This window comes from Electrona antarctica, assembly GCF_951216825.1.
Source record: "Electrona antarctica genome assembly, chromosome: 9".
NCBI lineage: Eukaryota > Metazoa > Chordata > Actinopteri > Myctophiformes > Myctophidae > Electrona > Electrona antarctica.
Window position 1 is genome coordinate 53973109 of NC_136790.1, and position 111471 is coordinate 54084579.

At 44.5% G+C, this 111471-nt stretch overlaps 2 protein-coding genes across 2 annotated transcripts; both read left to right on the forward strand.

Moving 5' to 3' along the window:
- Nucleotides 1-19021: 19021 nt before the first annotated feature.
- LOC306930058 (uncharacterized protein) lies at nt 19022-93203 on the forward strand (the record flags this gene model as incomplete). Its single annotated transcript, XM_079510801.1, has 7 exons — nt 19022-19458; nt 39194-39333; nt 39368-39451; nt 41952-42107; nt 90730-90987; nt 91604-91732; nt 93180-93203. The coding sequence occupies exons 1-7, from the start codon at nt 19176-19178 to the stop codon at nt 93201-93203; spliced, it is 1074 nt and encodes a 357-aa protein (XP_079366927.1). The 5' UTR covers nt 19022-19175.
- LOC306929258 (uncharacterized protein) lies at nt 74163-79902 on the forward strand (the record flags this gene model as incomplete). The annotated part of the gene is made up of 8 exons (XM_079509701.1): nt 74163-74273; nt 75287-75894; nt 76081-76158; nt 76369-76516; nt 76861-76952; nt 77335-77383; nt 77683-77836; nt 79779-79902. Exons 2-8 carry the CDS (start codon nt 75436-75438, stop codon nt 79900-79902), a joined length of 1104 nt encoding a protein of 367 aa, XP_079365827.1. The 5' UTR covers nt 74163-74273; nt 75287-75435.
- Nucleotides 93204-111471: the final 18268 nt, after the last annotated feature.

Here is a 111471-nt window from a genome sequence, read left to right on the forward strand (position 1 = left end):
CATTTGCGGGTGCTCTGCATCCGCAAGTTAATCATTGCCAATAATTGCCAACAGCTGCTACAGTGGCCGCTTCGCGGTCGCTTTAGTTTAGTAACCTAAACGTAACCAAGGTAGTATTGTCAGTGGCTTGGAAATGTAACCCCCTGTGTATTGAACATTATTAATAACTGCTGTATGTTTAGTATGTTATGAAGGTAACCACGGTGCCGAATATGTATATTTTGGTTGATTGTGTTTTACCTGATGTTCATCTGATTATTTCTGTGTTGAATGCTTAATATTATCTTTAGTACAGTATACAGAGCTGACATATTTTTTATAAACATGGCACAAAAAGTTGTCTTTGGTATATTATTTCTCTATTGTAACTCTGTTTAATTATACCGTCGGATGTTTCAGACATTAACCCATTTTGGGGCAGGAACCCCGTTTGGTGTTTTAAGCATTGTTATACTTTAGCCATTGAAAAATAGCAGATCTACAAGCTTGTACATCTGCTTGTAGGTCTGCTATTCTTTTTTTAATCGTGAAAATGTGGCGCAAATCTAATGAATATATATTCTTCCGGGGGGGTCCCTGGAACTACATATTTTCAGATGGGGGTCGGCGGGCCAATTACATATAATCTTGGGGGTCCTTGACGTGAAAATGTTTGAGAACGACTGACATTGAAACATAGGGTTTTTCAGATTACTGTCAGAATTTAGAAAACATTTTGTAGAATCGTTCCCAGGTCAACATGGGTTAACCTTTTATATGTTTCGGGAAGGTCAAAACAGGGTAGGGAATGGGGGTGTCAAAAAAAATCGATTCGAATTAGAATCGCGATTCCCGTTATGGACGATTCAAAATCGATTCAAAATTATTATTATTTTAGATTTTTTTTCTGGTTACAGTTACTGGAGAATCGGAGCGGCAGGGGCGGTATTGCAGTCGAAAAAGAGAGTTAAGCCAGCAGGCAAAGCTCAGTTGTCTACAGAGCAATCTTCGTTCCTACTCTCACCACTATGGTCATGAAGTGTGGGTCATGACCGGAAGAATAAGGTCGCAAATACATTTGTTTGTCTTAGTTTTAGTCGACAAAAACAACACTGCCGGTACCACTACTTTATCATAGGGGTGGCACGATTATGAAATTATGACCGTTAGCCCACCTCTGATTATTTGCAGGGTCATATCTGCCGATACCGATTCTGACTGATTCCGATATTTTACAGAGGAACCACAATGGAAACAAGCCTTGGCCCAAAGTCTGTTAATAAAGTATTCAATCAATCAATAAATAGCCTATACTCTTTTCCAAGTGTCTGTTTTCACAACTGAATGACTACTGAATGAGATGAGTGCACAAATTCAATGTAGAAAAAAAGTTGACTTTTACTTAAGATTTTACATATTAGCTTTTGTTCTAGACTAGAGGTACTAGAAACGTTTGATAAATATTAAACTCTATGATGCATTTTTACACCCTTTAATTTATTTAATTTCTTTGCTGGTGAAAACCGATTAAATAATTAAGCAATAGGCCTATTACACGAGAGGGGGTGGTTTAACGTCATCAATGCACGCCTGCGATGCTGCAGGAACGAACCACGGCTAGATGGCTGTTTCAACCAATCAGATTGCTTCCTCGAAACGACCCGTTGTATAATCTAGATTATTTTGAGATTGTCCCGATACCGATATGGCACTTGGTATGGCCGATCCGGCCCATTCCAATTATGCTACAGATTGTATCGTGCGTCACTACTTTATAGCAGACCTGGGCATTGACCAGTGGTGGAAAAAATACTCAATTGTTTTACTTAACCCATTTTGGACGGGAACCCCTTTTGCTTTTTAAGCATTATTTTATACTTTAGCTATTGGAAAAATAGCAGATCTACAAGCTCATAGCGCGACACAGAGTGCCTCGCTACGAGCTTGCGTTGTTCCAGGGGGGTCCCTGGAACAACACATTTTCAGATGGGGGCCAAATAGCCTACAGATAATTCTGGGGGTTCTTGACATGAAAAAGATTTGAGAACCACTGACATAGAAAGATAGGTTTCTGAAAACTGTAAGAATTTAGAAGACATTTGTAGAATCTAGTGTCAGTCAGGTCTAAATGGGTTAAGTAAAAGTATAAATACTGCAATGTAGACGTACTCCGTTACAGGTAGAAGTCCCGTATTCAAAGTGTGCTCGAGTAAAAGTACAACCGTATTGGCATCAAAAAAGTACTAAAAGTAAAAGTACAACCGTATTGGCATCAAAATGTACTTAAAGTACTAAAAGTAAAAGTACAACCGTATTGCATTCAAAATGTACTTGAAGTACTAAAAGTAAAAGTACTTGTTAGAAAGGCCACACTGCCCTGACCTAATTGTGTGTTTTGCCAGGTCACACTGACTTTAACTAATAATGGTTTATTGCCTCCCGATTCTGATTGAGTAAGTCTATAAATACCAGCTGTACTCATTGCTCTAGTCATTGCTGCCAGTTTTATCCTGACTGCCTGAAGTGTCCTGCTCTCATACCAATTCTGCCATGTGGCTTGTGCTATAGTCTTCTATTATTTGCTGCGTGTAGATGCACAAAGGTATGTTTTCTAGACTAGACATTGCATTTTGTTCGATGTTGTTTCTTTGTTTAAACCGCATGTGTAGTTCATTCGATTTGTTTGTTTGTATTACCAGCAGTGTTGTAACTAACGCCCTTACATCACGTTACGTTACCTAACGGCGCTACTTTTTGCACTAACTTGTAACCTAACGCTTTACATTGCCCCATTCCATAACGGCCTTATAGTTATTGTGCGAGCGTTACCCGCGTTATAGCGTTATGATAACTTATTTGATCCGAGTGAAAAGTCTCCCCATGCAGCGCCGTGCCCGTGAGTCTATCTGTCATACAGGCGCGTATCGTCTCTGTGCTGAGAGAGCACTCTCTGTGTTGTACTCTGTTGACAGTGTGCTCTCATACTAGCCTCTGAGACCACTCTAACATGATGAACAACGCACGTCGCAGAAGACGTCATTGATTGGCTAACGTAGGGACAGATTTCAGGGTAAGCCAATCAGAGACAGTCTGACAGAGTAGGGCGGGTCTTTCGTATGGCTGTGGTTAACAGTTCTAAACACAGACACACAAACCCTCGTAACGCATACACAGAAAACGCCGGTTGAACGAACATTATTACCACACGCTACAATGGCAAATGCGGATGACGGCGAGATCGGATGCTTTGTGGGTTGGAAATACAAGCATTATTTGAGTACTTGCGGGTCAAGGAAATGTTTTAACATGACATGGAGTGTCCCCGCTGTGTGTGATTCGATTCCCCGTACTTCCTTTATTATTACTGCTGCGTCCCTCCTGCGCAGCACCGTGCCTGACGTTAGCCGTGCGTTAGCCTTGCGTTAGCCTTGCACACCGTTGCATGCTAACGGGACCCGTGGCCACCTCCCCGGGCACAGTGATAGGGCTGCCCTCTCCCCCCCAGAAAAACATTGAGGTGAAAATGCTAATTATGTGGCGGACAGAAAGCATTGTCCACAATGCAAATCTAAGAAAGCATCTTAAATCAGTCCATGAGCTAGGCTGCCTCACAACACCAAAACAAATCGCCACAGAGGCATGTCACCAAGAGTCAACTTGACAAAATGATTGAAACTTGCCAGGTATGTTGTTGAGGAAATGCTTCCCTCAACGGTGGAGTCTGTTCCTTTCAGAGCACTGGTCACTGTGCTGCGCAGGAGGGACGCAGCAGTAATAATAAAGGAAGTACGGGGAATCGAATCACACACAGCAGGGACACTCCATGTCATGTTAAAACATTTCCTTGACCCGCAAGTACTCAAATAATGCTTGTATTTCCAACCCACAAAGCATCCGATCTCGCCGTCATCCGCATTTGCCATTGTAGCGTGTGGTAATAAACATTTCCTTGACCCGCAAGTACTCAAATAATGCTTGTATTTCCAACCCACAAAGCATCCGATCTCGCCGTCATCCGCATTTGCCATTGTAGCGTGCCTTATATAGTCCTTATTTCCTTTTGTGTACTATGTAACATTTACAGTATCTTGCACACCGTTGCATGCTAACGGGATCCGTGGCCACCTCCCCGGGCACAGTGATAGGGCTGCCCTCCCCCCCCCAGAAAAACATTGAGGTGACCACACGCTACAATGGCAAATGCGGATGACGGCGAGATCGGATGCTTTGTGGGTTGGAAATACAAGCATTATTTGAGTACTTGCGGGTCAAGGAAATGTTTTAACATGACATGGAGTGTCCCCGCTGTGTGTGATTCGATTCCCCGTACTTCCTTTATTATTACTGCTGCGTCCCTCCTGCGCAGCACAGTGCCTGACGTTAGCCGTGCGTTAGCCTTGCGTTAGCCTTGCACACCGTTGCATGCTAACGGGACCCGTGGCCACCTCCCCGGGCACAGTGATAGGGCTGCCCTCTCCCCCCCAGAAAAACATTGAGGTGAAAATGCTAATTATGTGGCGGACAGAAAGCATTGTCCACAATGCAAATCTAAGAAAGCATCTTAAATCAGTCCATGAGCTAGGCTGCCTCACATCACCAAAACAAATCGCCACAGAGGCATGTCACCAAGAGTCAACTTGACAAAATGATTGCCACTTGCCAGGTATGTTGTTGAGGAAATGCTTCCCTCAACGGTGGAGTCTGTTCCTTTCAGAGCACTGGTCAGCAAAATACTAGTGAAAGCAGGGCCAATGTGCAGAAATACATTTTCCAAATACCTGAACAGTGAATATTCTAAAATGGAAGATGAGCTCAAAAATACATTTGATGAATTAGAATATCTCTCTACCACTGCAGATAGGCCTATATGGACTCATTTTTATTTGATTATTATTATTTGTTTTCATATTGCAAATTTGCACAGCACCATTTGTTTTGAAGGCAAGTTGAGGCTACAATAAAGATGCCTGTCAAAATTTCTGAACGTGTTTTATTGTTCCACTACATTTCATAATGTTAGGAGGGAGTTGTCTTTTCTCTTACTGTGCGACAGAACAAAAAACCTTCTTTTAAATCGTTTTTTATATTATTTTTTAAAGTAAAGTAAAGTAACTTGAAAAGTTACTTTCATAAAGTAAAGTAAAGTAACTTATCTAAAAAAGTTACTTTTTTAGATAAGTAACTATAACTATAACTCTTTACTTTTTAAAAGTAACTTGAACAACACTGATTACCAGTAAACTAGTTGTTCTACAGTACCACATGTGTATTCTGTTTGCCATATCAATGTGAATCCATGTGATGTTATTGTTGCTTTATTTGTATCAGTGTGAGATTATTGTTACTAATTATATAGTCCTTATTTCCTTTTGTGTACTATGTTACATTTACAGTATCTTTGTATGAATGTACAGACTCTGATTTACAATGCATGTTAAGAGAGCCTATTCTTTATAACCTCTACGCCAAACACAGCTTTCTCGGGTTTGAATTGTTTAATCGCTGTTTGATCGGCTTCGATGGCTAGCTGATCTTGCTACCGCTAACGATATTCTGGGACAACAACACAACACACAACCGGCCATTTTGAAGATGCGCGAGCATCCACTTCCATTCTAAGCCCTGCAGTAAAACCGCTGTATCTCAAAAACGACATTGCGGGGACAGAATCTGGGCCAGACAAGCGTTTTCAACGGCCTGTAGCAGGCGCTGTGATACTCGCGGTCAGCTTTATCCACCATCGACCGAGAGAACAACAACCGGTGAAGACACCACACAGTTTGTCACAGGAACACAGAATTACGGATATTTGGATCTTCAAAGTAAGTGTCAAGCGCGATAAAACCCTGGCAGTACGCGATCAAGAGATGGATTAATGGTAGCGGTAAATGGGTTAACATTTTGTATGTTACAGTCATTATTATGTTTGTTGTGATTTATAGTTTTACATATTTAGTGAAATGCATTTATGTTGTCTGTTTCAGACCACAGCTGTAATAAATACCGTCATCTGGGAAAGTCTGGATTATTTCCGTGTCCTCTAACCGGGACACACCCCTATACCTTGCGCCACTCTAAACCACATTCCCTGGAGACCCGTCTCCTTTATGTTATTATTCTCAGAAGAGCTCTATACATATTTAGGGCCCGAGGCGAGCACTGCACAGTAGTACAGTCTATCTATCTATCTATCTATCTATCTATCTATCTATCTATCTATCTATCTATCTATCTAAATAAAGTATTCAATCAATCAATAAATAGCCTATACTCTTTTCCAAGTGTCTGTTTTCACAACCTAATGACTACTGAATGAGATGAGTGCACAAATTAAATGTAGAAAAAAAGTTGACTTTTACTTAAGATTTGACATCATATTTTCTTTTGTTCTAGACTAGAGGTACTAGAAACCTTTGATAAATATTGAACTCTATGATGAATTTTTACACCCTAATTTCTTTGCTGGTGAAAACCGATTAAATAATTAAGCAATATTACACGAGAGGGGGTGGTTTAACGTCATTAATGCACGCCTGCGATGCTGCAGGAACGAGCCCGCAGGGCGAGTTCCGAAAGCAACGCAGAAGTTACCGCAGAAGTTACCCTTAAAAATAAGAATCGCTGAATTTCTTTTTTTTTAATGACAGATGTAGTCTCTACGACCACAAATGTCCCAAAAAACTAGCTAGCCTAGCCACCGAGTTTCCCGCGCTCTGGGAGAACACAGCAGCTGAATTATTTGTTTTCATTAGGTGTGGAGTGGTGCTCGTTTCAACGGTGAGGCCCACAACCATTGGCCAAAGGGTGGCGCTATAGCACTCAAGTGAAAATTATAATATAAAAAAAGTATAGCTCATGAACCTGACAGTCAGCGGACTCCCTCTTTACCAACCGTTTACACCATGCAGGTTCCGCCTCGCGTAGAACATACACGCCCATTTAATCTAACGTGATGATGTTTATGGTCGCTGTCGGGACACGTTACTAACATGTTTCAAATGGACATATCTACAAGCTAACAGCGCATCGGTTGCGCACCACGTTACTACTTGTAGATCATCCTATTTTGGCAAGCAAGCCCCTAGGTTAATAAAGTAGCAATCTGTAGGATATCCTTCTCTCACGTATAATGAGAAAGAAGTTAATTGATTTAAGTTCGACCTCAAGACTAAAGGCTAATACAACTTGGCAAGAATATTATAAAAGCCATTTTTATTGAACAATTGCTCACTCACTCACCTTTGCAGATGTGTTTCGCAGGTAGCGGGGATTGAACCCCAGTCTCCCACTCGCCAGACCGACACACAACCTGTCGTGCCAACAGGGCTGAGCCTGATTGGCAGGGCTGTTGTGGGCCGGGTCTTGATATCTTTCATCAGAGCTTATGATTATTATTTGATTCATATCATATCACTGTCGTATGTCGGAAATGGATCAAATCTGGACACACGACACAGCTATAATTTCTTTGTCAGATGGTAAGCCCACTGATGCGTAACGGTTCTTGTGATGATATGTTGTCATGAAATATTAAATGATTCACGGGACATTTGGAGTTACCGAGGCATGCATGTCTGGCGTTCATGTTGTGATCAATATACAGTAGCCTACAGTATAGCCCTATTGTCCCCACAGCCGATCAGCCTAAGTTTTAAGCCATGCTCTGCAAGCCAGCTCTCCTCCAAAGGTGAGATATGAGCAGGCTGCCTCATTGGGAACAGATGCACGACCATTTTGTCGTGGTATTTATATAAGTCACACATTCAACAAGCTTTGAACTGAGCAGATTGGACAGATTGGCCAAAACATCTTTAAAACGGCCATATTTTGCATTTCTTTCACCATAGTAAATGCTACTTTCATGGACCGAAGAGGGCAGTTTTTTACAGACGGGTAAAAGGGCAGGGGCTGAAGCCTATGCACGCTAGGGTGCATCAAAATCCAATGCAAAAAATGTAACAACAAATTATCAATCTGTTCTTTTGGAATTTTGTTCCAATGGCTATAGAAATGATCTTTGCAAAGTTTGGGGAAAATTCATTCAGATTTACAGGTCCAACGCAGCATGTGAAATTTAGGGAAAATGCCAAAAAGTGCCATTTTCGGTGCTTTTATAACTCCCATTTTCTATTAACATGACATGTCAATTTATCAAAAATACAACAAATAGTTTTTGAGAAGATGTTATTGGAAAGAGCAAAATGTGTTTATTTAACAATAAACATTACATTGTCATTTAAATCATCACTGAAAAATGTTTGAAAATGGAGTCTTAGTCCTCCACTGTGTTCATGTTCAGCCGGCGCTTGCAGCAGCTAAGATTGGGCTGCTCACAGCGGTAATGCTCAACTGCTTGCAGCACATTCTGCAGATGTTGCTCACTCTTCACTGCTGCCACAAAGTCTGTTGTGAGTTTGACCACATGCTCGGCGCAGTCATTGACAACGTTGATAGCACGCACATTCATCAGTCACCACACCTGCCTGGAATGATGCACTGGTAGCCCAATCCTCTACATTGAGTGAGATAAATGCTGGATCGTTCTGCAGCTGGTGCATACCGAACCAGCAGTCTGGGTTGGCAAGGTCAGCCAACCTGGTGGTCGGCGAGAGGACTGGAAACTTTGGCTTGCCGAAACCAGTGCCAAAGCGCTGCTGTGGGGCTAGCATGGGAAGATCATCTGGCTTGTGATCCAAGATGGCATCCAAAAGTGCACGTCGCTCATCAGCAGGCACCTTGGTGCTGAAGAGTGCCAGGGGCAGCATGTCAGGAGTCAGGTACCAGAGGTGCCTCTGCAGTGCTTTCATGGCTGATGTTGCAATGCCCTCATCAACAGACTTGTAAGTGTGCAGGTTGTGGTAGAATGTGAGGTCATTCCATGCAGCATCTACGGCCGTGTCACAGGTCAGCCACCATGTTGCGTAGATGTGCGTAATGAAGTTGGCAAACGTCCAAATCTTCTGCACCTGCTGCCGTGTGGTGGTGGTGCCCTGGGGAAGCAAGGCCATATGCCGCTCCAGCATAGCCAACTTGAGAGTGTAGAGTAACTTGGCCATCCAGCATGCCTTGTGCAGCGCTCCCGGTATTTGGAAGTTTACTGGAGTCTGTGCTGCATCATCTGCACCCAGATAGACAGGGGGGCGGACTTTTCTCCGACACCCTTATAGCCGACGGGACAATGGTCCGACATTGTCCGAAATACCGACTTTTTACTCCAACGGTCCGACATGACATTAGCAAGACAGAAGTTCCCGCAATAGTCCGAAAACCGTAGTTTAGACGAGGCAATGTTTAGACGAGGCAATAGTCCGACACGGGACACCGAGCGTGCAGCGCGCAACGGCAACGCAAGTGACTGCGTGCGTGCGTGCGTGCGTGCGTGCGTGCGGTGGCAACGCAGGTGAGTGTGCGTGCGTGGGCGCGGCGCACACACGTGTGTGTGTGTGTGTGTGTGTGTGTGTGTGTGAGAGAGAGGGGGGCAGGAAGAGGGGGGGGGAGAGAGAGAGAGAGAGGGGGGGAGAGAGAGAGAGGGGGAGAGAGAGAGAGAGAGGGGGGAGGGAGCCTTCCTTCCTTCCTTCCTTCCTTCCTTCCTTCATTCCTTTTTTCAACCTTTCCTTCCTTCCTTCCTTCCTTCCTTCCTTCATTCCTTTTTTCAACCTTTCCTTCCTTCCTTCCTTCCTTCATTCCTTTTTTCAACCTTTCCTTCCTTCCTTCCTTCCTTCCTTCCTTCCTCCCTTCCTTCCTTCCTTCCTTCCTCCCTCCCTCCCTTCCTTCCTTCCTTCCTTCCTTCCTCCCTCCCTCCCTTCCTTCCTTCCTTCCTTCCTTCATTCCTTTTTTCAACCTTTCCTTCCTTCCTTCCTTCCTTCCTTCCTTCCTTCCTTCATTCCTTTTTTCAACCTTTCCTTCCTTCCTTCCTTCCTTCATTCAACCTTTCCTTCCTTCAGTCTTGTAATGCGACCCACCCCCTGCCTGAAGAAGTGTGTGATGGCCCATCTATCCCGCGCGTGTGTGTGTGTGTGTGTGTGTGTGTGTGTGTGTGTGCGTGCGTGGGGGGGGGGGGGGGGTGTGTGTGTGTGTGTGTGTGCGTGCGTGCGTGGGGGGTGTGTGTGTGTGTGTGTGCATGCGTGTACAGTACAGTACAGTGTGTGTGTGTGTGTGTGCGTGCGTGGGGGGGTGTGTGTGTGTGTGTGTGTGTGTGTGTGTGTGTGTGCGTGCGTGGGGGGTGTGTGTGTGTGTGTGTGTGTGCATGCGTGTACAGTACAGTACAGTGTGTGTGTGTGTGTGCGTGCGTGGGGGGGGGGGGGTGTGTGTGTGTGTGTGTGTGTGTGTGTGTGAGAGAGAGAGAGAGAGAGAGGGGGGAGATAGGAAGAATATAGGGATGTGAAGAAATTATAATCCAGCGTGATTCATAGCGAAATAATACATACCATGTCAATTAAAAGCACTACTATACAGACCACTCCCTGTCTCGTTATTTCCACCCCTATCTGCGTGTGTGTGGGTGTGTGTGGTTGGGTGGGTGTGTGTGTTTGGTGGGTGTGTGTGTTGGGGGGGTGGGGGGGGGGGGGTTGGGGGTGGGGGGGGTACTATCGGGGATATTAGGATGAACACACCCACACACATAATGGAAAGATGATTGATACCCATTGAAGTAATTAACGAGCTATTATAGGCATATACAATGGCTTAGTGAAAACATCTGCAGAAATCCTTCATGTTCCATGTTTATATATTGATCTCCACGTTTATTGATTGATCTCCACCTTAACACTGTTAAGCAATGTTTTTTTGTTTTTTTTTGCAATTATTGGGTTGTAGGCCTACATTTAAACGAATGACTACATTAATCAACAATACTTTAAATCTGTTAATTGAAAATAGCTACAAGCTCACTATAGTTGTGATGGGATAAAGTAGACCTTTTAAGTAGTTACCCAGTTACCATTACTTATAATTACCATTGCCCTATAGCTGTGCATAATCACGTTTTCTATAGATGTCTGACTATAGATGTCTATAGATGGCGTGCTTCAATGAGCGCCCCGACCAATTAAATTAATCACATAGGCTTCTTACAAATATTTATTTAAAAACCAAACAGGCCAACAACTTAAAGAATTAAAGACACCCCTGGGGAAATCTCTCTGGGTTAAGAGCTTCTCTTGCAACACTAAATTTAAAAGTACTTTCAAAATCACATAAAACAGTTAAGGCTATATTAAAAAAATAATACTGCAAACCTTCAAAATAAAAAGGGCAAAAGGTAAGTAGTAAAAAGTTACAAAAAAAAAAAGTTAAGGCTATATTAACATTTACAATAACAAATAAGGTGCAACAAAATTACAAAAGAATTAAAAAGACATATTGTGTCATAAAAACCCGTAACCATAAAAAGTTGCAATTTGTGTAAACACGGGTAAGTAATGTACAAATTACTCCCCAAAAAGTTGCAACATTAAAACAACAGACACCTTGTGTCATAAAAGGGATCCCAAGGTTGTAATCAAAAATATCAAATAAAAAATAGGGTCACATAAAAAAATAAAACGCAGGACGTTGTCTTCCTGGAGCAGCCCCTGAAGATCCCTGTGCAGTCTTCACGATGAGATGGATGAGTCACCTGTAAAGTAACAATAAACACAATTAGAAATTGTAGTCAGTTCAAGCCATTACTCATGGCAGATATATGCAGCGACTCTCCTATGCAGCAGGGCTATGTGTGCCACATTTTGACACAAATATATTTTCACCACTCAATTCAGACCGTTTTTTTTTTAATTGCCTCACCTCATGTAAACGTCTGGATTACGTGACGCACTGCATTCCAGTAGTCACGGTGGTCGAGGCGGCCCCTGGCGTGGTCTCGTTTCAGTCGTTTGATGCGCCTTTCCAGTTTTCGCCACTTCAGGCGTCTTAGTGGCCCAGGATTTCCGGCACGGGCCGCACGTGCATGGTCTTCCGTCTGGCGCTGTTCGTCCTTCAAGTAGGTCAGGAATACCCAGATGTTTGGGTGTCTCCGCTGCAGTGCCAGATTCCACCTGTGGTGAAATGCTGAAATCGATAAAAGTAGATTAGAACCCATCTCAGTAATTGTGTTATTTAAAAATGAAATAGAAAACAATGATTAGGCCTACATTCAACGCTGTTATTCGTGCGGTTGGAGATGTCCCGTTCGTACACATTCCATAACGGGATGGTGAATAGACACCCGTCTCTGATGTAGTTTCTTTTCACATATCTGATGAACCCCTTGAGTTTGGGAAATCTTCTGCTGAGACGGGCTGTCGACCTCGAACCAGACAGTCCTGCAAAGGCGTCTGCCACGATGTCTACCGGGAGGTACCTAATAGGATTAACAGAAAGACATTATTACAATTGAACTTAAAACTCATTCATCGCAAGTCTAAAAAAAAACTACCTTTTATTTTTTTACTATGTTATAAAACACGAAAAACACGTCCTTGGCGCTCCAGGACATCATGAAAAAGAAGTTAAATAAGTCCTTGGCGACCATTGAGTTAATCGAAAACAAGGACAAGGACTTAGAGCAGTAGGCTAAATGAAAAAAGACCGTTAGCATAATGTAGCCTATATTGTGCATGCTTTGGTGCATTGTGCATGAGAGAGAGATGGATATAAATACATACCCAATGGCCATTATCTTTCTGATGCATTTTCGCAGTCCATCATCCCTCCGATATTTGGCCGCGAGCCCCAACCTTTGGACAGGAAAGACGAGAATCAACGAGCACACATTGGAGGGGCGGGCCGGCCATTGGAGTACCCCCCACACACACACACACACACACACACACACACACACACACACACACACACACACACACACACGCGGGATAGATGGGCCATCACACACTTCCTCAGGCAGGGGGTATTCCCAGACTGACACCCACACACACACACACACACACATGAAGGAAGGAAGGAAGGGAGGGAGGAAGGAAGGAAGGAAGGAAGGAAGGAAGGAAGGAAGGAAGGAAGGAAGGAAGGGAGGAAGGAAGGAAGGAAGGAAGGAAGGAAGGAAGGTTGAAGGAAGGAAGGAATGAAGGAAGGAAGGAAGGATGGAAGGTTGAAGGAAGGAAGGAAGGAAGGAAGGAAGGAAGGAAAGGTTGAATGAAGGAAGGATAGAAGGAAGGAAGGATGGAAGGTTGAAGGAAGGAAGGAAGGAAGGAAGGAAAGGTTGAATGAAGGAAGGAAGGAAGGAAGGTTGAATGAAGGAAGGAAGGAAGGAAGGAAGGAAGGGAGGAAGGAAGGAAGGAAGGAAGGAAGGAAGGAAGGAAGGAAGGAAGGAAGGAAGGGAGGAAGGAAGGTTGAAAAAAGGAATGGAGGAAGGAAGGAAGGAAGGAAGGGAGGGAGGAAGGAAGGAAGGAAGGAAGGAAGGAAGGAAGGAAGGAAGGTTGAATGAAGGAAGGAAGGAAGGAAGGAAGGAAGGAAGGAAGGAAGGAAGGAAGGAAGGGAGGAAGAAAGGTTGAAAAAAGGAATGGAGGAAGGAAGGAAGGAAGGAAGGAAGGAAGGAAGGAAGGAAGGAAGGAAGGAAGGAAGGAAGGAAGGAAGGAAGGAAGGTTGAATGAAGGAAGGAAGGAATGAAGGAAGGAAGGAAGGAAGGAAGGATGGAAGGATGGAAGGTTGAAGGAAGGAAGGAAGGAAGGAAGGAAGGTTGAATGAAGGAAGGATGGAAGGTTGAAGGAAGGAAGGAAGGAAGGAAAGGTTGAATGAAGGAAGGAAGGAAGGTTGAATGAAGGAAGGAAGGAAGGTTGAATGAAGGAAGGAAGGAAGGAAGGAAGGAAGGAAGGAAGGAAGGTTGAATGAAGGAAGGAAGGAAGGAAGGAAGGAAGGAAGGAAGGATGGACGGTTGAAGGAAGGAAGGAAGGATGGAAGGTTGAAGGAAGGAAGGAAGGAAGGAAGGAAAGGTTGAATGAAGGAAGGAAGGAAGGTTGAATGAAGGAAGGAAGGAAGGAAGGAAGGTTTGGGTGTCTCCGCTGCAGTGCCAGATTCCACCTGTGGTGAAATGCTGAAATCGATAAAAGTAGATTAGAACCCATCTCAGTAATTGTGTTATTTAAAAATGAAATAGAAAACAATGATTAGGCCTACATTCAACGCTGTTATTCGTGCGGTTGGAGATGTCCCGTTCGTACACATTCCATAACGGGATGGGGAATAGACACCCGTCTCTGATGTAGCTTCTTTTCACATATCTGATGAACCCCTTGAGTTTAGGAAATCTTCTGCTGAGACGGGCTGTCGACCTCGAACCAGACAGTCCTGCAAAGGCGTCTGCCACGATGTCTACCGGGAGGTACCTAATAGGATTAACAGAAAGACATTATTACAATTGAACTTAAAACTCATTCATCGCAAGTCTAAAAAAAACTACCTTTTATTTTTTTACTATGTTATAAAACACGAAAAACACGTCCTTGGCGCTCCAGGACATCATGAAAAAGAAGTTAAATAAGTCCTTGGCGACCATTGAGTTAATCGAAAACAAGGACAAGGACTTAGAGCAGTAGGCTAAATGAAAAAAGACCGTTAGCATAATGTAGCCTATATTGTGCATGCTTTGGTGCATTGTGCATGAGAGAGAGATGGATATAAATACATACCCAATCGCCATTATCTTTCTGATGCATTTTCGCAGTCCATCATCCCTCCGATATTTGGCCGCGAGCCCCAACCTTTGGACAGGAAAGACGAGAATCAACGAGCACACATTGGAGGGGCGGGCCGGCCATTGGAGTACCCCCCACACAGGAAGGAAGGATGGAAGGTTGAAGGAAGGAAGGAAGGAAGGAAGGAAGGAAGGAAGGAAAGGTTGAATGAAGGAAGGAAGGAAGGAAGGAAGGATGGAAGGTTGAAGGAAGGAAGGAAGGAAGGAAAGGTTGAATGAAGGAAGGAAGGAAGGTTGAATGAAGGAAGGAAGGAAGGAAGGAAGGAAAGAAGGAAGGAAGGAAGGGAGGAAGGATGGAAGGTTGAAGGAAGGAAGGAAGGAAGGAAGGAAAGGTTGAATGAAGGAAGGAAGGAAGGTTGAATGAAGGAAGGAAGGAAGGAAGGCTCCCTCCCCCCTCTCTCTCTCTCTCCCCCCCTCTCTCTCTCTCCCCCCCCTCTCTCTCTCTCTCTCCCCCCCTCTTCCTGCCCCCCTCTCTCTCACACACACACACACACACACACACACACACACGTGTGTGCGCCGCGCCCACGCACGCACACTCACCTGCGTTGCCTCCGCACGCACGCACGCACGCACGCAGTCACTTGCGTTGCCGTTGCGCGCTGCACGCTCGGTGTCCCGTGTCGGACTATTGCCTCGTCTAAACATTGCCTCGTCTAAACTACGTTTTCGGACTATTGCGGGAACTTCTGTCTTGCTAATGTCATCTCGGACCGTTGGAGTAAAAAGACGGTATTTCGGACAATGGTCCGAAACTGTCGGACCATTGTACCGTCGGCTATTTGGGTGTCGGACAAAAGACCTGCACCCCGATAGACAAGACACAGCTGCACAAACTCGTGGTAGTCGCCTCGCTTGTAGTCTATCATTGCAGTGAGTTCAGCACGTAACCTGCCCAGGAACGGTTGTTCGATGTTGGCAGTAATGCAGCGGTACAATGGGTCACTGTATTTGTGCGGCAATCCTGCAGATGCCTAAACAAGGTAACCTCTGGTGAGCGTGAGGACTCCACCTTGAGGCCAGTGAAAATGTGGCTGAGGATCACCTCACCAATGTGATGCTGGCACCGGGCCAGAGCAGTGGTCTACCAAGTGAGAGCTGGATGGCAATGCAGGCTGCTGTGAGATGGCCTGTGTTTGATGCAGTGTTGTCAAATGCCATGTTGACAATCTGGTCGGCACAGCACCACTCCTGCAGTAGCTTACGTCAGCCTGGCAATGATCTCTACACACGCCTCGTCTTTACCCTTTGTATATGCTGGCACGCCAAGCAATTTCAGCTGCTCTGCATCTCCAACCACCACTGTCAACACTCCTCCAACTGGCGCACATTGCTTAGCGTCGGTGTCAACTTGCCGTCCCAGTGCAGGGTGCACATAGGAGGTGGTGTCCACTGCTTGTGGTGTTCTTTATTGACAGCCTCCAGCACTTTGCGCTGTGATCAATCTACTGTTGTGTATGATGCTGAAATCATTTCACAATTACTGCCCGACTCTGTGATCAGGGCGCACATGAAGGCAGCCTGCTGCTGCATTGGTGTGATCTTCAACCGTGTAGCCAGTGACATAAGACTCGGCCGTAGATGCTGCATGGAATGACCTCACACTCTACCACAACCTGCACACTTGCTTACAAGTCTGTTGACGAGGGCATTGCAATATCAGCCATGAAAGCACTGGAAAGGCACCTCTGGTACCTGACTGCTGAGATGCTGCCCCTGGCACTCTTCAACACCAACGTACCAGCTGAAGAGTGACGTGTACTTGCGGATGCCATCTTGGATAACAAGCCGGATGATCTTCCCATGCTAACAGCAGCTCTTTAACACTGGTGCAAGCCAAAGTTTCCAGTCCTCTCGCCGACCACCAGGCTGTCCAACATTGCCAACCCAGACTGCTGGTTCGGTATACACCGGCTGCAGATCGATCCAGCATTGATCTCACTCAATGTAGAGGATTGGGCTACCAGAGGATTGGGCTATCATTCCAGGCAGGTGTTGTGACTGGTGAATGTGTGTGCTATCAACGTTGTCAATGACTGCGCCGAGCATGGGGTCAAACTCACAACAGTTTGTGGCAGCAGTGAAGAGTGAGCAAGATCTGAAGAGGTCCTGCAAGCAGTTGAACATTATCGCTGTGAGCAGCCCAATCTTCGCTGCTGCAAGCGCCAGTTGAACATGAACACAGTGAAGGACTAAGACTCCATTTTCAAACATTTCTCAGTGATGATTTAAATGAAAATGTAATGTTTATTCTTAAGTAAACACATTTAGCTCTTTCCAAAAACATCTTCTCAAAAACTATTTGTTGTAAACTTGATGAATTGACGTGTTATGTTAATAGAAAATGGGAGTTATAAGAGGACCGAAAATTACCCAAATTTGACATGCTGCGTTGGACCTGTAAATCACCATATATTGAAAAAATATTTTGCACGTGTTCTTAAAACATGAAGTGGCACATTTTATCAAAGGAACAGATCAGGAGGTTAAACTTGCAAATTTTGATGCGCCCTAATGCACGCGCCTGCCTTTTCTTAACGGTCACCAGCGGACCTAGAATACAGTACGACATGAAGGGACCACATTTATACTCCTGTTCACTGTGTTTTGGGGGTCTTCTCCTGGCTGGCAGGGCAGAGGATTGACATTAAAGATGTGGATTGATCATCATGACATGCTGTGGTCTCACTCTTTCTACCAACACCTATTAGTGCAGCGACACATTCCCATGACAACAGTCACTCTATACAGAGTATCTGGTATTTTTGTAACCTCCAAAAGAAAAACTAAAAACAAGAAAAAAATATTAATATGAGACCATCTCTTCGTCAAATGTAATTCAAAAAATTATAATTTTACAGAAAATATACAATATTCAAAATTGGCCAAATTGTCAGCTATCTAAGAAAGGATTAGGATTAGGAAATATATTTTTGTGGGGGGGTCCCTAGTTCAAACATGATTTTTTGGGTGTCTCCAGTTCAGTTATTAAGGGGCAAAGCCCAAAGGGCCAATGGTCCGTCCTTTTTTGTAGTTCTCTGTTACAGGCACTTATTGTAGTTGTCTTTTTAAGGGGTAGCGCCCGAAGTGCCTGGCCCTTTAAAAACAAAATTGCATTTCTGGCTTAACCGTGCAGTCGGTTTTCGAGAAACTTGGCAATATGGTAGAGGGGTGCCAAAGGGTGAGAACGCAAAGCCTACGGCCATTGGCCAAAGGGTGGCGCTATAGCACTCAATCGAAAATGCATTTGAACAGGTATAGCTCATGAACCGACCGAACCAACAATAAAACTTGGATAGACATGCGTCTCCTGATGTCGAACAACTTTGTGTTCTGACTTTTGACCTCTGACCCTGGCTAATGCTGCATTCACATGGAATCAGGCAAGCGGTAGATGGCAAACCGGAAGTCATTTTAGTGGACGGGAGCAGGACGGTAAACGGAACAGGACGACACGGCAACCTGGCAGCCAGATCCGGTGACGGTAACGGCAGACGGCATCAATGTTAAAAGATTAAATCTTTTTACTGTGCCTTCCAGCAGGTTTTGCCGTTTGCCATCTACCGCTTGCCTGATTCCATGTGAATGCATTAGATCAGTGAAGATCACCCACGATCACCCAAGAAGGCTGTGGCTCAGGAGGTAGAGCAGGTCGTCCAATGATCCATGGGTCGGCGGATCGAATCCCGGCTCCTCCTCTCTACATGTCGAAGTGTCCTTGGGCAAGACACTGAATTTATTCACCATTTTGAATTATACATATTTTCTTATGTCAGCACTCCAGGCCAAACTATGCAGTTGTTTTTTTACGAATTGTGGCATTATGGTAGAGAACAACAACACCCTGCTTAGACACAAAGCCCACAACCATTGGCCAAAGGGTGGCGCTATAGCACTCAATTGAAAAACAGCTATAGATCATGAACTGCCAGCTCATGAACCGCCAGTAATAATTACTAGGAAATTACTAATAGGTACTAATTTAGACTCCCTGATGTTGGTGTCCAGTCATCAGTGGTGGACAAAGTACGCATACTCAAGTATTCAAAATTACAAAGTACTTTTTCCTTTTAATATCAATGCATCATGGATTCAAATTGTCAAAAGTGCAAAAAGCTGATCTACAAGCTCAAAGCGTGTCACACCGCAACACAAGGTTGTAGATCGTCTATTTGAAAATGTGAAGGCAGTTGCAAAACGCATCTATCTATCTATCTATCTATCTATCTATCTATCTATCTATCTATCTATCTATGACAGTTACACACCCCCACCAACAGGAGGCGAAAGGCATTTAGGCAACAGTGCCTGGATTCTTTTGTTGCGCATGCGTGGAAAACCTTTGACCCGGAAGTGCTTGTTTGCATCACTTCACGTGGCTGCGTCTAGTTTTCCATTACGGAGATGGCTGTTTGTTGAACATGTTGTCGTGTCTCTCGGGAATTGTTGATGTTTGTGCCTTTATTACACATTCTATATTACAGTAGGAACAGAAAGCTTGGTGGAAATGTCTCCTAAAGGAGGTAAAAAGCGTCAAATGGAGTCTGTACGGCTGAAGATAAATGAACAGCTAGCGTCGGTGGGAGAGGAGATATTGTTTGTTGTGGACAAACAGCAGCGTGGCGCTGCTGATGATGGTAGTGTGGAGCTTAGCGTCAGAGTGTTTGTGTTGGACCGCCTCAGCGTGGTGGGAGAGTTCATGGTCAACCTCTTCCAGAGAGAGATGGAGACACTAGAAACTCTGCTGGAGACACAAAACAAACTGCTGGACATTGATCTACACACTGCAGGTTAGTAGACTCTAAACAACACCAGCTTAGCTACAACAACTAGCATTAAGCTAGCTGGACGGAACTACATTTCCCAGTAGTTATACTAGCCCTGAAACATTCAACGATCCAAACCTCTAACTCCACATGGTGAGGGCCCTGGGGTGTCTTGACTCATACTCCATATCCAACAGAAAATAGGTGCAAAGAGGAATTGTAATTCAACAAAAAACTATGTATTATGTTCCACAAAAGTCCACTTGAATAATCAAACTGTAAATGTCAAATGAATAGCTCCAAAATAAATAAGAAATAAATGAGTATGCTAGTAAGTAAGTATGAAATAAGGTAAAAAACTATGCCATCCCAGCCTCACCAAACATTTTCCATTGTTCTCAAAAGGCATGTCAAGAGACCTTAGACTCTCCCACTGAGCCTTTCAAAATAAAATACAAGTTACAATTCACTGTTGTACTTTAAAGGGGAGAAATTATAAAGGAAGTGCAAAGGGTCTCACTAAATTGACATGACATACTAAGTTTCTAATTAGGGGCCAAGGTTAGGTTAATTGGGTATTGAGGGTTAATTGGGTCTTGTGTTGATGGATTATTGGGTTTAGGGGTTGGTGGGTTATTGGGTTAGGTTGATAGGAACTTGGGTATTGCCCTATTCATTTCTTTTCACATGTTTAATCATGTTATAAAAAATCATTGACAGGTGAGATATTAAGTTCCCACCCCTGTCTATCCCGTAAAAATACCGAGGGGTCTTTATCTCATTTCTAGCCAGAGATATGATTTTTTTTGGTTAGGGGTTGTTAGGGGTTCACTACAAATTTTACAACACACGATTGAGGGGGGCGTAACGGCTGGATTTGAGCACCCAATGACCCATCAATGACCCCTCCCAATGCTTATTAATTGTCCCTAAACCCTAAGCTAGACCCCCACCCCAAAACCCATGAAGGACCACCCCCCAATGCATATTAATTGTCCCTAAACCCTAAGCTAGACCCCCACCCATAAACCCATGAAGGACCACCCCCCAATGCATATGAATTGTCCCTAAACCCTAAGCTAGACCCCCACCCCAAAACCCATGAAGGACCACCCCCCAATGCATATTAATTGTCCCTAAACCCTAAGCTAGACCCCCACCCCAAAACCCATGAAGGACCACCCCCCAATGCATATTAATTGTCCCTAAACCCTAAGCTAGACCCCCACCCCAAAACCCATGAAGGACCACCCCCCAATGCATATTAATTGTCCCTAAACCCTAAACTGGCCCCCCACCCCAAAACCCATGAAGGACCACCCCCCAATGCATATTAATTGTCCCTAAACCCTAAGCTAGACCCCCACCCCAAAACCCATGAAGGACCACCCCCCAATGCATATTAATTGTCCCTAAACCCTAAACTGGCCCCCCGCCCCAAAATCCATGAAGGACCACCCCCCAATGCATAATAATTGTCCCTAAACCCTAAGCTAGACCCCCTCCCCAAAACCCATGAAGGACCACCCCCCCAATGCATATTAATTGTCCCTAAACCCTAAACTGGCCCCCCCACCCCAAAACCCATGAAGGACCACCCCCCAATGCATATTAATTGTCCCTAAACCCTAAGCTAGACCCCCACCCCAAAACCCATGAAGGACCACCCCCCAATGCATATTAATTGTCCCTAAACCGGCCCCCCACCCCAAAATCCATCAAGGACCACCCATCCAATGCATATTAATTGTCCCTAAACCCTAAACTTGCCCCCCACCCCAAAACCCATCAAGGACCACCCCCCAATGCATATTAATTGTCCCTAAACCCTAAACTGCCCCCCCACCCCAAAACCCATCAAGGACCACCCCCCAATGCATATTAATTGTCCCTAAACCCTAACCTAGCCCCCCACCCCAAATCCATCAAGGACCACTCCCCAATGCATATTAATTGTCCCTGGACCCTAAGCTGCTCCTTAATTGTCCCCGAATCAAAGCTAGACCCTATAAAAACATAATCATAAATACACTTTTTTGCAAGCTTAGGGACCCACAAATGTGTCACTACAAACCCTTACCAATTGACTCCAAATCGTCTGAAACATGCTCCTAGCTCATTTCCCCACGACCATTTTGACAGTGCCCCCCCTTACCCCCCCAGTGCCTCCCCAGACAGTGCCCCCTCAGTGTCCCCCCCAGTGAATCCCCAAGTGCCCCCCAAGTGGCCCCCCAGTGTCCCCCAAGTGCCCCCCAAGTGTCCCCCATTGTCCCCCCAGTGCCTCCCTAGACAGTGCCCCCTCAGTGTCTCCAAGTGCCCCCCACCCCCAGTGTCCCCCCAGTGCCTTCTTCAGACAGTGCCCCCCAGCCACATAGACAAAGCCAACACTCAATGGAAATCAGACTTTGAATAGGGGACACATTAGCACATTCCAAACCAGCCTGGGACAAGAAGCATAGAGGTGTCACTGACACCAAATGGGCCATTAGACACCGGGCTCAGGAAACAAAAGAGAAACACATGTACATTTTTCTTTTTTGAAATGGAGCCATGGGGGGAATTAACCCCAATAAGGCTAAATAAACCAAAAGTCCTACAACAATAAGGTAAACTTAAACTCGGGGATAAACTGGAGAAAATCTAAGAGTGATTGGATTAGGCTTCCTTCAAGTACATGGCGAATGCACTCATTCCTTGCAATGTACTTACATACACTTACATATGTTGCGACCTTCGGTCGCAACATATGTAAGTACATTGCACTGAAGTCCCCAGGTCCCCCCAGTGTCCCTCAAGTGCCCCCCAGTGTCCCCCAGTGTCCCCCCAGTGCATCCCTAGACAGTGCCCCCTCAGTGTCTCCAAGTGCCCCCCATCCCCAGTGTCCCCCCCAGTGCCTTCTTCAGACAGTGCCCCCCAAAGTGCCCCCCCAATCCCCCCTATTTTGGCCAAAATAATATCCATAAGCCCCGCCCACCTGCAGATATTGGGTGAAAAATGAATGGAATTGATATGGAATTGGGCACCCCAATATCCTATCAAGTCCATTCATTTTTCACCCAAAAAGTCTCACTTCCGGTTTCTCCCCCCCAGTGTCCCCAAGGTGCCTCCCCAGACAGTGCCCCCCAAGTGCCCCCCCAGTGCCTCCCAAGACATTGCCCCACCAAGTGCCTCTCCAGAGTGTCCCTCCCAGTGTCCCCCCAGTGCCTCCCCAGACAGTGCCCACCCCCCAAGTGCCCCACCAGTGCCTCCCCAGACAGTGCTCCCCCAAGTGCACCCCCAGTTTCCCCCAGTGCCTCCCCAGACAGTGCCCCCCAGTGTCTCCCCAGTGCCTCCCCAGACAGTGCCCCCCCAAGTGCCCCCCAAGTGCCTCCCCAGACAGTGCTCCCCCGCAAGTGCCCCCCCAGTGTCCCCCACTGGCCCCCAGTGCCTCCCCAGACAGTGCCCCCCAGTGTCCACCCAGTGCCTCCCCAGACAGTGCCCCCCTGTGTCCCCCTAGTGACTCCCCAGGCAGTGCCCCCCCAAGTGCCCCCCCAGTGCCTCCCAAGACATTGCCCCACCAAGTGCCCCCCCAGTGCCTCCCCAGACATTGCCCCCCCATGTGCCCCTCCCAGTGCCTCTCCAGAGTGCCCCTCCCAGTGTCCCCCCAGTGCCTCCCCAGACAGTGCCCACCCCCCAAGTGCCCCACCAGTGCCTCCCCAGACAGTGCTCCCCCCAAGTGCACCCCCAGTTTCCCCCAGTGTCCCCCCAGTGCCTCCCCAGACAGTGCCCCCCAGTGTCCCCCCAGTGCCTCCCCAGACAGTGCCCCCCAGTGTCCCTACTAGAGAAAACACCAAAGAACACCACGGTAGCACATTGCATCCTGTCGGTTGGGATAAACAACAAGGGCCACGCTACCGCTTCAGCACAGAAGTCGATGAGATCGAGCATCGTAGCAGCACAGAACGCCTTTCCAGCCGCAAGTATCCATGTCCCTTTAATCAATTTCTCAAATGACCTCCCAGCAAAGGATAGGCATAACTTAAGAGATTTAAATCGCGTTATTGCAAAACAAAATTTCCTCCCGAAATTGGATGAACGGGATTTTAAAGTGGTTCATGATAACATACATTGGAAAACAGAGACAGGCAAAGCAATGCTTGAAAATTGGCTCCTTAGTTTAAACTAATTGACCCCATAAACCAAGAAAGGAGGGGGGGGAAGTCAAACATAATTAATCTGTCCCATTACTTCCAGCCGGATCAACATCGGACCGAACTGCTGGAAAAGGGACTTTCATTTGTCCCGACCCTAGACATCTACAAACAACAAACCAACAGATTAAAGAAGGACCTCTCCCAGTATCACCGCAGACTGAAACTAGCTACACACTTTAGAATGGACCAGGGGAGGGAAATACCACCCTTCCAGCCAGGATCAAACTGGGAACCTGCAGACGCTGTGCTCCCACAGAGCCTGAAACAACTGATCCAGGACGACACAAACACGGTAAGACACATACCAGGACACCTTAAGGAGAAAGATAACCTCACAACAGAACAAGCTAAAGCACTGAGGGAACTAGCCAACAACCAACAGATTGTAATCAAGCCAGCAGATAAAGGCTCCTGTATAGTAATAATGGACAGACACCAATACCTGTTTGAAGGGGAGAGACAGCTCAGCAATCAGGATCATTATAGGCAATTAGACAGACCAATTTACAAACAAACTGCTGTAAAGGCCAAAGCCATCATAAAAAGACTGAGGGAAAAGAAGCACATAAACGCCAAACAACAACAATATTTGCTCGGACAGGACACTCCACGAGCGAGGATATTTTATCTTTTGCCAAAAATCCACAAGAGCCCGGATTCATGGACAATACCATACGAAATACCGCCGGGGAGACCAATTGTGTCTGACTGTGGCAGTGAGACCTATCAGACAGCAGAGTATATTGAACACTTCCTGAACCCACTGTCAATAAGACACCCCAGTTTTATAAAAGACACTTACGATTTTGTAGGCAAAATCAAAGCAATAGTAGTACCAAAAGAAGCCTTTCTGTTTTCGATAGATATAGACAGCCTCTACACAAACATTGAGACGACAGCAGGGCTACAAGCAGTCAAGGAAGTTTTCAGTAAATACCCAGACACAAATCGACCAGAGGAGGAATTACTCCAATTGTTAGACTTAAATCTAACCAGGAATGATTTTTCCTTCAATAACAAGTTATATCTACAAACCAAAGGGACGGCCATGGGAAAGAGGTTTGCACCATCTTATGCAAACATTTACATGAGCATATGGGAACAGACAGCCCTAGAAAAATGCAGACTAAAACCAACACATTACTATAGATTTCTGGATGATATCTTTGGAATATGGGAACATAGCAAAGAAGAATTCCAGGCATTTATTGATGTGTTAAATAGCCATCATAGATCCATAACGATAAAATATGTGACACACACGGAAAGTATTGACTTTCTTGATGTCACAATCTTCAAGGGCCCAAACTTCAACACAAACGGGAAATTAGACTTAAAAGTATTCTTTAAGGAAACAGACACTCACGCCTTACTACACAAAACGTCATTCCACCCACCACACTCGTACACAGGTATAGTCAAATCACAACTGCTGCGATTCCATAGGATTTGCACGCAAGGAAGTGATTTCAAAATAGCCTGTAAAACGCTATTTAATGCTCTCAGACTACGAGGTTACACCAGGACATTCCTACGGAAAGCTCACAATACCTTCTTAGAGGTAAGAGTACGGGATCAAGGCCCAAAAATAGCCCTAGTAACCAGTTATTCAACACAGAGCAGACTAGCCAACAACAGATTAAAAAGGAATTTTGAGAACCGAACAGATGATCTTCTAAAGGAATATAAAATAATATCAGCCTACAGAAAAAACAAAAATCTTAAAGACTATCTGGTACAGAGCAAGCTAAAAGGAATCAACACACCAGCACGCCAGAGACCAGAATACTTCAAACCCAAACAAATAGTTAAAAATAGAACTACAAAACGTGTACTGGAGATTAAACAACAGATAACAGCCAGCACCAGCAACTGTATTTATTTAATCACATGTGAAAAATGTGGCTTACAATATGTCGGAGAAACGAGTAAAACAATAGCTGCAAGGCTGAGACAACACAGGTACAATATTAACAATGCAAAAAAGACAACTACAAGGATTGTCCAACATTTCATGGCACATGGCATTGCAGATCTAAAAGTGTCTGGACTCCAACACAATCCCAACTGGACAGTAGGACAAAGACGTTTTAATGAAAGACAGTGGATCAAGAACCTCAACACGGATTTTCCTGGAGGTTTAAACATGCCAAAAAATTAGACAAGTTGTTTTGATTTTGTACCAAAACTCCACAGACACATAGACAAAGCCAACACTCAATGGAAATCAGACTTTGAATAGGGGACACATTAGCACATTCCAAATCAACCTGGGACAAGAAACAAAGAGGTGTCACTGACACCAAATGGGCCATTAGACACCCAGGGAACAAAAGAGAAACACATGTAAATTTTTCTTTTTTGAAATGGAGCCATGGGGTGAATTAACCCCAATAAGGCTAAATAAACCAAAAATCCTACAACAATAGGGTAAATTTAAACTCAGGGATAAACTGGATAAAATCTAAGAGTGATTGGATTAGACTTCCTTCAAGTACATGGCGAATGCACTCATTCCTTGCAATGTACTTACATACACTTACATATGTTGCGACCTTCGGTCGCAACATATGTAAGTACATTGCACTGAAGTCCCCAGGTCCCCCCAGTGCCTCCCCAGACAGTGCCCCCCAGTGTCCCCCCAGTGCCTCCCCAGACAGTGCCCCCCAAGTGCCCCCCAAGTGCCCCCCCAGTGTCCCCCCAGTGCCTCCCTAGACAGTGCCCCCTCAGTGTCTCCAAGTGCCCCCCCCCCCCCCCCCAGTGTCCCCCCCAGTGCCTTCTTCAGACAGTACCCCCCAAAGTGCCCCCCCAATCCCCCCCATTTTGGCCAAAATAATATCCCTAAGCCCCGCCCACCTGCAGTTTCAGATATTGGGTGAAAAATGAATGGAATTGATATGGAATTGGGCACCCCAATATCTTATCAAGTCCATTCATTTTTCACCCAAAAACTATCACCTCCGGTTTTCAGATATTGGGTGAAAAATTAATGGAATTGATACGGAATTGGGCACCCCAATATCTTATCAAGTTCATTAATTTTTCACCCAAAAAGTATCACTTCCGGTTTCAGATATTGTGCCAGTGCCTCCGTAGAGAGTGCTCCCCCCAAGTGCCCCCCAGTGCCTCCCCAGACAGTGCCCCCCCCCCCCCAAGTGCCCCACCAGTGTCCCCCCAGTCCCTCCCCAGACAGTGCCCCACCAAGTGCCCCCCCAGTGTCCCCCCCAGTGCCTCCCCAGACAGTGTCCCCCAAGTGCCCCCCCAATTTCCCCCCAGTGCCTCCCCAGACAGTGCCCCCCCAGACAGTGTCCCCCCAGTGCCTCCCCAGACAGTGCCCCCCAGTGTCGCCCCAGTGCCTCACCAGACAGTGCCCACCCCCCAAGTGCCCCCCAGTGCCTCCCCAAGTGCCCCCCCAAGTGCCCCCCCGTGTCCCCCACTGGCCCCCAGTGCCTCCCCAGACAGTGCCCCCCAAGTGCCCCCCCAGTGTCCACCCAGTGCCTCCCCAGACAGTGCCCCAAACTGTCCCCCTAGTGACTCCCCAGACAGTGCCCCCCCAAGTGCCCCCAAGTGCCTCCCAAGACATTGCCCCACCAAGTGCCTCCCCAGACATTGCCCCCCCCCCCCCCATGTGCCCCTCCCAGTGTCCCCCCCAGTGCCTCTCCAGAGTGCCCCTCCCAGTGTCCCCCCAGTGCCTCCCCAGACAGTGCCCACCCCCCAAGTGCCCCACCAGTGCCTCCCCAGACAGTGCTCCCCCCAAGTGCCCCCCAGTGTCTCCTATTGCCTCCCCAGACAGTGCCCCCCAGTGTCCCCCCAGTGCCTCCCCAGACAGTGCCCCCCAAGTGCCCTCCCCAGTGTCCCTCAGTGCCCCCCCAGTGCCTCCCCAGACAGTGCCCCCAAGTGCCTCCCCAGACAGTGCCCCCCCAGTGTCCCCCAGTGCCCACCCAGTGCCTCCCCAGATAGTGCCCCCTAGTGTCCGCCCAGTGCCTCCCCAGACAGTTCCCCCCCCAAGTGCCCCCCCAGTGTCCTGACAGAAACATCAAGTATGATTTCCGGCACACCTCGTCGCTGCGAATCCAATGGTCTTGCGTAAAGTAATATCTTATCTTTATCTTATCTTTATAGAGTTAGGTATGTAGGTTAGGGTTAGGCCATGCATGTCAATGCAAACAATAAACTATCAAACATAATTCATAAAATGCCCAATTAGCGGAATAAGCCCTTAATCCTACCATTCCCCTCCCCCGATGAAAAATCCTTGAGGGGGATCTGACACAGATATTCACTGGATGCCTGGGAGCAAGGTGGGGAGCGATTCGGGGTAGTTGCTGGGTAACATTGGGTTTGGGTTAGGGGTATTACATATTAATTGTCCCTAAACCCTTTGCTAGTTCAAACTCCTCTTCATCATCGTCCTCCTCATCCTCCTCCACCTCTGGGGGATTAGGTGCAACCTCAGGAGGGGGGTTAGGCTGGAGATGTTGGGGTAACCCCTCCTCCTCATCCTCTTCCTCCTGGTCATCAGGTTAGGGTGGTAACTTGTAATTGGGTGAACAGTAAAGGGAGGTTGATAGTTAGCTGGGTGGGGGCCTCAAATGAAGCATTACTACATTTCCGTGATCGTAAGTACTTTGATTGACCTCTCGTGAACCGTAAATGCTAGTATCATAATGCAGATGTCTACGCGTGCAGCAGATAATTCCGAAAAGAATGGATGGTGATTGAATACCTGTGGGACCCCATGACCTGACATATGGCAGGCCAAAGGTCAGGGTTAGGGTTTCGACACTAAAATTGGTGGCATCTGCATGATAATTGGGGGCCTCTAAATACCACCTGGATGGCGTCTGGGGTCTGTTTTTCGGACCAAACGTACCCAGGGCTGTGATCTTATATGTTAACGGGTGATTAACATCTGCATGATAATTGGGGGCCTCTAAATACCACCTGGATGGCGTCTGGGGTCTGTTTTTCGGACCAAACGTATCCAGGGCTGTGATCTTATATGTTAACGGGTGATTGGGTCAATCTCTTTTTTTATAACCATTCGAGATAGAATGAATCTCTGCTCAACAACCTTTATACACATGTTTGCTGAACCCCAGGGGACGTGTCCTTCGAAGGACGGGCCACTTGGACCGTCGCCCCCTGAGTTCTGAGCTTTTAGACAGCAGAAGGCCGTAATAGAGGCCTTGGTTAGGGGTAGAGCTTGCTCTTTCGAAACCACCACACACATGACCATGGAGGTCAGCAGTGAGGTGCCACACATTTCAGAGCTTGATTCCTGACTCATGTAGAAAAAGGTTAGGGTGGTAACTTGTAATTGGGTGAACATTAAAGGGAGGTTGATAGTTAGCTGGGCAGAGGCCTCAAATGAAGCCTTAATAAAGTTTGGGGAGCTTGCTCTTTCGAAACCACGCGACAGCCGTGCACAGCACCGGCTCGAGGCCTGTACGGACGGATTGGGCTCGGCTTCACGATTCAGAAAACGTCCTGTCTGTGCGAAAAGGACCCCCCATTTATGATATATCTTTGTTCCAATTAGTAATCAATCTCCCCAGTGCCTCCCCAAGTGCCCCCCCAAGTGCCCCCCCCCGTGTCCCCCACTGGCCCCCAGTGCCTCCCCAGACAGTGACCCCCAAGTGCCCCCCCAGTGTCCACCCAGTGCCTCCCCAGACAGTGCCCCAAACTGTCCCCCTAGTGACTCCCCAGACAGTGCCCCCCCAAGTGCCCCCCAGTGCCTCCCAAGACATTGCCCCACCAAGTGCCCCCCCAGTGCCTCCCCAGACATTGCCCCCCCCCCATGTGCCCCTCCCAGTGTCCCCCCCAGTGCCTCTCCAGAGTGCCCCTCCCAGTGTCCCCCCAGTGCCTCCCCAGACAGTGCCCACCCCCCAAGTGCCCCACCAGTGCCTCCCCAGACAGTGCTCCCCCCAAGTGCCCCCCCATTGCCTCCCCAGACAGTGCCCCCCAGTGTCCCCCCAGTGCCTCCCCAGACAGTGCCCCCCAAGTGCCCTCCCCAGTGTCCCTCAGTGCCCCCCCAGTGCCTCCCCAGACAGTGCCCCCCAGTGTCCCCCAAGTGCCTCCCCAGACAGTGCCCCCCAGTGTCCCCCAGTGCCCACCCAGTGCCTCCCCAGATAGTGCCCCCTAGTGTCCGCCCAGTGCCTCCCCAGACAGTTCCCCCCCCAAGTGCCCCCCCAGTGTCCTGACAGAAACATCAAGTATGATTTCCGGCACACCTCGTCGCTGCGAATCCAATGGTCTTGCGTAAAGTAATATCTTATCTTTATCTTATCTTTATAGAGTTAGGTATGTAGGTTAGGGTTAGGCCATGCATGTCAATGCAAACAATAAACTATCAAACATAATTCATAAAATGCCCAATTAGCGGAATAAGCCCTTAATCCTACCATTCCCCTCCCCCGATGAAAAATCCTTGAGGGGGATCTGACACAGATATTCACTGGATGCCTGGGAGCAAGGTGGGGAGCGATTCGGGGTAGTTGCTGGGTAACATTGGGTTTGGGTTAGGGGTATTACATATTAATTGTCCCTAAACCCTTTGCTAGTTCAAACTCCTCTTCATCATCGTCCTCCTCATCCTCCTCCACCTCTGGGGGATTAGGTGCAACCTCAGGAGGGGGGTTAGGCTGGAGATGTTGGGGTAACCCCTCCTCCTCATCCTCTTCCTCCTGGTCATCAGGTTAGGGTGGTAACTTGTAATTGGGTGAACAGTAAAGGGAGGTTGATAGTTAGCTGGGTGGGGGCCTCAAATGAAGCATTACTACATTTCCGTGATCGTAAGTACTTTGATTGACCTCTCGTGAACCGTAAATGCTAGTATCATAATGCAGATGTCTACGCGTGCAGCAGATAATTCCGAAAAGAATGGATGGTGATTGAATACCTGTGGGACCCCATGACCTGACATATGGCAGGCCAAAGGTCAGGGTTAGGGTTTCGACACTAACGTCTGGGGTCTGTTTTTCGGACCAAACGTACCCAGGGCTGTGATCTTATATGTTAACGGGTGATTAACATCTGCATGATAATTGGGGGCCTCTAAATACCACCTGGATGGCGTCTGGGGTCTGTTTTTCGGACCAAACGTACCCAGGGCTGTGATCTTATATGTTAACGGGTGATTGGGTCAATCTCTTTTTTTATAACCATTCGAGATAGAATGAATCTCTGCTCAACAACCTTTATACACATGTTTGCTGAACCCCAGGGGACGTGTCCTTCGAAGGACGGGCCACTTGGACCGTCGCCCCCTGAGTTCTGAGCTTTTAGACAGCAGAAGGCCGTAATAGAGGCCTTGGTTAGGGGTAGAGCTTGCTCTTTCGAAACCACCACACACATGACCATGGAGGTCAGCAGTGAGGTGCCACACATTTCAGAGCTTGATTCCTGACTCATGTAGAAAAAGGTTAGGGTGGTAACTTGTAATTGGGTGAACATTAAAGGGAGGTTGATAGTTAGCTGGGCAGAGGCCTCAAATGAAGCCTTAATAAAGTTTGGGGAGCTTGCTCTTTCGAAACCACGCGACAGCCGTGCACAGCACCGGCTCGAGGCCTGTACGGACGGATTGGGCTCGGCTTCACGATTCAGAAAACGTCCTGTCTGTGCGAAAAGGACCCCCCATTTATGATATATCTTTGTTCCAATTAGTAATCAATCTCCCCAGTGCCTCCCCAAGTGCCCCCCCCCGTGTCCCCCACTGGCCCCCAGTGCCTCCCCAGACAGTGCCCCCCAAGTGCCCCCCCAGTGTCCACCCAGTGCCTCCCCAGACAGTGCCCCAAACTGTCCCCCTAGTGACTCCCCAGACAGTGCCCCCCCAAGTGCCCCCCAGTGCCTCCCAAGACATTGCCCCACCAAGTGCCCCCCCAGTGCCTCCCCAGACATTGCCCCCCCCATGTGCCCCTCCCAGTGTCCCCCCCAGTGCCTCTCCAGAGTGCCCCTCCCAGTGTCCCCCCAGTGCCTTCCCAGACAGTGCCCACCCCCCAAGTGCCCCACCAGTGCCTCCCCAGACAGTGCTCCCCCCAAGTGCCCCCCAGTGTCCCCCCATTGCCTCCCCAGACAGTGCCCCCCAGTGTCCCCCCAGTGCCTCCCCAGACAGTGCCCCCCAAGTGCCCTCCCCAGTGTCCCTCAGTGCCCCCCCAGTGCCTCCCCAGACAGTGCCCCCCAGTGTCCCCCAAGTGCCTCCCCAGACAGTGCCCCCCCAGTGTCCCCCAGTGCCCACCCAGTGCCTCCCCAGATAGTGCCCCCTAGTGTCCGCCCAGTGCCTCCCCAGACAGTTCCCCCCCCAAGTGCCCCCCCAGTGTCCTGACAGAAACATCAAGTATGATTTCCGGCACACCTCGTCGCTGCGAATCCAATGGTCTTGCGTAAAGTAATATCTTATCTTTATCTTATCTTTATAGAGTTAGGTATGTAGGTTAGGGTTAGGCCATGCATGTCAATGCAAACAATAAACTATCAAACATAATTCATAAAATGCCCAATTAGCGGAATAAGCCCTTAATCCTACCATTCCCCTCCCCCGATGAAAAATCCTTGAGGGGGATCTGACACAGATATTCACTGGATGCCTGGGAGCAAGGTGGGGAGCGATTCTGGGTAGTTGCTGGGTAACATTGGGTTTGGGTTAGGGGTATTACATATTAATTGTCCCTAAACCCTTTGCTAGTTCAAACTCCTCTTCATCATCGTCCTCCTCATCCTCCTCCACCTCTGGGGGATTAGGTGCAACCTCAGGAGGGGGGTTAGGCTGGAGATGTTGGGGTAACCCCTCCTCATCCTCTTCCTCCTGGTCATCAGGTTAGGGTGGTAACTTGTAATTGGGTGAACAGTAAAGGGAGGTTGATAGTTAGATGGGTGGGGGCCTCAAATGAAGCATTACTACATTTCCGTGATCGTAAGTACTTTGATTGACCTCTCGTGAACCGTAAATGCTAGTATCATAATGCAGATGTCTACGCGTGCAGCAGATAATTCCGAAAAGAATGGATGGTGATTGAATACCTGTGGGACCCCATGACCTGACATATGGCAGGCCAAAGGTCAGGGTTAGGGTTTCGACACTAAAATTGGTGGCATCTGCATGATAATTGGGGGCCTCTAAATACCACCTGGATGGCGTCTGGGGTCTGTTTTTCGGACCAAACGTACCCAGGGCTGTGATCTTATATGTTAACGGGTGATTAACATCTGCATGATAATTGGGGGCCTCTAAATACCACCTGGATGGCGTCTGGGGTCTGTTTTTCGGACCAAACGTACCCAGGGCTGTGATCTTATATGTTAACGGGTGATTGGGTCAATCTCTTTTTTTATAACCATTCGAGATAGAATGAATCTCTGCTCAACAACCTTTATACACATGTTTGCTGAACCCCAGGGGACGTGTCCTTCGAAGGACGGGCCACTTGGACCGTCGCCCCCTGAGTTCTGAGCTTTTAGACAGCAGAAGGCCGTAATAGAGGCCTTGGTTAGGGGTAGAGCTTGCTCTTTCGAAACCACCACACACATGACCATGGAGGTCAGCAGTGAGGTGCCACACATTTCAGAGCTTGATTCCTGACTCATGTAGAAAAAGGTTAGGGTGGTAACTTGTAATTGGGTGAACATTAAAGGGAGGTTGATAGTTAGCTGGGCAGAGGCCTCAAATGAAGCCTTAATAAAGTTTGGGGAGCTTGCTCTTTCGAAACCACGCGACAGCCGTGCACAGCACCGGCTCGAGGCCTGTACGGACGGATTGGGCTCAGCTTCACGATTCAGAAAACGTCCTGTCTGTGCGAAAAGGACCCCCCATTTATGATATATCTTTGTTCCAATTAGTAATCAATCTCCCCAGTGCCTCCCCAAGTGCCCCCCCAAGTGCCCCCCCCCGTGTCCCCCACTGGCCCCCAGTGCCTCCCCAGACAGTGCCCCCCAAGTGCCCCCCCAGTGTCCACCCAGTGCCTCCCCAGACAGTGCCCCAAACTGTCCCCCTAGTGACTCCCCAGACAGTGCCCCCCCAAGTGCCCCCCAGTGCCTCCCAAGACATTGCCCCACCAAGTGCCCCCCCAGTGCCTCCCCAGACATTGCCCCCCCCCATGTGCCCCTCCCAGTGTCCCCCCCAGTGCCTCTCCAGAGTGCCCCTCCCAGTGTCCCCCCAGTGCCTCCCCAGACAGTGCCCACCCCCCAAGTGCCCCACCAGTGCCTCCCCAGACAGTTCTCCCCCCAAGTGCCCCCCAGTGTCCCCCCATTGCCTCCCCAGACAGTGCCCCCCAGTGTCCCCCCAGTGCCTCCCCAGACAGTGCCCCCCAAGTGCCCTCCCCAGTGTCCCTCAGTGCCCCCCCAGTGCCTCCCCAGACAGTGCCCCCCAGTGTCCCCCAAGTGCCTCCCCAGACAGTGCCCCCCAGTGTCCCCCAGTGCCCACCCAGTGCCTCCCCAGATAGTGCCCCCTAGTGTCCGCCCAGTGCCTCCCCAGACAGTTCCCCCCCCAAGTGCCCCCCCAGTGTCCTGACAGAAACATCAAGTATGATTTCCGGCACACCTCGTCGCTGCGAATCCAATGGTCTTGCGTAAAGTAATATCTTATCTTTATCTTATCTTTATAGAGTTAGGTATGTAGGTTAGGGTTAGGCCATGCATGTCAATGCAAACAATAAACTATCAAACATAATTCATAAAATGCCCAATTAGCGGAATAAGCCCTTAATCCTACCATTCCCCTCCCCCGATGAAAAATCCTTGAGGGGGATCTGACACAGATATTCACTGGATGCCTGGGAGCAAGGTGGGGAGCGATTCTGGGTAGTTGCTGGGTAACATTGGGTTTGGGTTAGGGGTATTACATATTAATTGTCCCTAAACCCTTTGCTAGTTCAAACTCCTCTTCATCATCGTCCTCCTCATCCTCCTCCACCTCTGGGGGATTAGGTGCAACCTCAGGAGGGGGGTTAGGCTGGAGATGTTGGGGTAACCCCTCCTCCTCATCCTCTTCCTCCTGGTCATCAGGTTAGGGTGGTAACTTGTAATTGGGTGAACAGTAAAGGGAGGTTGATAGTTAGCTGGGTGGGGGCCTCAAATGAAGCATTACTACATTTCCGTGATCGTAAGTACTTTGATTGACCTCTCGTGAACCGTAAATGCTAGTATCATAATGCAGATGTCTACGCGTGCAGCAGATAATTCCGAAAAGAATGGATGGTGATTGAATACATGTGGGACCCCATGACCTGACATATGGCAGGCCAAAGGTCAGGGTTAGGGTTTCGACACTAAAATTGGTGGCATCTGCATGATAATTGGGGGCCTCTAAATACCACCTGGATGGCGTCTGGGGTCTGTTTTTCGGACCAAACGTACCCAGGGCTGTGATCTTATATGTTAACGGGTGATTAACATCTGCATGATAATTGGGGGCCTCTAAATACCACCTGGATGGCGTCTGGGGTCTGTTTTTCGAACCAAACGTACCCAGGGCTGTGATCTTATATGTTAACGGGTGATTGGGTCAATCTCTTTTTTTATAACCATTCGAGATAGAATGAATCTCTGCTCAACAACCTTTATACACATGTTTGCTGAACCCCAGGGGACGTGCCCTTCGAAGGACGGGCCACTTGGACCGTCGCCCCCTGAGTTCTGAGCTTTTAGACAGCAGAAGGCCGTAATAGAGGCCTTGGTTAGGGGTAGAGCTTGCTCTTTCGAAACCACCACACACATGACCATGGAGGTCAGCAGTGAGGTGCCACACATTTCAGAGCTTGATTCCTGACTCATGTAGAAAAAGGTTAGGGTGGTAACTTGTAATTGGGTGAACATTAAAGGGAGGTTGATAGTTAGCTGGGCAGAGGCCTCAAATGAAGCCTTAATAAAGTTTGGGGAGCTTGCTCTTTCGGAACCACGCGACAGCCGTGCACAGCACCGGCTCGAGGCCTGTACGGACAGATTGGGCTCGGCTTCACGATTCAGAAAACGTCCTGTCTGTGCGAAAAGGACCCCCCATTTATGATATATCTTTGTTCCAATTAGTAATCAATCTCCATGATAATCACGCCCAAAAGACCCTGCAACACTAACCCGTCTATAAAATTGTGCACACTAATTAACCACTTTCCCGACGTGGTACAGCCACGGGACCAACACCATTCGATTCAGCGTGAAAAAGTAAGTCAGACTAAGTTGTCCTTTTTTGGAATAAGAAAAAAGTTTATAGTGCACCTAATTACGAGTGTTTAACTCCGCCCACAAAGGCCGCACGGAGGCGTGGCGCACATCCATGCGTAGGGCTCGACGAGACGAACACGTTTTTATGTGTTTCTCCACACACAGTCATGTGGTTCATAAAATCAGGGTTACACTTTGACGCACGATAACTCCGCCCACAAAGGTCGAAAAGGGGCGTGCCGCACATCCACGCATAGCTCTCGATTAGACGAACGCGCCCATATTTGTTTCCCCGCACACGGATTTATGGTTCTCAAAATTAGGGTTAACATTTTCACATTCACTATGGTGTTAGAGGGTATACTTCTATGTACCATTCGAAAGACAGGCCATAGTTGGAAAACTCCTCCTACAAGGGTCGCACGGAAATGGCGAACATATCAGAGCGTAGATCTGGGCAAGCTGAACGCGGCCCTATAAATTACTTACGTTGGCGAGCTATCGTGCATCGAAAAGTAACCCTAACCCTAGCCAATTAGGTCTGTGTGCACGGATACACATATGGGCGCGTTCGGCTCGTCGCGCTGAGTCTTAAAATGGTCTTGGTTTTGCCGAGACGTGTCCGGGGGGCAGGGTTAGGGTCTTGCACCTTTTTGGGGCCATTGAACAATAGGGCTTGATATATCATCGGGCCTGACCAAACCTCCATTTGCTTTTTTTTAAACCATTTAGATAGAATTATCTTCTGCTCCCCAAAATGTATACACATGTTCTGCAAACCCTAGGGGACGTGACCTTCCAAGGACGGACCGTTTGGACCACCCTTCCCCGATATTAGACAGGAGTAGGCCGCAAACACAACTTTGGTTAGGGGTCGAGCTCTCTCTTTCGATTCCACCAGACCCATGACCATGGAGGTCAGCAGTGAGGTGCCACACATGTCAGAGCTTGATTCCTGACTCATGTAGAAAAAGGTTAGGGTGGTAACTGGTAATTGGGTGAACAGTAAAGGGAGGTTGATAGTTAGCTGGGCGGAGGCCTCGAATGAAGCCTTACTAAAGTTTGGGGGTCATACATATTTTGATTGACCTCTCGTGAACCGTACATGCTAGGATCATAATGCAGATGTCTACGCGTTCAGTAGATCATTCTGAAAAGAATGGATGGTGATTGAACACCTGCGGGACCCCATGACCTGACTTATGGTAGGTCAAATGTCAGGGTTAGGATTTCAACACTAAAATGGGTGGCATTTGCATGATACGTAAAGGCCTCTAATTACGACCTTGATGGTACATGTCATTGGGGCAATCCCTAAAAGCATGTAAATAGCTCCTATTACAGGGTGGAGGGATGGATCAGCAGTTAGGGTGGCTCTAGATTTGGTGGGTTTCCACATGTGTCGGATTTGTATTTCCACCATATATTATGTTGAAAAAATATTTCCAAACTCTTTACACTTTGCCAGCAGATGGCAGTGGGGGGCAGTGTTAATGGAGTGGGGGGTCATTGGTTAGGGGTTAGGGATAATTGATGTGGAATTGATATATCATTGGTTAGGGTCTTGATGGTTTTTGGGGTGGGGGTCATAGGTTAGGGGGTTAGGGATAATTGATGTGGAATTGATATATCATTGGTTAGGCTCTTGATGGTTTTTGGGGTGGGGGTCATAGGTTAGGGGGTTAGGGATAATTTATGTGGAATTGATATATCATTGGTTAGGGTCTTTATGGTTTTTGGGGTGGGGTCATAGGGTTAGGGGGTTAGGGAAAAGTTGACTGTTATTGATAGTATATTGGTTATTGTGTGGATATTGGGTGAACTATAGCGCCCCCTACTGGTACGGTGTGGTACGGGGTGGAAAAACAGCACCCCCTGGTGGCCGTTTCGGGAAATTGGGTGCAGACCCAACGACCTATCAACCAACACATTCAAAGGCCTATCAATCCCATTAATCCATTTTCTTATCAAGTTGATGGCATCCCGGAGTTTGTTGAGGGTGGGTTGGGTGTTTCCCCACTACCTATCAACTCCATGTTAAATCACCCAAGTAACCCCCAACGGCCCCTAGCCCTAATTAGAGGTGGAGGCTTCTATTAATCCAAATTATAACTATCTTTTCCAAAACAATATGATATAGCCTATATGAAAATAAACATTATGAAAGAAGTGAACAAATAAATAAAACACAACTGGCTCCAACACATGTCATGACGCAACTGAAGCCAGTTTTACGCAATCGCTACATTTACATGGAAAACGTACATAAACATTCAGATTTCAAACAAAGTCCTCACCACATGGGTGTTAGAAATTTGCTGGTACAGCGATTAGCATTGCTGCATCCCACGTTGTTTAATAAAAAGCATTTTTATCCGAGCACCCCGACTACTTTTCTCAAATGGGGTTCATTTGGGAAATCCACAGTTGCACACCGGGAGCCACACTCCTCCCGACCAATAGGGGGCGCGTATTTGAACGCCAATGGCAAAATAAACCACCTCGGATGAAAATGCCCTTTATTACACAACGTGGGATGCAGCAATGCTAATCGCTGTACCAGTGAATTTCTAACACCCGTGGTACATGTTGTGAGTACTTTATATTTGAAATCTGCATGTTTATGTACACGTTTGCTCTGTAAATGTAGAGATTGCGTAAAACAGGCGGAAGTTAAGCCATGACGCTCGTGAAGTACGAGCGTCATGTGAACCATGGCTATAGTTATACTAGCCCTAGAATGTCTGTGATCATACATAAATTACATATATTCCTGTATATACAGCCATAGATCGGATGCCTCCGCTCCCAGTGAGCAAGGAGACATGGGCGGCATAAATGTGCTCCGCGCTCTGTTTGTACTCACCCAATAAATAATTCCAAAGACGTGGAGTGAGATATTGTGCTAGTTTCACATCCATGTAATAGTTCTCAGGGCGAGGGGTCCGGAATGACAGCTGGACTTCCATTTATGTCAGTCACTCACAGGGCAGGGTTTTCTGCTGCAGCCTAGGCTCCAGAGTCAGAGGCACGGCGCACAGAGTGCCTTTTAAATCCATTCTCTGCAACTGTAAGAAATTAATTAATATCAAACCTAAAGAGTGTTTCATAAGAGCGTATTACATTCTGTAATGTACAAGTGTAGGTTACATTAATGATGATTAAAAAAAACACATCGGTGAAATAAGAGATGTCGGCATCGCTGCCAAAAATTATGGATACATCGGTGAGACCGATGTCGGGCTCTACTCACAACGGCTTTCTCTGCGTGGCGTTGAGAAGAGACTCAAGACATTTTTTAAACGATGGTTATCCTGACAAAACAAATAGGAGAATAAATGTCTTCTTTGAGTTGACTTTGAGTTGCTCTGCTGATGCTACCTTCTCTCTCCTCCTTCTGTCCGTGTGTAAAGAGGTTTCATCTGAATATGAGGAGAGGAGATCCAGTCTGGTCCAGAAGGAACCACAACCGCCACAACATCAGGAGAGGAGATCCAGTCTGGTCCAGGAGGAACCACAACCTCCACAACATCAGGAGAGGAGATCCAGTCTTGTCCAGGAGGAACCACACCCTCCACAGATTAAAGAGCAACATCAGGAGAGGAGTTCCAGTCTGGTCCAAGAGGAACCACAACCTCCACAGATTAAAGATGAACTGGAAGAGGAGACTGGTGAGTCAACTTTGACATTACTACATAGGAATATGTGGTGCAATACTCTCTCAGGTAAAACAAATTCATATTTTATTAATATTCATTAACAAGACTAAAGGGTCATTCAGCAACTGTAACAATAAAAATAGTTTGGTAACTCATGGTCCCCTAAAAGACAGACAGATACAGCATGTTGTTTCCGCTTGTGCCACTACAAAAGTATAGCACAACAAGTTTGAACCCATAATCATGTTTAGCTATTAACACGCCATGTATGTAATGCCAAGGGGTTTCTTAGAATCTGGAGACATATCTAAAGAATTATAGAATATTCTCAGATTTGTCTTTGTGAACACACAATATCTTAAAAGAAGCATTAACATGTCTGCTATCATGGAAAAAATAAACTGAGTTGATAAAATGTACCGGTATGAAGCTGTAAGCAGCTGAATATAGCCTGTTCCCAAAACAGCGTTATGAGCATTTTTGTGAAACGAAGTACTTTCTACTAGGACTACATATCGATGACATATCTCAAATTAAACCTTATGGTGTCGACTATAATAATTATAATAAAAAAAAACGTCTCACATTTTCCATTATATAAATATGAACCTCAGATTATAGCAACATTTTACAACAGATGGCTGTATTTAGTGACACCGATCCGTCTTCAACGGTTCAAATGTACTGTTCGGACCATGTGGACATATTATATATCCAAAGATAGGTTTGAATGTCGTCTATACTCTCCCAAAAAAAGTTAGTTTCTATCATCTTCCATTTTGGAGTTATAAGCAGTTTTATAACCAAAAATCCAACCAAAAAGACTCACCATCTAAGACAGGAATACACAAAACCATAAAATAAGTAAATGTATGAACAGGGCTGCACATAATTATTTTGGGCTAGTTCTCAAAGGAGCACCTGGACATGCAAGTTGGTGCGCACAGCGGGGGGGGGGGGGGGGGTCTACGGACGGACGGACGGGTCGATGGACGGACGTCTCTACACTGCCACAATGTTATGTTGCCCACACAGCCAGATGCAAAAGATACAAAGATGGTAAACTACAGTCACAAACAGTGTGGTTGTTAAGCAGCAGGAGGTTTGTTAGCAGCACTGAAACGTCCTACACAGATAAAATTAATTACTCACCTACTGCTGCAGGTTCCATGTTTAAATAAAGTAATTCCAGTGTTGTTCAAGTGACAGATGCATGGTTTTCACATTGTAAATATGGTTGCGTGGTTTAGCGACTAGCACTATGACAGGAGCGCCGTAAACTTTGGGAAAGTGTCATAGTAGCTTGTTTACAACTGAAACAGACTTCCTGTGCTCTGACTTCCTCTTCAAAATAAGAGTCACATGTAAAGATTAGTCAACACTAGTTTTATTTCTAAGTCTACTTACAGGACATAACATCATATTTGAGTTCCTTTTGAATACCTGTCAGATTCTCTACATATAACTGTCACAGCTCTTGGTGCGCAAATGCGCTTTGCATCCTTTGATCTACGGCGCAAAAAACATTTTGACGACGCATGCGCACTGGCGCACCAGTTGTGTGCAGGCCTGTGTATGAAGCTAATTTCACCCACTTTTTTTTTTACTGTAACCTGTGATGACTAAAAACTATAAACATGATTTTGTTTTGTGCATTATCTAACCTGTTTCCATGGAAACAGCAGCATCAATAGCATCCGCAGCAACAGCAGCAGTAGCGGAAGGCTGTTCAGTGGACATGTCGGCCGACATGTCTGTAAATATAAAACAATGTCAATCAATCAATTTAGTACTGTCATAGAAAAGACATAATCTCGTGTAAAATAAATATATAGAAATGCAGAAACAGTGTAGTGTCTCAGTAAACTATAGGATCATAGAATGCAGAGAGACAGTGTAGTGTCTCATTAAACTATAGGATCAAAGAATGCAGAGAGACAATGTAGTGTCTCAGTAAACTATAGGATCATAGAATGCAGAGAGACCGTGTAGTGTCTCAGTAAACTATTTAACATGTATACATGTATTTTTAACATGTATATTATGTCTGTTTATGAGTCTGGCGTAGAGGATTTCATCCTGTGCTGGAAATCTTTTCAATACATTTCAATAAAACTTCAATAAATGTGCTCCGCACTCTGTTTGTACTCGCCCAAATAAATATGTCCAAAGACGTGGAGTGAGATATTGTCCTCTAGTTATCCATGTAAATGTTCTGGCAGAAAACGCTTGTTTATTCAAATATGTCTCATCTTTTCAAACATCTCTCATATAGTGTAGGTAACATTAATGATGATAAAAAAAGACTTTGGCCACATCAGTGAAATAATGTCCGATATCGGGCATCGGTGCCTAAAATGACGGATACATCGGTGAGACCGATCTCGGGCTCTATTCACAACGCCTTGCGAGGCGAGGGTTATCCTGACAAAACAAATATGAGAATAAATGTAATCTTTGAGTTGCTCTGCTGATGCTACCTTCTCTCTCCTCCTCCTGTCTGTGTGTAAAGAGGTTTCATCTGAATATGAGGAGAGGAGATCCAGTCTGGTCCAGGAGGAACCACAACATCCACAGATTAAAGAGGAACAACAGGAGAGGAGATCCAGTCTGGTCCAGGAGGAACCACACCCTCCACAGATTAAAGAAGAACAGGAAGAGGAGACTGGTGAGTCAACTTTAACATTACTACGTAGGAAGATGTGGTGCGATACTCTCTCAGGTAAAACAAATTTATATTTTTATTATATTTGTATTAGTATTATTCTCATAATCCACTACTCCTGAATGAAGTGTCTGGTGCTGGGAGTCTGGTCCAACGCACAGGTCCTGGCTGTACTCGTGGTGAGAGCAGGAGTGGACCTGGTGAGACGTAGGAGGGGCCCGGACTGGAGTCAACCCACAGAGCCTGGTCCCTCCACCTGGTCTTTCCCTAGTGGGTCTGATCGAGGGTAGCCTCGGAAACCCAGACGTTTTTATTTCCAGGGAGAAAAAAAAGTCTGGGGCAGAGTCCACTTCAATTCGGCATACAGTAGCGCAAATGTCGGTCTCTCTCTGCTGATTTCTGATCGTCTGTGCCTTTGTTAAATTGACGCAGACACGTACACACACACTCTCCTCTGTCGCTCTAATTAATTATTCTCATTTCCTGCAGTCTAGTTTCTCCCGGCGGATACTGCCGGGAGCTGCCTATGCCATAGAAAGCATAGCTGAGTTCCAGTCTAGATCGAGGGTATCTACTGGGACGACGATCACTCGGCTGGGTCACCCGAGTGAGGGGTATGATGTTCGCGAGACCCTAAACCCTGATGACCTTGGGATACATCACTGAGGATACATCCCAGGTGCATCTATGCGATGTATTTTCGTTCTTTCGTTCTAACAAGACTAAAGGGTCATTCAGCAACTAACGATATATATATAGTTTGGTAACTCATGGTCCCCCAAAAGACATACAGACACAAAGGCTTTGTGACAAAGCATGTTGTTTCCGCTCGTGCTCCTACGAAAGTATAGCACAACAGGTTCGATCATCAATCAGCACCAGACACTTCATTCAGGAGTGGTGGATTCTTGAGCCACAATGGTGCTGCAGGCTCCACCTGGGCAACGGTGGTGCTGCAGGCTCCACCTGGGCAACGGTGGTGCTGCAGGCTCCACCTGGGCAACGGTGGTGCTGCAGGCTCCACCTGGGCAACGGTGGTGCTGCAGGCTCCACCTGGGCAACGGTGGTGCTGCAGGCTCCACCTGGGCAACGGTGGTGCTGCAGGCTCCACCTGGGCAACGGTGGTGCTGCAGGCTCCACCTGGGCAACGGTGGTGCTGCAGGCTCCACCTGGGCAACGGTGGTGCTGCAGGCTCCACCTGGGCAACGGTGGTGCTGCAGGCTCCACCTGGGCAACGGTGGTGCTGCAGGCTCCACCTGGGCAACGGTGGTTCTGCAGGCTCCACCTGGACAACGGTGGTGCTGCAGGCTCCACCTGGACAACGGTGGTGCTGCAGGCTCCACCTGGACAACGGTGGTTCTGCAGGCTCCACCTGAGCAACGGTGGTGCTGCAGGCTCCACCTGAGCAACGGTGGTGCTGCAGGCTCCACCTGGACAACGGTGGTGCTGCAGGCTCCACCTGGACAACGGTGGTGCTGCAGGCTCCACCTGAGCAACGGCGGTGCTGCAGGCTCCACCTGAGCAACGGCGGTGCTGCAGGCTCCACCTGAGCAACGGCGGTGCTGCAGGCTCCACCTGAGCAACGGCGGTGCTGCAGGCTCCACCTGAGCAACGGCGGTGCTGCAGGCTCCACCTGGGCAACAGTGGTGCTGCAGGCTCCGCTTGCAGCTTGAATGGCCCTTCTATAGGCCTCACCGTGGGTTTGTTGGGCTTCCTCACGGAAGACACAGGCTGGGGCGCCAACCCCTACTGCTCCCGGGTGCCGTCTATATTCCGGCTGTCACGCGTCTCTCCGGAGGTCACCAGACTATTCCTGGACGTTCGTTATTCAGTAAACCCTTATTGAATGATAAGTACAAGTTGTTTCTACTGGTGATTTCCACAGAGAGCCACAGGGAGAGGTCTCCCGTATCTAGAGAGATGGCCTCCAAAAGACATTCAACGTTGTCAGAGGAACAGCCAGAGGTGAACCAGAGACGTGGACTGTTTGATGCGAAGATGCAACCTGTAGTAAAGTTGTACCGTATAGGTATGTGCTGGTTTTTTTACTTACTTACATAAAGGGATTTTTCACTTTCAAAATAATTGTGGGTAATGTTATCGTCTACTCAGGCTTTTTGTGAACACTCTGGACAGTTTTTAATCTGCTCGATTCAGTATTTAGATATTTTATATTAATTTTTATCAGACCAGCCCATTGTAACTTCAAACTCCATTTTAACCCTTGTAGATACACAGAAAACACCCATCCCTGGTTCTAGTGACTGATATTGTTGAGAGGGACAGCCATAGCTGAATGGGTAGAGAGCCCGTCTAGGAAACAGAATGTACCACAGTGATGTTGTTAGGTCTGCAGTGGGTTCCAGGACCCACGTGTGGGAGTCCTAATAAAAATGGTATTTTTTGAGAAATTGTAATTGTTGGATATTATTGCATTTATACAAATCATGCATCAACTAAACATTAAGACCTGGAGTCACCACTACACACTATATGTATGACACACTCAAAAATAATTGTATTATTGGAACATGTTTGTGGAAACTTCCAACAACCTGTTTGTGTCAATTATTGTTTTCAGTTTTCTTTTCTTTTTTCTTGTGTTTTGTCATAACCTTCTGTTGAACACTTGTTACTTATTTGTAACTATTCAAATGCATTATATTCAATACAAACAAAAGATGGAAGACAAGTACAAGAATGACTAATCTTTACTTGGACAAGTAAGTAAATGTTCTTGTCCAAATGACAAGTGGCTCAAAAATGTAATGTCAAGCCCTTTCTTTGATTAGAAATGGAGAAGATGATGTTCCTCCAAAAATGCAAAGTTCAAACATTAAAAGTTTTTCTCTCTTTGTGTCTTTTTTCTAGCCGCCCCGCACCTCCCTGTGTGTAAAGAGGAGGTCTTCACTGAACAACAGAAGAGGAGCTCCAGTCTGGTCCAGGAGGAACCACAACCACCACAGATTAAAGAGGAACAAGAGGAGCTACTTCAAAGACCAATGGAGGCTGATGGGTCAACGTTGACATTACAAGCAGTGAAAAGTGAAGATGTTCATGATGATGAAAACGGAGAGACAGAGCCTGTAGCCGGCACCTCAACTGAACACATGAAAACACAAGCTGTTGTAGAGGACTGTGGAACATCACAACCAACTAGTGACGACCAGCTCCTCTCTTCACACTGTTCTGAATCTGACACTGAAGACAGTGATGATTGGGAGACCAGTGAAGGTCAGTCAACTTTAAACACACTGAAATCACACAAGACACATGTGGAAGGACAAAGACTGTCTTTGAGCAGCAAGCTGTCCAAAGACCTGAAATCATCAAAACATACTTACTCCAAGAGGAGCCACACAGGGAAGAAACGCTTTAGTTGTACAGACTGTGGCAAATGTTTTAATCTTAAGAAAAATCTGACGAGGCACACAATGATTCATACAGGGGAAAAGCCCTTCATTTGTACAGTTTGTGGTAAAGGCTTTATTCAGAGTGTTCATCTAAAAACACACATGAGGACTCATACAGGGGAAAAGCCCTTTACTTGTAACGTGTGTGGTAAAGGCTGTCTTAACATCAGTAATCTAAAAACACACATGAGGACTCATACAGGGGAAAAGCCCTTTACTTGTAACGTCTGTGGTAAAGGCTTTGTTCGGAGTGGTGTTCTAAAAACACACATGATGACTCATACAGGAGAAAAACCCTTTACTTGTAACGTCTGTGGTAAAGGCTTTTCTATGAGTGTTAATCTAAAAACACACATGATGACTCATACAGGGGAAAAGCCCTTTACTTGTAACGTGTGTGGTAAAGGCTGTACACATAGTAGTAAACTAAAAACACACATGAGGACTCATACAGGGGAAAAGCCCTTTACTTGTAACGTCTGTGGTAAAAGCTTTGCTCTGAGTAGTCATCTAAAATATCACATGAGGACTCATACAGGGGAAAAGCCCTTTACTTGTGACGTGTGTGGTAAAAGCTTTGCTCTGAGTAGTCATCTAAAATTACACATGAGGACTCATACAGGGGAAAAGCCCTTTACTTGTAACGTCTGTGGTAAAGGCTGTAGACAGAGTAGTGAACTAAAATCACACATGATGACTCATACAGGAGAAAAGCCCTTTACTTGTAACGTCTGTGGTAAAGGCTGTAGACAGAGTAGTGAACTAAAAACACACATGATGACTCATACAGGAGAAAAGCCCTTTACTTGTAACGTCTGTGGTAAAGGCTTTTCTATGAGTGTTAATCTAAAAACACACATGATGAATCATACAGGAGAAAAGCCCTTTACTTGTAACGTCTGTGGTAAAGGCTTTTCTATGAGTGTTAATCTAAAAACACACATGAGGACTCATACAGGGGAAAAGCCCTTTACTTGTAACGTCTGTGGTAAAGGCTTTTCTAGGAATGATAATCTAAAATCACACATGAGGACTCATACAGGGGAAAAGCCCATAGACGAATGAGGACTCATACAGGGGGGGGGGGGACCCTTTAGTTCCTGTTAGTGGCAAATGCTTGGGTCAAAATGCACATCTGAGGATAATGAGGAGGAATCATACAGAGAAGAAGTGGTTAATTGTATGTATGGTAATAAATCCACATTTCCCCATTTGAGTTGACACATGATATAACATACAATCCAATGATCATTCATTCTATTCCAGGATGACAATGACAAGTGGTAGATACTAAAGCAGTGGAATCACATAATCTGACACTATCAACCTGACTGGTTAAAGACCACCACAATTTAGTTTCTTAAGTATCTTTTGTATGTAAAACCTATATAAACATGGCACAAAAGTTGTTGTCTTTGGTAGATTATTTCTCTATTGTAACTCTGTTTAATTATACCGTCGGATGTTTCAGACATTAACCCATTTTGGGGCGGGAACCCCGTTTGGTGTTTTAAGCATTATGTTATACTTTAGCCATTGAAAAATAGCAGATCTACATTCTGTGGGGGGGGGGGGGGGGGGGGGGGGGGTACAGGGGCGGTATTGCAGTCGCTGTACCGCACTGTTGTGACGAAAAGAGAGTTAAGCCAGCAGGAAAAGCTCTGTTGTCTACAGAGCAATCTTCGTTCCTACTCTCACCTCTATGGTCATGAAGTGTGGGTGATGACCGGAAGAAAAAGGTCGCGAATATTTTTTTTTTGTCTTAGTTTTAGTCAACAAAAACAACAATGCCCGTTGCCGGTTTGCTTTTGTTCTAGACTAGAGGTACTAGAAACGTTTGATAAATATTGAACTCTATGATGAATTTTTACACCCTTTAATTTATTTAATTTCTTTGCTGGTGAAAACCGATTAAATAATTAAGCAATATTACACGAGAGGGGGTGGTTTAACGTCATTAATGCACGCCTGCGATGCTGCAGGAACGAGCCTGAGTTCCGAAAATGGAACAACATATTTTCAGATGGGGGCCCGCGGCCAAATATAGATAATTCTGGGGGTTCTTGACATGAAAATGGTTTGAGAACCACTGACATAGAAACATAGGTTTCTGAAAACTGTAAGAATTTAGAAGACATTTGTAGAATCTAGTGTCAGTCAGGTCTAAATGGGTTAAGTAAAAGTATAAATACTGCAATGTAGACGTACTCCGTTACAGGTAGAAGACCCGTATTCAAAGTGTGCTCGAGTAAAAGTACAACCGTATTGGTATCAAAATCTACTTGAAGTACTAAAAGTAAAAGTACTCATATTGCAGAATGGCCCATGTCTGGAATGTGTACGAAATAGCCGATCTACAAGCTCACAATGAGTTGCATCGCGACGTATTGTGAGCTGGTAGATCGGCTATTTGCTATTGGTCGAAATGTACGAAATGCACAAGATTCTACACATGAGCTTATATAGACAAAAAAATCACACCCATGTGAAGTGAGGGGCGCTAATATATTAAAGTCTAACTCATGTTGGTGATGTAATGGTGATGTAAAACAAACGGTGCCAACAAACATTATGACGTACATCCCTTCATTGTCAATGGCGTTTACAAAACAAACATTGAACTAAAGACAAACATTAAACCTGTGTTTATGAAACGTTGCTAGAGGCGGGATAGCTGCTGCTGATTGGCCAGGCCGTTTTGTGGCCGGGCATCAAGTCTGCCTGAGAGTTCCCAGATGGGAGCAGGAGGGGGGAACCCAGTGTACTCTCTGCTGCCCCATCTGGCGGAGTCAGGTTACAGTATATGAGTCATTCCACGAAACCGGTACGATTTGCAGTCCCTCTTACCTTTTAAGGTGTATTTTATCGATTGAGTCACCAACATTTATTTTTAAAAGCTTTTTTAATCAATTTGAATGTTCCCTTTAATATTGTGTCAAAATTACATGGACTTTATCTTCAGAAATTATCTTGTTTTCTTCCAGTAGACACCCCCTATTTTGTCCATTTTTTCATGTCCCCAATGGCCTTCGATGAAAGTGGACTTGAGATATGACTATTACAAATTTACAAAAATCCATACATTTTGCCATTCACATATACATCTATCGGTGCTTTATTGCTGGTCATTTTTAGTTTTTGAATAAATAGATGATTAATCATTAAAATAGCATTATATAGCTCTGTCCCCCAATCGCACTCAACCCTGTTACACAAGCCATTCTCCCCTCCATAACAATAATTTAACTGGCCCTTCAGTGACATCACCAACAGGAAGTGGCATTCTACAAGTCTTCTGAATAACATGCTACAGAAAGAGGCAATCTCACACCTTATTTTACAATGTTTTAGAGTAATTTATACTCTCACATGTGGTCGTAAAGCAGAAAACAATTATTTGTGAAATTTATGTTTGTTATTTCAACAATATATCTGATTTTTTTAATCCAATGCATGCCATGCTGTCTCCTCTTAATCCCCAAAGGTAGTGTAGTGGCCATCTTCAGTAAAAAATCACAACCCCGTGTATAACGGGGTCGACACAACCCTGTTATGATTTTCAACCCCGTTATCATATTATTCCATATAAAAATACACACAAAAAATTATTGAATGCCTGAGATGGGAAATTATGTTTTTCTGATAGCTAAAGATGCCCTTAATATTGTGGGGTATTCAGAAAAGTAAAACATTTCGGTCAAATATTCAAAAAAGTCCAAATCGTACCGGTTTTGTGGAATGACTCACATGGTGTAGAGGGTCATGCCAAATAACGCTGAAACAAGTCTTGTCCAGAAGCACTTCAAAATTAACCGCTTAAACCCTATGGATGGACAGTGGACTTGGATTTCTGGACCCACTGAAATCTACCATTTTTCCCATAGAGATTTACAAAATATATTGATATAAATTATTTTAAGCCTAAAATTCAATCATTTAAGATCCTGGTGAATCATGACCATATAACACCTTTGATTCTGTGACCAAAGAATATTGAATAATGAATTATATGACAGCCGGCAGAGACTGCTGACATCATGCTAATGTAAAACTCCATATATGGCTTTAACTGACTTATCGTGACATCACTGTGATGTCACGAGCATCCAGCCAAGCACTATATATAGAGTGTGGCCATCACCCCTTGATTTCAGATGAAAGAAGTAGCCCATGTACTATGCTCCACTCTCAAAGTCATACGATTTGTCACACGCATTTTTTTCATTGGCATGTTTGACTGTCAAGGGTTCAGCCTCCAGGAAGAAGCCCTAAATACAAAGGGAATACATCATTGCACATAAAAACGACTCCAGGGTGTCTAATGAAGCATTGTCACCTCATAGACACATAAATAACTGGAAAAATACAAAAATTGTGGCACTCCAACTTTAAATAAATACTTTTTGAAACGTCTATGGGGAAATGATTGGGAAATTCTCTTCTGGTGCACTCTGACTGCGATGCTCGATATAAACATGCGTGATGTGACCAGAATTTAGTTTCTTCTGTATATTTTTGTATGTACAGTATACTGTATATATACCTTTGGTAGATTATTTCTCTATGGTAAGTAACACTGTTTAATTTTACCATTGGATGTTTCAGACATTAACCTTTATACGTTTGGAAGCTCAAAACAATTCAATAGCAACAGAAAGTTTGGCATTGGCAGAGATTTGTCACATTTGTCATGGGTGTATCCTACATACTAGCATGTTCATTGTCAGCTTGTAGATTCATAAACCTAGTGTGATGCTATGTTAACACATTTTGCTGCACATTGTGAGCTTTTAGAGTTGTTTCTTCAGTATTTTGTTTCTTTCCGTTTTCTTTTCAGGATTTGGAAAGTGAAAGTGGTTAAATGTGTCTGTGTTTTATACATATTGAACCAATGGTAAAAGTACTAACAAGAGCTTGTGACTAAATAAATAACTATTTTGCGTCCATTGGAATGAAGGTTCTTTCATATTCTGCAAACTGCCTACAACTGCTAGTTTTTCCTCATTTTTATTTTATTTTTTTCTTTAACCTGTACTACCTATACTCAAGGTATTATTATTATTATTTTAATTACATCCATTATTATTATTATTATTTGTTGTTATAATTATTTGGGGTCAAGTCCGATGGGACAAAGATCCCTTATTGTTCGTACAGATCCTGCCATTTTTCACAGTTTTGACAGTTCTGTGCTGTCGTCTTCCACGAAATTCTGCAATATGGAAAGAGGGTCGTGGGTAGGGGTGGGTACCGAACCTCGTGACCAAGCAGGAACCGATAACAACATGCTGGGGAACCGGGTACCCATCCAAAAAGATACATTTTTGTTCTCCCTATCGGTTCCCACAGACGCACGCCACAGCCACACACAATTTATTTATTCATTTATTTGCATCAGCAGATCGGCTAAGGCTGCCAAGACTTGCAGTTCTGGCTTAACCGTGCAGTCGGTTTTCGCAAAACTTGGCAATATGGTAGAGGGATATGCTACTTTCAACGGTTGGCCAAAGGGTGGCGCTATAGCACTCAAGTGAAAATCGCAATATAAAAAAGTTATAGCTCATGAACCTGACAGTCAGCGGACTCCCTCTTGACCAAGCGTTTCCACCATGATGTAAGCCGGTGGAAATGTATAGATGTGTTTGGTTCATTGTACTTTTTGTGCTTTTGCTGTGTTTATACTTTTGCATGTTTGAAATGATTTTCTTTAATTTGCTATGAGTTTGATAGAGTGAGATTATTGTCCAGTGATTTTGCTTTTGTTCATGTGTTTTTATAACCTATTTTTCCACTGACTGACGTTCACCATGGCTGATACCAATCAAGGACCTGCAGCTTCAAGGACCTACACCTGGGTTGGGTGTGGTCCACCAGGAGCCCTATAAGACAGAGCAGAATGTTTGGAGAGACAGAGAGAGTTTGGAGTGTGTTTGAGCTGAGCAGACCATATAGCTCCCATGGGCTGGGGTCAGACGGGGGGGTCGGGACACTCCAGCTGGGGGCCAGTGGTAGCCGTGAGCAGGTTGACATTCGATGGGCTGTAACTGCTGAGAGAGCCAGGCCTTCAACAAGCTCTGTAAGTGACACGACCACGTCCCCCCCGGCTGTTGTGTACCTGGCCTGGCCTGGCCCGGCCCGTGGGGGCGGTCAGAGCCAGGCAGGAGTGAGACGGAAGGACGACAGCAGAGAGTGAGGTGTTTAGACAGAGAAGAGTAAGACGGGAGACGGTTAGAAATCGGATGTAACGTAAGGAACAGGTCCCACAGCAGACGTTCGAGCCAAGCCGAGGAGCTCGACTGTGACCTGTCCTGGATACAGTGAGATCGGGAGCTGGATCATCATCAGAGACGAGACGGAGAGAGAGAGAGCGGCGAGGTCGCAATACTGCACGCCGATGACAGACGTGCCCAGGTTTCAGACCTGGGTGGCCTGTAAGTAGCCTGTACACGTAGTATTGCCGACCCACTATAGACCGACCTGTCACTCATCCTTATAGCCGTATTGTGAACCAGATGAACTGTGTCCAGTCCTCTTGTGTTTCAGTGGCCATGAAGAGTAGAAGGCACCGATGAACTGATTACAAACCGTGTGGCACCGATGAACTGATTACAAACCGTGTGATCGTGACTGTCCCCGCAGCCCGCACCTCCTCTTGCATTTTGCACATTGTTGATTTGCACATTGTGGGAAAACGTATTTTAAAGTTGGTTTGGTTATTTTGATTAAGTGTTTATTTTTAGTTTAAGTTTAATTAGTTAGGATTTTTATAGGGATTTTAGGCTTAGGGCGTTTTTAATATAACTATTTTCTATTGGCAATTTTAGCGTGCCCCTGTATAGGACAAATAAAGTTACTTTGTAATCCCCCACCTTAATCCTGTTTCAGTCCTTCCCTGTGTTTTTAGCTATTTATGCTCTTTTTACCTGGTTTTAGACTTGAACCTGTGTTGCCTTGGTTTATAGAGTCACGGCCACACAGCCAACTCAAGGTACGGCCACAGAGCCGACTTGGGGACCCAACGCAGCTCCTCCAAGGAAAACAAACAAATGAACGGAGCTGAACGTGAATTCCCCCCACCGCCCACCCATTTTTTCCCCTCACTGTATATGTTTCAATAAAAGGAGAGATCACACCAATATGATATAATAATTTTTATTTAGAAAAATTGGCAGCATTGGAGCAGGCAAAATGACAGTTTGTTTATTGCAAGAGATTGTTTGGCGATTAGACTCCATGGGCATTTTAGCAGGCGTAAAATTGATAGTTAGAGAACCCCCCATGGAGTCTAGACGCTGATGGTGGTAGAGTTTCCCATTTGGCTCCAGGATTTTAGCAAGGTGGAGCTGGGGTTGGAGGTGGGTTTGGTCGCTGGCTGTAAGGAGAATGACAGGTTAGAGGCAAGGCATTTTAAAGAACGAGCCTAATCGCTGGTTGGCTGAGCTGCGAAAGTGCTCGTGCTTGGTTTTGTGAATGAACGAGCTTTGACAGCGTGGGAACGGAAATGACGTAGATTATTATTATTATGAAGCCGAATGGAATGGTTAGGATCTTCCTTATTGAACCTATGCTAAAAGCTACATTTCAATAAAAGGAGAGATCACACCAATATAATAGAAGCAGGCAAAATTACAGTTTGTTTATTGCAAGAGATTGTTTGGCGATTAGACTCCATGGGCATTTTAGCAGGCGTAAAATTGATAGGGAGAGAACACCAAAAAATATACAGAGTTAAGATAGCAGTGTGTAATTACGCCTGAGAAGGCCGATAAAGAAACGAGGAATTTAGAGAGCTAAAGCAGAGAGCGGGCGAAGCAGTACGCGACCAGCGTAGCAGCACATAGACATACATGAACCACCATCAGCTATATGCAAGTTAGAACTCACCGAGATCAGGGCTGAAGTGATTTTTGAGCGGAGAGAATGGCATCGGCGTCTGGGCGGATGTAGGATGCGTAGGCAGACGAGGTCCACCGTCCCAGCTGTTGAAGGGAAGCCGTGGAGATCCCTTGGCTGGCGGCAGAGGTAGCCGCACCTATTCTAAACGAGTGGCCTGAGTAGAGCTGAGGAGAAAGCCTACACTCGAGAAGCACTAGCCTTAAATGCCTGATGAACCAAGATTTGGACATGGGATTATTCTCTGGCGTTAGAAAAAGGGGGCCTGACTGATAGGCTGGGTTCCTTAGATTAAGATACTTAACAGCTTCCGCGCCATTGCCGACGATTAAAGTCAATTGAAGCTTAATTTTGATACTGGCGCTTAACGCCATTGCCGACGGCCTTGAGCTTTTGAGCTTTTATAGCGCGTTCGATTGCTCGAGCCAAAATGCTACTCACGTTAGCCGGTTAGCTAGCTGTGTTGTTAGCACAGGACTGGATCGCCCATCTTAGATCGTCGTCGCCATAAGCATCCATTCTATCCATTTCTTTCAATCGCCTGTAACTCCTATTCCTTGTCCCAGGTGGCATTTTGGGTCAAAACAGCGTTTCTTTGACGGCACAGAGCTGACAATCTAGAGCTCTCCGGAGCTCCGGCCTGGAATCACATTGTAAACAAGGCCCATCCAGCTGTGTGAAAACTCCTAACTTAGGACTACCGGTTGTGGACCGGAAATGGTGGCTTTTCAAAATAAGAGCTCAAATTAAAAAAATGCTGGCGTGAATTAGATCCTAATTTTTCAATAAATAATAGCGGTCTAAGTGTTAAGCATGGCAACGAATGGGCAGAAAGGAGAGTTGATGCGAGCTATGATGATAGAGCAAGTGCCTTTTGCTTTGGAGTGTTTAAGCATTAGAGTGTAATAGTCAGGGTGGAAATTTAAATCAGGGAGAGCTAAATCATAATCGGGATTGAAAGAAAGGCTTGAGGAGGTAAATTCGCCACTTCTTAAAAACCCGTAAAAAGCGAGGAGAAATGCGCTTTCCAGTAGGGAGCCCACGTAGGGGGTAAACATGCCAGACCTTAATGCATCAATCATTTTGTGAATAATGGAAAGAGTGAAGGGGCGTCTTTTATCACAAGCCAAGGGGGACTCTTTAGCGATGCCTTTTAATATCAACTTTATTGAAGGATGGGAAAACAAGCTAGGGAAAGAGGGATCATGACACCTGGCATTGAACTGAACCCCTGTGAGCAACATGCGAATGTAAGGAGGGCTAAGCTTTTTCACATCCTTACAAAAGCAAATGAATGTACACACGGTGGTAAAATGGACGGGAAAAAGAGGCAAGCTAACGTATAGGCAGAAAAAGGCAAAAGACTTCCAAGCGAAATCATAGGTCGCGATAGTGCTAGCAGCTAAACCATTCCTCATATAGGATCTAGTGGACTGAAGCAAACTGCCTAGGAGAGGATTAATGCCGAATACGGGGGCAGAGCAGTGGGAGTCGAATCGGCCTCCGGGCATAGCCTGCGGAAAACCTGGAATTTGAAGCGAGACAAAGAATCTGCAATTAGAGGCTACGACAGGATACATTTCATATAGAGCGGAGGAGGGCGAAAGATCAGCAAATTGAGCTGGCCAATTACTAGCAAACCACTGACCTTAAAAATATCCCCCAAAACCCACGGATGGTGCTGCATCCGTGAAAAAATGCATAGAATCTGATGAATGCACAATGTCGTCGTAAAAGAACGAGACCCATTCCAATGATTGAGCAAAAGCGACCAAAAGCACAAGTCGGACCTGCAGCCCTCGTCTAGAGACACAGAGTCAAATAGATTGGGCACGGAGGAGGCCAGGCACAACAGCCTAGAAATAAAAGAACGGCCTTGCGGGATGAAGCGCATGGCAAAGTTTAAATGCCCTAGCAGGGATAATAGTTGGCGTTTTGAGATTGAAGCGCTGGAAGTGCAAGATTGGGTAATCTCTCGAATGCACTGCAACTTCTCCTCTGGTAAAGAGGCCTTCATATCGTGGCTGTCCAGCGTAATGCCGAGGAATTCGAGGCAGGTGGCAGGGCCGGTGGTTTTCTCTTCTGACAGGGATGCCCAAATGCGCGAATGAGGACTTTAGTTTGGCTAGAGAAGCGCCCGAATTATCGCTGGGAGGGTCGACAAGGAGAAAATCATCAAGCAGGTGCAAGACGGATGGCAAGCGGACCCTATTTAACAGGATCCAGCAAAGCGCTTCTGAGACCAAGTTAAATATGGCTGGGCTACTCCTGCAACCGAACGTTAGTCTCACGGCAAAGTAAAATTTGGATTCCCATTTGATCCCGAATAGATGCCACTGGGAGGGGTGGATGGGCACTATTTTAAAAGCGTCTGTTATGTCTGCTTTTGAGAGCCAAGCAAATTGTATTAGCTTGATTGCATTGTCGACCGTGGAGTAATGCAGGGAAAAAGGTTCGGGCGGAATTAGGCTGTTAATGCTTGGCACAGGGCCTGAACGAGGGGCAGATAAATAAAAAATGAGCCGCTTCTTCCCCGAATATTTTCGAGTGGCGACGCCGACGGGGCTAGTGCGGAACAGGGAAAAAGGTGAATGAGTGAAGGGCCCGATTAAATACCCCTTTTTTAGCTCTTTCTGAATAAGCTGCGAAGCAATTTCTGGCTCTTTCAAAGCAGATTGCAGATTGATGGGCACATAGGTTTCATGAACATCGGAGACAACGCCTACTTTAAAACCCTGAGATAAACCAGTTAACAAATGATCAACAAAAACATGGTCTTGATGTTCAGCAAGTTCGCCAGCCAGAGCGTTGATGTTTATTGGGGTAGATGGGTGAGACTGAAGCAATTCTTGGAACCACCCTATTTTTCTTTTTGATGAGGGCGGGGGCGGGATGGCATGCGGGGGCACACTGACCTGGGATGAGCTTCTCTGCATTCGCTACAAATGTGGAGAAAATTGCAGTTGGGATATGTGCATACATGGAAATTGAAATTATTGCAGATGGGTTTGTTGTTCACCAGGAGCACCTTCCGGCCGCGGACATCGGCCTTGGGGCGGACCGTTGTGGGGGCGATGAAGAGCCCTGGAGCATCTGCGGCAGCAGCCGGTGGGGGGGTTTGGTACGGCACTCTGGGGCAAAGCGGGGCTGAATGACCCAGGTCGCCGCAAGTGGCGCAGGAGAGAGCCTGCTGCCCCCCGGTTAGCAAGACAAGCAGCTCTGTGTCGAGGACTGCCCAGTTGACGAGCGTGTTGTACTGGGCGATGTAGAGTGCAGATTTACTGGACAGGGCCTTGTGGTACTGGTAGAATATATTCCTCCCATACTTCAGATTTAGGTCGCCGATCAAAGCCAGGTATATGTCGAGCTCATGCCTTCTTTGGGGATATACCGAGCATATGACATCACAGTAAATACCGAAGGCCACAAGAAATTCTCCGATTACGAGACCCCTCGATAGGCGAGGGTCGGAGGCCTTAATGACTGCCGTGAAATTATCACCTTCGGCAATTCTTTTGTCGCACTCGGGAGAAGTAAGCAGGAGGCTGATCAAATTAACATCTTTTCCGAATAATTTTGGCTCTCAGGCGGGGGGAAACATTAGCGGCTTGAGGGATATATGCTCTACCTTGCCCGGTGGAGCTGACGGCAGAGGCCAGGGAGTACTGGGGCGGTGGTGACTTGCTCCAGTGACATCAGGCGTGAGTTGATGGCGTGGAGGTTGGCAATAATGGCCTGCATGTCGCTGGGCTCAGGCTGGAACTGGGTGCCGCTTCCGCTAGGCATAGGGTTGGGCTGCTTTGCTTGCTGCCGCTGAGGAGGAGATGAGGACTTCTTGGACCGCTTCCTTCCGCGAGCTAGCCCGGTGGAGACGGGAGGAGGAGCCGTGGTGGCGGCGGTGATGATGGGAGCAGCAGGAGTAGAGGCGGCGACAGCGGCGGAGATGGGAGCAGTGATGGTGGCGGCGGTTGGAACTGCTACTGCTGCGGAGACGGGAGGCGCAGCCATGCTGGGTAGAGCTGAGGCGGCTATGGCTTGGTCAGCGACATTGACCAGATTAGCGATTTGGGCAGCTGACAGCCCTGGTGCTGGAAAAATGTTGGCAGCGGCCAGTTGCTGGAGGAAATCAATCGCCTCCTGGCTTTGGGCTGGCTGCCTAGCAGACAGCCTGCTGCTTCTCCTAGGAGTAGTGCCGCCGGTCTGGTCCATGGTTTGGGAGCCAAAGACGATATCACCATTAAGGTCCATATCCCCGTCAGAATCGGACATGGTGAGGCGAGAGAGGCAGAGCGTGAACAGCAGGAACGTAAATCCTTTTTGCTTTAATGGCATGCCGGGAGCGATAGCAAAGCTGTAAGGCATGGTCGCTGGCTGTAAGGAGAATGACAGGTTAGAGGCAAGGCATTTTAAAGAATGAGCCTAATCGCTGGTTGGCTGAGCTGCGAAAGTGCTCGTGCTTGGTTTTGTGAATGAACGAGCTTTGACAGCGTGGGAACGGAAATGACGATTATTATTATGAAGCCTCCTTTACCTCCTTTATGATGAATTCCTGTTCTGTCCTTTGTCTATATAGAAGTGTCTATTTGTACGTCTCTAAATGTTTTTGATGAATTGAACATGGTGGACCCTATTGGAAACAAGTGTAATGCTTAATTGGGTCGTCCACTCACAGTTAACAGCCTTTGTATTGAGTTTGTGCTTGAAATGTACTGTAATTCTGCAAACTGTTAATACATTTTTCAATCAATCAATCAATCAATATATGTGTATTTAATAGAGGACCAGACCTCAACAAAAGGTGGCGTAGTTGGCTACAGACAGTTTTTATAGAGTAACACAGTTAATATGCACCGCACTTTTAAAACAGTGCACTTTAATCAATGTTTCTGTGTTCTCTGAAAGAGTTGCTTTACTTAATCATTTTTAATCATTTTCTTGTGACTTAATCGGCCACCCGTCACACAGGTTTCGCCTCGCGTAGAACATACACGCCCATTTAATCTAACGTGATGATGTTTATTGTCGCTATCGGGACACGTTAACATGTTTCAAATGAACAGATCTACAAGATAACAGTGTGTCTGTTGTGCACCGCGTTATACTTGTAGATCAGCTTATTTTGGCAAACAAGCCCCTATCCGATGGATCCACTAGTTAATAAAGTAGCAATCTGTAGGATATCCTTTTCTCACGTATAATGGACGGGAGCAGGACGGTAAACTGAACAGGACGGCACAGCAGAGCCAGATCCGGTGACGGTAACGGCAGCAGCGCTCCAGGCCAAACTATGCAGTTGTTTTTCACGAAATGTGGCATTATGGTAGAGGGCTTTGTCACCCTGCTTAGAGACAAAGCCCACAACCATTGGCCAAAGGGTGGCGCTATAGCACTCAATTGAAAAACAGCCATAGATCATGAACTGCCAGCTCATGAACCGCCAGTAATAATTACTAGGTCATTACTAATAGGTATTAATTTAGACTCCCTGATGTTGGTGTCCAGTCATCAGTGGTGGACAAAGTACGCATACTCAAGTATTCAAAATGACAAATTACAAAGTACTTTTCCCTTTTAATATCAATGCATCATGGATTCAAATTGTCAAAAGTGCAAAAAGCTGATCTACAAGCTCAAAGCGTGTCACACCACAACACGAGGTTGTAGATCGTCTATTTGAAGATTCGATCTAGGGGCTCACAATACGTTGCGATGCAACTCATTGTGAGCTTGTAGATCGGCTATTTTGTACACATTTTGAACTTGTGACATGGGCCATTCTGCAATATGAGTACTTTTACTTTGATGCCAATACGGTTGTACTTTTACTCGAGCACAATTTGAATACGGGACTTGTAACGGAGTATGTTTACGTACATTGCAGTATTTATACTTTTACTTAAGTAAAACAATTGAGCCTTTTTTCCACCACTGGTCAATGCCCAGGTCTGCTATAAAGTAGTGACGCACGATACAATCTGTAGCATAATTGGAATGGGCCGGATCGGCCATACCAAGTGCCATATTGGTATCGGAACAGTCTCAAAATAATCTAGATTATACAACGGGTCGTTTCGAGGAAGCAATCTGATTGGTTGAAACAGCCATCCAGCCGTGGTTCAAACGAGCACCACTCCACACCTAATCAAAACAAAGAATGCAGCTGCTCTGTTCTCCCAGAGCGCAGCAAACTCGGTGGCTAGGCTAGCTAGTTACTTGGGACATTTGTGGTGAGTAGTGACTACATCTGTCATTAAAAAAGTTTTTTTCAGCGATTCTTATTTTTAAGGGTAACTGTTGTATAATTGCACTATTACACTCGAGGGTATAACTGCAATATTACACTTCTGTGTTGCTTTCGGAACGTTCCTGCAGCATCGCAGGCGTGCATTGGCAGAGATGTCACATTTGTCATGGGTGTATCCCACATACTAGCATGTTCATTGTCAGCTTGTAGATTCATAAACTGAGTGTGATGCTATGTTAACACATTTTGCTGCACATTGTGAGCTTTTAGATTTGTTTCTTCAGTATGGTTTCTTTCCGTTTTCTTTTCAGGATTTGGAAAGTGATAGTGGTTAAATGTGTCTGTTTTATACATTGAACCAATGGTAAAAGTACTAACAAGAGTTTGTGACTAAATAAATAACCTTTTTGCGTCCATTGGAATGAAGGTTCTTTCATATTCTGCAAACTGCCTACAACTGCTACAGTTTCTCATTTTTATTTTATTTTTTTCTTTAACCTGTACTACCTATACTCAAGGTATTATTATTTTAATTACATCCATTATTATTATTATTTGTTGTTATAATTATTTGGGGTCAAGTCCGATGGGGCAACGATACCTTATTGTTCATACAGATCCTGCCATTTTTCACAGTTTTGACAGTTCTGTGCTGTCGTCTTCCACGAAATTCTGCAATATGGAAAGAGGGTCGTGGGTAGGGGTGGGTACCGAACCTCGTGACCAAGCAGGAACCGATAACATGCTGGGGAACCGGGTACCCATCCAAAAAGATAAATTTTTGTTCTCCATATCGGTTCCCACAGACGCACGCCACAGCCACACACAATTTATTTATTCATTTATTTGCATCAGCAACACAGATCGGCTGAGGCTGCCAAGACTTGCAGTTCTGGCTTAACCGTGCAGTCGGTTTTCGCAAAACTTGGCAATATGGTAGAGGGATATGCTACTTTCAACGGTTGGCAAAGGGTGGCGCTATAGCACTCAAGTGAAAATCGCAATATAAAAAAAAGGTATAGCTCATGAACCTGACAGTCAGCGGACTCCCTCTTGACCAAGCGTTTCCACCATGCAGGTTTCGCCTCGCGTAGAACATACACACCCATTTAATCTAACGTGATGATGTTTATTGTCGCTATCGGGACAAGTTAACATGTTTCAAATGAACAGATCTACAAGATAACAGCGTGTCTGTTGTGCACCGCGTTATACTTGTAGATCAGCTTATTTTGGCAAACAAGCCCCTATCCGATGGATCCACTTGTTAATAAAGTAGCAATCTGTATGTAATGTAACCTTGGCAGAAATACATATATATATATATATATTCTTCGACTACGCCACCTTGGGAATTTAACCCAAGGACATCAATTAAAGTGCAAAAGTATAAGGTGCAACACAGGTTCGGTGTAAGCATCGGAGCAGAGACGTGTTTCTCAAGATAATCACTTTCAATTTATTGTAACAAAAGGATAAAATATTAGTTTGGTTTAATTCGATCAATCAAGTTATACAGTACAATGTAATATTAAAAGGGTAAGCAGGGGTCAACAATCGACTAGGGGGAGAAGAGGAAGAAGAAGAAGAAGAAGTTAGTGGGGTGAGGGTTCTGACTACTTCAATCCACAGCAAATACACTACAAAATCACTTACAAACACTGGTGGGTTAGGTGCACTCTAACACACAGCATGCAGTGAGGAGGGGGAAAAGCCCTCCCGATAGATCTCCCCCACAGTACGATGTTGCCTCCGTAGCTCTGAAGAACACAGGAAACAACAATTAGTATCAATTAACAGGTAATTGGCAGTTTAGTTAATAAGTTGCAGTTGGGTTATCAAAAAGTAAAATACAATACAAAAGGATGAATACTAATCTAGGAAAAGGGGCAAGCACAGCAAGGACTAAGCCTATAAAACAAAACAAAACATAACAGTTAGCTCCCACCATGTACCATAATCATACATCAAAACATGATTAAAATGCATATAGTTTTACCTCAGCAATTACCACAGACGAATAACAGTCTAAGTCCACACTATTGATCCATAATATATAAATGATAGAAAAGGGTTCAGGACAACGAGGCCTTTTCATGGAGGGGTCAGTCTGAAATTTGGACTTAGACTGTTTTTCGTCTGTGGTACTAAGGTCTGGTACATGGCAGTGACTAGAACAGTGTTTCCCAACCTGTGTGCCGCGGCACTTTACTGTGCCGTTTGATGTGTCCAGGTGTGCCGCCTGATTTGACCAAAAATAACAATAACCCTCCCCCGAAAGCTGCAGAATTCCTATTGTTGCGTCGTTGTTGCCTGCATACAATTACATCCTACTTGTTGCTGCTGTCATCATGTTAGCGATAAGCTAACTAGCTAAAGCTATCGACAGTAAACACAATATAGCTAGGCTAGCAAGCTAACGTTGCAATGCATATCAGATATCCACAGAGGATTGTTGCACGCGCGCGCGTGTGTGTGTGGGGGATTCCGGATATAATAATAATAATAATAGTTTGAGTAGGCTGGACTTAGACAGGATGCATTGAATAATATCTGAATAGAACATTAACTAAAGTTATAAATAAGGAATAGAAACCAAGATGATGTGGTCAGAAAGAAATTAAATCCTGTTGTTTTATGTGTAGGCCTACTGGTTTATAATCCATAGTTACTATGTATAATAATAATAATAAAAATAATTAAAATGTTAAACTATGAAAGTGCATAAGAATGCACAGCTTGTATTTGTACTTACAATGTTAAACCCTCAGAAATGTAAGAAAATGTATATATATATATATATATATATATATATATATACACATACATACATACATACATACATACATACATACATACATACATACATACACACACATGCACACCCCCGTATATCTAGGTGTGCCCCGAGATTTTTAGGCTATGAAAAGTGTGCCCTGGGACAAAAAAGGTTGGGAAACACTGGACTAGAAGACATGGCAGGAGGCTCAGGTAAGACATGGCAGGGACTATAGGAGGAGCATGTAGCTGTAGGCCTACACCAAGAGCCTGGTACGCCAGCCTATACTGCAAGTACAAAATGAACAACCCGAATGAGTACAAAAATGAATAAAACCACAATATAAAGTCATATACAAACACTACTTTGAAAATGGCTGATCTACAAGCTCCTGCACAAGAACATACCTCCAGAGAAGTGCAGTTTTGGCCCTAATTGGGTTACATACAAACAGCCTCTTGGTCCTCAACACGGAGGCCTATGAGGAGGGCACCTGAGGAACAACCCTATGCCTACCTTGCTCACACAAGTCAGTGCATACCGATAGCCAAGCAGGAATGAATAACTGAGTACCTGGCTTTATAGGGGAGGGGATAATAAGTGACCACTTGCAGCTGAGCAATTAGGGCGTGGACACAGGTCTCCCTGTTACATGTAGGATATCCTTTTCTCACGTATAATGAGAAATAAGTTAATTTATTTAAGTTTGACCTCAAGACTATCTAGACCAGGGGTGCCCAAAAGGTAGATCACGATCTACCAGTAGATCACAAAGGCTGTGCAGGTAGATCACATGACATGCCCCTTAAGAGTATTTCATTTAAATATATTGAAGAAAAAAAACGATTAAAAAAAAGAAAAACATTTCTCCCCCTCTATTTCCCATTCCAAGTGCATTTGTCTTATACTGTACAGAATGTAACACGAACTCTACTATTCCGAAGCCCCCTCAGGTACATATTTAAACTATTTTCAGCAATGGTATAATAATTGATTTGGTGGGTAGATCTTGCCGAGCTGGTCATTTTGAAAGTAGCTCTCAAGTTAAAAAGTGTGGGCACCCCTGATCTAGACTCTTCTGGGGGGGGGGGGGGGGGGGGGGGGGCATTTTAAATATATATTTATATATATTTTTTGGGGGGGGGTCCCTAGTTCAAACATGATTTTTTTTGGGGGTGTCTCCAGTTCAGTTATTAAAGGGACACTTCACCCTTTTTGCAAAAAAATATATATCAATTACCTTTATAAGATTTAGAACACTTTCCTGGCATTATTTTGTGTAATCACTGATTTTAGATATTTTAGGTTAGCTCTGCACTTAGTTTTTCTTCTTTTTTAGTTCTATCTCACTACTAGAACTTTCTGACTCTGAGGTAGATAAGATTTTTGGCTGTCAACAGCATCCATTTGTTTTTTCAATGTTGTGGACCAGAGCGTGGTGAAATAGTTGCTAAGATACGATACTGCATAGTGATTGGCTCTGCTGCATGCCTATGAAGAGTACTGACCAATGAGCTGAGCCTAGCGCCCTTCCAGACACCAGGTTTCAGTATCTTGCTTTCCTGTTCCTATAGCTCAGTCGGCTGCCCCTTCTTATTACTTGTCTGTGTGTCTGCATGGGAGCGAGTGACTGAGAATCACCATAACGCGCTGTCATTTTTCCACGAGCCCAAAATACGGGATTAAGTGCGTCCCGTATCGGTTCATTACGGGACAGGTCTTTTAGTTGCCAAATACGGTACGATCCCGTATTTTACGGGACGGTTGGGAACCCTTGACAAATAACATTGGTTGCATCTTACAATGGAAAAGGACACAGTAATGCAGTACGTTTTTTTTTCTTTTTACTTCCACAAGAATGTTCTCTAAAAGCCAGTGCATTAGAATGACGGGGTGGGGGGTGGACCGCGTTGCCTGTCCCTTGTAGACATGCAGATCAGGCATTTAAATGCTAATTTGGGTGCTTGTTTTCACCTACCAGGTATGGGTATGCATGCATACAGTACTGTATGCATGCATTTAGGCTGGCTACACCCTGGCTGGCAACAGCGATGCCAGCCTGCCATTGAAACCTTCCGCCGTCCCAGCGACAGTTCTACAGAACCTGCCGAGGCGGACAGGACTAGCCTGCAATCATGGCATTTAAACATGCTCTTCTGTTTATAATCTAAACACTGTGACACGTTTAAAAAGTGTTATAAGTAAGTGTTTAGAACCTAAACGCTTGGGTTTAGTGTGAAACGAAAATAATCGGATCGGGCCCCCATGGCGATTATAAAAACTTAAGGCTGGTCTATAGCTGCAGTGTGAGGAGACAATGTAGTCCGGTAGCAATACGGAAGAGTGGCTCTGACGTCAAAAAGGGTGAAGTGTCCCTTTAATCTAAAATCACACATGAGGACTCATACAGGGGAAAAGCCCTTTACTTGTAACGTCTGTGGTAAAGGTTCTGCTCACAGTGTTACTCTAAAAACACACATGAGGACTCATACAGAGGGAAAACCATTTACTTGTAACGTGTGTGGTAAAGGCTTTACACATAGTAGTGATCTAAAATTACACATGAGGACTCATACAGGGCAAAGCCCTTTACTTGTAACGTCTGTGGTAAAGGCTTTTCTAGGAGTGATAATCTAAAATCACACATGAGGAGTCATACAGGGGAAAAGCCCTTTACTTGTAACATGTGTGGTAAAGGCTTTGCTAAGAGTGTTAATCTAAAATTTACAATTTACAATTTACAATTTAGGCATTTAGCAGACGCTCTTAATCCAGAGCGATTTACATTAGGCAAGAACAAAAAGCATGGGAATACATCACATATGTAAAAAGCATTTATCGCGAAACATGCGTAAGCTAAGAACGTGACTAGAACATATCTATATAATGACACTATACATATAAACTATAACTAGAACATATCTATATAATGACACTATACATATAAACTATACATATATGCTATACTATGCTGTACATATATACTATGAAGTGCTATGACTACATACAATGCACTTATTGTGCTGTCTACATGACATGCTATAAGTCTGTTTCAAATGCTATATAAGTCTAAGAAGTGCTGTGTGCAGTGGCAGCGGTGGCCGAACGGATAGCGGCGCGGTCTTGATACCGGAAGGTTCCCAGTTCGAATCAGCCGTCCGACACGTTAAAAATTACCACCGCTGAAGTGCCCTTGAACAAGGCATTGAACCACTACGATGAAATGTGTTCTATGAGCAGGGCCTGGCTGGAAACAAGTTATTGAGCTTAGCCCAGATACCCTGGGTAAATATAGATTTCATTTCATTTCATTTCATTTCTGTCTAAGGGGGGTAGGGTAAGTGCTATGGGCCATGATGGAGTCTGAAAAGGTGGGTTTTCAGACTACGGCGGAAGATCGGGAGTGATGCTGCAGTTCTGATTGCAACGGGAAGTGCATTCCACAGTTTTGGGGCCAGAAGGGAGAAGAGTTTGGGACGTGTGGAGCGTTGTCCCGGCGTTTTTAGTGAGGGTACTTCCAGCTTCCCTGCGTTGGCTGATCTGAGTGCGCGGGAGGGTTTGTAGGGTTCAATCATGCTGGCAAGATATGGGGGAGCCATACCTTTGGTTGCTTTAAATGCCAACATCAGAGTTTTGTATTCTGTGCGGGCAGCGACCGGGAGCCAGTGCAGGGAGCGGAGCAGGGGGGAGACATGTGAGAATTTTGGCTGGTTGAAGACCAAGCGAGCTGCGGCATTTTGGATCAGTTGGAGAGGCTTCAGTGCACATGCCGGTAGGCCAGTAAGGAGAGAGTTACAATAGTCAAGTTTTGACAGGACTGTTGTCTGGATTAGGAGCTGGGATGATTCCTGGGTGAGGAACGGTCTAATTCGTCGTATGTTATAGAGTGTGAACCTACAGGATCGAGTGACAGCTGTGATGTGAGTTTTGAACGAGAGCTGACTGTCCAGGACAACACCAAGGTTCCTGGCTGTTGGGACAGACGTTACCAGGGCGTTGTCTAGCTTTTGGGGGGGGGGTCCCTGCAACTACATATTTTCAGATGGGGGGTCGGCTGGCCAATTACATATAATCTTGGGGGTCCGATTCTGAATTCGATAAAATTCGAATTCAGAATCGCGATTCCCGTTATGAACGATTCAAAATCAATTCATAATTATTTATTTTTTTGGATTTTTTTTTCTGGTTACAGTTACAGGAGTTTTCACTACATGGTGTTTGTGATATGAAATTTAAGCTTACCCTAATCACATCATCAAACATCATGTCTTCAGTCATCATGTCTTCAGTCATTCTCAAGTTACTGTAGTCACTTCAGTTCAAGACTGGAGTAGATTGTGATGAAATCCTATGTATTGACTCGAGAATCATTTTGAATAGAGAATCGTTTTGAATCTGGAAAAAAAATGCTTTTGAATTAAAAAAATAATAATCGTTGAGAATCGAGTTGAATCGAAAAATCTATTTTGAATCGAATCGTGACCCCAATAATCAGAATCGAATTGTGGGACACCCAAAGATTCACAGCCCCAGTAGGGAGTGAGGCATTACCCCAGGTGAAGGAGTTCAAGTATCTCGGGGTCTTGTTCACGAGTGAGGGGAGGACGGAGAAGGAGATCAGCCAGAGAATCGGAGCGGCAGGGGCAGTATTGCAGTCGCTGTACCGCACTGTTGTGACGAAAAGAGAGTTAAGCCAGCATGAAAAGCTCTGTTGTCTACAGAACAATCTTCGTTCCTACTCTCACCTCTATGGTCATGAAGTGTGGGTCATAACCGGAAGAATAAGGAATACTTTTTTTTGTCTTAGTTTTAGTCGACAAAAACAACACTGCCGGTACCACTACTTTATCGTAGGGGTGGCACGATTATGAAATTATGACCGTTAACCCACCTCTGATTATTTGCAGGGTCATATCTGCCGATACCGATTCTGACTGATTCCGATATTTTACAGAGGAACCACAATGGAAACAGGCCTTGGCCCAAAGTCTGTTAATAAAGTATTCAATCAATCAATAAATAGTTTATACTCTTTTCCAAGTGTCTGTTTTCACAACTGAATGACTACTGAATGAGATGAGTGCACAAATTAAATGTAGAAAAAAAGTTTACTTTTACTTAAGATTTGACATCATAATAGCTTTTGTTCTAGACTAGAGGTACTAGAAACGTTTGATAAATATTGAACTCTATGATGAATTTTTACACCCTTTAATTTATTTAATTTCTTTGCTGGTGAAAACCGATTAAATAATTAAGCAATATTACACAAGAGCCCGAGTTCCGAAAATGGAACAACATATTTTCAGATGGGGGCCCGCGGCCAAATACAGATAATTCTGGGGGTTCTTGACATGAAAAAGGTTTGAGAACCACTGACATAGAAACATAGGTTTCTGAAAACTGTAAGCATTTAGAAGACATTTGTAGAATCTAGTGTCAGTCAGGTCTAAATGGGTTAAGTAAAAGTCTAAATACTGCAATGTAGACGTACTCCGTTACAGGTAGAAGTCCCGTATTCAAAGTGTGCTTGATTAAAAGTACAACCGTATTGGCATCAAAATGTACTTAAAGTACTAAAAGTAAAAGTACTCATATTGCAGAATGGCCCATGTCACAAGTTCAAAATGTGTATAAAATAGCCGATCTACAAGCTCACAATGAGTTGCATCGCAACGTACTGTGAGCTGGTAGATCGGCTATTTGCTATTGGCCGAAATGTACGAAATGCACAAAAACTTCTACACATGAGCTTATATAGACAAAAAAAATCACACGCTTTGCAGTATAGCCTATGGTGTAGACTGTAGAGGGTCATGGCAAATAACGCTGAAACAAGTCTTGTCCAGAAGCACTTCAAAATGAACCACTTCAACCCTAAACAGCGCGTAAACAGCGCCTCAAACTGTGACTCCGCCCACCACCGGGGGAAGTTGTGATTTGCGTTCGTTCACTGCAATGCAAATTGCGGCATTTTCAAAACAATATTGAGCAGAGTAGCGAATATCAAACGTATTTGCAATGCCATACGTTGAAAGATCTGTTGCCCGTGGACAAGGCATGCTACCTCCGCAAGTTAGATAGCATCGGCATAGATGTTTGTCCGTATGTGATTAAGGATTAGACCAAGTTGCATTGGCAGCCATAGAAAATTCTTACCCCAGGCTAAAACCGGATGTGACGTTTTTGGGCGTTCCTGTCTAGCGTGGTGTCAGTGTATATGACAGCCGCCAGAGACATCTATACTGCTGACATCATGCTAATATAAAACTCCATAAATGGCTTTAACTGACTTATCGTGACATCACGAGCATCCAGCCAAGCACTATATATAGAGTGTGGCCATCACCCCTTGAGTTCAGATGAAAGAAGTAGCCCATGTACTATGCTCCACTCTCAAGGTCAAGTCAAAGTCATACGATTTGTCACACGCGTTTTTTTCATTGGCATGTTTGACTGTCAAGGGTTCAGCCTCCAGGAAGAAGCCCTAAATACAAAGGGAATACATCATTGCACATAAAACGACTCCAGGGTGTCTAATGAAGTACTGTCACCTCATAGACACATGAAAAACTGGAAAAATAATAAAATTGTGGCACTCCAACTTTAAATAAATACTTTTTGAAACGTCTATGGGGAAATGATTGGGAAATTCTCTTCTGGTGCACTCTGACTGCGATGCTCGATATCAACATGCGTGATGTGACCAGAATTTAGTTTCTTCTGCATCTTTTTGTATGTACAGTATATATATACCTTTGGTAGATTATTTCTCTATGGTAAGTAACACTGTTTAATTATACCATTGGATGTTTCAGACATTAACCTTTATACGTTTGGAAGCTCAAAACAATTCAATAGCAACAGAAAGTTTGGCATTGGCAGAGATTTGTCACATTTGTCATGGGTGTATCCCACATACTAGCATGTTCATTGTCAGCTTGTAGATTCATAAACTGAGTGTGGTGCTATGTTAACACATTTTCCTGCACATTGTGAGCTTTTAGATTTGTTTCTTCAGTATTTTGTTTCTTTCCGTTTTCTTTTTTTTCAGGATTTGGAAAGTGAAAGTGGTTAAATGTGTCTGTGTTTTATAAATATTGAACCAATGGTAAAAGTACTAACAAGAGCTTGTGACTAAATCAATAACTAACTATTTTGCGTCCTTTGGAATGAAGGTTCTTTCATATTCTGCAAACTGCCTACAACTGCTACAGTTTTCACCTGTAGGCCTGCTACACTCTTAAAAAAGTCCGTCGTCTGATGGGAATGTCCCTTATATATGTGATTGGATCGTTCCCAATTCCAGAAAAGCCATAGAGCGAAGCCTATGAGCAAAGGGAATGTCCCCATCTTTTGCGGACATGCGCACATTGGTGTCAAAAAAGTAGTAGAGTCCGCCATAGCCGCCATTACAAAATCTCTCCGCACTGGTTTAGAAACAACAGGACAGGGCAGGCTGCATGTGTTAACTTTGGAGTGACTGGAACCTCACGCTTCTTTTGGTAAACACGTTTGGTTGGTACGTTAATTACATTAGTTACATTTACAATACATTTATTTATTTTATTATTACATCTCTGGCAGTGTTTGTGTGTAACTTCTGGCCCCAGTTGGCACAAGTGCCCAGTTTTCCCGCGGCAAAAGTTGGGCAAAAAAGTGTTTTATAAAAAAAAAAAAGATAGGTTAAGATTATATTTAGATAGCATTTATTATATTTGCGGGTTTGTGTCGCGTCCGTTCTTGAATGACACCAGTGCTATAGCTCTGGGGGTGAGTGGAGGGTCCATTGTGGCCGGCTTAGCTTCTGCGCTAGCCCGCTAGCTTCCTTTCCTTCCCCCTCAAAAGCTACCCGGAGCTAATTTGCGCCAAGAACGTCAAGTAGTTTCCCCACCTCAAAGACTTGGCTTACCAACAGACCTTATATAACAGATACCTTATATTATATTTGCGTGTGTGTGTTGTCTGTGTGTGTGCTTTAATGGCATGCACAACCTTCTATGTGCTTTAGATTCCCTCGCTAGGCTAGGCCGCTAGCCAAGACAGCATTTACCCCTCAATGCTAGCTCTTGTTTAGCTTTATGTGTGCTGCTCACAGTTAGCTGTTAGCTACCGGAGCTATTGTTAGCTAGCTATAGTGCCCAGTTAGCTAACAATAGCTCAATAATAATAATAATAGCTCAATTTGCGCCAAGGAAGCCAAGTTGTTTCCCCACCTCAAAGACTTGGCTTACCAACAGACCTTATATAACCGATATCTTATATTATATTTGCGTGTGTGTGTTGTCTGTGTGTGTGTGCTTTAATGGCATAGAAGGTTGTGCTTTAGCTTCCCTCGCTAGGCTAGGCCGCTAGCCAAGACTGCAGCATTTACCCCTCAATGCTAGCTTTTGGTTAGCTTTATGTGTGGTGTTCACAGTTGGATGGATAATGCTAGAACGTGTCCGGTGGTGGGTTAGCTCCCGCTGCTAGGCCGCTAGCCTAGACAGCCAGCCTCAATGCTATAGTTTAGATTGGTGTGTTGTGTACAGTAACGTATAGGCTACGTGCTAAATATTGAATTCGGGTTTAGTTGATTAGTGTGGTTTGTAAAACGAGTGGCTAGGTTATGGCCAGGCTGGAAAACATGTTGACTGTTAAATGATTAAATGTGGTCATAGATATTATTCAATAGCCTTGCTGTTCATGTTACAGAAGTAGACTTGGAACTGTAGTGTCTGTACAATTTAAGTGCTAATTAAATGTTTGCAGCACAATATACAGTACTAGAGTAGTTCATTTTTTATAATTTTTTCCCAAGATGCTCTTTTGAAACACTTTCAGTTATCAGTATCATTACTACTATTATTAAATATTTGGAGGGGACTTTGTAGCTATTTGGATCAAATTTAGCCTCAAAAGAGCATATTGGGGGGGGGGGGGGGGGAATAGAAATAACTAGTGTTCTGTCCGCTGGCAGATGGGGCCACCTCTGATTATTTTCTGATTGTCTTATCTTTCACCTCATCAACATGTTGGCTTGTAATATTTGTGGCTTTAACTGTGTATCTTCGGCAGATTACCTGAAACACTGCAGATCACACAGGAATATGAATAATGTGTTTTTTTCATGTGGCCATAAGGACTGTGGACGGAGGTTCTCCAGTTACAATAGCTTTGCTGTTCATATGTCACGAACACATCCAGATACAAAGAGCAGACAAACATGGAACCGTAATGTGTCAGTACAGTTGAAGTGTTCATTTAATTTCTGCAGCAGTGAATATGGAGAGCTTAAAAGTCTTGTGTCTCACTTGAGTGGTCACATATCTGAGGGTCTGACTGTAACGTGTCCCTTTGATGGATGTTCCACAACGTGTAATGTAAAGTCGTCTTTTTCATCTCATATTTCGAGGCATCATAAAGGGTGGGATGTTACCAAGATAGCTCCTGTTCATTTATGTGAAGTTGCAGACCATGTATTGCCAGGAGAAGGATCAAATGTTGTACAGGCGGAAGTAATTGTTGACGATGCAGAACACGTTGACAATTTGAGTGATCAAGTGAAAGACGGCTACACAGAGAGTTTAGCTCAGTTTTTCTTAGGATTGCAGGCAAAGTATTTAGTTCCAGCCTCCACAATTACTGAGATAGCAACTGAGATGAAAACATTAAATGCTATTCATCAAGAATATACTATGGATGTGTTGGCGCGTGAGCTTGAACAGTATGACGTTCCAAGAGCGACATTCACATGTCTTGGAAAGAGTGCATACGAGCAGAGCCCTATTCACAAGGCATTGAATGAAAATGGTCCTTTAACTACACACCACAGAAGGCTGCAATATTACAAGGCCCACTATAATTATGTTCAGCCTCTTGAAGTCAGTCTTGGGTACAAAGAGGGGCAGCAGAGGCACTACCATTACATTCCTATTTTGGAAAGCCTCGGAGCAATTCTGAAACAGCAAGGTGCAGCTCAATTCAATAATCCTCATGTGGAACTGGAAGATGATATCCTCTGTGATGTTACTGATGGGTGGGCCTTTAAATCAAATGCCATGTTTTCATCAGACACAGACACTTTAAAGGTCCTCTTATTCCAGGATGCGTTTGAGGTAGCGAATCCACTTGGATCTGCCAAGACAAAGCACAAAGTATTAGCTGTCTACTATACCTTGGCCAATTTCCCTCCATGCCAGCGGTCAACTATTGATCAAATACAGTTGGCACTACTCTGCCTAGAGAAAGACCAAAAATATTTTGGAGTCAATGAGATTTTCAGTAAGCTTGTGTCAGACTTGTGTAAGCTGGAGGAAAACGGCATACCTTTTAATGGACAGATGTATAAAGGTACTGTTGCATGCATACTGGGAGATAACCTGGGCTCCCACATGATTGGTGGTTTTACAGAGAATTTCAGCTCTGCTGAATATTTCTGTAGATACTGTCTAGCGACAAGAGATGAATTTCGGTCTAACCCTCTCACAGTTTTCACTCATAGAAATCCGGCTAATTATAATGAGACAGTGCAGTTTCTGGAAAGTCACCCTGAGGTCCCAATGCATCATGGTATTAAAGGTGACAGTGTTTTCAACAAACTGTCTAACTTTCACGTATGTCAGCCAGGATTGCCACCCTGTCTTGCACATGATCTGTTTGAAGGTGTGGTTGACTTTGATTTAGCTATGTGTTTGCAATTCTTAATCAAAAAAGAAAAGTGGTTCAGTTATGGGGTCCTTAATAATAGACTCAAATCATTTACTGGTGAAAGCAAAAACAAGCTATATGCTATTAACATTACAGGAGCAAAGATTGGTGGCCAGGCAGCCCAAAACAGGTGGCTTTTGAGATTCTTGCCGATTTTACTGCATAACAGAATTAAAGATGCCGACAATGCAGTATGGGGCATGGTACTTCTCCTGAGGGAGCTAGTTGAATATGTCTGTGCACCTCGCCTTTCAGAGCCACAGATTGCTTATATGAAGGGGCAGATCCAAGACTATGTTGAAATGAGGAAAGAGTTATTCCCACTAGTAAGACTTAGACCGAAGCATCACTATCTGCTTCACTATGCTGACTTGAGTTTACATTTTGGCCCACTCATACATACTTGGACCATGCGTTTCGAATCTAAGCATTCATATTTTAAAAGATGTATCAGGTCATCTAAAAACTTCAAAAATGTAACCAAGTCACTTGCTGATAGACATCAGTTGTTTCAGGCTTATCAGGCTTGTGGTAGTTTATTTAGCCCCCAGGTTCAAGTTTCAGACTCCACCAAGTTCTATCCTGAGCTGTATGATCGAAGCATAAGGACAGCAGTTGACGAATTCGGAATTAACTCGAGTAACGCAGTTGTCACAGAGAAGGTCCATGTTAAAGGCACGTCATATGAAAATGGTATGCTTGTTGTACTGAGATATACTAAAGGGCAACTACAGTTGGGACAAATAGCGAGCATTATTATTAAAAATGAAACCACTGTCCTACTTTTGCTACGGGGGAAAACGGCCAGCTGGGTTCCTGAGCTTGGAGTCTATGAAGTTGATGAAAATGTTTCTGATTTGTTCAGCTGTCAAAATCTGGAAAAATGTACAGAATATTATCCACTTTCTTCATACCAGAGAGGTGGGAGGTTGCTCATTCCTCTGAAACACATGCCAACATGGAGCCTGTAAAACAGTTGGTTAAGAAAGCCATGCCATCACTTAGTAGTGATAAGATGGATGCACTCCTGGCCAGGTTAGAGGAATTAGGAGTTGCCTCTGTGGATGACCTCATCGATGTGCAAGCCTCGGACCTTGAGAACACTCTGTCTGTCATTCAGTGCAGAAGACTCGTCCGTGCTTTCCAAACTGGTAAGTTTTTCTTCTGCACACATTAGTACACATAGGCTACAAAATTGATGTCTGTATAATCTAGTATTTTGCAAACTTTAATTTAAGAACCCCATACGGTGTCCAAATGAAACCAAATGGATTCCATTTGTACACATTCAGAGTTGTGGGTCCATTTGGTTCCGTATGTACACTGATTTACAGACCTGCATGTAAGGTCATTTGGTTCCATATTATGTAGGCCTACAGTTACAGACCTGTAAGGGTCCATTTGGTTCCATGTGTACACTCAAAGTTACAGACCTGTAAGGGTCCATTTGGTTCCATGTGTACACTCTGAGTGCAAATGGACCCTTACAGGTCTGTACATGTAAAGGGTCCATTTGGTTCTATTTGTACACAAATGGCAAATTCACACTTTGTTGGTTTGTGACACATTCTGTGTTATGTTTTCTTAATTTAATGCAATTCTCAATGTCCGGTCTGAGGAGCACTATTGGTCCAAATTAACCTTTTTTGCCTTTAACTCTGACCCTTAGACCTTTAACCCATTTAGACCTGAGCACGTGTCTGTGTCACCGTATAGCTTTTAACCATTATTTTAAACTTTAGGTGTTGGGAAAATAGCAGATCTACAAGCTCATAGTGCGGCCCTGAGTGCCGCGCTACGAGCTTGTAGATTTGCTATTTTGAAAAGTTGTGAAAACGTGTGTAAATCTTTGAATATATGTCTTCTTTCACAGCAAACGGTTTTTAACTCTTATTTGATTCTGGGGGGGTCCCTGGAACAACACATTTTCAGATGGGGGTCCACGGTCAAATACAGATAGTTCTGTGGGTCCTTAACATGAAACAGTTTTAGCACCACTGATATGTTTTTCAGAAAACTGTCAGGATTTGGAAGACATTTTGTAGAATCTGGGCTCAGGTCTTAATTGGTTAATGGCCCATTTGTGCCCCTGGTGTTCCCCAACCGGACTCTGAGAACCAGCATATTAATGGTAATATTGATGAGGTGGTTATGTTATCCATAGATTCACAAGCTTCAACACCCTTCACAAGCGGCCCAACATCTGTACCTCTGCCACAGAGAGACCTGCCAGTCCTGCCCCCAACACCACCTGAGACGACAACACCAGCAGGCTCCCCATCCTGTCAGACATATTCTGTGCCATGGCACAAAATGCCCTCCACAGTCATGGAGTCCTTCACTTCAAAGAAATGGGTACCGACGAAGAAAAGACATGACATGATTCGGTTGCTTGTGGATGATATCGTCTGTACACATCATGGACAGAGACCTAGCAGAGCACAGCTGCGGGATGTCGCCCAGCAGATGATTGATAAATATCCTCTCTCCTTCCAAGAGACAGAGCCCTTTGGAAATAAGCCGTTTGCGTCAGACGGTTGTTCAGTTCTCTTTCAACAGCTAGAAAACAGAGTTGAAAATATGAAGAGAGATCCAACCTCCGGGATGAGGCCAGCCGAGGGTGACACTCCAAGAAGGAAAAGGTCCAGATACTCTGATCGTTACGGATGTGTGGAGTGGCAGCCTGCTGTTGAGGGACCCGAGTGTAGAGCAGCACTGCAGTCTAAACAAGAGGAATTGAAAAGTGCCTTCAGAACCCATGATCGCCACCAGGTAAGGCTGCAACCATCCATTATTTAATTGGTGATTATTGTGTAACTATGGATTACCTTTTGGTTAATGGAGTAATTGAGAAGTCATTTATAAAGTTCACAATGGGGAAACATGAGCTTATAGATCGGAGATATATGTGTTTGTGTGTGTTAATAAAACAATCTATTGGATTTCTTCTATTTTTAGGAGTCATCTGTTAGAAAATTGATGACTGAAACGTATCCCATCCAGCGTGAAGCCATAAACGATGGAACATGTGTCCTGGTAAGGGTCTGTGTATGATGATGAATATCGTATCGTGATATTCACAGATATCGTATATGTTTGCAATACCTTAATTTATACTTCTGTAGAATGATGGCTTTGTTGAACAATAACCTTAAAAAACACATGAAATAATATCATGTATCGTGATAATGCTAGAAAAAATATCGTGATATTGTATTTTTCCATATCGCCCACCCCTATGTCAAGGTCATGAAGGAAGAGTGGCCATTCTTATTTGAAGCTCCTCACCTGTTTGAACACGCATCTCAACTCCTTGGCTTTCCGGTACTCAACAAGCTGGCAGAGGAACTTTCCGGCAAAGAATCGGGCATCAACAACTTCCTCGACTCCAAAGGTAAATTACCCCCCACCCCACCCCTGTTTCCCCAATATACATTTATTGCTACTAGTGTTGAATATGTATTTTCTATTGTATGTCATCCTGTTCACTAATATCTTTGCTTATGTGGTAGTCTCACGTTGCCAAACTGTAGCCTCTTGCAATTTCCAAATGCTTCCATCATACAGTCTGGAGCCACGGAAGTTCTATCATGATTAAAATATAAAGCGGAAGTGGAGCCTCCTCCCCACTTCCGTTTCGTCTTTACAGTTTACACTTTTGAGCACCACAGATATAGAAACATGTTGTATTCTGTATAATTGGTATGAACTGTTAATAAAGTATTCAATCAATCATAGGGTTGAAGCTGGGTGATGGTCCAGTGGAGCTGATCAAAGGCATTGCTAGATACTTAAAGGAAAACCCTGATCGCCTCTTCTTCCAAAATGAGGTAAGTGTTATGGATTGTAAACCCCAGGAAGTTATCTCAACATAATTATCTATATCCAATGGTGGTAGAAATACTCAACCACAGTACTTGAGTCAACGTATAGATAGTGATACTATACGTATCATAGTTGATCCACTTTGCACTGCTGGTACTCTAAGTCTAACCCATTTAGACTGAGAACAAATTTTGGGGTTGTCAAACTTGTCACATGTACATACTGCAACATAATTATATTGTAATGTGTGAATCATAGAAAATATTGAGAATCCCTGTAATATTTCTATGCTTAGTCGTTACCTCTGATTCAGACACTGTTTGTGTACATTGGAAACGTAAAATCATCAAATGCATGTGTGTATCTTCATCTTATTTTTCTCCTCAGGACTCCAACGATGTTGATCTCCCATGTACCCCATGCATCCTACTCAGAGGTTAGTAGTTATCCCAGCAAGCTTGGTATATATGCTCCATTTGTTTTTAGTTTTCCTGCTAAGACAATTTGTTGTGATGAAAAGGTATATGCAGATTAGGGGCAACATCTTTAAATTATGTACAATTGTATGTACAAGTCTGAGAAACAAAATGTTGAATAGCGTTTCAAAGTATTTTTTGCTTGTTCTTACCAAAAACTACTAATTACCAGAAATCACAGCAATTATTCTATTTTTCTTTTGTGCGTGGGTGTGTGATTTCTTAAATTAATTTCGTTTTTTGTGATAATCTGTTTAAGGTGACCAGCAATTCAATATGGCTGTGGATCAGGTCATTGTAAATGACCACATCACCTCCCCTGTTGCGGCCCTCGCCTATGCTTTCTCCCTGTTCTATGTCTGCAACATCGAGTACCCGAAGGAGATGGCGTTGACGCTGGAGTTTGTGCAAAGGTAAGCAACACATGGTTTTGTAATGTTTATAGCTGGGCTATTTGAATTCTTGTCTGTCATAATGCGTCACAACACAATGTGAGCTTGTAGATCTGCTATTTTGGCTCTGCAAGGCTTACTTGTGCAGAGTTCCAGTTGATTACAAACATAACCTGCCAAAAACATTCTAAGTCCATGTTCAACAGGTCAAGATATTTATCTACATGATGAAAATGCTAAATGGTGCTTTTATATACAGACCTGCACACAGGCGCTACGCCAGTGCGCATGCGTCGTCAAAATTAATTCTGTGCTGTCAATCAAGCGCCGGGAAGCGCTTCTGCGTACCGCCTGCTGGGGCCGCCTAGAATGATTATTATGGCCAGAATACTAGTACAATCTGTAGCGAGAGCATTTCCCACCGACTGCCACTCAAAGTACGTCTTGCACAAGTGCACTGGCCATTTTTACAAGTTGTAAAAGGGGATGCTTTGGATGCTTTGCACTCTTCCCATTCGCCGCTGTGCTTATGTTTTTTTTCCGGGTGCTGGAGCAAGTTGCTCGTTTGCGATGCCGTCTCACACAGCCTAGGCACCGGCCACTGACTTTTTACGGGTACAGGTTTTAGTTCCGACAGTGGGAAGAGTGCAAAGCATTGCGGACTGGCACTGCTGCTGCAGCCTGCACAACATGAAGCTTATCAACATGACAACACTGTGTCCCGACATACTGTCCCTTATTATCGTAAAGTCTGGGAAGTGTACACTGTTTGTTTTTGCACCGAGGAGCCATGTGTGTCTAACTGTCTGAGTCTGACTGTACGTTGCCTCGGTAAAAACAAAAGGGAAGCCTGATGTATGCTTCGCCGTGTATGTTAAACAAATAGCTGATCTGCAAGCTCACAACGTGTCTCCTCCGCAAGACCGCAACACGTTGTGAGCTAGTAGATCGGCTATTTAAATATAGATATATATATATATATATATATATATATTTTTTTTTTTAAGTACCTAAATATTGCTTTGATGCTCATATTATCCTTAGGAAGTATTAAGTTGTTTTTATTAGAATATGCATTTAGGGCTGGACCACACATGGACCTAGCTGCAATTTGCAACTCTAGATTATTTTTAATAATGGTATGAATCTAGAGTTGCAATACCCTCCATTGACTCCCCAGTCCCCACCTATCCAATAAATATAGTTTTTCTATAAGTTGTTATTATTCATGCATCCCTCTATTATCCATCCGGCGAGACGGGTCGCCGCATTTTGGAGAGCCAAGTAACTTCTCCAGGTGCTCCTGAGTACTAGACCAAAAAAGTTGTGTGCAGCCCTGTTTATATAGAGCTTTTATCCAACTCGCTTTACATTACATCCACACACACATTCATACACCATTACATTCACCCATGATGGCCGAGGAAACCATGCAAGGCACCATCCTGCTCATTGAGAGCAATTAGGGGTTCATCAGAGTCTTACTCAAGGACACTTTGACACTAACTCTGGGGGAGCCCACAGGATCGAACTGGGAACCTCGCCGTTCCCATCCAGCTGCTCTACTGGCCACTCTACCCCTGAGCCAATGTCCCAAATTAAACAAATAAAGTTGCCCTTCATTACCAGTACAATTTTTACATCATTCAAGCTAAGGGCTGCAAATCCCAACCAAAGATCTATCCTATGTTGCCACCTCGTGGTCACTATTTGACATTCATACTTGTCAAAGCCCAAATTGGTCATAGTCCAGTACAATGTCTATTTCTTCCAGTTCCTTGCATATTGCTCTGCCCTTAGCCTAAGAGAGGTCAAGTTTTCCATATTGTATCTCATTGTCTACTTGGCACATTTTGTGCCAAGGACCACCATCAACTAACTAAAGTATCTCAACTGTGTCTGTTACTCTTTACTTCAGTTTCATCTATTTTATGTGTAGCTAAGATTTCTTCTGTTTCCTTAGAGTTTTCTTCGGAATCAATCCAGACAGAGGGTCCAAGGCAGAACAGCAGGGGAAAAAACGGCACATTCCGGCAAGACTGTCAAAGTTTGTGTCTCAACTGAAGGATTTCCAATGGAGCATTTGAGGTTTTTGGACTGTACACACACACACACACACACACACACACACACACACACACACACACACACACACACACACACACACCACCTTACCTCACCTACTGTCTGACAAAGGACAGTTAGTCTGATGGAGCAGTGTTTTGTGATTCAAGACTGTCAAAGTTTGTGACTCAATGAAGGACTTCGTATGGAACATGTGAGGTTTTTGGACTGCGTGTACCCACACGCACAACCACACACACACACACACACACACACACACACACACACACACACACACACACACACACACACACACACACACACACACACACACACACACACACACACACACACACACACACTACCTCTTGTATGTCAGACTGCCAGTCTGTAACAATGTTTTTCTCAAGGTGAGAATGCAACAGCATTGCTGTTTATTTAGTTTTGAAATGGAAATGTGTATGGCACTAAGGGGGCATAGGGGTGAAGTACCTGCCCCCCCAAACAGAACTTAACTATTATCTATCTCAGAATGTTAGTCTGATGTTTGAGTATTCTAAAGGTGAGAAATGCCTATTTTGTTGCACTAAGCTGTTTAGTTGATTGCTGTATTGATATGTTTTATTGTGTTTTGAAATCATTGGAGGGTGATATTTGTCACTGCATGTTCTCCTGCATCGCCCATCAGTGGGGAATGAGTGGGGAGGTGTAGGACACTTTCTACATCGTCCTGGAGGGGACTCCTCATTCCCCACTGAACGGGTGAGTCAGTAGTTTGAAAGCTGTGACAAAGGACATGTATTTTATTGTGTTTTGAAATAATTGGGGAGGGTGATATTTGTCACTGCATCTTCTCCTACAGGCTGGGGCAACGCCCGTCTGTGGGGAATGATGAGTGGGAGGTGTAGGACACTTTCTACATCCTCCTGGAGGGGACTCCTCATTCCCCACTGACGGGTGAGTCAGTAGTTTGAAGGCAGTGGCAAACGATCCCTGTACAATTTTTAAGAGAAATGTGTTACATTTCAGAAAGCTCTTAAAAATGTTTATGGCACTTAGGTGGCGCAGGGGTTAAGTACCTGTCCAAATGTAGTTAAAACCCCCAATGTTCAGGGGAGCGAAGTTGGGTGGGGAGGGTGATATTTGTCACTGCATCTTCTCCTACAGGCTGGGGCAACGCCCGTCGGTGGGGAATGAGTGGGAGGTGTAGGACACTTTCTACATCCTCCTGGAGGGGACTCCTCATTCCCCACTGACGGGTGAGTCAGTAGTTTGTAAGCAGTGGCAAATGACATGTATTTTATTGTGTTTTGAAATAATTGGGGAGGGTGATATTTGTCACTGCATCTTCTCCTACAGGCTGGGGCAACGCCCGTCTGTGGGGAATGAGGAGTGGGAGGTGTAGGACACTTTCTACATCCTCCTGGAGGGGACTCCTCATTCCCCACTGGCGGGTGAGTCAGTAGTTTGAAGGCAGTGGCAAACGATCCCTGTACAAGTTTTAAGAGAAATGTGTTACAGTTGAATGTATATTTTTATTATATGGAAATGTCTATAAAAGTTGTGTTCTATTGTTTCTATGATGGAAATGTAATGCAACTATATAGTACTAACACATTACCCGCCCAGGACCTCACGCCAAAGGGTATTTTATAGTGTTTATGATCGTGATGCTACTTGCGTGATGTCAACAGTCACAAGTGTAGGCTTTTCAAAACGTAAAACTGCGTATATCTTTTCTACGTCCGAGCATAGACATGGTAACGCCCTGCCTGCCGGATAGTCTGCTGCGTGAGGTTACTCCGTGGTGGGAAATAAATGATACGATATATAATACAAGAGAATGACAGCTTGGCACGCGTGACAGTAACTTTTATTTTTACAGAAGAGGCAAACTAATATTGTTTATGCCGTTTATGCCATTGTTTATTTGTATAAATCTGTAAACTCTAAACATTATTGTACTGTAAAAAGGTCTCTTTTCCCTTGATCTTTTTTAGTATTAGAACACAGCCAAATCAAATGATAGTACATAGGCCTACGTGTTCAATTATTCAATCAAAGTAAACGGCACAAACTATTAGTTTGCCTCTTCTACAAAAATTAAAGTTACAAGTTACTGTCGCGTGTTGCCATTCTCTTTTACTTGTATTATTTCCGACCACGGAGTACCCTTGCATCTGAGGACATTCAAGACAGGCGTTACCATGTCTATGCTCGGACGTAGAATAGATATACGCCGTAAAACAGGGGAAATCCTTTCCTGTATTAGGTGAATTCATTAATCCTGGCGGTTAATGTGTTGTCTGGGTGCTTTGGGCATGTCTAAAAAAAGAAAAAGAAATGTTTAATTGCACTTTAATGTTAAAGAAAAAATGTTTAATTGCACTGTTCACACTGAAGAAAAGAAATACAAATAAACATGTTATATTTGTATATTTGTGGTTTAATCAGATTGATGTCCGTAAATTGTACAAAGAATATCCTATGTAAATGTACATCATTTTCTATTTTCGGATTAACGTAAGTGTCCGTAAAAGGACAGAATTGTCCGTTAAAAAGACCAGACTAAGTTCCATAACAGTACAGATTTGTCCGTAAAAAGACCAGACTAAGTTCCATAACAGTACAGAATTGTCTGTAAAAAGACCAGACTAAGTTCCATAACAGTACAGATTTGTCCGTAAAAAGACCAGACTAAGTTCCATAACAGTACAGAATTGTCTGTAAAAAGACCAGACTAAGTTCCATAACAGTACAGATTTGTCCGTAAAAAGACCAGACTAAGTTCCATAAAAGTACAGAATTGTCTGTAAAAAGACCAGACTAAGTTCCATAACAGTACAGATTTGTCCGTAAAAAGACCAGACTAAGTTCCATAACAGTACAGAATTGTCCGTAAAAAGACCAGACTAAGTTCCATAACAGTACAGAATTGTCCGTAAAAAGACCAGACTAAGTTCCATAACAGTACAGAATTGTCCGTAAAAAGACCAGACTAAGTTCCATAACAGTACAGAATTGTCCGTAAAAAGACCAGACTAAGTTCCATAACAGTACAGAATTGTCCGTAAAAAGACCAGACTAAGTTCCATAACAGTACAGAATTGTCCGTAAAAAGACCAGACTAAGTTCCATAACAGTACAGAATTGTCCGTAAAAAGACCAGACTAAGTTCCATAACAGTACAGACTTGTCCGTAAAAAGACCAGACTAAGTATTGTAAAAGTACAGAATTTTCCTCAAATGTCCGTAAAAGGAACTGACTAAATACTGTAAAAATACAGAATCTTCCGTTTTAGGATGACGGAAGTGTCCGTGAAAGGAACAGACTTAGTCCTGTGAAAGTACGAAATGATCCGTTATAGGGTTGACGGAAGTGTCCGTAGACTAACGGTACAATGCATTGGCAGCAAATTACCGGAACATTTCGCCGTGTTTTAACGGATACATTTTTTACAGTGTACCTATACTCAAGGTATTATTATTATTATTTTAATTACATCCATTATTATTATTATTTGTTGTTATAATTATTTGGGGTCAAGTCCGATGGGGCAACGATACCTTATTGTTCGTACAGATCCTGCCATTTTCACAGTTTTGACAGTTCTGTGCTGTCGTCTTCCACGAAATTCTGCAATATGGAAAGAGGGTCGTGGGTAGGGGTGGGTACCGAACCTCGTGACCAAGCAGGAACCGATAACAACATGCTGGGAAACCGGGTACCCATCCATAAAAGATCAATGTTGGTTCTCCCTATCGGTTCCCACAGACGCACGCCGCAGCCACGCACAATTTATGAATTAATTTATTTGCATCAGCAACGCAGATCGGCTGAGGCTGCCAAAACTTGCAGTTCTGGCTTAACTGTGCAGTCGGTTTTCGCAAAACTTGGCAATATGGTAGAGGGTTATGTTACTTTCAACGGTGAGGCCCACAACCATTGGCCAAAGGGTGGCGCTATAGCACTCAGCGGACTACCTCTTTACCAAGCGTTTACACCATGCAGGTTTCGCTTCGCGTAGAACATACACGCCCATTTAATCTAAAGTGATGATGTTTTTCGTCGCTATCGGGAGTCGGGACACGTTACTAACATGTTTCAAATGGACAGATCTACAAGACAGATCTACAAGAGAATAGCGTGTCTGTTGCGCACCGCAACTTGTAGATCAGCATATTTTGGCAAGCAATATCCTTTTCTCACATATGAGAAAGTTAATTAATTTAAGTTCAACCTCAAGACTAAAGGCTTGTCAAGAATATTATAAAAGCCATGTTTAAGTGGTGCAACCACAGCTATGTGTGTGACTGGGTCTGTCCCTGTATCCCTGTGTCCGAGCACGAAAATAGCGTTATAGCGTTTGTTCACCACCAAGTGTCACTGTTGCACAGCCTAACACACAGTCACACACGGGCCAGGGAGGAGGCTTGTACAGTAATGTACAGTACAGTACAGTACAGTACAGTACAGTACAGTACAGTACAGTACAGTACAGTACAGTACAGTACAGTACACATAGGTAAAGGATAATTGTGCATGGGGTTCAGGTCTTGGTCTCATGCACTAATGTGAGCACAGTATGTTCACTTTATGTTATTATTCTCAGAAGAGCTCTATACATATTTAGGGCCCGAGCTCTTAATCCAGAGCGACTTACATTAAGCAAGAACAAAAAGCATGGGAATACATCACATATATAAAAAGCATTTATCAAGAAACATGCGTAAGCTAAGAACGTAGCTAGAACATATCTATATAATGACACTGTACATATATTTCTAAGTCTAAAAAGTGCTGTCTAAGGGGGTAAGGTAAGTGCTATGGGCCATGGTGGAGTCTGAAAAGGTGGGTTTTCAGACTACGGCGGAAGGTTGGGAGTGATGCTGCACTTCTGACTGCAACGGGTAGTGCATTCCACAGTTTTGGAGCCAGAAGGGAGAAGAGTTTGGGACGTGTGGAGCGTTGTCCCGGCGTTTTTAGTGAGGGTACTAGCAGCAGTAGTGCAGTCAGTCAGTCTATCTATCTATCTATCTATCTATCTATCTATCTATCTATCTATCTATCTATCTATCTATCTATCTATCTATCTATCTATCTATCTATCTATCTATCTATCTATCATTCAGTGACAGTTACACCCCTCCACCGCCAGGGGGCGAAAAGCATTAAGGCAACAGTGCCTCGATTCTTTATTGCGCATGCGTGACAAACTTTGACCCGGTCGGAAGTACTTGTTTGCATCACGTGGCCACGCCAGTTTTCCACGGTAATGTTGTTGAACAAACATGTTGTCGTGTCTCGGGAATTGTTGATGTTTGTGCCTTTATTACACATTCTATATTACAGTAGGAACAGAAAGCTTGGTGGAAATGTCTCCTAAAGGAGGTGAAAAGCATCAAATGGAGTCTATACGGCTGAAGATAAATGAACAGCTAGCGTCGGTGGGAGAGGAGATATTGTTTGTTGTGGACAAACAGCAGCGTGGCGCTGCTGATGTTTGTAGTGTGGAGCTTAGCGTCAGAGTTTTTGTGTTGGAGAGCCTCAGCGCGGTGGGAGAGTTCATGGTCAACCTCTTCCAGAGAGAGATGGAGATACTACAAACTCTGCTGGAGACACAAAACAAACTGCTGGACATTGATTTTGATATGGACATCTATCTACACACTGCAGGTTAGTAGACTCTGAACAACACCAGCTTAGCTACAAGTAGCATTAAGCTAGCTGAACTGAACTAAATTTACCAGTAGTTATACTAGCCCTAGAATGTCTGTGATCATACATAAATTACATATATTCATGTAAACACAGCCATAGATCGGATGCTTCCGCTCCCAGTGAGCAAGGAGACATGGGCGGCATAAATGTGCTCCACGCTCCGTTTGTACTCGCCCAATAAATAATTCCAAAGACGTGGAGCGAGATATTGTCCTCTAGTTTCACATCCATGTAAATTTCTGGCAGAAAACGCTTGTTGAAATAAAGTCTGATGTCGGGCATCGGCGCCAAAAATGATGGATACATCGGGCTCTACTTGCTCTGCGAGGCGTTGTGAAGAGACTTGAGACACTTATTTTTTAAGCGATCCTGACAAAACGAATAGGAGAATAAATGTCGTCATTGAGTTGACAAAAGCACTTTGAGTTGCTCTGCTGATGCTACCTTCTCTACACCCTCCAGAAAAACGCGATTACGCGATCGCATAATTCATTGCATAATCAGCCATTATGCGCTGATTATGCGGGGATCCATTTATTTCTAAAAGGGCACATATTTCCCGCGATAATCGCATATGTCCGCGCTAATATGCGAATGATGCGGGCCTCGCTTGATTTCACAATCCCCGCATATTTTCGCATAAAAGGAAAAAAAAGTTTAACTTGACTGAAGCGGTGACGTGATTCTCGTGCGACGCGCTGCGTCACCGGCTCGCGCGTTCAGCATCTGGATGGAAGAACAGTCAGTGGAACTCGGACGAGGGAGGGAAACAATGAAAAAGGCTAATAAATCCCACTTACCAACACACATTTCAGCCCGAGACCGGGCAAAGCAATACCCAGGGGTATTGCATGAGAGTGGGGGCAAATTGTTTTGCACCCCGTGCAACTGCGTTTTGGAGCACTTACGCAAATCAACGGTGTCGAACCATTTCGCTAGCGCTAAACATGCAAAAATGCTTGCTGCTGCTGCAGACAAAAGCTGTCTCCAAACAAGTGACGTTCACCGAGGCATCGACCTCAAAAACCATCGCAAGGGAAACACGAAATGAGGTGAGTAGCGTTTGAGCTGGTTAGACTGAATGAGAGACGGGGAAGTGTGTGTGTGTGTGTGTGTGTGTGTGTGTGTGTGTGTGTGTGTGTGTGTGTGTGTGTGTGTGTGTGTGTGTGTGTGTGTGTGTGTGTGTGTGTGTGTGTGTGTGTGTGTGTGTGTGTGCGCGCGCGTGCGTGTCAGAAATAAATTAATAAAAATAACTAATGATTAAAATAAATGCTCTTAGGTGTGTGTGTGTGTGTGTGTAAATAAGACAGCCCAATAGTAAATATATATATACATTTTATTTTCTTTAGCTATGTGAGACCTGGGTCACCACCTGCACTGCAGTGAACATACCCTTGTCTAAGAGTGACCACCCTACAATGAGGAAATTCCTGAATGAAAGGGTAATAAATGGTGGAGCCATTCCAGGATTTCACCAGCTGCAAGAGAAACACCTGGGAGCCGTATATGAGAAGGAAAAAGAAGAGTTGAAGACACTTCTTGCAGGAAAACCTGTTGCTGTGATCTTCGATGAGACTCCAGATGTAGAGGGGAGAACATCCAGCGTGTTGAACATCCTGCTTGCACCACTAGAGAAGGATGATTCTCGTCGGATCTTGGCCTACCTTGCAGACACAGTGTTCCTTGAGCAGTGCAATCATTCCACTGTATCTGTGGCTGTTGTAAATTGCCTACAAGAATACAGCATTAAAAATGAGGATGTGATTGTGTTTGACACAGATAATGCAGCATACATGAAGAAGGCATTCAAAGCTGCTCTTCATGCGCTGTACCCCAACTCACTGCACATCACGTGCATGGCACACATAATGAACCTCATCGGCAATGTCTTCCGCAAACCTTTTGTTCAGTTGAATAGCTTCATGATGAGTTTCTCCCAGATGTTCTGGAATGCTGGATCACGCAAGAGAAGATATCTCTCCTTCATGACAAACAAGCTGCCAGGAAAAAGGGTGACCATGCCTCCAAACCCCTGTGCAACACGTTGGAACTCTTGGTTCTTTGCCGTACAATACCACAGAGGGTACTTTGGACTGTACAAGGAGTTCATTGAGATGGAGAAACAGGTAAAAAAAAGTACAACTTCACTTAACAGTAATTGTCCCTTTCTCCACCAATTATGCCCCTTACACCTACATACATTTGTATATATAATGTATAAACAAATAAATAAATTATCATTATCAATCATGCACAAGCATGAATTAGTTATCAATTAGTTATTTTATCAAAATAAAAACGTAGTAATATATAACACTTAACTGTTTGACCTAATCACATTCTTTCTCTTTTCTTTCTGGGTTTTTCATTCACAGGTGTGTGGCAGAAGTGTGCCATCATCTGTGGAGAGACTCCATGACATGCTTCAAGACCCAAACCTGGCTCCGTCCCTGAATGTGCAGATCAATATCATGGCTGACAAGTGCAAACCCATCCTCAATCTACTAGACATCTTCGAGAGCAGACGCCCAGTGACCATAAAGATCTTCAATTATCTGGAGGATCTGCAGGTGGTCATTGCTGCCAACAAAGAGCTACAGTATGACATATGTGCTGAATACTTCGAGGAGTTTGACCTACCACACCACACGAAGACCGAGATCCTCGTCACAGTTGGCGAGGCATACGTCGATGCTGAAGATAAGCTCACCAAGTACATGTCAGATGGCCAGCCAGCCATAGAATTTCTCAAGGAGGTCAGGGTGTTTGATCCTCGTCACATCGCATTCCTAGATGACTCTGTAGGAAGCTACAAGTCCATTCCAGGTTTCAGTCATGTGCCAAGAGATGAATTTGATTCTTATTTCACAACCCTGGGTCCAGCAGCACTCGGAGCTGCAGCTTCTGGTGTGGTGGATTTGGATGTCTTCTGGGATGGCTTACAGGAGAGACTTCCTGTGCTGTCCCGCTTAGCCCACAGGTACAAGGATGCTGTCTCCAACTCAGCTGATGCTGAACGGAGTAACAGCATCTATAAGCTAGTGTTGTCAAACAGAAGGAGGTCAACGACCAACAACAACCTAAAAGCGTTGGTCTTCTTGTGCCATAATGAACGCATCCTCAGTGGAGCGTTTGAGAGGGAGGAGAGGGCGAAGGGAAAGGAGGCAGAGGGGGAGGATTTGGAGGAGTGGGATGACATGGATGTTGAGGGAGAGGGGATGGAGGAAGATTGATTCATTTGGACAGTGACAGACCAGACTATGCAGTCGGAAAAAATCCTGCATTAAATGAGAGTCCACTGTGTTTGAAAATGACCTAGTCATACAAATTGAGCACCTTAAGTTTTACTACAACAAAGTTGTAGATTGCACCTTTTTGTTTTGTAGCAAATACAGTATTATTGTGTTAACTAAGGTTTAGAACCATAAATACAACAAAAAATATCACATTTTCTTATGTCATTGCTGTCGGGTCGGAACTTATATATGTCCTAAACTATTCTTTATTATTTTAAAACATTTAAAAATTGTGAAAATAGCCAATCTACAAGCTCACAACATGTCACAATGTGACATTTTATTTTTTTGATTTTCACTACTATCCATGTTTAAACTTTTCATGTTTTTCCCCATAAATTATGCCTCTACTATGTCACACAAGAGTGTCATACACTAGTAGTGAAAATGTACTTATCTACAAGCTCACATGTCCCAATGTGACATGCTGGTCTATTTTCACTACTACTTCTGTATGACACTCTTGTGTGAAATAGTACTGCCTTCACTTATGGGGAAAAAACATGAAGGACTCCATTTTCGTCACCACTAAACCCCTTTGCCTTTTTTTTTTTAAACTATTTTGCAAAACATTTTTGAATAGTTAAAATGGCCAGTCTACAAGCTCACAACGTGTCAATGTAGATTGGCTAGTTGAACTATCAAAAATGTTTTTCAAAATAGTAAAAAAAAAAAAAAGGCAAAGAAGTTTTGGGATAAAGGCATAAGGGTTTTAGCGGTGACAAACATGGATATGAGGTTTCTTCCCAACAGCAATTAAAAGTATGTTTGCCTCATTGAGAGATCTTTTTGGATCCTGTGATTTTCAACAGTTACAACGGTGTGTCTTTGAAAATATTGTTCTACCTCACTTTTATTAAGGTTTATTTTAATTTTGACATTTTTTGTGACTCAGGAAAATGACTGCATACAACTTGAGCACTTTACTACAACCGAGTTGTAAGACATTGCACTTTTTTTGTTTTGTAACAATACAGTATAAGATTTAAGTTGAGAAAATAAAAAAAAACTGTGAATCTGATGTAGCTTGCTTTTACTATGCTTTAATATGTCTCCTGTTCATTCAGTAGTAGCCTAACAGGGTATTTTTGAGAAGAATCATCTTTTTTTCAGTTCCCGCATATTTTTCGCATATTCCGCATCTTTCCGTGTATTCCGCAACTTTCCGCATATTCCACAAATTTCCGCATATTCCGCAACTTTCCGCATATTCCGCATAATCGCAACTGTCCGCATCTTTCCGTGTATTCCGCAACTTTCTGCATATTCCACAAATTTCCGCATATTCCGCAACTGTCCGCATATTCCGCAACTTTCCGCATATTCTGCAAAGCTCCGCATATCCCGCAATTTACCGCATATTCCGCATAATCGCAACTGTCCGCATATTCCGCAACTTTCCGCATATTCCGCAACGTTCCGCATATCTCGCAACGTTCCGCAATTTACCGCATATTACGCATAATCGCAACTTTCCGCATATTCCGCAACTTTCCGCATATTCTGCAAAGCTCCGCATATCCCGCAATTTACCGCATATTCCGCATAATCGCAACTGTCCGCATATTCCGCAACTTTCCGCATATTCCGCAACGTTCCGCATATCTCGCAACGTTCCGCAATTTACCGCATATTACGCATAATCGCAACTTTCCGCATATTCCGCAACTTCCCGCATATTCCGCAACTGTCGCAACTTTCCGAGAAACCCCGCAAACCCCGCATATTTAATCGCATAATCAAGGATTTTAACCCGCACAATCAAGGGTTTTTGCCCGCGCTTTTCTGGAGGGTCTACAAGTAAGTCTCTCTCCTCCTGTCTGTGTGTAAAGAGGTTTCATCTGAATATGAGGAGAGGAGATCCAGTCTGGTCCTGGAGGAAACACAACCTCCACAACATCAGGAGAGGAGATCCAGTCTGCTCCTGGAGGAACCACACCCTCCACAGATTAAAGAGGGACAACAGGAGAGGAGTTCCAGTCTGGTCCTGGAGGAAACACAACCTCCACAACATCAGGAGAGGAGATCCAGTCTGCTCCTGGAGGAACCACACCCTCCACAGATTAAAGATGAACAGGAAGAGGAGACTGGTGAGTTAACTTTGACATTACTACGTAGGAATATGTGGTGCAATACAAATTTATATTTTATTATTGTTATTCTAACAAGACTAAAGGGTAATTCAACAACTGTAACGATACAAATATAGTTTGGTAGCTCATGGTCCCCTAAAAGACAGTCAGACACACAGCATGTTGTTTCCGCTTGTGCCGCTACATAAGTATAGCACACAAAGTTTGAACCCATAATCATGTACGTATAACTATTAAGATATTTGGCATAAATGGTGAGAGTCACATAAATAGTGTCACAGGCACGGCGCACACAGTGCCTTTTAAATCTATTCTCCGCAGCAAGAAATTAATTAATATCAAACCGAAAGATCGCGTTTCATAAGGGCATATTACATTATTTTTGATTGATTAACAGTTTGCAGAATTACAGTACATTTCAAGCACAACTCAATACAAAAACTGTTAACTGTAAGTGGACGACCCAATAAAGCACACTTGTTTACAAGAGGGCCCACCTTGTTCAATTCATCAAAGAATAAGGAGAATAAATGTCATCTTTGAGTTGACAAAAGCACTTTGAGTTGCTCTGCTGATGCTGCCTTCTCTCCCCTCCTCCTGTCTGTGTGTAAAGAGGTTTCATCTGAATATGAGGAGAGGAGATCCAGTCTGGTCCAGGAGGAACCTCCACAACATCAGGAGAGGAGATCCAGTCTGGTCCAAGAGGAACCACAACCTCCACAACATCATGAGAGGAGATCCAGTCTGGTCCAGGAGGGACCACAACCTCCACAGATTAATGAGGAACAGGAAGAGGAGACTGGTGAGTCAACTTTGACTCTTGTGTGCAAGATACTTTGACTCTTGTTGTGCAAGATACGGTTGGGCGGTATTTCGGTTTCACGGTTTGATATGGTTTAATTATATCATTATGGTTTCGTCCGACAAAACCGGGCAAGCCGTTTCACCTGACATGTGTGTTGGGTGGCTGTGATTATTGTTTACGGAAGCAGTAGAGAATGCAGGCTCCACCTGGGCAACGGTGGTGCTGCAGGCTCCACCTGGACAACGGTGGTGCTGCAGGCTCCACCTGGGCAACGGTGGTGCTGCAGGCTCCACCTGGACAACGGTGGTGCTGCAGGCTCCACCTGGACAACGGTGGTGCTGCAGGCTCCACCTGGGCAACGGTGGTGCTGCAGGCTCCACCTGGACAACGGTGGTGCTGCAGGCTCCACCTGGGCAACGGTGGTGCTGCAGGCTCCACCTGGACAACGGTGGTGCTGCAGGCTCCACCTGGGCAACGGTGGTGCTGCAGGCTCCACCTGAGCAACGGTGGTGCTGCAGGCTCCACCTGGACAACGGTGGTGCTGCAGGCTCCACCTGGGCAACGGTGGTGCTGCAGGCTCCACCTGGACAACGGTGGTGCTGCAGGCTCCACCTGGGCAACGGTGGTGCTGCAGGCTCCACCTGGACAACGGTGGTGCTGCAGGCTCCACCTGGGCAACGGTGGTGCTGCAGGCTCCACCTGAGCAACGGTGGTGCTGCAGGCTCCACCTGAGCAACGGTGGTGCTGCAGGCTCCACCTGAGCAGCCTGAATGGCCCTCCTAAAGGCCTCACCGTGGGGTTGTTGGGCTTCCCCCTCACGGAAGACACAGGCTGGGGCGCCAACCCATACTGCTCCCGGGTGCCGTCTACATTCCGGCTGTCAACCGTCTCTCCGGTGGTCACCAGACTATTCCTGGTTGTTCAGTTGTTCAGTAAACCCTTATTGAATGTACAAGTTGTTTCTACTGGTGATTTCCACAGAGCACCACAGGGAGAGGTCTACCATATCTAGAGAGATGGCCTCCAAAAGACATTCAACATTGTCAGAGGAACAGCCAGAGGTGGACCAGAGACGTGTATGGTTTGATGCGAAGATGCAACCTGTAGTAAAGTTGTACCGTATAGGTATGTGCTGTTTTGTTTACTTACTTACATAAAGGGATATTTCACTTTCAAAATAATTGTGGGTAATGTTATCGTCTACTCAGGCTTTTTGTGAACACTCTGGACAGTTTTTAATCTGCTCGATTCAGTATTTAGATATTTTATATCCATTTTTTGACTGTTTGATGCGAAGATGCAACCTCAAACTCCATTTTAACCATCGTTGATACACAGAAAACACCCATCCCTGGTTCTAGTGACTGATATTGTCCTTCTTTAGAGAATGGGTAGAGAGCCCGTCTAGGAAACGGAATGTACAACAGTGATGTTGTTAGGTCTGCAGTGGGTCCCAGGACCCACGGGTGGGAGTCCTAATATAAATGGTATTTTTTGAGAAATTGTAATTGTTGGATATTATTGCATTTATACAAATAATGCATCAACTAAACATTAAGACCTGGAGTCACCACTACACACTATATGTATGACACACTCAAAAATCATTATATTATTGGAACATGTTTGTGGAAACTTCCAACAACCAGTTTGAGTTTGTGTCAATTGTTTTCAGTTTTCTTTTCTTTTTTTCTTGTAGTGTCATTTTGTCATAACCTTCTGTTGAACACTTGTTACTTATTTGTAACTATTCAAATGCAACATTATAATCAATACAAACAAAAGATGTCTTCTGAAATCTTTACTTGGACAAGTAAGTAAATGTTCTTGTCCAAATGACAAGTGGCTCAAAAATGTAATGTCAAACCCTGAAAACTGGACAAGATGATGTTCCTCCAAAAAGGAAAAGTTCAAACATTAAACGTTTTTCTCTCTTTGTGTCTTTTTTCTAGCCATGCAGCACCTCCCTGTGTGTAAAGAGGAGGTTTTCACTGAACAACCGGAGAGGAGCTCCAGTCTGGTCCAGGAGGAACCACAACCACCACAGATTAAAGATGAACAAGAGGAGCTACTTCAAAGACCAATGGAGGCTGATGGGTCAACGTTGACATTACTAGCATTGAAAAGTGAAGATGATCATGATGATGAAAACAGAGAGACAGAGCCTGTAGCCGGCACCTCAACTGAACACATGAAAACACAAGCTGATGTAGAGGACTGTGGAACATCACAACCAACTAGTGATGACCAGCTCCTCTCTTCACACTGTTCTGAATCTGACACTGAAGACATTGATGAGTGGCAGAAGCCCATTGAAGGTCAGTCAACTTTAAACACACTGAAATCACACAAGAAACATGTGGAAGGACAAAGATTGTCTTTGAGCAGCAAGCTGTCCAAGGACCTGAAATCATCAAAACAAACTCACTCCATGAGGAGCCACACAGGGAAGAAACACTTTAGTTGTACAGAGTGTGGCAAATGTTTTAATCTGAAGACATCTCTGACAATGCACACAAGGATTCATACAGGGGAAAAACCCTTCACTTGTACAGTTTGTGTTAAAGGCTTTATTCAGAGTCGTGATCTAAAAACACACATGAGGACTCATACAGGGGAAAAACCCTTTAATTGTAATGTGTGTGGTAAAGGCTTTGCTCAGAGTGCTAATCTAAAAACACACATGAGGATTCATACAGGGGAAAAGCCCTTTACTTGTGACGTGTGTGGTAAAGGCTGTACACAGAGTTGTGAACTAAAAACACACATGAGGACTCATACAGGGGAAAAGCCCTTTACTTGTAACGTATGTGGTAAAGGCTTTGCTCATAGTGATTGTCTAAAAACACACATGATGACTCATACAGGGGAAAAGCCCTTTACTTGTAACGTGTGTGGTAAAGGCTGTACACATAGTAGTAAACTAAAAACACACATGAGGACTCATACAGAGGAAAAGCCCTTTACTTGTAACGTCTGTGGTAAAGGCTTTGCTCAGAGTGTTAATCTAAAATCACACATGCGTACTCATACAGGGGAAAAACCATTTACTTGTAACGTGTGTGGTAAAGGCTTTACACATAGTAATGTTCTAAAAACACACATGAGGACTCATACAGGGGAAAAGCCCTTTACTTGTAACGTGTGTGGTAAAAGCTGTCTTCACATCGGTAATCTAAAAACACACATGAGGACTCATACAGGTGAAAAGCCCTTTACTTGTAACATGTGTGGTAAAGGCTTTGCTCAGAGTTTTACTCTAAAAACACACATGAGCACTCATACAGGGGAAAAGCCCTTTACTTGTAATGTCTGTGGTAAAGGCTTTTCTCAGAGTGTTCATTTAAAATCACACATGAGGACTCATACAGGGGAAAAGCCCTTAGACGAATGAGGGGGGGGGGGGGGGGGGGGGGGGGGGGGGGGGGGCGGGGGGAGCCTTTAGTTGCAGTTAGTGGCAAATGCTTGGGTCAAAATGCACATCTGAGGATAATGAGGAGGAATCATACAGGGAAGTGGTTAGTTGTATAGTAATAAATCCACATTTTCCCCATTTGAGTTGACACATGATATAACATACAATCGAATGATCATTCATTCTCTTCCAGGATGACAATGACAAGTGGAATCACACAATCTGACTGTTACAAAGTCCAAGAGACATGACAGGCACGCTCCCAAAGTGCGTGCATGAGCGCGCCCCGCAGGCAGGTAGCGTTTTGTCTGAGTTTTTCTGCTCACAAACTCAGTATGAACTCCTGTTCATACTCCTTTATTTCCTTTACCTGTGTGCGTCTTTGAACAGTGGTGAGTTGTGTTACATGTTTCTGTGATGTTTGACCTTATTCCTGAGTGTTACTTTCTTTCTTTCATCTGTTTCATCTGTTTCGTCTGTTATTTCCTGACATTGTTGCCTAGTTTACCTGCCTGGATTGTTCCATAGCATTACCTGGGTTGTGTATTGTTTACAGTGTACAGTTTGGAATGTATGTTTACTGTCTCTATATATATTCCCCTCTTTACATTTGCGGGTGCTCTGCATCCGCAAGTTAATCATTGCCAATAATTGCCAACAGCTGCTACAGTGGCCGCTTCGCGGTCGCTTTAGTTTAGTAACCTAAACGTAACCAAGGTAGTATTGGCAGTGGCTTGGAAATGTAACCCCCTGTGTATTGAACATTATTAATAACTGCTGTATGTTTAGTATGTTATGAAGGTAACCACGGTGCCGAATATGTATATTTTGGTTGATTGTGTTTTACCTGATGTTCACCTGTGTTGAATGCTTAATAGTATCTTTAGTACAGTATACAGAGCTGACATATTTTTTTCTGGGTTTATTCACAGAAACCACACATACACACACACCTACCCACTCACGCAATACCTGTGCATCTGTATGCTGTCCATGCTACCACCTTAACCCCCAGTAAACTGGTTGGACTCTATATCTTGCCTCATGTTCTGACCGACACTCCAGAGCGAGTACAAACTGTTTCTCCAGCACCTATCCTTTCCCCTATACCTTTATTTCACTGACACTATCAACCTGACTGGTTAAAGACCACCGCAATTTAGTTTCTTAAGTATCTTTTGTATGTAAAACCTATATAAACATGGCACAAAAAGTTGTTGTCGTTGGTAGATTATTTCTCTATTGTAACTCTGTTTTATTATACCGTCGGATGTTTCAGACATTAACACTAGCATGTCTGAACTCAACTCACCTACTACTCGACGGCTAAGATGTCCAAGATGACCGTGTTTTTTGTGCAATTCCATTGGCCACTCTCTCCCTGCATCTCTTCTAATGCTCTTCACACCTCTCCCACCCGCGGCGGGGGGTTGACGACTTGCCATTGTCTTCTAAATGTCACATTCCAACTAATTCAAGGCAGCGTTTCAACTCGACAGGACAACTCGACTTATTTTTCTTTTTCATTTCAGTTTACCAAACTATAATTATAGTGACGGTGTGAGCGCTATATTGAATACCCTTGCGCAGCGTGAGGTAATTAACGCCAACTGCCTGCAAATTATTTGGCTTGTAGGTCTGCTATTTTTTTTAAATCGTGAAAATGTGGCGCAAATCTAATGAATATATATTCTTTCAGAGCGAACGTTTTTAACTCAAATCTTTGCTTCTGGGGGGGTGGTCCCTGCAACTACATATTTTCAGATGGGGGTCGGCGGCCAATTACATATAATCTTGGGGGTCTGTAGCAACTCATAATGTAATAACTGCTCATAATGTAATAAGGGCTCATAATGTAATAATTGAAATGTAATAAAAACTCAATGTAATAATCAGCTCATAATGTAATATAAATATGAGCGCATAACGTAATAACAGATTTTTCTATAATGTAATAATGTAATAATTTGTTACGTTATGAACGACCACATGGCAGTTCATAATGTAATAAAAGTTCATAATGTAATAATGGCCCAAATTGGTGAGAAAAGTCTTACACTGTCATATTTATTACTTCTGTTGACAAATGTAGACTTTCTTATGGCCCATATGGTCTTACACTGTCATATTTATGACCCAACGCACCTTTTTCCCCAACGCAACTTTTTCCCCAACGCACCTTTTTCCCAAAGCACCTTTTTCCCCAACGCACCTTTTTTCCCCAACGCACCTTTTTCCCCAATGGGACTTCTATGACGCCGCCTGGCCCACTGGGCCCCGCTCTCAGTCCTGACGACCTCCACCCTCTCTTCCTGGCCGACGACCAGGAATGGGTGACCTACTGGATGAGGAGCAGCCTATGGATGAGCTGCCACCATTCCAGGAACCGTTGGACAACTAGAGGGCCTTGGACGAAGTAGGCTACGACGACCGTGACCACACTGCCGACGTAGCTGATGAGGCCGACGCCCGGATGGAGGTGACCCTCCAGAGGAGGTCATAGTGGACCGCGACCGTCCCCTACCCGAGGACGTGGTCCGTGGAAGTACAGCGACCAGGCTGCGAGGCCCTGGCGGCCTTCCTCCCCCGTGCCGTGCGTCCCCGCGCTCAGGGTCGTGCGCAGGGACAACCTCCTCGCCAGCGTCCTCGTCCTCCTCAATGCCAACAGCATCCTGTAGGCAACAGGAACGCTCGCCAGGGCCCGCATCCCCGTCTTGACAGGTTTGATGGGGCCCGGGACCCCTCCAGGCCAGCCCCACCCGGTGATAAAGATGGACGACAACGACGCCCCGGAGTCCAGCGCCGTCACGACACAGGCCCCCAGACTGGTCGTAGGAAGGGCACCGCCAAGCCCAACAAGGACCAGCAGTCTAAGTGACACGCACCCGACCCTCCCCCCACGCACCGGGCCAATCACCCGACGTAGCAGTCTCGGACTGCACGTCCGGTCCGCCCGCAAAGTGCTTATGGACCATGGCACAGGAGGGCCTGTAGCCAGGTCCCTGGATATTGTTTACACAAATACAGCTGTTTCTGTATTTTCTGTATTAAAGGCCTTGCCACAAAACAAAAAAAATAACACAGGGGGGGACATGAGCCCACTGCCACGGGAGCCCCATGGGCTCCCCGACGCAATGCGGCACGACATGAGGTCAGTGGTGTAGTAGAACGCCACTGGGGAGACGGTCATCCCAATTTTTCTCTGGTCCACCAGGGAACACCGCCCACAGACGGAGGGTGCCTCCAATGGCCGGTGAGAACCCACTGGCCAAGCACTTGGCACAGTGGGAGCGAAGGGGTACAGACTCCAATTCGCCAGGACACCCCCAGCGTTCTCAGAAGTCATCTTCACTAACACCATGGGTCAGGAGGGTCTGGTTCTCCAACAGGAGATCTCTTCCCTGCTGGAGAAGTGGGCCGTCAGAGAGGTACCCTTGGCCCAGAGTCGCAGCGGGTTCTACTCCTGCTACTTCCTGGTCAAGAAAAGGGGGGGAGGCCTCCGTCCTATACTGGACCTACGGATACTCAACAAGCATCTCAAGTCTTTCCAGTTCAAGATGCTGACGGCCAAGTCGCTGGTGCGCTCCAGGCGACTGGTTCACGTCCATAGACCTAAAATACGCCTATTTCCACATCCCTATATACCCACCTCACAGGAAGTTCCTGCGGTTTGGGTTCCAGGGAAAGGCTTACGAGAACACGGTCCTCCCATTTGGGATGTCTCTCAGTCCCAGAGTGTTCGTCCGCTGCACGGAGGCAGCGGAGGAACTGTCCACCAGATTCACGAAACGCAGAGTGAAAGTGTCCTCGAACTTCAAACAATTCCTCAGAGGTCACCACGTCCTGGTCCGTTCCGACAACACCACGACGGTGTGCTATATCAACAGGCAGGGGGGACTCCGGTCTTCTCGTCTGTGCTCCCTGGCGCACAGACTCCTGACGTGGTGCGACAGCCGTTTGCTGTCACTCACAGCATGCCACGTCCCGGGCCACTTCAACGAAGGGGCGGACCTACTGTCCAGGGGACCCTTACGCTACAGCGAATGGTCCCTGAACCCCAGGGTAGCGGACTTGGTCTGGACCAGGCTCGGCACACCGGGGGCGGACCTCTTCGCCTCGGAGACGAACAACAAGCTCCCGCTGTTCTTCTCTCTGTCAGGCTCCCCTCCGCTGGGCCTAGATGTGATAGCGCATCAATGGGCTGCTTTACGCATTCCCACCGTTGGAACTGATTTCGCATGTCCTAGCTAGGGTGCGAACTCAGGGATCAGAGCTACTGCTAGTAGGTCCAGCCTGGGGATCGTGGAGACAGGACATAGTCCATCTCCTGTTCGAAGAACCGTGGCAATTCCCCCTGTGGAGGGACCTGCTGACCCAGGCCGGAGGAGAGATCTTTCACCCACGTCCTCAGGACCTAGATCTCTGGGTTTGGCCCAGGGGTGTCGCTGGAAGCGACTGGCCTGCCTCCGAATGTCGTAGAAACGATGCTCGGAGCCAGGGCTGCCTCCACCAGACGACGTTATAACACAGCATGGCATGTGTTTGAACGTTGGTGCTCGAACAGACAGGAAGAGGTCTTCCTCTTTCAAGCATCTGTGAGGAACATTTTGATTTTCCTGCAGGAGTTCCTGGACAGGGGTCTGGGCCTCTCCTCAGTCAAAGTCAACCTAGCGGCCATAGCGCCCTATCATGTTGGAATGAACAATTAGACAGGTGCAATTATGGTTTGACCCTAAAAAAATTGCAACAGAAGGTTTCTCAACTGTTTTGTGTAGTATTAGGTGTCCTTAATAACATACTAAAAGTTTACCAAAGTTTGACCATGCGAAAGGTGTCATTTTCAAGATGGCCGCCGCCAGTTCTTAAAAGACCATTACTCATCCATTATTCATCCTAGACAAGTAATTTTGGTGTCTAACCCTATGTTTTAGTTATGTAGGAATCCAATTAGCTTATATAAATTAGAGTTATGATTATAATAACTAGTGTATTTGAAAAAGTGGTTATAAGGTGGTTATAAGTGGTTTTAAAGGTTCAAAATGAACGCTTTCCAATATAAATTTACATTTATCCTTTTCCACGTGCCATAATGCCCATCATTGGTGATTTTACTTGTAATTCAAATTATGTTGAAGCTTTCAACAATTTACTTAAGGAATAAATGCATTATTAGTGTGGTTGCCCTAACAGGGCAACCAGACTATTGTAATCGTAACACTTTATTTTTCCACTGGAGTAACCTTTTTTTTGATGTGCTACTCCTCCCACAGTTTTAACTGTACGCACTTGACCCATATGTCAAATTGACCGGCTTCATCGGGAAGGATGTGCTTGTATTTTTTTAAGAGAAATGTTGTATAGTTTAATTGATATGAATTTATTAGTGAATAGAATTTCCCCATTGACATGAATGGGAAAATGCGATTTTTCGCATTTTGTCACATTCAAGTATTTTTTCCTCAGAGACTGTAAGCACTATAGTTACAAAACTTGGAGGGTGGGTTCATAATAATTACTAAAATTAATCAACGTATAATGTTATCGGTCGGCCTCATGGTGGCGCTATAACAGCCCACTTTACGTTTTGGCTTATAACTCTTGAACCATAGGTCGTAAAATCAAATTGTTTTTTTCCCTGGCTTCCTTGGGTCATGACGCATCTCCCCATATAGGCCACGCCCATTTGCGTCATGATATATTTTCCGCCATTTTGAATTTTATCCAAAACACACTTTTTGCTGCTCCTTCTACAGATTTTGTCCAAATCTCACAAAAATCGGTACACATGATCTCTGGACCTATCCGATTAAAACACCATCGGCAGAATTGTGGTAGTCCGTATCGTTCAGCCGTAATCGTCGTCCGAAATTAGTAGGAGGGGCCTATATCACAAAAAATGCCATAAATCACGAACGGAATGTCCAATCCATCCCAAATTTGAATCACATGTCGCGGGTGGTTCAATCAACCAAGTTCCAAAAGCAATTCCATTTTCATCCATAGGGGGCGCCACAAATGCCAAAATGTCACCGTATGGTACAAAAACATGATTTTTGGGGGATAAATCCCCCCCGAATTACTTACACATGATCGCAGGGGTGACGTGACATTGTAATTGGCTGGCAATATCAGTGGGAGGGGCATATGTAAGCCACTGCGGCAACCACACTTTTTTAAATTGCGACCTTTCTAGTTACTGTGTGGTACTGTGAAATTAGTCAAAACAGGGCCGCCACGTGAAGGCTCAGTACCGCTAACCCCTATTTTTTTTTGTTGCTTTTTTCATACTACACCGTTCTATTTCATGGTTTCTGACCATGAGAGACTTTTATTGTTGGGTGTGTCTGGACCCTTATTGTGCATATTTACAAGATGGTGGCTACTGAAATAGTGCTTTACCATGATTTCTACCATGATTGTTGACTGTTTTGGCAAACACAAGCAATATTAATCCATTGGCTAAGATTCATGGCACAGAAGGAACATATTTTCTTGAGCTTGCATATTGTCAAAATGGCTGCAAACATGAAAAAGAAAAGAGACATTACATTTCCTGTCAGATCCTATTACCCAGGGGGGCAAACCACCCCTTTTTGGATACCTGCATTTGCCATAACATCAAAGGTTGACCACCAGAAATATCTATGACCCAATAGAATCACAACCTATATGGACACACCGGTCAATTTCTTTGCTGGAAATGCAATATGGCCACCACAATATTAGCCCCCATTAGCCTATAATGCAGGTGAATAGGGCAACATTTTTAACTGAGGGATATTTCCACGAAACTTCACAGGTTGATCAATGATATGAATACCATAATGGTTTGTATTGGAAGTTTCCATGATATCCAATATGGCCACCACAATACTAGCACCCAGAAAATAGGTTTGGCTTCTGAACCAGATGAGCTATAAATACAAACTCATGGTTTCTAACCACGAAAGATATTATTGTTCTGGGGTGTTTCTTTGCAGAAAGACATCCCTCTGGCTGTATTTTGGTTTTGTTCTACTGTTTGTTGGAATTTCCTCTGTTTATGTTGACAATCATCCCTGGCAGGGACGTGCATCGCTGAGTATGGATGGTCTCTCAGTGACGGGAATGCAGTCCCCTGTCCATCTACAGAGCCAGCCTGGCCTATGTCAATGAACAAGACAATATCATGTAGCTGTATCAAAGGCTGCCAGAAAATCTGTTCATGTGCCAGGGACTGGAGACAAGATGCAGCAGGAGCTTCACTCCATTCCTGACTGGGAATGTCTCAGATGCATGCATCATTCTGTGTGCTCTTTATGGGCCCAAAACCACTGGCTCAACTCCAGTCCACTCCTCTGACAAGTGTCCTGCTCACTGACAAGAGTGACATCCTAGCACACTGGGAAGAGCACTTCAGTGAGGTGTTGAGAGTCCTCAATTTCCGAAGAGGATATTGCCACGATACCCCAGCTGCCAATCAAAGCTGATCTGGCTGACCCCCCCCACCAGTGCAGAGACAGTGAAAGCACTCCAACAACCCACTTCTGGAAAGGCACCAGGAGGTGATGGGTTGCCTGCAGACATCTACAAGAATGGAGGCATGGCACCTGTACCAGGTAATCTGGATAGGGGGAAGTCCCTCCAGACTTCAAGGACGCATCCATAGTGCATGTTTACAAGAGGAAAGGGGACAGGGCATACTGCGATAACCATCATGGTATAGCCCTCCTGAGTCCTGAACATCACAGTAAAGATCTTAGCAAGAATCATCCTCAACCGGCTAATCGGCCATGCTGAGAATGTTGTCCCTGGATCCCAATGTGGTTTCCACGGAGGCAGAGGTACCTGTAACATGATCTTTTCCATTTGCCAGCTGCAAGAAAAGTGCAGAGAGCAGAAGGGTCTCTATATGGTGTTTGTCGACCTCACCAAGGCCTTTCACACAGTCAATCGTGAGGGCCTGTGGCAGATCCCTGGCAAGTTTGGCTGTCCAGGGACATTGATCTCTCTCATCGCGTCCTTTCATGACAGGATGCCAGCCAGAGTCCAAGATAATGGTGATGCATCCCCAGTCAGGAATGGAGTGAAGCTCCTGCTGCATCTTGTCTCCAGTCCCTGGCACATGAACAGATTTTCTGGCATAGGCCAGGCTGGCTCTAGATGGACAGGGGACCATCACTGAGAGACCATCCATACTCAGTGAAGGGATGTCCGGCTTGGCGATGCACGTCCCTGCCAGGGATGATTGTCAACATAAACAGAGGAAATGCCAACAGAAACAGTAGAACAAAACCAAAATACAGCCAGAGGGATGTCTTTCTGCAAAGAAACACCCCAGAACAATAATACTTAATAGAGGGAAATTATGGCTAAAATATTTACAGTATATATCTCTCGTGGTTAGAAACCATGAGTTTGTATTTATAGCTCATCTGGTTCAGAATTTAGAGCCAAACCTATTTTCTGGGTGCTAGTATTGTGGTGGCCATATTGGATATCATGGAAACTTCCAATACAAACCATTATGGTATTCATATCATTGATCAACCTGTGAAGTTTCGTGGAAATATCCCTCAGTTAAAAATGTTGCCCTATTCACCCGCATTATAGGCTAAAGGGGGTTAATATTGTGGTGGCCATATTGGATTTCCAGCAAAGAAATTGACCGGTGTGTCCATATAGGTTGTGATTCTATTGGGTCATAGATATTTCTGGTGGACAACCTTTGATGTTATGGCAAATGCAGGTATCCAAAAAGGGGTGGTTTGCCCCCCTGGGTAATAGGATCTGACAGGAAATGTAATGTCTCTTTTCTTTTTCATGTTTGCAGCCATTTTGACAATATGCAAGCTCAAGAAAATATGTTCCTTCTGTGCCATGAATCTTAGCCAATGGATTAATATTGCTTGTGTTTGCCAAAACAGTCAACAATCATGGTAGAAATCATGGTAAAGCACTATTTCGGGTAGCCACCATCTTGTAAATATGCACAATAAGGGTCCAGACACACCCAATAATAAAAATAGGTATTCCATTGAGTCTCTCATGGTCAGAAAACATGAAATAGACACCAAGTTTGCATTTCTAGCTCATCTGGTTCAGAAGTTAGAGCCAAAACCTATTTTCTTGGTGCTAATATTGTGGCGGCCATATTGTGGCGGCCATATTGGATTTCATGGAAACTTGCAATACAAAAAATGTTCGTATTCATATCATTGATCAACCTGAGAAGTTTCGTGGAAATATCTCTCAGTTTAAAATTTTGCCCCATTATAACTAATAGGGGCTAATATTGGACTTTCGCAACAAAATTGACCGAGTTGTCCATATAGGTTGTGATCCTACGGGGTCATAGATATTATTTCTGGTGGACAACTTTGTATGTTATGACAAATGCAGGTCAACCCCCTTTGCCCCCTGGGTATATCCTTTTAACTTGAAATGGGTGTCCATTTCAGAGAGTTTTAATAGAGTCAAATATAAAATATTGGATTTCACAATGATCTGATTCTATCTCTGCCATTTTGACAAGTCCAATGGATTCACAGGCCTCAAAAACATAGGGTTAGACACAAAAATACTTGTCTACGATAAATAATGAAGGAGTTAGGCTATTTTAATGATTTTTTGGCCATCTTGGACGCCATCTTGAAAATAACACCTTTCGCATGGTCAAACTTTGGTAAACTTTTAGTATGTTATTAAGGACACCTAATACTACACAAAACAGTTGAGAAACCTTCTGTTGCAATTTTTTTAGGGTAAGGTGCCTTTTTTTCATATATGCCCTCACCTAAATAGACCAGTCAGTGAACACCTGCTGATCCGTCAGTTCATGAAAGGAGTTACGCACCTCAGACCAGTTGCCTGAGATTCAGCGGTAATGACACCAGGGTCACACTTAGACCGAACCTTTCGTTTCTACCTAAGACCTTCCCCTCAGGCTGCGCGCCTGTGGACCTCACGTCCTTCCATCCCCCCCCCCTTCTCATCGGTGGAGGACAGGAGACTGCACTGTCTCTGTCCCGTGAGGGCCCTGAAAGTCTACAGGTCAAGGACTGCCCCCTTCAGGCTGGGTGAGCAGCTCTTTGTAGCCTGGGGTTCTCAATGGAAGGCTAAACCCATTTTGAAGGTGAGACTTTCGCAATGGATTGTGGAGGCTATAAGATTAGCCTATACCTCAAGTGGTACTGAGCCCCCTGAGGGTCTACGTGCACACTCTACGAGAGGTTTGTCCACATCCTGGGCCTTGGCCAAGGGAGTCCCGATTCAAGATGTCTGCGCCGCGGCGAGTTGGTCGCCTCCATCGACTTCCGCCACGTATTATAACCTGGCCCCCAGCAAACCTGGGACATGCAGTCCTGGAGGTTGCCGCTCCTTGAGTCAGACAGTCTGACTAGTTTTGGTCAATAGGTCCCTTCTGGCCTCTGACCGTAGGTATGGATGACCATGTTTCTTGACCAGGCCAGCTGGACTGGCAGAGCTGTCAGCCCCTGGGTCAAGGACATCATCATAGTGTATGTCTCTTTAGGTGAACGTGCAGGGATGGTACTCTATGAGCCACCGCTTGCGTTAGTCTCTCTCTAGAAGAGATGATCCTAGGGTCGATCTTTCTATCAGCCAAGGGCAATCATACGGGAACGTTATGTTCCCCATACGACTCTCTCCGAGAGGGACTTAAGCTAACTTCGGGTTACTTCAGTAACCTCAGTTAGATAAGTGACGAGAGAGAGAGAGAGTCATTAAGTCGCCCTTCTGTCTTGTCAATAAGTCAGAAAGCAGGTTGATAGGAATGACGCGCTGAGGGCGGACCTCAGGTTATATACCAGGTGGGTGGGGTATACAACCACGCCTTGAGCGACAGTTCACAACCCAATAGAATTGTTCTGTGAGTGTATGTTAGGCTGTGTGCCTGCACCATCTATTGGCTTGGACCCCATATGACTCTCTCTCTCTCTCTCTCTTATCTAACTGAGGTTACTGAAGTAACCCGAAGATACTGATCACTGGCCATGTTACTGACATGATAACAGAAGTAATAAATATGACAGTGTAAGACTTTTCTCAACAATATGGACCATAAGATCAACAGAGGTAATAAATATGACAGTGTAAGACTACATGGGCCATACGAAAGTCTACATTTGTCAACCTTTATTTAAATTCTCGGAGAGACCATTGAGGGAACCCCTCATTTACAATGACGCCGAGATTACATACAAAAAAAAAACAGTAATACAACAATATTAGTTACAACAAACCGTTAATACAATTATATATTCAGCAATCAGTTAAAACAGCAACATACAGGTGATGGACGGTTATTGAGTAAATTTCTAAAATTACCAATTGATGCCAGGGTATTAAGTTTAAGTTCTTGTTGCAAGAACTCAGGTGCACCGATGCTGAAAGCAGCCTTTCCAAGTTCAGAGTTGGCAAAAGGGACCAGAAGGCCTAGCCAATCACTGGAGCGAGTTACAATGCGACTAGGTTTCTGATGTAACATGGAAGAAATATATGATGGTAATTTCCCGACCAGGGCTTTATATATGAAGAGGTACCAGTGATTATTGCGTCTTTCAGTCAGAGAAGACCAGCCCACATTTTCATATAGGGTACAGTGATGAGTATCATAGCTGTCTCCAGTAATAAACCTCAGAGCCGAGTGGTAAACTGAGTCCAGTGGCTTGAGTGTGGAGGCAGCTGCATGACGATAGATAAATATGACAGTGTAACATGGGCCATACGAAAGTCTACATTTGTCAACAGAAGTAATACATGTGACAGTGTAAGACTATATGGGCCATAAGAAAGTCTACATTTGTCAACAGAAGTAATAAATATGACCGTGTAAGACTATATGGGCCATAAGAAAGTCTACATTTGTCAACAGAAGTAATAAATATGACAGTAAGACTATATGGGCCATAAGAAAGTCTACATTTGTCAACAGAAGTAATAAATATGACAGTGTAAGACTTTTCTCACCAATATGGGCCATTATTACATTATGAACTTTTATTACATTATGAACTGCCATGTGTTTGTTCATAACGTAACACATTATTACATTATAGAAATATCTGTTATTACGTTATGCGCTCATATTTTTATTACATTATGAGCTGATTATTACATTATGAGTTTTTATTACATTTAAATTATTACATTATGAGCCCTTATTACATTATGAGCAGTTATTACATTATGAGTTGCTACATCGTCCTTGACGTGAAAATATTTGAGAACTACTGACATTGAAACATAGGATTTTTCAGATTATTGTCAGGATTTAGAAAACATTTTGTAGAATCGTTCCCAGGTCAACATGGGTTAACCTTTTATACGTTTCGGGAAGCAGCTGTAGTTTTAGTCGACAAAAGCAACACTGCCGGTACCACTACTTTATCGTAGGGGTGGCACGATTATGAAATTATGACCGTTAGCCCACCTCTGATTATTTGCAGGGTCATATCTGCCGATACCGATTCTGACTGATTTTACAGAGGAACCACAATGGAAACAAGCCTAGGCTCTATAGGGCCTTGGCCCAAAGTCTGTTAATAAAGTATTCAATCAATCAATAAATAGCCTATACTCTTTTGCATGTGTCTGTTTTCACTACTGAATGAGATGAGTGCACAAATTAAATGTAGAAAAAAGGTTTACTTTTACTTAAGATTTGACATCATATTTGCTTTTGTTCTAGACTAGAGGTACTAGAAACGTTTGATAAATATTGAACTCTATGATGAATTACACCCTTTAATTTCTTTGCTGGTGAAAACTAAAAAAACTAAAATATTAAATAATTAAGCAATATTACACGAGAGGGGGTGGTTTAACGTCATTAATGCATGCCTGTGATACTGCAGGAACGAGCCCGCAGGGCGAGTTCCGAAAGTAACGCATTATGACGTTGCATTAGAGTGGTTCCGATCCTACTTAACAGACAGAAGCTTCTCAGTTGTGATTGGGGAAGCCTCCTCATCACAAGCTCCTTTTAAATGTGGCGTTCCACAAGGTTAAATCCTTGGTCCATTACTTTTCACAATTTATATGTTGCCAATTGGCAACATTATTAGGAACCATGGAATCCAATTTCATAGTTACGTGGATGATACTCAGCTGTATATCCCCCTTAAACCTGGTGTTGCAGGAAACGTACCACGCCTTCTTGCATGTCTCTCTGACATAAAGAGTTGGATGTGTCAGAACTTTCTGCAATTAAATGAATCCAAACTCAACCCACTCATTTCACTCTGAACTTGGCACCCTATCCGCAAACATCACACACTCAGCCCTTCACTCTTTCAACCATCAAATCAGAAATATCGCTAAAATTAAAAAATAAATTGTCATATGCAGACCTGGAAACCGTCATACATGCGTTCATATCTTCACGACTGGATTACTGTAATTCAATATACTCTGGTATGAGCAAGAAAAATATATCTCGCCTCCAGATGGTGCAGAACTCTGCGGCTTGCCTTCTCACCAACACGAGAAAACGTGAGCATATCACACCTATTTTAGCTACTCTTCACTGGCTCCTTGTGAGCTACAGAATTGATTTTAAGATTTTATTGATTACTTTTAAAGCTCTACATGGTCTGGCTCCCATTTATATAACAGACTTGCTGCAACCCCATAACCCTGTGCGCTGCCTCAGATCATCGGATAGGGCCCTCCTAGTTCCTCCTGCAACACGTCTGGTCACTCGGGGTGACCGGGCCTTTGCGGCTCGGGCACCTTTGCTCTGGAACTCCCTGCCCTTGGCTCTTAGGTTAGCCGAATCAGTGTCTTCTTTTAAAACGCTTTTAAAAACACATCTATATGCCAAGTGTTCTTCCTAATATTGTTTTTAATTGTTTTATTGACCTGTTATTTTCTTCATATTTCATTGTTTCTGATGTTTTGATGTTTTGTTGTTTTGATGTTTTTATGATTACTGTTTTATAACCTGTCTGTAAAGCACTTTGTAACTATATGTTTGGAAAGGTGCTATACAAATAAAATTCATTCATTCATTCACACACACATTCATACACCGATTGCGGCGGAAGCCATGCAAGGCACCAACCAGCACATCGGGAGAAATTTGGGGTTCAGAGTCTTGCCCAAGGACACTTCGACATGTAGACAGGAGGAGCCGGGATTCGAACCGCCGACCCACAGATCATTGGACGACCTGCTCTACCTCCTGAGCCACAGTCGCCGCCTTGTAGCCTTGTATCTTTGTAGCTGAAGTTCATACCGGTCAACGTGATCGGAAATCGGGAGCCGATCACATGTATCACAAATATCGGAATCGGGGGAAATCGCGGTATTATTCATTATTTTGTGTTTTTTTTAGCTGCACGTCCGACCCTTTCTGTGTGCCAGCCAGCGGTGTTGTTGAGCAGCCTGCACCGCTCAGTTCACACAGGTGTGATTTTTCTTATTGCTTGACCCCGTCTTATCGCTGCTTGCAGCTATATTTTCTTCTTCATCTTCTTCTCCTTTCGCCTAAAATAGCAGTTCTGGCTGAACCGTCGGTTTTCGCGAAACTTGGCATTATGTTAGAGGGCTATGCCAAACGGTGAGGACGCGAAGCCCACGGCCATTGGCCAAAGGGTGGCGCTACAGCACTCAATTGACCGTTTGACCATCAGCAATACGACTTCAATACACATATGCGTCTCCTCACAACCTTTGTGACTTTTGACCTCTGACCTTTAGATCACCCACCATTTGGAATTCTATGAAAAACAGTTCAAATTGATCTCCTGGGATCAAAATTCTACGCGTGAACTTTGGATCGACACCAAAACATCTGGGGTACATTTTTTATGGGCCAATGAATATTGCAGTTTTATGAAAATTCTTCTTCTGCCACTAATACATGCATGAATTAACTTTGTACTTGTAAGCTATTTGTCCCAGATGCAGCTAATTAAATGTTTAAGCAGGTAATAAAGCTGCAATACGTAATAAATAATGTTCTATATGTCCTCCTATAGCAAAGAGCAGAGCGTCTGAAAGCTGCTAGAGGATTAAACTGACCTTCATGCAGTACCTGTTATCAACCAGTATGTGTCCTCCTAGACTACATGATCTAAATGTCTCGTCAGAAGAGCAGTGAGATCAAATTCAACAGACATTATAAAACATATCTTATACATATCATAATGCAACACATCTTATAATGCAACATTCCATAAGGACACATTTTGTATGGCCTGCATCAGTGGTGTTTTCGTCGACTAATACTACAAGTAAGACGCGCGAACGCGGGAAGCGAACGCAGCTCGTAAATTGCAAAAACAACAATTAGAATAAATTACGTAATTTTTTAAGGTTTTTTTTAAGTTCTATTTTTTTTGTTTTTTAAGATTTTTTTAAGTTAAGTTTTTTTTAAGTTTTTCCTTTTAGTTTTTCCTTTTTAAGTTTTTTTTTTTTTTTAAGTTAAGTTTTTTTTAAGTTTTTCCTTTTAGTTTTTCCTTTTTAAGTTTTTTTTTTTTTTAAGTTAAGTTTTTTTAAGTTACGTTTTTTTAAGTTAAGTTTTGTGTGTGTGTGTGTGTGTGTGTGCGTGCGTGCGTGCGTGCGTGCGTGCGTGCGTGTGTGTGTGTGTGTGTGTGTGCGTGCATGTGTGTGTGTGTTTTTGTGTGTGATACAGCTGCGCCCTCTGGTGGTGGGCGGGTGGTGTTACAGCGTGACAGACACACACACACACAGACAGACATGATCTGCTGGGTCTCATAGTAAATGCTCACTGCGTTCGCAATGACGAAAAATGTTCGTCGACTACCTTTTTTCACTGACAAAACCTAAATAAAAACTATTAAAGCCATGACGACTAAAACTATGACTAAATATACTGATAATTTCGTCAACAAATAAAAACTAGACTAAAATGTTAGGAAGGGACTAGTGGACAAGAGATCCAGTATAAGTCATTTTACACTTGGTTGCATGCTGAAAATAGCAGATCTACAAGCTCACAACGTGTCGCAAGCTTGTAGATTGGCTATTTTCAGCAAGTGTAAAAAAAACAGTCATTTCGATGGCATCAACGCCCACAAAAATACCTTTTAGTCAACTAAATCAACTGTAGATTTAGTCGACTAAAATCTTATGACATTTAGTCGACTGAAACTAGACTAAACACTAAACCATTCCGGGTGACTAAAATGTGACAAACGAAATGGAAGCCATTCAAGAGACTATGACTAAAACTAAAATCAAAAATTGCTGCCAAAAACAACACTGGCCTGCATGGGGCTCCCTCCCTAAAATG